Source organism: Microchirus variegatus (assembly GCF_963457635.1).
Source record: "Microchirus variegatus genome assembly, chromosome: 3".
Lineage (NCBI taxonomy): Eukaryota > Metazoa > Chordata > Actinopteri > Pleuronectiformes > Soleidae > Microchirus > Microchirus variegatus.
The window spans coordinates 20,183,898-20,328,076 of record NC_139804.1 but is presented as its reverse complement, the minus strand read 5'-3'; the positions used below and the strand labels follow the sequence as shown (position 1 = coordinate 20,328,076).

General features: G+C 39.2%; 1 protein-coding gene across 1 annotated transcript; it reads left to right on the top strand.

Annotated features, from left to right (window-relative positions):
- Window positions 1-24,078: 24,078 nt before the first annotated feature.
- On the top strand, window positions 24,079-142,709 carry sez6b (seizure related 6 homolog b; the record flags this gene model as incomplete). Its single annotated transcript, XM_083886877.1, has 19 exons — window positions 24,079-24,276; window positions 28,116-28,216; window positions 42,726-42,853; window positions 42,925-43,506; window positions 47,098-47,231; window positions 83,436-83,625; window positions 103,564-103,749; window positions 106,131-106,299; window positions 109,511-109,677; window positions 112,129-112,323; window positions 114,163-114,301; window positions 125,024-125,220; window positions 127,915-128,109; window positions 129,591-129,782; window positions 134,250-134,444; window positions 137,778-137,813; window positions 138,014-138,122; window positions 138,993-139,092; window positions 142,659-142,709. 19 exons carry the CDS (start codon window positions 24,079-24,081, stop codon window positions 142,707-142,709), a joined length of 3,264 nt encoding a protein of 1,087 aa, XP_083743003.1.
- Between the last annotated feature and the right edge of the window lie 1,470 nt (window positions 142,710-144,179).

Sequence of the window (144,179 nt, the reverse complement as noted above, 5' to 3'; positions counted from 1 at the left end):
AATGTTATACCGTTGAAAAGCCTGTTTATTTCCCTTTTAATTGGTGCCACATTTGTAATAGTGATGGGATCGGCAGTTCATTTGAGTGATTCTACTGAATCACTAGAATCCGTTCATTAAAATGATTCGTTCAAAAGATTTGTTCACCGAATCGTTCAATGCTTAGCAGGAGCCCAGTGCCCTGCTACGTGACTCACGTCCTTCCTGAGTGCAGTACACTTGCGCTGCGGGTCATTGAGTGAGTGACAGCGCGAACAAGATTCATGTTCTCAGCCACAGATCTCCAGTTCTCTGTGTGTCAGTTCATTCGCAACTCGAACAAGATTCACGTCCACAGCCACAGTTCTCCAGTTCTCTGTGTCAGTTTGTTCTTTCGAACGAATCATTCATGACCGACACAACACTAATTTGTACCGTACACAGAACCACACATGGAACCATACAGCCACAACAGCCTGGCACCTCGTCCTCATGCTGGTCACCAAGATGACAAAGCTTGGACACCACAGAGCGAGGTTTATCAGATGGCTCTTTTCCACGACACAGTTCCAGCACGACAACTCTTTTTGCTCTCTCATAAGCGAAAACACCTGGTACTGGTACCTGGTCTGGTGAGGTTCCAAGCGAGCTGAGCGGATAATAAATGTGACATCGACGAGAGTGTCGTCACTGGAAGAGTCATGAGTGCGACATCTGACAAATCAATCAAACCGAACAATGCTGAACTGTAGATCAGTTGGTGTATTTAGTGACCGCACTGCTGAAATGCCATCGCGAGCAGCAAGCTGCATCACAAGCCCTTCCATATTTCAGTTCATTGACTGTCAGATTGATGAATGATTCTGTGAACAAATCTTTTTAATTAAATGAGTCTAATAATTCAGTTCACCAAAATTCTGCTTTACAAGTCATTAGTTTGTGTGTGTCACATATAAAATAACATCACAACAGATTCATGATTCTTCCCATGTTGAGGCGGTACTATAGTGATGGAAAACGATACCTAATCGAGTAGAATCAAGCTGTTCTATGCCGTACTGAGTCGTGCTGGAACCATTTAGTGGAAAACTGCCGAGAACTACCACCAGAATTTGGGAGTGAAGAGGATGGATTGGCCTGCCTGCAGCACTGACCTCGACCCCATTGAACACTTGGATCAGCTTGGGCTTGCTGTTCGTGCCAGAGTGACCAACACAACCACTTTGGCTGACCTGTGACAAATGCTGGTTGAAGAATGGGATGCCATCCCACAGCAGTGTGTGACCAACCTGGTGACCAGCATGAGGAGAAGGTGGCAGGCTGTTGTGGCTCTGTATGGTTCTTCCACTTCCTACTGAGGCGCCTGTTTGTTAAATTAATGAATTGTTAAATTGCCAATATGCCTTGTTTCTTCAGACTTCAATTGTCCAATACAATAAATAACACCAAACAAGGGGCAATAGCAGAATAAGCTGTTTGGCATTGACAGAGAAGATTTGGCAATTTAGCTAACCTTACTTTTTTACAACTTCAGACAGTGCTTAGTATTTTGTATTTTTTTAATTTACTTCAATGTATATGTTTTTATTAGCATCATACAATTGTTCACTCGCCATAAAGTTTGAATGAGGAAACAAAGATGAAAAATGTACCAAATAATAGTGTCTGTAACATTGTGTTATTATGTTCTCTTTCCTCTGACTCATTATGTTTCTGTCTCATCAGAGCAGAGCAACCACTTGAAATGGGGTTCTTTGCAGGTTAAAAACTCCTGCTAATTTTATTGTAAAAGAGGCAGTGTTATTCCAGAATGAGAGAAAAAACAACAACACTGATTCCAGTTTAAAGCTGATAACATATGTATCTCTATTTGGCTGATGACAAATTAAAACAGATACCGGGATTAAAATGTCACATTTTGGTTTTAAAAATAACTGGACAGGATAATGTAAAGGCTGCTCTGTAATATAAATACAGACTGTTTATCATTCACCAATTATTTGCATTATGCAAATTTGACCCTGTATTATTCATTATCTGACAAAATCTCACACACTTCAGACTAGATAAATATGTGGATTTCAATCCAGAGGAGTGAAATTAAAAAAAAGACCAAAAAAAAGGCTAATAATCTAATGTGTGATCAACCTCAGTCTTTTTAATAGCTTTTCATAACACTTCTTGTTTTTAATGTATTGTTTAGGAGGAGGCAGTGTATCTCGTTTGATATGAGAGCTTCAGTATCAATCACTGATTACTGTTTGGAAGTTTGATTATCAAGATTTCACTGGATGGTGGCACCACGATAAATAACCTTCTGTAATGACAGTAACTGTGACAGCGCTGTAATGTAGAACCTCATTAGTGTAATGCATTAAGAAAAAATACACTGTGTGTTCTGCTGTTGTTTTAATTAAAATGCTGGTGGAGTGGGCGGGAGTGTTAACATGCAAATAGCTTTAAGGGCAGGCCCACAGGACTCAACTGTGGGAGTGAAAATATCTTGATTCTCACAAAATACAACCAACTATATAAATCCAACCTACAGCTGGTATACACAATGTTTTTTCTTTTTTTTTATTGATGAACAATTACCCAATAATCTTGCAGCTAAATATAAATCAAGTGATTTGAGTGTGAACTAAACTTCTGCATCTCCTCTTGGCTTTTACTCAGTGACGGTGAGCTCTATATAGGGTAGGCAGGCAGTCACAGACCAAGACATACACACACTAAATGAGTATTTCATACGTTGCAGACAGTGCACCATGCAATCTGATAATATCAAGATTGTAGTACTGTACATAAACTTAAACTGTGTGTCTGTGTGTGTGTGTGTTGCGTGTTAAAGAGAGGGAGTGCACTTGCTTATTTCGTTTGAAGATGAAGTCCATGCACAGTTCCTTCTTCACAAAGTTGTCGATGACAGAGTTATAAAAGTCTCTTGACTTGGCCTTCAGTTTACAAAGTCTACAGAGTTTACAGTTGCTCTATCCTTTTTCTTATACCACTCCTTTTCAAAAAGTACATATCATTTTTTGTCCCTTCCTTTGGAGAAGGTCTGGTAGCTCAGTCGTGGGTCTCCTTCTCATAAAAGCTGCCGTTTTTCATCAAATGCCAGCTGTAAGAAATGTTTAAGCCTCTCTTGTAGAGCCATCATTACACCTCCCGCTAAAAGGACAATGTCCCACCTCCTCTGGAAAACTTAAACGTTGCCATGATGAATCATTATTTGTGTTGTAATACATCGTAAAAAAAAAAATAGATTGAACAGAACCAACGGCCATCTGTGTTGTGTCAATGTGTCTTCATTGGTGTCGCTGTAAACAGATTCTCATCACAGTTGTGAATCCAAATAGCCAGCGAAGATTCTTTTGATACCACGGTGTGTTTAATCTGCTACTGTGTGATGCCAGCGCTGTCATCTCGGAACATGACATTTCCTGGTTTAGTTAAGATGATGGATGAATTGATTTCTCATCTATGTGCTGTGATGAATTAAAAACAATTCAGTGTTTGCTGTGTTTTGTCACCATTCCCTAGTTGTTGTAAAATGTAGGCGTTTTGCTTGCACGTGTATCAGGTCTTATAAGCCATTTTCAGACTTTTACTCTGAAAGAACTGGGTGCATGCATTCTCCAGGGTTAGTTTACATATGATGAATGCACCAGGAGATCACAGGCACATTCACAAAAGCACAAAAGCAGGTGAATGTCTTGAACATCCAGACGAGGTGGTGGAACCTGCCTTGAGCATGTAGGAGGCAGGACATTTGCAGACAAATTTGACTGAGAAGTTTGTGACAGATATTCTGGGCTGTATCTGACTTTTGCTGACTTTTATTTTTTTCTCACATACCGTTGAGACAATTTCAGGAAAACATCCACAATCCAGGGCACAAAATCACAGCCGTGTCTGTGTGTGGCTGCAGACATTTTATCACCCTGTGTGTGAGAGCAGGAGAGGAGGCTCTGCACCTCGTTCCTACAGTGTCTGGGTTTTATTAATCTAAATAGGAGGCACCTCACACCAAGCCATTTCTCAGCCGGCTCTCTGGAAGCTTTCCATTAGCAAGGTGAAATCCCCTCTCGGCCCTCGGCTGACATATTACTTCAGTCTACTCTCCCAAGGTCACAGCATTTCACCAGAGAGACCGTGTGACAGGTGCAGCCTCTCTGGAGGCCTCCCAGACTGAGTGAGTGACACTTCGGATGGGGTGAAGGAGACGATAATATCTGGTGTTTATCCATCACCTCAAGGCTAACGACTTGTATGCTTAGTAAATCTCCCATTTGGCGTTATGTCTCTCTGCAGAGCCTGCAGTTCTGTCTCTCACACTCAACATGTGGTGACAGCAGCAGTGAAGAGAACTGCTCAGATGTCTCAGACCGGGAGAATCTTAGATGGTGACTTCTTCACCTGTCTGTACAAACACGAGTACTCCTCACACTCTTCCTCTGAGACAGTATGTTAATTTCTTACTTATGTATTACTTATAGAGTCAGTGCAGTTATTCCCAAAGACTGGGTCAAGACCCACAAATGGTTTGCTTTTTTTTTCCCAGCCTCAAGATATACTAAATGCTGCATGAATAAAATTAAGTTGTGATTCATTTGTCAAACGGATACCTCCTGGAAATGGGTGGCTTATCTATTCAAACATTAGCTAATACAGAAATTACAGTAAAATAGTCATTGTTCACTCAAACATTCATAAATGTTTCCATTATTCTACTTATATTCTACTCACCACAAAGAGGTGGTCCTCTCTGCTCCACAGTCACATGATCTCAAATCACCCCTGGCTGTTGTGCCTGCAGTGCAGAATGAGTGTGAATACTGTGTGACAGAAAAGGCCCTGGTCACACAGTGGACTAGCGGATTTTGAACTTCTTAGATGTGATCTCTATGTGATTTACATAAAATATTTTAGTTTTTTATACAAATGTGCCATATTTTATTTTTTTAAAACCCTGATCGGAGCGCAAGGGCCTTTCTGCATGGAGTTTGCATGTTCTCCTCATGTGCATGGGTTTCCTCCCCAGTCCAAAAACATGCAGAGGTTACTTGGACACTTGGAATGGACCATAGCTGTGAGTGTGACAGTGAATGGTTATTTGTGTTGGCCCTGTGATGGACTGGTGAACTGTCCAGGATGTGAACCTGCCTTTCACCCTATATGTCAGCTGGGATTAGCTCCCCCCGCGATCCTCATGTGGAGGATAAAGCTCATCAACCCTAGACGCTGCCTTTTTTTTTCATTTTAACTAATTTGCTTGATCATGCTTGATGTAAATTGTGAGCTTATGTCAACGCTGACCTCTAAATTATTATTATTTCCATGCTGTTAATTTAATTCACCATTAATCTGCAAATGCCTTAACACTATATATATATATTTCACAATGATTCAATAGCATTTGCCAGTTTGCATGTTTAGTATGACATTGTTCCGAAAATATTTCTTATATATCCAAAGTAGTGTTGATATCAGCATTGACTGGGGGAAATTGCAGCTGCATCTTTATCACACTGACCTAACAGCAACACATACAGCATAGAACCTCTTGGACATACTTTCTTGCCTCTTTGAAGTAATGTTGCTGTCTGATAGTGTAACTCTGGCAAAATGTACAATATTAATATTAAATGGAAATCAGTATACATACACCATGCATCTGTAAAAGCACCTGATTTAGCAAACATCTCCTATCTTAAAAGAAGTACATTGTCCATAGACTCCTGCAGCATCTTTGTTGATCCTTCAGGTCACCAACACATAGTTTTAGTGAGACTGACTCTGTCTTTTACAGAGTGTAACCGTTTTGGCAGTGAGGTGTCAGACATGTTTTACATCAGGTCGGGTTTTTTTTGTTTGACTTGAAACAAAGCCTCTCAGATCAGACCTGCTATGATCCTTCCTGCTGCTATGACATAAAAGTAGATGAGTTAACCCCTGACCTCAGTGAAGGGGACTTGACAGCAGAACAGATAGAGCAGATAACAAAGAAGAGGCAGTAAAAATAGACATGAGACTACATATCTGTGGTGGTACCTTGATGCTTTGTTGAGTGGGAGGCATGTGTTTGCCTGTGAAAAGTACATTCGGAGAAAATCAAGCAGAACTCTGCTCTGTATGCCCACTAAAACAATTGCTCACTGTCAATACAACATCATTTGTTGTGTTGTTTTACTCCCTCACTCTGTGCACGGCTTATCTGGGGTGAAGTATGTACAAAAATAGCTAATGTTTTTTTTTTAATTTCCATTTTTAATGTCATTAGATGGAGATGTATATACTGTAAATGTAGGCAATTGAAATATGCTGTGTTTTGTGTGATATTACAAGATGTTTAATGTGCTGTGATTGGCTGATAACAGTCCAGGGTGTAACCCACTTCTTGGTCAAATAATTGGCACAATAATTACAGCTACTGATTCTCTTACAGAGCTGATTCTGAATAACTTATGTGAAAGAAATTTCATTGGAGTCATCGGTGTTGGTTAAATCGTGTCTTTACTTCATGCATGAAGGAGAGAATCTGTCACCAAAGCCGGTCTAAATGTTCTCTGAAGTTGCTTCAGAGAGCTCAAACATATATACAGTCACATCAAAGCAAGTTACAACAAGACAACCCACTTTCTTTATGACCCACACATGTCATCCTGTGCCCCTCATGCCGACCCCTGCTTTTACAATCCATCATTTGTTCACAGCTTGACTTTTGGTTAATTGTTATCTTTAACAACATGGAGAAAGCCTTACACTAAAACCATCCACGAGAACAGGAACACAATTTATTTCCCACATTCCTCTCTTTTGACACACAGTGTCAACATCATTTATTTGGGAAATCACATGGTTTTATCAACTAATTATGTACTGCAAACATATTGGTATAAGAGAATACAGAATACAAGAAAAGCAAAATAAAAAAAACAACATAAAAACAAAACATTTCTTTCAATCAGTTTGTTCAAAAAGTTGTGTCTTTTTCTGACAAATTTCTCTGTGAATTGTTTATCCACGCCTTCTGGGATCTCCTGGTCCTGCATGAGTGACACACCCATACCACTTCTGTGTCTTTGTTCTCTTTCAATGTTAACAGTCTTTCTTCATTCCTCGGTGGAGGAATAGGTGTCAAAGTATCAGTTGAGCAGTCTGAAGTGTTTGTGTTTGTTTAGAGTCCAAATCTATCTGATTTCGTTCAGCGTGCAGAACATGTGTCCAGACATTCGCTATGGTCCCAGTTTCCCATCTGACAGATGTAACCATGACACGAACGAGCAGGTCATCGTATGCCTCATTGTCTGCATCAATGTCAGAATGAGCTGCGAAAACAGAGTCCATATGTGTACAGTAGTCAGCTGCTAACTCACCCTCCTGTTGTATTGTGTTGTGGATCTCAGCCAACACACTCTTAAGGTGAAAACATCAAACACAGCTTCAGCCAGGCTGGCCATCATGTTGTTGAACCGCACTGATCCAACAGCTGGGGATGTCGACCAGTTGGCCGGTCAGATGTTGGCCCATCTGAGTTTGAAACACCTACAACACACAGCTTCTACCTCCTGTAGAGTTGGATTGGCATTTAGCTGTAGGTGTCCTGCTGTGTGTCTCTGAGGGAGGAGGGGGTGCAGACTTGGGGACAGCACATGGAGGAGGCAGATTCAAACCTAAACACACTTTGGATAACTTTCTGCACAAACACATAGTTTTCAAGACACTCTTCAAATTACTCACACAGACACTCAAAGTTATTATTGCAGAGTTTTTTCTTCCTTATTCGTCAGTCAGGTCTGTTAGTTGAGTCAGTGATTGGATCAGGGTCGTCAGTCACCCAGATTATGTGTTCAGATGTTTCTTCACACAGTTAACTTCACTTATTCTAGATTACCTTATTTTCATTTTCATTTCACCTCATTTTTATTTTTAATTAATTATTTTAACCCTATAGTGACTGGAATATATTTCAGATTTATATGTTATTTTATAACCACTTGAATCATTTTCACATCCATCAACAACATCCTTCAGCACACTTCCTTTCCTATAATGAGACAAAACCATTTGTTTTTACACAAAATCATGTCACACATTCATCTTAAAAATTAATATTATCATTTATCAACTGGGCCTCTCAAAGCACTCTTGAACAGCTTCAAGTCTCCCATTCACCCATTCACATTCATGCTCTACATATCACACACTCATCAGGAGCTGTTAATGACTCAGTGTCTTGATCAGGGACACTTCGTCATAAACAATTATCCTTTCATTAACCATCACATGCATCATTTAAAACACAGGAACAAATTAAGCTGAGCTAACTCAGCCCCAGCCACACATCATCATCTTCATGGTGACAAGAAATATATAGTTCTTATAACAAAATACAGAGTTCCTATCATTTATTTATTTAATTAATTAATTTATTGTTACTGTTGTTTTTATTGTTTATTTTTTAAATATATATATATTTCAAACATTTTAAACAAACCTCAATTTCAACACATTTCCCTTTTTACTACTTTCCTCAAACTTTCATTACCTTACTTTTCTTATTCTGAAACCCCCCTTCTTTCTGCCTCTCTTTCACTGAGTCCAGCCTGTAGACTCTCCTCACAGAAGCAGCTCTTCTTGTTCAGCACAAGAAATCAGCTCTTAGAAACAGTTCATTCACCATTTTACTCCAACACCATCAACTTCTATCATTTAATACCAGTCTTTTCAACATACAAAAAACCTTCAAAGCACTTGATTACCATCCTCAATCCAAAACAAACTAACATCTCCTTTTCTCCTGTAACTTCACACAACTTCACACTTATGCTCTCTGCCCTTTTTTTTTTTTTTTTTTTTTTTAAACACAACATAACATCTGCCTGCAGCAGATCAAACATTGAATAAACCATGCTCTTGACATGGTCTATCTTTTTGTTATAGAGGCATTTCCTCTCTCTTTTTCCCCAAACAGTTTACAGTCATTCTGGCTCCACAGCTTGCAATGACCCCATACAAAAAACACAACTTTTCCTCCTCACACAAGCTCTGCAGACTGAGCTCAGGTCAACACAAAACAACACAAGCCAGCCACAGACATGAAAACATCATAGAACAAAACAGAACAACACAAAACAACACAAAACAACACTTAGGCCAAATTTGAAATGGTTTCCAATCTCAATTAAATTTTTTTTTTTTTTTAAAGTCGACTTCCAAAAACAATATACCTGCTCGGTCTTGAAGCCAAACGAGGTGGTATTTTGCAACCCCCCAAAACTAATTCTCCGATGATTCGGCCCTCACGAGACAGTCATTGCCTTCAGTTAATTTAGGATTGATCCATTTATATACCCTTTTGTTTTCTACTAAATTTATTTATTTTTTCTTCAGAGCTTCAAAACTACAAAGCAATTATAGAATATCTTGACAGCAACCACACAGGAATTACCACTGTCTACCTAGGTTTCACTCATGTGCACTAGTCTCCAACACCACACAGGAATTACATGAGACGGTCCCGATTACCACAAAGGAATTACACCGGACCAAATATTCATACCACAAAGGAATTATAGAATATATCGACATTCAAACCACAAAGGAATTATAGAATATCGGGACAGCTACCACAAAGGAATTACAACTGTCCACCTATAGGTTTTATCCAAGATTTAAAAAACACCGTACTCACTTTTAAATAGATGGAGCGTCCACTGGTCAGTACCTGTTTCTGACGTCAGGCGGAATTCCTCCTCCTTGGTGGAGTGGAAATTTTCCTTACCGGTAATAACCTTCAGTCAGAACTCAGAACCTGAGCAGTGGAACGTCCATCCCATCCTCGTCGCCAAAATGTGAAAGAAATTTCATTGGAGTCATCGGTGTTGGTTAAATCGTGTCTTTACTTCATGCATGAAGGAGAGAATCTGTCACCAAAGCCGGTCTAAATGTTCTCTGAAGTTGCTTCAGAGAGCTCAAACATATATACAGTCACATCAAAGCAAGTTACAACAAGACAACCCACTTTCTTTATGACCCACACATGTCATCCTGTGCCCCTCATGCCGACCCCTGCTTTTACAATCCATCATTTGTTCACAGCTTGACTTTTGGTTAATTGTTATCTTTAACAACATGGAGAAAGCCTTACACTAAAACCATCCACGAGAACAGGAACACAATTTATTTCCCACACTTTTCAGGGCAAACTCACATGAATTAACGCTTTTCAGGATTAACTGTTATTTTGCAAAATATCTACAAACAATTTGCATGTGTATTCAGTTCTACCTATTAACACAAGCTGTCAAATCATTGGAAAAGCAAGCTGTTAGAAAGCAGTAAAACCCCCTTTGTCACACAAAAGAATAGAAAGCAAACAATACGTCACATTCAAAGATTTCAGCACCAAGGACAGCGCCGTGTTCCACCTCAATGGATTCTTCAGCAGCAATACTGACTGACAACTCAAGATATGTATCACTTCCATATATTTCTTTCTTGGTATATATTTTATCATTAGGACTGAGTAAGTGTGAAAGAGTTGTAGACAAGAAGCAAATGGCCTCAAGCAAGTATTCAAACTGGATCTCTTCAGAAACAGCTGTCCTAGATGATCCATCTGGTACCCAAAACATAAATATTCTAATATGAAATTGAAGTAAACATCTACCACTTTATCCTCCACCAGAGGGTCGCAGGGGGTGTTGTGCCCATCTCAGCTGACCTAGGGCGATAGGCGGGGTACACCCTGGACAGTTCTCCATCACAGGACCACACAACCATTCACTCACATTCTCATGCCTATGGTCAATTTAGAGTGGCCAATTCACCTAATCTCCAGAAATCCCCAGCATTATTATCTTTTTCACCATGTAGAAAATAAATGCAAAGAATCAGTTTTGTCTAAGTCGTTCCTCACATTGTACGTCTTCATCAATGTTACCTGAAAGGGTAAACGCAGACATTATCTTGTGATTTAATGGAGCAGAAATTGGAGAGGAGAGGGATGCTGCCTATCCCTGAAGAATTTACTGTAGGTTCAGCATTGGTAGAGGGAAAACTGGTTTGTCCAAATCCCTGCGGGTCCCTCGGGGCGCTGCTATTGAACAGGCTGGGCTGGATTAATGATCTTTAAAGCTGATCTTCGACTTCTGGCAGTGTTTGACTTTTTGAGCAGAGTGTGACCAGTGGACTTTCCTGTGAGACCCCTAGTCAGCTCAGCACACTCTTTAATTAACGGGAGTCATTGCACAGGAGAGCAATCCATGGGCTTTACTTAATACCTTAAACACAGCTCAATAATACCAGCTGGATTTCAAACAGAGCTCCTGATAGTGCTCCATGGAAAGTCTCTTGGTGAGACAAACAGTGCATCCACATAAATTTCCATATAAACAAAAAAATCCAACATCCAAGCTTGTTTCAGGAGATTTGTATCGTGAATAATTAGACTAATTTAAAGTAAATACCAATAGCAGGAGCATCTTTGGTCCATGTGACAGCTGACAACTTAACTTTAAATTATGTAGATGAAAATGTTTTTGAAGCATTCACTCATCCTTTATTATCATTTAATTGTCAATTTCTCAAATGAATAGATTGAGCTTCATGCTGCTGACAGTGTTGTGTTTCTTCTCTCCATTAAAGCAGAAATAACAACATTTTATGTCAAACCTATGGAATGAAAACTAATTGCACAGTGTAAGTGTGACAGAAAGGAGACACCATCCAATTTGATACCATGTTATGTCTCAAACACCTGGGCTTATTTTCACCACCTAAAAAAGGATGACTGAATTCATAGCAAAAAGAAAATGCATTAGGACTATTCTGAGACCAAAACAAGGAGGAGTGCTTCCTGTCCACAATGAGGGGAATAGCAGATGGTGGATGAGTTGAATTGGCAATCACAAGTCAACCTCACAAGAGAAAAACAATTCTGTCGATAGAAGAGTAGGTGAAGGAAGAGAGTGATTGGAAAAGAGAAATGTGCTATATCATTCTGAAATGACTCCCACCGTTTTACAAAGTATATTACTCAAACTGCAATTACCAGGCAGTATGTTTTACTAATCAACAACTTTTTTTACCAGTCTTTTTCTTTTTTTTACCAGACTTTTAACTTGTGTCTTTTATCAGACACAAAACAGTCTACATACTTCTTCCTTTTCCTTCATTATCTCCAAAATGGAGCTCACTGCTTTCTCACAAGTCTTTACCTTTACCAACAAATCCATCCCTGTTCTGGGAATGTGAATTTGACAATAAATGGCTACCAAAGGACCTACTGTATAATTCACAGGATATAGATGACAAAACAAGAAAGATAATTATTGCACCTGCCTTAAAACACATGGAAGAGTAAATAATACATTACAATGTGGGGAAAACCTGAGATTTAAATCTAAAACACTGTGCAAACAAATCTCATTCCTTGTTGAGTAGTGTGATGGACATTGGGTTAAATCCAAGTTTGTTGTTAATTTGCTTGCTGTATAATGTCTGCCTGAAGGACATATAATTGCAAGCCCTAAATGTGATTAATTTAATAACCTGGAATGAAATCTCCAGCAATCATCTACCTTTTTAGCAGTACTTCCTGCTGCAGCTTTAATTATTCATGTTGGATGACGATCCCACATTGGCTTTCATAAAATCCCTGGTGCGATTGTGCTGCGGTGTGTGAACCAGTTTTGGGGCCAGAATGTCCCAACCTCTGCCACATTTCACTCAAGTGACACTATGATTGCCACAGCAAAAGCTATTTTCCCCTGACATGAGCTGGAGCTCCAGCGGCTGACTTGAATCTTGGGTCAGTGACTTGTGACAGGCAGAGGGAGGAGGGTAAGTCTGTTTTAAGTAGCTGCAGCAGAGTATAGTGCCATAACTCAGCAGCCCCTCCAGACGTGGCCAGCTCTTTTAATCCCAGTACAGGAAAGAAATGCCATTATACGTACAGAGCTTTGATCTAAGCACCCTGACAGTGGAGATACTCTACTGCTCTCCAAATCCCCACAACATTGCCTTTTACCAAGTGTATTTTTGTATAAGCTCTAGTCCAATATGGCATCTACAAAGATGTCAGTCATTTATATTTTCATAACATTTGAGGTGATTTATTTATTTATTATTTTTTAAATTTGGTTGAAATTGCTAAAATATGTTTGCAGTGGAGGCCGTCTGTCTTGAGTCCTTCATACCAGATAAGTATGGACAGATGCACATGCTTCATCCTGTATGTGACGGATGACCTGAGGCAATGTCTCCCTCTCTGAAAGGATCAGTATTTTCAAATCATGATCAAAAGCTCCACCAGTTCCCTGCTCAGTGTTCACAGAGCAGCTGTGTTTGTCATAAGATATTTGGCGTCTGACCAGATCTGGAGATTGTTTTATCTGCTACCTTGCTACCTTGTTTCCATTGATATTCTCCACCTGTACACTGGGATGTGTGGAAGATTTGCTACCTAGCCTTGGAGGATAATCGTGAAATCCCATTAAGCCTCTTGTGTTTACCGAGACAAAACAGCAGCCTTATTTAATGCCTCCCCTGTTTGGTGTCCTGGGTTTTCCTGTATAACTTGTGAAAAGATGGGGAAGTGTTGATTACTTGCCGGCTACATGGCTCTGCTCTGCCATGAGAGAGAAATCAAATGGAATTCTTACAGTTCTCCTCACAACCATAGGAACATCACTATGTACATTTATGTATCCTATAGATATGTATAAGAAATGTCACATGCGTGATCAAGGTGTGCACTTGCCATGCTTTGATGTGTCAGCACATTCTTAAGCATGGCCATTAACCACTGCGAGTGCCCTTTTAATGTAAGTCCCTATGTAATGAATTGTAAATGAAGTCCTCATAAAAGCCTGTTACCAAACAGTCCCCCATACTTTATGGAGTATTTCCGATACAGGAACTGCTAATGCTGGAGAATTCTGTTCAGACGTCTTTCTTTCAACATTTGAAATGACTGAAGGAGGCTCAAATGTCTTAAAATGTTGTCCCCGGCAGGAAAACCCAAAGCAATACGGTATCATTTTTCCACCACGAAACAGAAGAGATTATTAGATTATAGACTGTGGACATTGAGGTGTTTGGAAGGGTGTATGCACTTATTTTTGGCTCTGTGAGGTTCAAGGATAGAATTTTTTAAATTTGTGAGAACAGGCTGCGTTGAGAGGAAAACTTTAACCCCTATGTTTACAAAGATACACCCAGGAATACTAAAGCACCTTTGACAGGAATACTTTGGGATTTTTAAAGAGGGGTTGTATGATGAGTTGACGGTCAATTACATGACCTTGTGATTTAACTTGATATGTATGTATGTACATATATATACGTATATATATTTAATACATATACACACATCCATCCATCCATGTGTATATACTGCTATACTGTGAGACTTGTATTAGCTGTTTGTTTATACTGTATCTACACTGTATCTGTCCACCGATGGATTACAGAAGATGGACATAGTGTTCTGGTTACAAAACCAACTCAGCTATTGCAATTTGACCTTGTCAGATATTCAAACTGGAAGTTCCCCATCAACTTCTATTAAAATACTTGCCCTGCAGTGCAGAAGGCTAAATGTCTACTTCATATAAAGTCTATCGAGGCTATCGAATAAACTATATCAAATGGCAATGGTCTAGAACCTGTTCAAAAATAATATTTTGTATGCAGTAGTGCTACAAAAGAGGCTAGGAGGACATTCTAACAATTATAGTAATCTGTAATGTCTCGGGGGGGTCACAGAAGAGCCAGCTGTGAATGTGTGTGGTGCCAAGTCAAGGTGTAGATGTCTGAACCCTGTCATTCAGGTAACTAATGAAGCTCCAAGCACAGATAGTGGCACTGAGCCCGGCTGATGAAATTGGATGATATTGGATTAGTACGACAGAGAAGTAGATGGTTTCAAGCTGCCATGGAGCAGCACCTCTCCTGGATATACAGTAGCCAACAAGTCACAATAGTTGTATAGTATTTTTCAGTTATCTCCTCCTCACTGTCCCAGTGTTGCTGAGGTGTGGTGAGCAAATAAAAATGTCGTGGAGACAGGCAAGTGATAGAGTGGGGGAGTCCGGTGTGGCCCATCACTCACAGTAATGCCTCCATTACCTCAGAGTGAGTGCTGTGTGTATGTGAACATATAGTGAGTATAAAGCTGTAAGTGTGTCCTCTCCTAAAACAGACACTCTGCACACAGCCTTTTACTCCATTTCTACTCCTAAACCGTGCATCCCTTTGCCTCGGGGGTGTCAGTTAGACTTAGCTTTAATCAGAAGTAAAGCCCTGACAGACAGGAAATACATGTATATTTGAATTTTTTTTTTTTTAATTGTGTATGTATGTGTGACATGCAGTACATTTAATGGTCAGATAGTCATGGAAATCATGACTTTTCCTTTGGCATTTTTTCTCCTGAGCATGACACATTGACCATTTTTTTTTTGACTCTCTTGGGTTCTGTAGTTTGTAGTAGCGACAGGCAGCTACTCTCTAGGTGGCAATTTTTTAGCATCCATTATGTACCTTTTTGACCTTTAACACTCGATGCCATTTGGTACACTTAGGTGGTGATCTCACATGGATATGATGCAAGTGGTGCAGCCACTTCAAAATAATAATAATAATTTTGCCATGTGCAACTGCAGGAGCTGGGCTGTGCACAGAAGTGGCTGATCAAATGTACAAAAGTAAGCAGGTAAGCAAGCAAACATAAGCAGGTGCTGAGAAAGTCCATCACTCGTGGAGGATTAGGGCTGTAAACCTCCACTAAAAACTCCAGAAGCATTGTTATCTACCACAGTTACTCAATGTGATGTTGCTTTTTGGTCTTATTCCAAGTTTTAGCTTCTCTAAAATAAACCAATCTCTTCCTTTACTTTCAGATTATTTATTTATTTTACTCTCTACCTATCGTATTTAGCAGGAGCTAAATACGATACTGTTTTCCAAAATTAGCAAGCATATGCAAATTTAAACACATGTAAACACGCTATTAAAAGGTGAATGACTCCTTTCCTATTGCCCCAAGAATAAATAGCCTTTCTGTTTTTTCTATCAAGTGAGTCATATTTAACGTCAGAAATGTGCTGTCACAGACAATTAATCAGTCCTGCAGCAGAGCAGCACACAACAAAGGAAGGTACAATGCCGAGAGGTCTGATAATGTATCCTTACACTTTAATGTCTTTCATTCCAGACCCTCTTTCAAAATGAATGGTTTGCTGTTTAAGCTGCAGAGTCCAGAGCTAGACTGCCAAAATAAGTTGGATGAGGAAATTAGTGCATTTACTTGGATGTCATGTTTCCACTAGCCTGGTGCCAATCAGAGCCAGAGTTGATAAAATCCTCTGTCTGTTGCAGAGTCATTTTGTCCTGGGAGTGAATGCCAAGTGTATCTACTCCCATTGCAAACTCGAGATGATTAGCAGATGTTAGCGGGTGTTTGTGTCTGTACTGACCAGTGGAAAATGGGCTTTAATGTTTTTGCTGCTAGAAATTTCTATCTGGCTCATTTGCCAAATGAGCAAAGCTCATTCAGTAGGTGGCAGTATCCAGTTTCCATAATACATTTAAGTCAGCATGAGCAGTTGCTTTTAGTATTAAACGTTGTTGAATTGGGTTAATGTTGCAGTCAGTTGATGCCAATGGTTGCAATGTGTCTATCAACGATGCCAGTGGGTTGTTTTTATGAATTCAAGAATGCACTAGAGCCTCAGAGTGTGCTCTGTGTCTTGCAGGACAGTGTTAAGGAGCATCGAGCAAAGCGGAGAAGCTGAGATTTTTGTGTAAGCAGGTCAACATGAAACTTAAATATAGCCGACTGTCTGAATGAGATATTTCACACTGCTAAAAGCTGCTGTTGTTCTCTGTTGATAGGTGACCTCTCAGTCAATTTCTCTTCAAATCAATCAAAAGCTGAGTGCATGTCCCCTCTCGCTCTTAAAATTGAAGGATTTCACTACAAAGTGTCATGAGAGAATATTTTTGTACAACATTCACAGTCAATTTGGTGCATCTGTGACCTAATTTTGACTTTGTGGACGATATATCTTTTCTTTCTTTAAACTCATTTTGACAGAAAAATATAAATTATTAAACATTAAAAAAAATCCCTCTATTGAAACAAACTTTTTTTTTCATTGAACAAAGGAGACTGAGCTGTTTTTCTTCACAGGTGTCACCTTGTCTTCTGAGGCTTCATAAAAATCTGCTTTGCTGATGCTGCAGTCTGAATTATTTATTCAGCCTGCAAGTAATCTATTGTTCTTCCACACTGTGATGTGCCTCTGCCCTTTTCCTGTGACTTGTCATTGAGGAAGATTGTTTTCATACCTTTCATTACACATTCAATGCTGTGGAGACACGGACGGCATGAGTTGTGAGATTTAATGCTTAAGTCAGCAATGTTTGGCTTAGATTTGTTGGTCCATATGATGGTGTAGACAGGAGCATTTGCTTCGTCGATGGCTCAGTGGATGTAGTGGATGATGTGTTGTTTGGTAGACAGTTGACTAATAGGTTCATTTAAGGTCAACTTTGGACTCAGATATAGAAGTGGGTGGAGCTTTTCTCCAATCTCAAAGCTTATGAAATAATCATAAATTGATAGGTTACACAGAGAAGAAATATTTTGGAAAAAAAGGCAGAGGTTTTTGTAGAAAAACTCAAATTTGGGCATACGTTCATCAAAAACTGCGGCTTTTGCATTATCATTTGAAAATTATATTTAGTCTTATTAACATAGAAGTAGCATAAATGAACATTGATTAGCGTTATAAACGGGTTATGTACAGTACTGTGCAATGTCTCAAAGCACCACCAGCTTTATTGTTTTTTGTGATCACTGGCCTTTGGACTGGAATGATAAAGTTGGTCTTATATATTATACAACATGTGTATGTAATGCTCAAGCATGTCTAGAATAAACCTGGTATAGTAGAACATTTTCACAGCCTGCATACATATTTCCCTTATTTAATGAATGTATTCTAATAAAATGTGTGCAAGTGCCAATTATGTTCCAGCATATCAGACATTTCTGAGATGCTGTAACACATGATTTGCATTAGGCATTAAAATGTGTTTTGGATGTTTGGATTGACCACATGAAAAGTACATGTGTAACTGCACCTCCAGCGGTGGTCAACTACGCACTTTTACCAAAGCAAAGAGAAGTCTAAAATATCAGTTCATATGAAACAACCTTCCTGGCTAAATAAAGGATGCATACAAATAAAAACTGTCAGCAGCTGGAAGCAGTTCTCTCCTCACTTTTCCCCAAACACATTTTAATGACAGCTGTAAATGAATTCACAGTGTCAGGCCCATCTTGAAACACCATTTTTTTTTAAAGTTTCCCAAGGAAAGTTCTCTTGGGAAAGAGAAACATAAAACTGTTCTCGTGCTTATACCCTGTGAGAAAGAAACCATGATGAAATCCATCAGTTTAAGGTCAACCATCTGTGATGATCCCTCAGTGTCATTTCTCACCATCTCAGGTGTTGTATTATACCCTGACTTTCTATCATGAAATCCATCTCTGTAATGTTGGCAGTTGCAATCGCTTCAGGTTCTGTCAGCTACAGCACTAGCGGTGTCAAAATTGTCATTGTATTGACACATTATCGCTTGAAATCTGCTCTTTTCCAAGGTGAGACTGAGTTCTTTGTCTAATGAGTGTACTGCAATTTTAAATATTTTTGAAATATGTACAATTTCATATTATATAATATGACTAAAATGAAGTCATGGGACATAGCATAGCCCTCATAGTTCTGACAGTGGAAGTCAATAAAAATGAATTATTCCACTACACCCAAACCCCCACCAAGATTTCTGCCCATTAATCTGGTTTTGTAGAAACTGTATAACGGATATGATGTCAGCAGTTAAATAATTGCCAACAGGGTTATATTCTCAGTTACAACAATAAAATACTCTTTGTTATATTGTTCTAATGTATGCCTCATATTATTTTTTCTGCTGACTGAAGGCCATTGTTTCTTAGGTGAACCCGTAATAATCAGCGTCATCCATCATGCCAAAATGATGGGGAAATATTGTCTCATGGCCACCAGAGGATGGTCAAATGAAAATTGGAATTTATTGTTAGGAAATTGAAGTTGAGACTTTTGCCACAGACACAGTTGCTTGTAAATCAAACAAACATAATACTAGTTAAAGCTGCTGATGGCAATATCATCTGTTGGCTAACTTTTGCTGCTGATGCTGTTGGCATTTCCTTCCTTCCTCCCCACATCACCTCATGAACATGTTTGAGGAGTGGTGGTATTTATTATTCAACAACAACAACCCTCACATTTGTACGGGCTTAATTTAGTGTCTAATTAACAATGAGCAATGGGGATTGGGTACCCCCCAATTTACTGAATTCTTAACTGTATTAAACACCTTAAATTTGGACCATAAATGTAAATAGTAAATGTTATCAAAGCCTTAATAATTTAAAACAGAATTACCCTGACCAGAGTCTTTTGGTGATCCTATGGTGATGCCTGTTGTATGCAACCTATTTAGGAAATATAGAGTTGAGGTAAAAGGTAAAAGTAGTTTGAAATTTTAAAATTCAAGGGAAACTGCTCCCCAACAATACTTAAACCACTGCTTCAGTGTCTCAGAGGCTGTCTGTAGAAGTCAGGATTATGAAGATTAGGAGGAAACCTTTCACGGATCCTAGAGGCAGTGACATCATGACATCAGACATCAGTCTCAGTTCCTCCGGTGAGCCCGCAGAGCACAACTTTGGAATTTTGCATCCGTCTCACTTTGCTTGTGCTGTGTAGCTGTTATGCCTCCACCTTCCCTTCATCACACATGATGGACAATGCAACACTCAAATGGTCTTGATGAGGAAAAAAAAAAAGTTCTGTTAAAAAATATTACAACATTATTCAATATCGTCATCATTATCAGCATATTAATATTCCATTTCACAATCCCTTTTTAAGGATAAAAACATAATAGAGGGCTGGTCTATTTATCTAGTTTTATCTTATATGTTGTATTCAGCTCACTGCTGCCTGCGGGTCACACACACATCCCGCAGAAAAACTCCTGCTCCCTCAGACCGAGTGTCCGTCCCTGTTAGTGTTTCCAACAATCCTATTTGTCAGTCAGATAGGAAACAAAGGCCAAGGACCTGCACCTGCACATCCTGCCAACTGCCAATCAGCTGCCTCAAGCCAGCGCTTTGCACAAACAAGCTTATTGAATTAATGTTAAAAAGCAAAGCAGGGCCCTGAGCTCAGTAATTATAAATCAAGAGTAATCAGCGGAACATAATTGATTTGGTAATTGTGTTTGCTTTCTTGAGCTAGGCCCAAAACTTTGTTGGCATGAATTAAGGATGCTGTGATTGCTGCTGAAGCACTGCGGCGTTATTGCATCCTGCTGTTCATTTGTTTCAGCCAACAGTTGCCCAACAAAGAGAATTCATTCATTCGTCATTCAAAGTCTAACCGAAACTTCACATGTCCAAAACATCTAATTGTGATTCAAGTACCGTAAGATCAGACTTCTTTAAAAACACAGTCACATATAATACAAATGCCATTGTACTGGTTCTAACGTGCAAGTGGCAATTCTTAAAGAATAGTCGATGTATGTACAACCATTATATCCTATTAATTTTTAAGGGAAGCGGATCTCCAGCAGGTGCCTAGCAACTCGGCGTCAGAGGCAGGAGGCCAACACCTGTCTGTCACCAATGCAAGGCTGAATGAAAAATACATGAGTACAAGTTTTTTCTTGTTTCGTTCAATATATATATATATATATATACACTACACTGGAGGTGCCTGTTCACACATGAAATCAGCTCTCTGTGTGACAGCTGTCAGTCACAGTGTTGATTAGTTAGGTTGACTAGAGTGAGTTACTGAGAGGGTTCACTAATAATGCCACCAATCCCAAATACAGATATGGAGGGATCTGATCGAACAAGAATATACAATGAAGATGGTAACAATTCAATCAGAAAAGAGCAAAAAGACACTCACCTATTTTTATTTTTTATTTTTTATCACCTAAAATGATGTCTCCTGTGCATGTACATCCTGAAATAACATGAGTTGGTTTCATGGAAAACAAAGTACACGCATGGATGAATTGACTGAGTAAATAAAATGTGTGTGATGGATGGTACACAGAGTGAATTTCTTCACTTCCGTCTGTGTAAAGGCTCGAGTTGTTTTAGTTTGGAAATGAGCTACAACTAAATATTCTTATTTTCAGTGACAGATTATCCTGAGGCTGATAACATTTGCATATAAATATCACTTGGACTGTGTTTACTTTCTTCTCTGACACACTGAGGAGAATGAGTCAGACTGAATCAGTCAAAGCCCAACTTCGGGGAGCGAAGAGAAGTGAGATGTGATGAGGAGACTGGGAGAAAATAAGAGAGAAGGTGAAAGAGGATCAGCAGCTATTCCCAAATGCCAAGTGTGTTTTTGTTAAAATATCTCTCATGTTTGAACAGTTCACTTTTAGAAAGCTCAATTTGACTTGTTTTAACATTTTTATCAAGTGGCATTTTAATGCTGGCAGAGGATTTTCCTCACATTTCTCATATTATAATTGTATTGCTTTTTTGAAAACTAGGATTTTGATTTGGATTCATATCTTGTGCTGTTTACCTCAAACACATTAAATTCTTAACTAAACTTCACGCATTACTGCTCGAAAAATCATTTATACTGATGCCACCTGACATTTAAAAAAAAAACACAACTTGGCAGGAATTTTCTTATGTGCAGAGCCTCGATACCTTACATTCATATCCCCAACTAACTTAAATTAATTTCTCAAATTTTTATACAGTCCCACAATACTTTATTATCTATTAAGAAGTTGAAGTTGGATAAGACGCACATTAGGCAGGTTCTCAATCGGCCTGTTTTTTTTGTGTATTTTTGTGTCTGACTGTAAAAGTTGGTTTATGAATAACAGGTAAATGCAAATGATTACAATGGAAATTGATTCAGTGAAAAGATTAAGATATTTCTGCATTCTGCTGCACTAGAAAAAGTGGACAAGGCAGATGAGGCATGTGTGGACTAGTACAATAATAGATGGAAAATAGCAGCCAAATGCGACCACAACAGCTCCAGATGCAATTTGCGGTCTATAGTGGATTATTCCTGTCTTATTCGCAATCTGCCAATATATGCTGTATATATTCAGCTCATCTTCAAAACAGAAACTGCAACATTAGTGGCTCTGAGACAAATTTAACACACAGAATCATTCAAAATGGCATGAAAGCAAAATAAAAGATGCTCGGAATGTGATACCAGAAATGTTTGAATTTTAAAAACCACATAGGCAGCAGCTCTGACTGTGCATGTTGTGTTTATTTTGACACTGTATTTGTACAAGTTGTCAGTGCTGGTGCAGCAGTGACACCAAGCTCTATTCTCCATCCTCCCTATCCTCTCACAGCTTTTTGTTTCATCTGTACCTCTTCAATGTCTGATTAAACTGAGAGAAACATATCCAGGAAGGCTTCAGCATGGTTTCCCCGACACTGCTTTTCCGTCTTGTTATCTCCATCCTGTGTAGCTGCCTGTTGCAGCAAGATGAGGGACTCGAGGGGGGCAAGATTGCGTGCCCATCTCCGATTGAATCAGTGGTTGTCTGTTGTCAGTTATCGCGCGTGTTGGGGAAATCATCAGGTAGTGCTGCTCAGGTTTTGTCTGACACCTCGATAAGACAGACGGAAAGCCCCGCACTTGAACCTTACAATGATGGCTTACTCTTAGACAAAAAAAAAAAGACTAACTAAGCCTCCCTACCGCAGCTTCTCTGCTCCTGATAATTCAAAAACAATGTCCACATGCTGCCCACTTTTTGTATCTACTTCATATATTTTAATTATTCTGGTAGCTGCACTGATGTGAAGGTTGCTCAGTCGGAGAGTATTTTAATCACGCCACAGTGAGATACATCTTTGCAATCTTTTGTAATTGTTTTAGGGTTTGATTTCATGGTTAAATTCACCCATAAACATACAACTGGTTTGTTTGTTTTTCTCTTAGATTTGTCCCCGCGGCTATCCTTTTCTCACGCTTCAGTAATTAAAAATTGCATTTGGGAAATCAAGGATTGCCTCCATTCTGGTGAAACAAAACTAGAACCTTGTAAAACAGCAGCGTACTTTATGGCTTATTTTCCTGTTGACTGCCCTCACTGCTGCCAGTGTCCCTTCTTGTCTCAAGTTCAAGGGTCTGCACAATGTCAGCATTTCATCTGTGCTCCCTTTGGTCTCTCACTCACTTGAATGTTGACAGTCTTCTCCTTTCCAGTCCACTGACTTCACTCAGATGTCACAGACACACGTACACACACACCAGGCCGCCTGGTTCCTCAAACAGCTACATGAACATCTCAGTGTATTCCCTGCTGGCCCACTTTGTGTTTGATCCACTGAAGTGATAGCTTGAAGTCTGAATTACTATTCTGGCATCAATAAGCGTGGTCCGGTCACAACTTTACAATGTCACACATGGTAGTATACTGAATCTCAAGTGAAGTAAGAGGATCTCACTTCCTTGCTTTGCACACAAACACAAACATCCTTTTGGCTCGCAAAGACCACATGTCCTTAAATTGTGTAAAAGCACAGTCCGCTCTGTGTCTCGTCGGACTGTTTCAACCATCCATGCGTCCATCTCTTCAAAATTAAGGTGACGCTTAATCACCAAAGGCTTTCATGTTCTGTGTGACTTTGAATCCAGCCCTCAAGGGTTTGGTTATGCTTTCCATTGATGGATGTCACATTCTTTTTTGTCAAGCAATTATACAATCTATATCAGCTGAAATATTTTGTTCGTCACATGTGATTTAGTTCCTATCGACCTCATTTCCTCATGTCTGCCAAAAGCACAAAATAAAGTGGTTAAAACACAACATACACTAATAACAATAACATAATTTTCATCTATAGAAAAGTACATTGTTAATATATGATCCTGGAGAGGTTGTTTCAAAACTATGGCAGATTATAGTTCATAGTACATGATGGATGAGGTGATGACAAGGAATGTGACCATGGTAAACAGGTTGTCTGTATCCTCCACCAACATCACTATCAAACCCCCATTCCCTCCCCCGTTCTCCACCTTCCTATCACCTCTTCCCCTCATCATCCCCTCCATCCAGTCTTCTGCCACTTTGCAATGGCTCTTCTCTCAACCTGTCGGAGTGGAGAGGCCCATCTATGGGCTTATCTTGCTCCGCCGGAGAGCAGTAAACACTCATTTTTGTGGCTGTCAGTTTGGTGAAGGATGAGCAGTCGTGTGGAACACAACGCAGCATCACCAGCATCCCCAGCAGTGGAAACAAGGGCTGTGTTGAGACTGTGAAAGCCACTCTTTTGCTATTTTCTCTTCCCTCCCAGCGTTACGTTGTTTCTAAACCTGCCCCATAATGATTCAGAGGTTTTGTTTGGTGTAATTTGCTCTTTCTCTTTTCTGTTAGAGAGCACGTATCTATAGATGTTATGTTCATGTGGCAAAATATTCTGATTTTCACATTGTTCAGACAAACCAACAATATTGAGCATAGTTCAAGGCATCGCAAAACGAATGAAAGGCAATTGCTTTGGCTTTTATTTAAAATATATTTAGATAAAATAATCAATAAAGCAAAAATCTGTTCTTTATTAGATAGAATGTGTTGCATTTGCATGACTACGTGAGTCGGAAAAGACCAGGGAACATATTTGACGTGGAAATAAAGCAATATGCAATTTTCTAACCTTTTTAAAGGAAATATTAATAAAAAAATAATTTTTTATAAAATAAAAATTTAATTCTCAGGTAATATAGAAATGAAGTGAAAGCTCCAAGTTGCCAGGTGGAATAGGGGTTATTACTTATTTGCTGCAACTTTGAAGAAAACATGTGTACTGTAATATAATATCTTACACATTTGTTTGACAGATGGACAGGAATTGAGAGGAAGCACACTTTTTGTGTTCTGTACATGTTGTTTGCATATTGTTTGACTATTTGTGTTGGTACTTCCTTTGTTATCTTATCCGTTTGTGTTTGAATGTACTTGCATATTTGAAAAAATAAAAATGAAATAATAATAATAATAATTTCATAGAAGTGGTTTGGGGTGACCGCTCATGATATGGAGTGTAAAGAACAATGTGTATGTTTTGTACAAAACGTGTTCACAACAACACATGTGAGAAGTGACATGGGGAATGATGCACGAAACCAGCCTTGATCCAGCTACATGTCTCCAGGTCAATCTCTGAGCTTAGCAGTGCTGTGCTGCGCTGCTGCGATTGAGCATCATGCAATGTGAACTAAGATTAAAGCTGAGTGTTTCATACTGCACCTTTGACCAAAGCATTTATGGGACCAAATTTAACTTTATAAATATTAATACCGCCCTGAAACTGAGCTGCTAATGCATGCTCAAACAATAAAATGAATCAGGGTCATCAAATGAAACTTTAGTTCATGCAGGAAATGGTTGCCCTGGTCCAGCTGTAACTGGCTGACATCACGCCCCAATCACACTATTGTCACACCAAGGCAGTCCATTTAAATGACATTCCCTTCTTCGCTCATCTCTTGCGACACTAATGCTGCCTAAGCTCTGTCGCCTCCACATTTCGAGCTCAGAGGCTCAGAAGTTTAAAATGCTTCAACTCCCTCTTCTATAGGGGTTTCCTGCATTGTACGCTGTCACTCCAGGGAACATCTTGGAGTGGAGTGTTCCTGACTGAACCATGTGACAAAGTGCGTTTAAAGTGCGTGAACAAGTTCTGGATTGGTTCTTCTGTTTTCTACCAACAGTTGATGGTTTCTCTGATGACGAGACAAACATGTTTACTCTCTTCATGTATTCACTTACAAAACTACAGGAGAAATCATTTTATCATCTGCTTAAGTGGGCAGTGAGAGTAGCAATCCATGTCTCTGCCGATGTGTACATCCAGTACATCCTGTTGATTAGTTTTCAACCAGATCATGAGCAGAAAACACTCATCCAGGTGAAGTAAGGCAGTAACATATAGGCTTTGATGATTCCGGGCCCACAGGTCCTCTCAAGGACCCCATTTCAGCTGCTAATGGTACAGAGAAATGGATTTCAGGCATAGCAGATAGTATCTTTGTGTTTTTGTCTGGGGGAGATGAAAGGAGGCCAGGCTCCATGTATGTGGCTGTGAATATTGGGACTCGCTGCCTTTCTCATCTTCACTCCTTTCCACAGAATTAATGACAGCAGCTCTATCATGCTATGGACTGGAGGGTGCACAGTGGGGGCTGTGAGTGAAAGAAGGGGGATTACTGTGTTCAATCCCCAAATGGAATTATTTTCTGGTTTTCTTTGAAATAACTGTGGGGTTAATCTAACTATACACAGCCATGTCCTTCTCTTTTCTCCATTTCCAAACTGTCTACCTTCAAATCATTTAATTTTTTGTTCTGTAGATTGTTTATTGTATTTGTTTTATCCATGTTTACTGCTGATGCACTGTGACCTTGAGAGCTCTGAAAGAGTGTGAGGAAATTTCCTGGCATTAACATGGGTGTTCATTCTTTAGGCCATTTTCTTGTTGGGTTGGGTGGATGTACCAAGTGAAATTGTTACCGGTACCAAATGGTACCTTTTTCTGCATTCTCTGTATTAATGAAAATGTAGATGCATTTGTGAAAAATAAGTAAAAAATTTCAATTTTAAAGGACTCCAAGATGCAATAACATGGTTTGCGTATTGCGATGACGATATAATATGTTACATATAGTCACATACAAATAAAAGCTTTTGTCTTCAATATGTATTACAGTGAACCACACAGAAATAAGTCACATTTAACACATTTAAGATAAACGACAAATATAACAAGAACAAAAAAAATTAAAATAATAACTGAATTAAATTGAAATTGAAGGGATTCAATAGTAATCTCACATTAATTCTGAGATATAACCTCTGTTCATGCATATTGGTAATTCATTTTATTTTATGGAGACATTGTGGGTTTACCTTTTTATTAACCTTTGCACCAAAAATGTAAGTGCCATACAGTCGGAATGAGGGTTTTGCTCTCTGCTGATGCTCAGCTCTGCAGCCACAAAGACATGTACAAATACAAATGCTGATATAGCTGCCTGATTTTAATTTGAGAAGCACTCAAATCACAATTTACTAGTCATATTTTACTTTACTTACTTACTGATGGAGTCAAATATAGTCCTCAACGGCTCTAAAGCATGGTATGAATGAGGCAGAATCTAAATTCTGAGGCTGAGGTTATAGACTGTATTCATGATAAGTTTAGGGTAAGGTATTTACTGTTTATGGCTTAGTTTGAGGTTAAGGTTTTAGTTAGGCTGTCCAAATGAATAGAGGTTGATGTTGTGCATGTGCAAACGTGTACATCAATTCAAACCTGCAATTAGAATGCAAGTGTCCCCGGTGATCCGTTGTGATAAGATTGCACTTTCCCGCTTTAAATACAAACAAACACATATGTCATTTTTTTTCTTGAAGACCAAATGTGTTCTTTAAGCAGTCTGACTGAGGCAGATGGCTCTGTTATCAGAGCGTGTGTTTGTGAGCTTGAAAGGAAGATTTTACCAATTAGAAATATAAATTTAAACATCAGGTGGGAGGTTTGGATAAAAGCCTAATAAGAATTCACCGCAGAATACACGGTCCAGAACTTTCCCACGCACACACAGAGCAGCCAATTATTAAAATAACAACAAAATCACCACAACATGGACTTTTTTTTTTATTTCAATTTAAAATGAAAAGGGATAACGGTTTCACTGACCACAATTACTTCCTCCAACAATTACAATCACCCAGCAGTACAACGGCTCACATTACAACAATAAATAATTGTATCTATTTTACATATGAAAATGTTTGGCTTGTTCTTCACAGTGAGTTCTTGCTGATGACTTTGTATGACAGTAAGGTAAATATAAACCAAAGTCACAAGATATTGAATTTGACATTGCTAATGGAGTCTGCTGTGTGACGTAAAATCAAATGACTTCCATGGGCTTTGGTATAAGAAGTGAGCTTTTTTTGTGAGATTTCTTGTTTCCTAGAAGAGGTGGATTATGGCTAAAATGTGTTGTCTCTTTGACGGCAGCCATGTTATGAATGAGAGCGTGAAAGTGTCCAGGTCCCTGACTGTTGCAAGACCATGGTAAGTAGAAAATGGAAATAAAATGGAATAATCAGTATGAAAAATGTGTCAAAACACCTCATACAATCACACATTGGTAACCTGAACTATATCTAAGAGTTGTGACTGTTTCAGACTGACAGTTCCTTTCAGTTCACCTTATTTCGATATACCATGTGCAGCCTGATTGTGGAGTGTTTTGGATAGATAATGGACCTGTGCTGTCCTGATACGAATTTGGAGTTGCTGGACCTTTTGCAGAATGTTGTAATTACTGCTATTTGTAGCATTAACCTTCTGCCAATGGAATGATAATCTGTTATGTCTTGGTGTTTTTGCAATTTGATTCATCCAAAAAATAAGAACATTTTAATTTAAAAATGTATGAATGTGAGGCAGAGTTTGTCTTATTTTTACTAAAGCCCCCTTGAATGTTTTTTAATGAGTATGAGAAAACAATCTAATCTCTCCAGCCTCCATTGGTACTTTTCTGGAGTGCTTCTCCTTCCCACAAGAGGAGCGGGTGAATACTTTTGCGTATTTTTTGTCATATTGTCATTTTTTGTATTTTGATCTATCAATCAATCTAGTATTTATGTTGACTGAGTCCATTAAAGGGGGAATAAGTAGTTTATAGTGCCATCTAGAGGAGAGGCTGAAATTTACAACAAAGACTTGCTGCTCTGCTCACCCCCTCCCTTCCCTGAGCGATACGGTATCCGCAGCTGGTCAAATGTCGTCCTCGTCGTCTTTCTCTGTGTCAGCAGATGAGGTTCGTGAGGCGAGGGAGAGGGCGAGCTACAAGTAAAGAGACGCTTGATTTGTTCTCTCGCGTTTGTCCTTACAGGCTCCGGTACAAACATGGCGTCTCGCTGCTAACAGTGGCTATGCAACCGTGGTCCGCGGTCATGTTATTTAACATGACTTTTTGAAACACTACGAAAATGAAACAAAAACTATTATACAGCGACTAGACAATGCAGGAGCACATAATATGTATAAAAAAGTGGATTTTGGGTTATATAAACCCATAAATACTACATATTGTACCTTTAAATGGACTCAGTCAACATAAATACTAGATTGCTTTTACAATGGCAATGCTGTGAACAATGTGCAGAAAATGTGGAGAAAATAGGTGAGATCCTGACTCTCTAGAAGGTCAGTGTGCGTGTAAGACACATGACTCCCATGGACATTGTGACAAATTTGGGTGCTGAAATGAAAAACAAGATATTCAACATCCATGGTGCACTCACACATTATGCTTCAAGCTTTACACTTGCTTGATAATGGACATGCCTGATGCTTCAGCAGTTCAGTGTCATGGCAAACTTTGTTGCAAAGAGTTACTAAAGCAGTCGTGATGTGTTGTGTGCTGGGTGCACTCTGACCCGAGAGCAGTGAGGGGGTGAGTGGCTTTGTTTGAGAGCTTTGTTTGGACATTGCACTATTGAGCTTACACTCATGAATATACTTTTAATTGGATAGTATTTGTGCCATAAATACAGTATGTGCATACAATAATAATGTGATTGGGGAAGTTGATTCTCTCCTCAGCAGTTGTTTGCCTCTCCAAGAGTATTACTAACAAGAAATAACAAATGGAGAAAAAGTCCAAACAAACATTTATTTCGTCTGACTGACAGTGAGGTCAACCTGAAATTTAAAGTATGTGTTTTAATTTTCATAGCTGATATAACGCCCACTCAGGAAGTGAATGTATGTAATCATTTCCAAAGGTCTTCATTTTTGCTTGTCTATGCTAAAATGCAGCTGCAGAGTTTTCAATGAAAATGGAGCCAGCAGAGTTTTTAAAACTCGATAAAACGCTGGGTATCCAGAGCAGAATTTATAAAGAAAACAGAGTAATGTGGATGTAGCCTAAGTCTTGTTCTCTCTGTCCTTGTCCTAAATTAATGACTTTCTATTTTTGCAATAGTATGAGTCTATATTTTCCATATAAGTGTGTCTAACCCCCACTTTTTTACCCTTTACCACCAATGTTAATATAGTCTTGCTATATTGAGTTGAAGAGTAGCCTAGCCCGCTATAAAGACATTACATATTAGTACATTAGCAAATGTTTACCCACCAACACGCAAGGAAAACATATCCTCTATGGGCTGTGATGAGTGTATACACCTGTGTGTGTGTGTCAACAGTGTGTATGTGTGAGTGTGTGTGTGTGTGTCAGATGATCCATCACATGACGGCAGAAAACAGCCAAGGTGGTGAAGTGCTTGATCTTCCCCCAAAGCTGCTCGCTGCTGATAGGTCCCACATCTCACCTCCCCTCATATTTCTTCATCTAATTGGATTGCAGCTTGTCAGCATTTCATTTATATACAACCACCTCCTCCTCCACATTTACGTCGTTCTGCTGCTGATTACTTAGCTCGGGGCTTCCCGACATTGCCTAAGTAATGACTCTGCTCCCTAATTTCCCCTATACATTCATATTTGTCTGCTCCTTGCGTTGTCCTCCATCTGACTCTCATCGTCTCTCTCTGTCTCTGTCTTTGTCTGTATTTTTCCTTTTTCGGCTACGAGTGGTTATTTTCTTTTACATCAATCATTTTTGTTTGCAAGTTTCTCATGCAGTTAAAGGGTATTTGTCTGGTTCTTGGAATTGACAGAGACAGCAAGTGAACAGATCTTATGTGACAGCTTCTGGACACTGACAACAGCTGAGGCACAGTGAGTGAGGGCAAGCAAGAGGTTTGACTGAGATTTACAAACTGCAAACCTCGTAAGTGGTGTTTTTACTTGCAATACATGCAGTACAATGGCTACCACCTCTACATTGTCAAAAAAACACACAAACTGTATATGGAAATCAGAAGTAGACTATAATGGAGAAGACACAATAACTGGAACTGGCTTCTTATTTCATTTGTCTGTTTTATTTTTTCTATCCATGCCATGCAATATATCTGTCTTTTAAATGACTACCTTTGGACAAACAGTACGCAACATATTTCTTCTGACGATATTGATTAGTATTCCATAATAACGTCAAAGCAAGTGATGTTATCCACACCTACTTTAGGATCTGTTTTCAGCCTTGGGGAAATCTGTCATGTGGCATGGACGGACAGTTAGAGCCAAATAATAAACAGAAAGTCGTAATATTATGAGAATAAGGTCATAATTATTATTCAAGCAAAATCTGAAGATGAGGAACGTGGAGCATTTAGTGAAATTCTGTTTTGGTTTGGGTTTCACAAACAAGGGAATTAATCGTAATCTTTTGACACATCAGCACCACTTTATTGTTAGCATCAGGACTTTGAAAAGAATGTGCAAGAAATTGAGTCTGTTTTTGAAGAAAGAATCACACAGACTTGAAGGAAATAATCTCTTCTCTGGACGAGGAAATGGCTGGTAGTGGTTGACCACAAAGAGAACTTGATGGGCAGATTGACGGGTGACATAGCAATGTTTCATATCAAGCATTTAATAAGGTACAACACAATGAAGTATTGGACTGTGGCATTTGATGAATGACATTCACAGCCTTGTAGCACTGAGATGATCATACATGTTGTAACCCCTAGGCCTTGTTCTACAGCACACAGTCCTCTACTCTGTTTGAAAGTCCCAGTGTTTAATTCCATTATTTACACCTGTGCTTTTCTTACTCTAACATGTCAAGTTGTCTAAATCACGTAATGTGGCCTTATGGCAGGATTTAATAAGCACTCATAAAAGGGGCACAAGCGCCTACTGGAGCAATTTAAGCTACTTTAATTAAATTGCTCCATCTCAGATAAGAAGCTGACGTCTGACACAATTGATCCCCATTCTCTACTTCAAAGGAACATGCAAGCAACAACTGGGTCCAAATGAAAGGTAATTTATAAGAACTTGCCTACTGGCCAAGTACTGCAAAGTCATTACTGTGGTTTTCCATTCATTTGTGACCGAAAAAGTACACCAAAACTGAACAAATAAATTAAAAATAACAATGGTCCACATAGGTTAAGGTGCAGGAGACAGATAGATAGATAGATAGATAGATAGATAGATAGATAGATAGATAGATAGATAGATAGATAGATAGATAGATAGATAGATAGATAGATAGATAGATAGATAGATAGATGCCAGTTGTCAGTCAAATCTGTCACTTATCTTCATGAACAGATAAAGGTTTTCTGAAGAGGGAATTATGTAATATTATCCCTCCCTGCATTTAACCAGCGCACTGGTGACAGTGTAACCACTGTGTGCTCACGACAACATCCAGTTATCAACCTGTTATTATTCAGACCCATATCTGTGGGTCTGAATGGATTTATGCTTGGTCAGACATATCCAGCATAAAGAGCATTGCATCGTGATGTTGCAGCAAGTGCTTGCCCTCTAAATCACAATTCCTGGCATTGTTAAAGTGTGAGGCTGCCAAAATATTGCCATCACCCATTGTTTGATAGGTGGATCCAGGTTCCTCTTCAGTTTTTTTATTTACCTATTTTTATTCACTAATGTGTTTGCCATCCATAGATGGGAATGTGACAGGTGCCAGAACCTGAGCTGTGCCTGAATCCTCTCTGATGCACTTAGAGGAAGAACAGGGTCCCTGTCTCTCAACATTTTTTTTTTTTTTGGCACAAGCAGCGTGCAAAATCAAATGCAATAAAAGCATGTCTGGATTAGAGGTTTTTAAGCAAGAGAAAAACCTTTAATTGCTCAGGCTTTGTGTAGCCTCACAAAGAGCTGGCATTGCTAATCTGTAGCTGCAGGGTTGTGAGGAAGTAAGCAAAGATGCAACGTGTGTTGAAGAGGGAAGAAAGGCATTTTAAGGATGTGGGAGGTGAACGGGGTGACTGACAACGATGCAGACGGTTTCATTTAGCTGCTGGCTGATTGTCTCTGTGTTTTCATCATAACATGAGCACACAAACACACTCAATATCAGAATTTGTGGCTTTAATTCAAGTGTTAACAGTGGTTCAAGTGCAGAATATAAAATCAGGTAAATAAATGTATAATACAAACAATATACTCCCTCTCTTTATTATTAATGGGTTGCTGGTGGACCAACTTACAGTTTCTCATTGTGGGAAATCAATAAATACTTAGAATAATGATGTGATTTGAAGAACTAAAATGTTTAAAGAACAATGAGAAATATTACAGGGTAATGTGAGAAATCACACTCTTTATTTATCTGATTATACATCTCAGCGTACTATGCCTTCAAGCACAGTCATATACATGCAGGGCACAGGCTTTACAGTACTGTGTTATACTGTAGGGATTTATTGAGTGGATGCTTGCTGCAGATATTCACATGTGCCACTGCTCCTCTCATCTGCTGCTAGAAAAACAGGCCAGGCCATCTCTCTCTCTCTCTCTCTCTCTCTGCACGGTGCATCTAACGTCTTCCCTCTAAGCCACAGATCAATGCATCTGCACTGATATGGGCTGGAGCTGCTTATTGATCCACTCTGCCTCGTCCTTGTCCTCGGTCATTATGGGGATGAGAGGGTGACCTTTTCCGGAGGTGTCAAAGTGGAAAGGAGAGTTTTATTTTTTTATTATTATTTTTTTTTTAAACATCTTTCAGCAAAAGCAGACCCTCAGGCAGTGATACTCTGCTTCACACTGCTGGTTCCAGAGATTTTCTATGACGCATGACTGCCATATATTCACTACTTTCTTAAACAATAAACCATCATTTCAATGTGAGGTTAATCTCTGCTTCATTATTTCTCCATAAGACCTGGCTTACAGGAATCAAAGTAGTTGAGGTGGTACAAGCTTTAGCTCTGTAATAGTAGCAGTGACGGTAATGATGTGGTAGCAGTTACTGAGATGACGGCAGAGTAATAGCTCTGTCATAAGTAGTATGTAGTATTGTAATGCTTACTAATAACTCGCAGTGAACCTTTAGTGCCAAAAAAACAATACCATATTCAATAGCCAGACAATGAATATGTATGCATTATCATTATGAATGACTGTGGAGTGCTGAAGAAACACACAGTACTGTGCAAAAATTGAAAGCTGCGACTTAAAGCTGGTCTTATTAGTGAGCTCTCAATGAGTTTAACTCATGCAACATGTGTATGTAATGCTCAAGCATGTCTTGAATAAACCTGGTGTAAGGGAAGATCACGGTAAATACTTGACACCTGTAGAGGATGTTTTTTTTCTTTCTTAAAAATGTTTTAAAAAAACAACAACAAAAAACTTCATACATATTTTCTGGATGTGTTCCTGTAAAGTGAAATAGAAATTATTATCCTCTATTGTCGTTATAGCATTGCTAAAACAACACTTTCTGCACAGTGCTATGATGACCCAAACAGGAGGATACATATGCATTACAATTTCACTATGTGCCAAAAACAGACACAGCAGCTACATGTGTGTCTTTATTTATTTAATTACAATAGGAATCCGGCATAATAGACATTGCCATGTAAATATACAAGATTATAGCCAGTGATATTTGGGTGATAAAGTGCTGAAGTACCTAGCATTAAAGTGTGGAGTGCTATTGTGGATCTCCCTTTTCCAAGATGCTTGTAATATTGTGCATTGCTCCCACTGCAAATGGTTCTAACGTGCATGGGCAGATTTCACAAAGCCCTATGGCACAATACCACTTTTGGATCTCAGTGTGAACATTGGAGAGAGCAATGGGAGTTGGGCACCTTGCTCAGGGGCACCTGTCTGGGGATTTGTCGACCCTCTGGTTACAAGCCCAATTCCCTTCACACCACCTTATGGGATTTGAGGTCCCGTAATCAAAACTAAACTTAGAAACATGACCAATCACATGCATTCCAGAATCTTCTGACTCTGGGTCTGACTCCGGGTCAAAGTCATAAAAGGGACTGCAGTCGTGACGAAGCCCTTTTTAAACATTGTTAAAACAATGTTTTGATAATGAGTAGCAGTGCATCCACTGTTCCAGAGGGGGGAGCTGCGCTTCTGAGAGCAGGTGTGCTGAATATGTCACTTCTGGGTTTTGGCCAATCACAAGACAGTTGGGAAGGCTCTACGCTGGCTGGCCAATCACAACACACTCTGTCTTCTGGGGGGGAGATTTATGTCTGAAATATCGCGGCTGAGCACAGCGTCAGAAAAGACAGATTTCTATCGGCTATAGCAACTAGGAGGTTTTTGACCATAAAAACAAGTTAATGTATGTAAGTAGACCTCCATAACTAACATATATGAGCAACAGGACCACTCCATGTGAGCTTTTTTTTTTTTTTTTAACACATGCTGTTTAATTTTTTCTTTCATTTTTGTTATGATTTGCTGCAGATTAGTATTCAGAAAAGTTTTCCCATGATCTGATGTGTCTCTGGTCTGTATATTATTTTTTTTTTTTTTTTATGGTTCACGTTTAAACTTCCCTCCTCATGTTCAAACGGGTACCAAAATGTCTTATTAAAAGTGCCAGCCCTTGCATTTAGATGAAAGTGATTCAATAATGTCTATTAAAGCATAGAGTGTGTGTTGGTTGTGACTTGTGGCTCCATTCTTACCACTTGGCTGGGGCCTATAATAACTGCTTGAATTGTATGAATGACCGTCTATTGCTGTGGGTGTTAGGAGCATGATAGATAATAAGGTAAAATTGAAAGTGGGTAACATTTTGCCACAGGCAGGATTATCAGTTGGTCTTATACGCAGAAAGAGCGAGATAGAGGTCTGTACAATCAATTCTGCCTCATAAAAGTACCCATTGTGCTCCAAATATGCTGTGTATGGATGTTCTCTGCTCAGATCTTAATTTCCAAATGTAATTTCAAACATATTTATTGATTGGATTGACAGCTTCTTAAGTGGCTGAGCAAAGATGCATGCTGCTATAAGTATTAGAGATTCCAAAGGCTTTGATGAGAAGGGTTGGTAGTCACACTGTAACTCAGGACATGTGCATGTGACCCTTGCCTTGATTATGTGATTCTGCGATAATCAGTGTATTGGAAGACTTACATAAAATGATACGTCTTGGTATTTGTCGTACTGGATAATACAAAAGTCCTCTGAAAAGGTAAAAACAAAACAAAAAACAGGATTTATTTTCTTTTTTGTTAACCACTGTCCCTCACGTTACCCTCATTCCAATAATAAGCACCACCACAGGGAGCCATGAAGGAGTGATGATTGTGGGAGAAATTAGCATGGGAAATCTGTCAAAAACTTTCTCTTTTTCGTTTTTTTTCAATCATAACTTCAATAATAGATGTCAGCATATCAATAGGTACACAGGTACAGCTAATGTGTGGTTAGATTGTATTAGAGTCGGTCATTCACATATTTTCAAACGTATTTCTCAAAAGAAATAGTCTGTGAAAAAGAAAATGAGAGTCTTTGTTTTTGATGTCAGGAAGATTTGAAGCCAAGGCAGAGGGATAAAGATTTGATCCGTTTCCAGGCTGATTTTTGGCTGTTGTAAATGAAAGTGAACACATGATTCACCCATGCCTCCTATTTTTGAAACCTGCCAGTTTATAACCCCAAACAATTCTATTTTATACAATATTCTTCAGTCTGCGTTATCTTTAGGAATACAAAGTGTTCACACACACAATTGGCCCTTTCTCCCTCCATAGTTACACTTTATCACCACATGTCCTTTCACTACATTAGCAAACACTTAGCCAGTCAGTCTAGCTGCAAATTTTGCAACCAAAGAATTCCCATTAAAAGGCACAGAGGGCCTTCCTTTCATGTCTGTTTGTACTTCTCACAGCAAGACAACTGCTTTTCTCAGCAAGACAACTGCTTGATCCAGCAGCTCTTTGCCATATAGAGACTGAAAATGTGCTCCATGTGTTTAACTCAGAAGACAGATAAAAGTGAATATTCTGAAAGAGGGAGAATCCCCCTTCCCCCGTGCATTGATGTTGGTTGCTAAAATATTGATGTGTATGCTAAGAGAACATCCAGATTCATGACTCTTCTTCGTAGGACATACACACACCTCTTGCACAATAGACGTGCAAGCTTATTAAGGGTTTTTTTATTCACTGTATTTGAATGACTGTGGATCCATGGAGAGAATTTCAAAATAATCCAGTGATCAGACATTGGACCAGGATGACAGATTTCTTTCTTTGTGGATTATTCCTCTCCTACTGCAAACTCATCTGAACTTTAATGGTTGGGATTTGTAATAGACTCACGGGAGGCTTACATTCTGTTGGCTCTTTGACAGCCCAAGAGAAAACATCAAAGTGTCCTTGAAAGTGCTTTGCCACTATTTTCACCCTCTCTTTGCTGCATCACCACCAGGAAGTTGCTGCTGAAGTGACGAATGAAGAAAATGAACAAACAGCAAACAGTCTTTTGTGGAGTTTCTTTAACATAGGCTTAAGCTTGAACACTGTCTCATTGAACCATCAAACATTTTTTTAAACCTATAAGCAGGCCTTTTGGCATCCTAGCTCAGCAGCTTACAGGATTAGTATTTTAATTATAATAATGTGAAAAATGCATGTCCCTCTTGTTTGACTCCATGTTGACTCATCGTGTAAGAGTGTGAAGATAGCATGCAAGTATTGTATGTCGTGACGACAGTGTTATCAGAGGCAATTTTGTTTGAGGATGAAATGGAGGTTGGTACAATGGTTAACACTTTACTGGGAGAAGAATTCCAGTTATAGTCCTGGTTCAACAACAACAACCCTAACCCTAACCCAGCCTCGCACGTGTGCATGTATTATTCCAGGATCCCAGTCTGTTTTTTTTTTATTAATACTGGGTACCATCTTGGAGGTTATACTGATAGAGGGGAGAGGAAACAAGGCACAAAAATAAAACCCCTTTATCATTTGTTGCAAAGTCTGCACTCATCTGCACATTTACCAGTGTGACACTCCAATGTGCATTGTTCAAATAGATCTAAATCTCACTCAGTTAAGTTCAGAATTTGAGACGGAGAGAGAGGGAGAGACTGAAGTGAAGTCTTCTCCTGTGTTGCACATTGGTTGTTTATTGTACATTGTGTAGTTGAACATGATTCAGTGGAGAAAAAAAAAAACATGGACAAAGTCCTCTACTGGCAAACGAGAAGGTGGTGAGAGGTGTAATGGGGCCACTCACATGCAGCATACAAAAAGCTTGGAGAAGAAGCCAGAGACACTGGGTTTGGGCTTCTGTTGCACCTGTCATTACCAAGCAAGAGATGTATGAATTGGCTGCAGTAAGAAAGTATGAAAAAACTAATACAATGAAACCAAAAACAATGGATCACCAGTGCCACGTTATCCTCACCCAAGCTTTGTTGTTCGATGGGTGGAGAGAAAAAAAACAATTTCTTTGTCCAGGCACATCCTTGCCTTCACCAACTGATTCAGGGACTTTGGGTGGAAGAAAAAACTTATTTCAGAGGGAACAAAGACTAGTTTGACCAACTATTCTGGCCCAAGTATTAAATGACACGTTCAAAGCGTTTCATCTTGGTGCGACACGTACGTGCCCAGAAAAACAAGAGTGTCGCAATGGATGTGCATCGCAACCACATTGCTCTTGTTTGTGTGAGCGTCTGAAGTCTGTCTCTGTTGAAAATAATGTGAACCGCTGCTCCTTAAGTCACTCTTTCCACACTGAACGGTAATTTACTGATCACGACCACACTGATTGAATGTTTTAGAAAGTTAGTTAGTTAGATAGTTTACTCTGTTTCATTTCTAAGCTGCACTTTCCTGATACTATCACCTGGGATTTTGATTGTAGCTGGTAGACGTTCCCCTATCTTGAAGGTTTAGTGATCAGGTATGTGTCTCATCCTCCATAGGCCACAATGAAAGGCTGATTGTATCACAGCATCATGACTTGACTGTCCCATTTCGAAGGCTCCTCCAAATGCAGCTGACAACATTAAAGTCCTTCCATCCCATGAAACAACGGCTCCAGAAAACAAATAAAATGCCTCCCATTTTGTTTGTTTTTTGTTTGATTATGTCCACACCTTAGTGAACTGCATAGACCACATACATGTTCATCCCCACTAAATGTTAGGACTAATGTTTACAATCCACAATGATCTATTGATAGGCTACCCTTTACAAGGAAGCAGCAAATATGATCAGAGATAATCCCACAAACTCTGAGGTAGCTCTGCTCGTGAGCAAAGGCCAGCAAATCTTCAGTGCACATTTTACAGTGTTTTTGTAACTTGGGACCTCCAGCCTGTTTAGCTTCCTCCTTCACCTACAAATCATAGGGCTAACAGCTGCATTTAGCCAGGGGCTAGCAGAATAAAATGCCTAAGGCCACTGTGGAACTTTTCTCCCCTGAGAACCGTGTTTACACGTGTTAACTAATATCATGTGTAATGAGCACGTCAGAGTAGGTGAAACTCTTGCAATGGTTGGACCTCAATAATAATAATTCATCAATTAGGACCACATAATGGTATGTATAAATATGACATAAATCCTGTAGGGATTTATTTATTATTATTTGTGTATTTATTTATTTTAAAACAGCATGTTGGTATTGTAAATTGATGACTAAGGATTCGAATAACTGTTCTGTACCTGTTTCATTATTCATGGGCACTTCATGTTAACACATGTTATTATTCTCTTTAAGAGATACTTAAAAATGAGCCAAAACGCAGCAAACACATCTGTCAAAAATTTGAAAAATGGGTGTAACAGCCCTTTAAATTGTAGTTATAAAATTTAAAATCTATGCTCATTTGGAACAGTGGCAATTGTTATTATTGTTCCAAATAATCATATGTCTATCACAGCTGATTTCTTGAAATGTGGCTTTAGCCAAGCTGCAGTTTGATGACATCAAATCATTCTAATATATTTTAAATAAGTGACATTAAAAATCCATTCAACCAAAAATATCTTTGATTTAAAATATATATTTTTTTGACAATGTAGACACTGACTATATTCAGGTTTGGTCATGTGGCCTAGGCTAACATACTTATAAATACAACACTGATGGTTAGGGTATGATATTTACATGACAACACCTGAATGCAAACTCAGCTGTTTGACAAATTGTAGTCAGTGCAAACTCACATAACATTAACAAGGCTAAAGGAATGTCTATAAATGCGCATGTCTTTTTTGTTTACCCAGTCTCCCATTCATGAGAACAATAAACTGAAAACCTTTATTTTGGATATGCAGTCTCCACCAATAGCATCTGTCATATTTCATGCACACATCAGATTTACTTTAATCCAATGGAACTGACAAACACTCTGCTGACCCTGATTGTGCACATTACCTTTCACACATTTTAGCAGCAGTGCAGAGACAGATCTCCAATCAGTCATTTTGGCATTCTGCTTCACATTTATTGTTTTCCTTTGTAACTTCACCTGTCGATATGTCTAGTTCTGTGAAAAGAGCTGTGTCTGTGTGTCTGTGTGTGTGTGTGTGTTTGAGAAAAGAGGTGCTGGGTTTAAGTGGCACAGCCACAATAAACCCTGATTGTTTGAAGCAGATAGCTATTAGCCGGCAGAGAGTGGGAGCTATTATGGTGGAAATGAAGCATTGTTAAAGAAACATAAGACTTCCCCCAGCGGATGATAGCCTCCTGAAGGAGCCTCAGATTAGATCTCACAGGTGCACTTGGGGAGGGAAGCACTGATCATTACACCAGGTGAATTATAGCGGCTCATCAAATCTCCTCAGGAATGAATATTAAGTCTTATTACGAGGTGGATAGGGAGGGAAGAAACCACTGATGTGAGCAATTTGCAAGAATTGTTTGGATTGTACCGTTTGGCTTCTTACAAGCGCTTTTCAGTGTGACAATTGTCACAGTGGTGGAACAGCACTAATACTGCTCCCCATAAAGAACTGTTGAAAGAAATACGGCTAAAATGTAGCTGTGAATGATGGAAAGACTTTGTTTCATGGAATGAATCAATGTCCTGTCACCATCCAGAAAATGAAATGACTCTCAGCTTTATGTCAGGCGGAAGCTCAGTGAAGCAGAGCAGTGCAAAGAGAGAGAGATTAAGAGTGTGAATGAATTTCAGAGTCATTCTGTGGTCATGAAGTTGTACTTACTACTGTCAAAGTCACCATGGAGTTGTAAAAATAAAAATGAAATGTCAAGGCTAAGCCATGTGAACTGTTTGCATTTCAAATTTCTGTTTTGAGAAGAGAAAGGTTATTGTAGAGCACATGAACATCATACACTGAAAATGTACGTGACTTCCATGAACAAAATACATTGGCATCGTTTAAATATACACTAAACGACTAATTATAGCAGAACATCCACATGCCGGATGTCATCAGCCAAAAAGTCAGTTTTTAATGCATCCTGGGGATGACTTTGTATTATTACATGTAAAACATTATCAAGTGATGGGATCTGGAGACATGTAGGACATATTTTGGGTTGTTCTCATTTAACTTAGAGAGGCTTACTTACTAAGGATGGATCTTAATACCAGGACTGAACAGTCAGACCCGGTGATCAGTTCCCCCTGAAGTGGTTACGATAAAGATAACACGGATGTGTCTTCATGCCATATTGTTTTTTTTTTTATTGTTAAATCTACCACCACTGTCCTGAAACATTATGTTATGGTTTGTTTTCACTGGCTCGTACCTGCTACCTGTTTCAGTATCTGGCGAGGTTCCAAGCGAGCTGAGGCGATAATATACATGACAACACCAGACTGTCGGCCACTGATTGGTTAGAGTTCCTTCAAGAGGCATGAGCAAAAATCCGCCACAAGAATCAATGCAGAAATGTAGATCAGTTAAAAATACTTAAAATCCTAAAAAAAAACATGGGTTGATCTCCAACAGTTACCAGGGAAATGTCTAAATCTCAATATTTAACAGAGGAGTCTGGTGTATTTAGCACCAGCACTGCTGATCATAATCTCCAGTCATGGAGGAAGTAGCCTACTGAAAAATATTTTTTTGTGTCGTGTGTGAAATGAAGTCACAGCATTTTCATGCAGCCGTGCGCTGATGACTATGATGAGTAGGTACTATTTTGTAGTGGAAAACAACATAAACCATGCTGTGCAGCACCAAGGCAAGTCGAGGCGAGCTGGGACCATAGGTGGGAAAGGGGCTTTAGTCTCCCTCATTACGCATACTGTGTTTATCCACTTTATACTTGCGCATTCTTCAGATCTCAATGGTGAAATTATAGGATTCATATCTGCTGCTGTTTCATCTCTTCCTCACCTCCATTAGCCAACAGTTCAATTGCTGCTTCAGCTGGGATTTAGAATAACCAGCAAAGATGCTATGTATTCGCCTTGAACATAAAACAAGCAATTATTCGTTAGGTAGCTGCACATAACGTGAAACACACAAGAAAAGTGCTTGAATTATTTTTTGAGGTCCAACCAAGTGCATGTATATGATGATTTTTAATGAGTGGAAATGGTGTAAGTATAAGTCAACAATGACTGCAGCAGGAATTTAAATTAAAATCACTGATCAAAAAAACCCAAAACAAAACATAATGCTTGTCAAAGCTGTTGAAAGTTAGGGGAATAAGATTGCATTTGGCACTTGTATTTTTGGGCTTGCCATCCTCTTGGTAGCACTGTTCTCAGTCATTATCCCATTGCAAACGGGATTGGCAGAGTGCTCAATAGCTGTGGAAAGAGGTTTGGAGCCAGAGCAGGGAACGGGAGAGTGAAGCCAGAAATCTCTGTGTTTGCTTGGCCAAGTAATTATTGAGTCTGTGTTATGAATCAATATTCTTCCAAAAATACCTATTCTTCTCTTTCATCTTTGCAGCCTCTGTCTCTAAGGATATCCAATCCATCACCCCGGGGGGCCCTCCAGAGAACAAAGCCAGCTTGTACTCTACTACCCACGATGCAGACAGGAGACTCCCTGTGGTTACCACCGCCCCGCCTCTCACTATCCTGAACCATCATCCGCTCTACAGAAATCACCCGCAGCACACGCCACCATTCGGCCCTCATGGTCAACCAAACTACTTTGAAGACAGTGGTGGATCCAGCTCCACTCGCTCGACCTCACCTGCTGTGCCATCAGAGACTCGTCTGGATAATGCCGATAGAAAGGCGTCAGATGAGAGCAACGATGACTCTAACATGCAACCAACCCATCTTACACACACAGTAGCAGCCACATCTCTCTCCATCACCCCCGTTCCAGCCACTCGAGTGGTTTTAAAGGATCCAGACGATTTTTCCACCATTTCATCTGCTACTGCTGCAAGAGAGAAAGATGTAGTAAGGTCAGATCAGTCTGAACTGAAGCAGAATGTCAGGCCAGGCAGTGATGAAGAGGAGACAACCACCACCACTATCACTACTACTACCACCATCATTACCACTATGCAGAGCCCGGGTAAGAACACATAATTATATATTGTCATATAAACATCACATGTTTATTATTATTTCCTTGGCAACAAGGATCTGGTATTGCTTGAGCCCCAATAGGTTGCATTATTGGGGGCTGGGACACTTTGACACTTGACAGCGAGGCTTGCCTGATACCTCGTAGTGAAGGCAGATTTCAGAAGTTATCGATGTGTGTAATGGCTGACTTTGTAGCAAGAGTTGCTGTTGTTGCTAAAGTTGACTTGACTTGCTCGTCTGTACTGGAATATTTGTGTATCTTGAATTTGTTGCTGCTTGAATTGAGAGGCTGGTGTTTTCATTATGGCATCGAAGAATGAGCTTTGCTTGCCTTCTACCACACATAGCACAAGCAAAGCAAGTGCAGACTATCCATCCATCTTCTTGCACTTTATCCTCGCCATGAGGGTTGCGGGTGGGGGGGTGCTGTGCCAATCTCAGCTGCAGGGCGATAGGTGGGTTACACCCTGGACAATTTGCCAGTCCATCACAGGGCCACACAGAGCCACCAACCATCCACTCTCACAACTTTGGTCAATTTCCTATTGTCTAATTTACCTAATCCCCATATTTCATGTTTTTGAACTGTGGGAAGAAACTGAGAGAAACCCACACTATCACATATCTTTCAATATCTGGCAGTTGTTTACAATTTGCTACATATTAAAATAGTGAATAGTGAACAATTTATAATGAAGAAAAGTTTTGTTTAAAAAACAAACAAACAAAAAAACACTAGGACATGAACAGATTTTGCATGTTAAATTTCAAATTTGAACAGCAGCATTTATTTGAATGTTTGTCTCAATGTCCAAAAACATTATTATGTTTTTCACATTATTATGTACAGGCGTTTTTTCAACTGTCTCCTTTCTGGTGACGAAGATGCTGATGCTGATAATTATGGTAATGCAAAGTGCAAACGTGTCATTTTGTGACGCGTTCAGTGTTAAAGGGTTAACATCAAAACAGCCAACTTGTGACAATTGTACATTTTAAATTAATTTTAAAAATGTCACATTGTTCAAAACATATTTTATAAATACCATCCAATGCATTACATCTTTGATTTTGTAACCCCGTATAATTTCATCTTCTAAATGTTTATCCTTAAGACACCATCAAAACTGAGACATATCCAAAGAGTCTCTCTGATCAACACCCACCACAGCCGTCCTCTCCTGAGCTTTCATCAAAGGATGTTTTTCTCTTTTGAGTGCACCCATGCTGTCTTCCCACAACTCAACTAATATCTTATCTATTTGCATTTCTCACCATCACACTGCTGTGGGACTAAAATAAATTACAACACTATTGCTGCATCACTAACCCTTAATCAAGAGAACCACACATGGACCTCCGCATAACACCCTGAAATGAAGAGATTGGATGAGGAAAATACACATCAGTGTGTATGATTTCTTGGTGGACTTAGCAAGAGGAGCAAGATGGCAGTAGCATAATTAATGAGCTCATCTGTGTGCAGGGTGATGATATGTCAGAATACAGTCAGAGAATGCTGTGTGCAAAATCCAAATGAAGCTATAGGCCAAAGTTCAGAAAAAACTCCTCTCATAGTTTTGCCTTTTTCCTCTACAGGTTGATGTTGGTCATTATATAATACTGCTTCCCTCTTGCACGTCCTTTTTCCCTCATGGTCAAATCCTTCCTGTCACAGACCCACTGAGTGTTTAATCCCAGGAAATGGGACTCAGGAAATCACCACTTCCACCCTATTTCCCATTTACCAGGAAATGTAAAATGAGTATGGTTTTCAAAATGAGGAGCACCCCTCCATTGCTAGACATTGACTGCATTTTTTTTTTCATTTTTATAATTTGCTTGCTTACTCCTGTACTACTATATTAGCAATGTTGTACCATTTATGTGTGTTGTTGTTGATGTAAAAAAGTCTGCAGAGTAACTAAAACATTTAAAAATATACATCCTTTATAATCTTCCATGACATAAGGAGTACAAATCCAAGAACATTCCATATTCTACTTGATTGGCTAAGCATATCTTTTGCGTAGTGTCACCTTTGATGTAGGCTTAGAAGTTATTGATAAATTTTTTCCACATCACATGTTTACCTTACCAAATGTTGGCAATGGTCACATTTCCTTTGACAATCATCAAAAACATTCAATTGCACAAACGTGTGAATCATAATTTGATGTATTTTCCATTGTGGCTATGTTTTTGTTGAGAAGGCAGTGATCACGGACAACGATCCTGCTCATTGTGTTGGACCTCGACAACCTTCATGAAAAATAAGGTGTAAATATAAATCCTGGTTCAAGGTCTTTGCATCCTCAGCTGAACCCCACCAGCACTCACCCACTCACTGACTGTTTTTGAAAGGAAAGCACTCAGCCATCATGTTTTTTCTCACCCCATTTTTTCAGGCTTCCACCAAATGTGCTCTTGTGCTTGTTTGTCCATCTCAGCGGCTGTCGGCTTCTTTTCAAGACAGAAGTTTGAAATCTTCCAAGCGAGGAGCTAACATGGACTCACCAGTAGGCCTCCTCACTGTGAGGAGGACTGAGAGGTTTCTCAGATCAAAACCAATTCACTATGTTAGGAAAAGGATCTCCATTCTCTCAGAACATGTACTTTATTTATCTCAAGCACCTGACTCTTAGCTCTTGTCTTTTCTCAATCATCTTTTTTTTCCTTTGAAACAGATCAGTTCCCCCTTTCATGGCTCTTTTCATGTTTCTATCTCCACTATTGCATTCTATTACCATAACGTCCTCTTTCTTCACCCCTTCATTCACTCTCGGAAAACAGCCTGACAGAATATTGCACATGACACACCGTGTTAATTGCAGTAGTTGTGGATTAATAACATAATGTAGGCGGTTCTAGTATTTACAGTTTACCTACTTAAGTCTTGGTTAAGTGAATGTGTGGTTGTTTGTCTCATTGTGCAAAAATGCAGCTTTTGCTTGTGCTGATTAAAATGGACATTGACTCTGCTACGATCTGGTATTAACATCTGTCCCGAATGATCTGACTGTGGGTAGATGCTGCCAAGTTCAAATTTAACAATCCATCCTGAATGTGTCCTCAGATCTCAGAGAAATCCTCATTCAGAGGTGGTTTGAGGACCCATTTGTTCACGTTCCTAAGCTGCAACATAATCCTCTCCGTAGCATGACTGACTGACTCCTTAGCTGATGTCCACCGCAGTTTCTTTTTTTTCACACGAGCCCGTGCTCATTTATTAAATTTGCAGCCACCACCACATTGTTAATATTGATCACAGTATGATTGTTTTTATACTAATGGTTAAATTAGTAGAACTTTGTTTCACTCAACTCTTTTCTCTATGTCACACACACACAAACACACACACACACAGCCAGGTTGTGATCATATGTGTCTCAGAAAACCCATCCAAGAGGTAGTTTAAAGCCACGTGTGAGCAGTTGTGCAGATGTTTATATAAAGTTTGAATGGCCCAATGTGAATATAGACAATGATCGGATAAACGGTGCATGTCTCTGTGTACACACGTGTGCTCACTTGTTTCACCACAGTCATTTATATGCTGCTGTGTTTGTCCCTGCAGTCCCCTGTCAGCTGAACCTGACCGGACCAGAAGGATACATTGAGGCTCCACCACTGTCCAGCTCTGCCTTTCATTCTACGATAGACTGCAGCTACATCATCACTGCATACATGGGCTATGGAGTGGAGGTTCAGGTAAGAACATTCATCCATCCATCCATCCATCCATGTTGTTGTCCTGACTCCCTTCAGCCAAAAATGAAAAGAGCTGAACTTCTAGTGTACCATTTTGTAATAATGTTGGACCTTCATAGTATGTATAGCTGGAATTGTAGAAAATTAACTAATAAGGAACAAATGCTTCTATATGGTAACCACATCCTCTTCTCCAGCTGCCTCTTTGTTACATGGTATCATACCAGGTAGAATATTCTTCTTTTAGCTTGTTATTTATATTATATTTTTACATTTTCTCCCTTTGGTTTGCGGTTGATTTGATGAATGTTACCTATAAAGAAAAAGAAAAGAGGAACAGAGAAAGGAAAGGGGGAACATGAGTCGGTTGCTTCCACTAAACCAAACAAAAGAACAATGGAACAACATCCAAAGGGCATTTGTTTTGGACTGAGAATAGCTTGACATGGATTAGGATATGCACTTTCAATTACTTTTATGTTTGCAATTGAAGACAATTTGTATGTGACAAAGAAAATTGTGGGGCAACATAATTTGGTCTTGTTACAAACCCCAGCTATGCACTTGTGACAGAGTGGCGACAGGATTGTTTGATACATTTCTTGCTTTGGATGGTATGAAACAGATGATTGGCCTCTGGGTAGAAGAGGAGTCGTGTGTCATATCTTGCCATTTCAGTTGTCACAGAGGTGTCTGTTCAGTGTCTCTGGTACACTGTAATGAGCCTTAGTTTAACTTTTAATACACGGTTCATTTTAATTTCATGAAACTAGAACACACACACACACACACACAGAGACAAGGACATAGCAGTGATTGCAACATGAGTCTGGCTTTTACAGGAGGACAGGGATCCATCAAAGCCGCTGCTCTTGTGAACATTCACGGCTCTGTGCTGCCACATGCTCAATGTTCATGATGGTTCAACCTGCCACTGTGGCTCGCTGTGTGACCATGGCAACCACAGAAACTGCAGACAGGAAAATGTTGCAAAAGTACGGAGTTGTTTGAATGTCACATGTCCTTACCAGCAGGAACAGTACAGCTTCAGTCTGATTAAATGAGACAGAAAACAGAAAAAAAGTTTATGATCACTTTAATAGTCTGAATTGTTGTCCATGTTTTTGCATTGTCAAAACTGAATTATTAAGGGTTAAATTAGATCAAAACACAACATCCATTTACACATGGCATTGTTGAAACACAGAGTGCTTGCAAAAAGTGCCTACATGCGGTATCATGGTTTGTATTTATTTTGCATATGTTATTTTACATTTATTTTGCATGAGTTCTTTGCAGTAAAATAAAAATGGTCTAACATCCAGCAAGCTGTTTAACGGATAAAAGTCTAATGATACACCAAATACTGCAATGTGAATCTACATTCAAAATAATCCTTAATGGTAAAGTAAAACAATTGTTTTAGAACTGTATTTTAAGATTTGTTTTAAATATTCCGAAACAAATATAATGATGTTCTGTAGTACTGTAATTAAATGCAATTATTTATTTCTGATACCATGAGTGTTCAGTGTTCACTGGGGTCTCAATAATTGCGAAATTGTGAAATGTTTGCAACCACCAATTGGCCATAACTGAATATGTTGGCAACAAAGGCTTTGGTCAGTGTCACAGATTGAAAAAGCCCCTTGCAGAGATGGTTGGACTTGTTTATCTCAGCAACACTCCACCAACCCAGTGCAAGTGAGTGATAGGGCACATAAAGGGATAGTCTGGTTAATGTTTGTCATTACAGTATTAACAAAAAGAGTGTCTGTGTTCTGATGAGACAAACATCCTAACACTATGTCTTATGACCACCAGGTACTGCAGCTGAACACAGAGGAACCTTATTTGCACATGATAGTTTCAATTCAGTCATACATTCATTCATTCTCTGCCAGCCTTTCCCATACCAGCATCTCACATGTCACTGCAATCTGTGTCACACCCTGCAGTAAGTGTAAGAAAATTAACCTACACAATTTGGTAATCGTAAAAGAGTAAAAGGCACACATTTGTCAATATGTATTGATCTGACGAAGTTATGAACCGATCGATGCTGTCTTTTAATGTTCTGAATGTTGTTTAATGAAGCTGCGGTGCTGTTACTTCCTTGTTACATCACTCAACATTCTATTTTTAATCGACAGTTGTGAGTTTTGTCTTTTCTTACTGCACCTACTTATAACGCTACTAATTATTTGAAAAAAATTCATTTTATATTGATAATGTGCGTGGGTGTGTCACATAAACCCTGATTCACAGTTTCTATTTTCTCAAAGTGTGCTGATGTAAGAGCAATAACAAGAGAGAAGAATTACTATTCTTAATTGTGAATCTGTGGTGTGTCATTTTCATCCTATAATTAAATCTATTCCCTGATCTTTAATATCCATATGAAGGTAAGCACTGATGGACTAGAATTATTCAGCCTCAACTCCTATCAAATTCTATCGTTACATAACAAAAGTATCTTCGCTGAATCATATCATATTCCTGCACACATACTCACCTCTTCCCTGATGAGCTGTTAGTATTGACCCTGGCCCTTTTCTTCTCATTCTCTGCCAGCTTGTCTAATGTACTTTCCAAGCTGGAGCCTTCCAGCCCCCTTACTGACTTTGCCTGTTCTTAGATGCCTGTGTTGAACTACCTGCTCATGTCTGTTACTGGCTGCTGCCCACATCTTGAGTTCTTTAACTCTTTGACCTTGCCTGCTTCTGCCCAGTGATCTTTAATAAAACTGCACCATTTTTAGCTTTTACTAGTTTGTTTGAGACATGCTATGGAGTCCTCAGAAACCTGAGCCATAAGGTGACCCATTTAATTTTAAGTGCATAAAGCAAGACAGTATCAATTTGTTGTTAGATGATTAACAGTCCTTCTTGTGTCCACTAGATGGATACTTGATAAACAAGTATTATTAACATGAATCTAATGTATGATGTAAAACAGCTAAACAGGACACAAGATGTGTCCAGCAACCACATAAAGACAGAGGCAGAATATTAAGTCAAGTATTTATTAACTGACCAAGTATCAAGAGCTTTCACAACCTTTACCAGATACATACAACAAACATATGACAAGATAGTGCAGTCAAATTATTCATTAAGTGTAAAGGAAAGTGCAGAATTGGATCTTTAGATGTGTTGCTAAAGGCATCTTACAATACTCTCTTACACAAAAGAGTCCGATTGTCTGATCTGCGTGAAGTTTAACCTGCAGTTAAACCCTGAGCGATACAAACATCAACAATGTTAGCAAACAAGCTAACGAACGTAGCTTGACTGCTGTCCGCTGCTACGAGCGATAAACGGCTAACACGTATGAAAGTGCGAACTCCGTGGCACTGGTAAAACTACGTGTACTTATCAGTTTGTGCTGGGACCGATTAAACGAGCACAAAACGTGACTTGAATCTGATGATTCTGATTGGACAATGACAGATAATATGTCTAGAACACTGATAATAACTACCTTTGCTGGCAGAGACGGCTGAAAGCAATATCAGTACTAAGGATCTTTGTACCTAGTTGGGAGGGCGTCGCCCAAATCGCCCCTATACACCGTCCGCCCCTGCTCAAATTCCTCTGCTGTTTTCAACTTGTCTTATACATTTATTGTGCTTTTATTTGTTGAAAACTAAATATGGTTTTGAACAGTGAATGAGTAGCAAGGAATGGTACTTACAAGCATATCGGTGCTTTGGTACGACAAAGTACGATGTAGGTGTTCACTGTCACCTCCACAAATGTTGTTTGGCCTGCAGACAATGGCAGCCGCTCCAAATGATTACAGCCACTCTATCCACTCTAGGGCATTCAGTGTCATTCTCAGAGTGTCTGACCTTTTTGGGACACTTATGTGATGATTTAAGTAGCGCCCTTGTCTGCACCTGAAAACCCCCTCATTCACATGATTAACTCCAAGAGCTTTGCTTCCTGCTGCTCATAAAATATACAATGGCCATTACACTGCTGAACCTCCAGATGCCTGGCCCAATATATTTAGGATAAAAAATGAATATGTGGTTGCAAATCATCGTCAATGATATCTCCCCAGCTGCTTCCTGTCACTGGTGGTGAGAAAGGGAAAGGAGAAGAAAGAAGGGGAAGAACTAGAGTCAGAGAAAGGAAGAAGATAATGAGCACAAGAGCGGATAGGTTCATTGAAAAGAAAGAGAAGACATTTCTGAACAATTTTGTCCAGAGGCTTAAGCACTGGTAGAATTCGGTGGTTGTGTCATGTTCAACATCCATGTATATGTATACATCACTTACATTTTTGAAGATTTTGACGAGTCTCGGGCAGTTCCCGTCAGGCTGCATATGACCCAACCAAACATTGTCACTCAATTTATTTGGAGCCTGACAGATGGAATCTGGGGAGTAAGAGTGCTGCCAAAGCCTACTACTATGCACATGGTACAAACAGAGAGTAACCATGGTGGAATTATCAGCATTTCATCTTTGATTAGTCAGTTAGAGATATTGTCAGAATATTTCAGAGCGTGAAACCAATAGATGACATTTCAAATTTATTTAGTGATTCCAATTAATCAGGTGGAGTGGACGGTGGAGAAACAATCCATTAACTCTTGTGTTATTGGTGAAATTAGGATCATGGAGCCATGATCTTTGTACAGCCACCTGCTTGTTTTTGTCTACCATGGGTCTAGATAGACTTTATATAATTGTTTGTATTCAATGTAAGATTAAATCACAATAGACACAGTTTAGTGGGTTCTGGATTTAAAAATGGCATGTTTTATTTACTTTGCAATAGGCAAATGTGTCGTATTAATTTTTTTAATTTTTTTTTACAGTACATTATTTTAGATTTCTCCAAAATGATTTAGTTACCTAACTCTAACCTTAAAATATATTTCATGATCCTTTGAATTTAATAATCCTCCAATCATCATAACAGTCATGGTCAAGGAAGTCATAGTCAAGGAAGGCAACTAATGAGAAGTGTATCATAAGTTTAACAACAGGGTCCAGCATCCTGCTGTGAAAGGACAACTCACAGCTGTTGGTTGTCCATCATTGTCAGTCATGGTCTCAACAAAATAGTTTATCACCCGTTCAGGATACCGATACCAATACCACTACATGTGCCTTCTTCTTCTTTACCACTCTCTCTTTTCCACCCTCTGGTGTCTTTGTACTCAGTGTGTCAACTCTGTAATGGTTAAAGAATTGAAGTGCAGAACAGGATGGTAGATGTGTGGAAGGTGAATTTATCAATCAAAGGACAGTCTTTAGAAGGTAGGCTGGTATAAAGTCCAAACGAACACAATCGAGGCAGGGAGTCTGTAAATGGGGATACGAACGGGCTGAACCATCAAATCAACAAAGGATACTGGGGAGCATAGAAACCATATAGATCAGACAAGGACACAGATAATGGAACACAGGTGAAGTACATCATTGTTGGGCACACAGTGGCAGAAGGCAGGGAGTAAGCAAAATGTTATACACAAAGAATTAATGTGAAACAAGCAAAGCAATGGAAATATCACTGTAAACCATCAGACATGGACAACAACCAAGTCAACAATTCATATGATCATGAACAGGCAGACATGATGGAATAAGTTATTTTTGCAGAATTGTCCATTATCATTGTTCCTGTTTGGTGACTGGTTTAAACAGTCTTCATGTCTGTTAACAGATTGTGTATGTGAATAATGCATAATCTGTAATTGAGGGACAGATTTTTAGGGCCAGATGCCCTCTGGTCTGGTATGGGCAGTCTTTGGTTTCCCACAGGTCAGCAATCTGTGTGGAGAGTAAAAGAGTTGAAATTTTGAGGAGTGGTAGGTGATATATATCTCATTAATCCAACTAAATATTTTGTAAGTTATGCTGCTAGTTAGAGTGAAACAGCGTACAGCAAACGGAAGACAACATTTTGCCTCAGATATACTGTTTATTTGTCTGTGGTACATCTACTCGAGGCTACTTTGTTTTTGAACCATGTAGCTGACAGTTTCTCAAACTGCTGCGGTCATGACTCATCACTGCTTCTGTGGAGGCAGGAAGTGAAAACTAAAGTTCCTGCTGATTGATTTGGGAAAAACAAAACAGGGAATGGTTCAATATTGGCATGGTGTCAGTCTAAATTAATAAGGTCAAACAAAATTGGATCCATTGGATATGATGACCACAAGACCCCCTCATTTCCTAGTGACAACCATGGGAAACATAATGAGTGGAAATTCAGCAGAGGAGTGTTGAAGACTGGCAGTGTGAGACAAAATGCAATGAAAAAGAACATGATCAGAGGAGGTGCAGAGAGAAAGCCTACCAAAAGAATGGGGGAACATTAGGAGACAATGGGGAGGAAAGAGAGAACAGATAGAGAACAAGAGGATGAAAGAGAAAGATACAGAATTGAGTTCTCTCTCATCCACTGTTTACTTTCATTAAGTGACTCTAGCATTTGGATGCAGTGGTGTAATTAATTGCCCATGGATTTTCTGTCGCTTTCTTTCATTTGTGTGCGGACATCTTTAAATGTGCTATGGTTAAAATGTAGATCTCTCAGCATCTATTACCTAAATTGAAAAAGCTACCTCCCTGGATATGTAGAATTTGAATAATGTTTAAAGCTTTGTTAGCTTTCTTATAAACTATGACACAGCTTCTAATTTGCCTTATCCAGAAATCACAGTCCTTAATCTACTGCCGAGGTGTTCATTAGCGCTGCTAAATCACAGGTACCTAATTTGGTTGTCTTTTCAAACAAGATAAGTCAGATTTTACTGTGATGCAGGAGGTGATAACAAGGATTACTGGGTTGAGTTAAGGCCTTTTTACAATTAAACAAAACCTGAAGCAGTACACTCCAAAGTCCAAATATCGCCATCTAAGAGGGATTGTGGAAAAATACAAATAATTGTGAAGCTTAAAGTCTAGGGAAACTATGTACAATGATGAGCTATAACACAAAAAAAAAAAACGACTGGTTTTAATGTGATAATCGATCAGTAGTTTTTGATTTAAATGATGTGAACCGTGTGAGCTCATTACTGAATGGACTGAAGATATTTGTGGATATTCAAAAGTTATGTACTACAGCTTTAAAACTGAGCATAGCCATACCCTACTCTGCCATACATTTGACTCAACGACCTGTTTTATTGTTGTGGCTCGTTGTTGAACTGTAGTTTGTGGATACTTAGTGATTTATTTCAAATATTTAAACATATCATTCTCCTAAATCATTGTTGTCTTGGCATGTAACAGCCAAACTGCTCCTCTTTCATTCCTTTCATTGACTTCACTGAACCAGTTATTGCTATAGCTGACAGTTATGAAGAGTGATATTTTGGACCAACTGGTGCAGTGCCATGTTAATGGATGCACACATGTATGCACTAATGTACATCCCATTATCAGAATGGGAGTCTATTTAAGTGCACTGTTTACATGGAAGCCATTAATTCAGCATTTCTGTTGCCTAGTAGCTTACATGGAAAAGTGTACATCTCCTGAAGTTCATGAGAACAAACTGACTAACTCATCATCGGCTAAGCCAGGGGTGTCATACTTAATGTAAGTCAGGGGCCGGATGAGTAAAATAATAGAATAATAGCCTATAAACAACATGAACTCCATTTTTTACCCTTTGTTTTACATTTAATGAATCTTTTCACAAAACATGTTATGGAAAACCTGAAAATGTTATGCTAAAGTTTACCATTTACACATGCATTGCACCTTACAGATCACAATGATTAGTGATTAATTTATTAATTGACGATGTGTGCTTATTCATCTCCAAGCAGGATCTACGTATCCAACGCAGCGTGGATAATTTCTCGACACACTCCCCACATCCAAGTAATGATGTATGTAATGTTAAAAAAAAGAAAGGAAAACATTTACACAACGAAAATTACGATGAGGAATAATAACGGTACAAAAAGAACTCAAGGGATATATTAGAATAGATAGATAAAAATGTGCAATTAATTTCGATTAAATATTTGAATCGTTTGACAGCACTACTTTAAATCTTTGATAAACACAACTGTATCAAAGATCAGTTGATCCTGAAGCTAAAAAAAAAAAAAAAAGTTTAACTAGTAGTGATGTTAAATTGTTATCAAGAATATGGCAATCAAGAATGTTGAGTCAGAGCTGCTACTGCTGTGAAGGCAAAAGCCCACGCAAGCATTATGTAAGGTCAGAAGAGGTAATAATAAAACATAAATTAGAATGCATTGATGTTGCCTGCAGCGGCAGAAGCAGTCTCCATATGTTTTCTTTTTGTGAATTAGACTGACTTTCCTCTGTTCCTTAGCACAATCACACCTCAGCAGACAAAGCTTTGTAAGAAAGAAAGAAAGGTCAATTCATCATGGGCACGGCTTTCAAAAGTTGCACTTAGTTTCCTAATTATTGATAGGTTAGGGGTTGGGAGTAACAAATTAGAATGGTATTTACCATTACCTTCAAAATACAAGGTGAGCTTGAACTTTGGTGAATTGCCCTCATAATGGAGGATTTGCCAAGTAGTAAGAAAGAAACCTTTGCAAAAGAGGCAGTTTCACCTTGTGCACATGCTGACCATCTGCATGTGTAACAGGCAGAATGCAGGGCCAATGTGCATACACGTATACAGGCAATCTTAAAATTACATTGGAATTCTGCACCACTGAATTCAGACAAGGTTTTGTTGATCAATCACTTTGCACTACCTCGAAACACTAGCGAACCTGACCACACCTCATTTAACATGTGTATGGATGTGCATTTGCCATTAAAGAACATTGCCACTGGGTGGGAAAATGACAACCATCTAAAACTGTCTCAGTTGTGTGTTGCTTTGCAGTTTATTGTTGGAGCTTTTTGTGTGACTGCACTGCAGCCACTTGCTTAACATTAGGCCCCTATGAGCCATTGGGAGGGGAAAAAATAGTCATCCCAACTTAAAAATGAGTGTACTGTCAAGGTTTTTATTAATTTAGAACAAAGTCACAGTCATTTGTTCTTTGTTCCAGACATGAGCCATTAATTGCATGGCTACTACAGCTCTAGTCAGGGACACATAGACCTTGGTTGTTAAGGTGTTTGGCCAAACAACTGACATACCATGTATCTTGCCCAGTAGAAACCATACCTTTTGTAGAAATAATGACATGCATTCAATGTTTTATACCATTTTCTGTTGTGTTTCTTTGTTATTATTGTTAATGTTTAGAAAATTGTTTTTCAAAACATAGTGTGTATTAATAGCACTGAATCAAGTGGTCTTCTTGATTGTCCAATTGAATCCAATGGTTTATGTTTGTGTGAGCTCTGCTGATCTGAATTGGCTATCTGATGAAATGCATTAGCCACTGGGCAATTCTCTATTCCATCCAATTCTATGCGTATGCAGTATCAGGAAAAACTTTTCACTGTGCAGTTCCTAAGGGCTCCTAAGTCAGCGCATGAATCTGGAACTGCACACAGAATGTGTGCAAATTGCTGTCGGCAAAGGAGAAAAGAGAGTTCATCACCCCGGCGAGGCAGCCTTGGGTTGAGCTTTGTTCAATCTCCTCTCCTTTACCTGGCTGCACCCCTTCTGCAATGTGGAGGTGCTCTGGGGTCACGGAGAATATCTAAGGACTTAATAAGACCTTTTAGCAACAAAGAGCTGGCATTAATTTGTATAGTTGCCTACGCTGGAGTTCTTACTTCTGATTGGATACACTTTTGGGGGATTCTTTACCCCATACACCATAGAGCACTAATAACTGTCAGAATATTGTAAAGAATTTCACTGACATTTTAATTCAGGATATGTTTATTTCACCCTAATTTTAGTTGAGTCAGTATTCTCTTTCACAACCTTTGTAAAATACATGTGTGGATTTTAAATGTGTGCACAGGTCAATTGGCTCAAGTATTGATGCAGCCGTGAGCTGTGTCACTGTGTTGTGATTATTCTGACAGTCCTCTTGTTTAATGAGAACCGTCCCGTTGTGCGCAGCTCGTGCCTGAATCCCAGCTGACCGCATAAAGACGAGAGCCAAGGCCAAATAGCAATCTCCCTGAAGAGAGCTCGAAACAGATACAAACAACAGTCAGCAAAGGCTTGGCCATGCAGAGTGCAGGGTATTGACTGATGGATCAATACCCTCAACTGCTTTAGCTGAGCCAGACTCCACCTCAGTTCAATAAAGCACAGTTCTATCTTCAGTTCCTGTCTGGATTGATGGCAGAGATTGATTAGAGGGCATTTATCAATGCTGAGATAGTTTCCAAGAGGAATAGGTAACATTCACATCCTGTGGAAGTAGTTGCCACATCGCTTTTAGCTCTTTTCCCTGTCCATGCAGCTTTTCTCCCAGGTTATATTTGTCTGATTAGTGTTTAATAACAAGCCTTCCTAGTGTATTAAGTATGGGTGAGCTTGTGTGCTACGAAACCATTGAGCCATGTTTGCATGCCAAGGCCTCTAGGTTCATTGTACGGTATTGTCGCCTGAACTAATCATCCTATGCATGCTAAATGACAGTGGCGCCGAGAAACAAGTCATGAAATGACATACTTGTGAAGGACACCTGAAGGAGAGGATAATTAATTCAACCTGTTCTGCACACCACTCTACACTGCACCGTGCTACATTATGCATAGACGTCATTACCATAAACATGTGTATCTTTACCCTTTGGCTTGTTCATTACTCTGTGCACCGTCACAGGAGGAGAGGTTGACTTTTCTTTCCTTTTAAGAGTTAAGGGCCATGGTTACACTTTGAAAAAATAGCAGAGCCAAAATTCACAACACTGTAGCCACAGGCTAAACTTTGCACAGCACTGTAAAGAGGCTCACTTAATTTCCTCATTTATTCTGCCGCTGTGTGTGTACAGCAGAGCATCCAGTTGTGAAAAGAAAAGCTGTTAAGTCATTGGAAGCTATTAGTGGCTTGCCAGTTTCAGGATTTTTTTTAAACTCCCACCAATACCATTAGAATCGCAACCTAATCTTTTACAAACTATTAGATATTTACAGGAAATGCCAATGCTCAGTCATAACCTCCATGCTGTACAGTGAAAAAGTAAAAGTTCTGGGCATGGCCACGAGCATTCTGCATTTGTGTCACACCTCAAAGTCAGTGTTGACATTTTCATTATTTACCCATGGCCAGTATTTTCCCACAACCTTAACCTAGGAGTTCTATTACAGCACCTCATCTGAAATAATTTCCACAGGAGGTCAAGTTTCCCTTTGAGGGCGATCACACAGCGATGTGAGAGCCAGAGAGAACAGGACGTGGGTTGTCTGTAACACTTAGCTGCACAAACACAATTGAATAACACATTTAAATATCTAAAATAATAATAATAAGATTTGAGTTTTTGGTTGATCTACAATTTGCTGAACTCATTACAAAGTTGTTCCTGTCAACTCAAGTTCAGTTAACCCTGAGAATTCTGCTTCTTTTTTTTCTTTTTTTTTATTCAACACTTACACGAAGTTTACATCATTTTCATTTAGTGCTCTGGAAAATAATCTGAAAATGAAACTAAAACAAAACAGTACATTGAATAAAAAGATTAAAAGTGAAGTTTTTGAGTGAAATGGGGTAAAAGCCAATAATAAAGCAGTGTTTTGGAAGGTAAAGCTCATCTATTTATCTATTTATGACACTGCTGCGATTCTACATCTTCAGTAAAATGCAAATTATAGTAGAGCTGTTATATGCTTATAAATCCACTGGGGAAATGTGTTTCTAGATGCAACACATTTTTTTCAGACAGGCAAGCTGCAAATTACATTTAACTTTTCATTAAGTATGACCATGAGCTTTACTGCAATATGTTACCTGTGGTTTGTTTATTTGCACAGACAACATTTTTGTTTTCCATTAAAAACACCTAGACCAATGTGTGCCCACATTTTGTTTTTTCAATTTAAAAATAAAAAACAAACAAAGATAAAATGTGCTATTTCTAATTTAATTCAATTTTGCACAATTTACAGAAAAGATAATAAATCATTTGACACAACATATCAATGAAAGATAAAGGAAATGGGTAGCTGGATGGCAGAGGGGATAAATGATTAATGATTGGCTTACATTTGGAGCTGCCACTACTATATATTAGACAGAAATAAAATATACTGTTTTCATTGGCTTTGAGAATGTTTCTTCTGCAATGTTTAGACTGTCAGACATGGGTTTTACTAATCTTGAATGAGTCCATAAAGAGCCAACAGTCAATATTAATCACAGAGGACACTCTTGTTGGAGAACATGTTACATTTTTCCGTCAGTATGAGTTAGGTGGATAGATGCAGGAGTTGTGGTTATCCATCTGCAGTGATACCATAAGAGCAAGGTCACAGCACTCCCCTCTTCTCCATTGTCCCTCCACTGCCCTTGTGCCTGTGCCATCCAGAGTGCTTCACATCATTCAAAGATGACAATCTAATGAAAGATCCTTGTACTGAGCTCATGGTGCCTTCAGACGCATTCCGCCAAAGAGCTATTTAAATGCCCTACACTGTGTGATTGCCTTTCAGAGAGGAGGAAATTGGAGAAGGAAATAGATTGGGTCGCGGGATTAAAAACAGTGGAGAAGTTGATTAGATTGCAGCAGTCTGTCAAGATCTCATTGATTAGAGGAAAGGATACAGTGTGAGGCAGCAGCCCAGTGGGCCTCACTGAGCCCACTGTATGAATATTTTAATTTCATCATTCACACATTTCCAGCCTTTCTCACTTATCAGTGAAGGTTGCCTATTCTACTTCTAATGTGCAACATTAGCATAATATGCATCAAACTCTGTCCTTCAATACATCACTAGTCTGTACATATGACAATATGGGTAAGACTTTTTTTATTTCAAGGTTCATCCAAACTCTCCATTCTAATAATTTGTATTATTCATATGTTACGGCCACGATACCAGCATTGGAAGTTAGGTTGTTATTAGTTATTTTTTCTCTCTTGGTTAGGTCATGTGCTTGAGTCGACATCTGTTTTTATATATTTTTTTAACATTAAAATGTATCTCCTACAGTAGATTGGCTCAAGAAAGATGGCGGCACAAGGCCAGAAGAGGAGGGAGGCTGTGGGTGCAGTTTGATTAACACATTTCTTGGTAACTCTTGGTGTTTAAAGAATGTTCCATCTTTTGAAACTTAGAGGTTTCCCCATTTTTCACAGCCCTTGCCAAAAAAAGCTGCCCTTGGCATGTATGCACCTGCACTGTGCACAGACATTAATTAGAGAATTTACTGCATTTTGTAGGATTTTTTTTTTGTAATAAACGCCTGGACAGCAGGTAGGTACCACGGTGCAAGTTGACTTCTTACATGAAATAAGAATGGAGTATTGTAAAACATCAGCATAATAAATTTACTCTTGATCGATTGATTTCCTACCTGGTGAAGTCACATGGTTTTGTACATGACTTCCAAGTGAGATTCCACTTGATAAAATTGCTAAAATTACAAAATTGAAACCACTCTAATCAGCACATACATAGTTATTTTACCAGCTAGAGTGTTTCCTTTCGCCAAAGTTACTACATCATCAGTTACCTGACAGTTTCCCAGCCCCTGGTTTGAGAGTCACTGCAGGAAATTACTGTTGTATCTGTTCAAACTCCCATGATGCAGAGCCCGCACTAAACCAGGCCAATCTTCCTTTCATCTGTGGAAAAGCTGCTTCTGTCTCTCCCTCGTGACTCTGGAGTTTACACTCAGATAGTGAGCAGCTCAATGAACAGCAGTCAAACTGCTTCATGGACGGCACCGTTCAATAAAACAACCCGTGCACTCCTCCACCACTGCCCTGGAACAAGTCTATTATAGTGCAAGACCCATCCTTCTCTCATTGTCCCAACCCTGTCTGTCCCTTTACTCAATTCACCTTTAAGATTTTGCTGTTTTTTCCTTTCACCACTTTTAAAATTGTTCATTTCAAAATGGACAATGTGGAAATACCTGAAACTTGCATTCTCTTGGATAGCCATCATGGGGTGACAACAGGTGTATGCAAGTCTCACTTTATTATAACATCAGTCAACCTTGTCTTGTTGAGTTAATCCTTCACTTGTTTGTTCATATATTCAATACAGCATGATATAAATGTTGGTTCTATTGGAAGTCGAATCAACGGTAAAGCACAGCATATGTTGGAGTGTAGACATTGACACCTGTAAAGATGCATGGTTGTAGGAGAAGGTTGACGTGCAGTGGATAAGCTTTTCCAAATATTTCTGGTTTCAAAATCCACAGAGGTTTAGAAAACCTTTACCAGCATTTGAATATATCTCTTATATCATGATTTTCTAATATAAATATAAAGTTCAACAAGTTATCATATGATGTTAACTTCAGCTAATCCACATCTTCTGTCGTTCTCTTCCCAATCAATGTACCTCATAAATGCAAGAGTTGTGTCTTGACTTTTGTCGGGAGAAGAGCCAGGGAGAAACTGACTGAGATTAACTATTTATTACAACCATAGCCAACTCCCAAGATATTTACAGTAAATATACAAAAGAAGCACTGAACACCTCTCCCTGGATTTGTTATTTATTAAAGCTGATAAAAAAGAGTGTTTTGAGCCACATACTCTTCATGTGGCTGTACACTAAGGAATGTGCGAGAAACAAACTTCTGCACAACAGTGACACAAAGAAAAATGAATGTGAAGAATAGAATGCTATGAAGAATGTGTTTAAATATGATTCCATAGTGAATAAAAACGATGTAATGCATGAGGTGTCAATGAACACAAGCGTATGCATAATGCTATTATGAAGAAAACACAGAATATGATGAAATTAAAAAAAGCAAACACCCTATGTTTTGCTACAGTAAGTGAAAACTCTGAATATTTATCTGGATCAACTCCAAAATTAAATGGGTTCTTTCTTGGCGCACATCCCAACGCATACACTCGGAGAATTTACATTATCCACAGTTGCTTTTTTTCTGACACACTCCATCTCTTTTTCTCTTGTAGCCACGTCTCCTATTATTTCCTCGAAATTAAATTATTGTTTGTAGTCGTGTAGTCTGTTTGCCATTATCCACTCTGTCCCTGTAATATGATGATGCTCTCTCTTTCGCATTAAGAATTAAGTACAAATTAAATCTCGACTTCTCCAGGGAGAAGAGCGATCAGTGACGAATACTCTCCTCCCTGACAATATTTCTCTCTCCTCTCTGGCTGTTATGTTGTCATCAGAAAAACCAGCAAGGACTTGAAAGAGGCTCAATTATAGGATTTTCATGTGGAGCCTCACTTAACATCACTGCAGGGGAGCAGAGAAACATGGAGTTGTACTTAATTTGGCAACGGGGGAGTTGTGACTGTATCATGTGGCTGTGATGGTTCCTAGTACCGTCATCCTGGGTGATGGTATGAAGCAAGCAGTCACACTGACTGGGATTTGTTCTCCAACCTGAATTTTGCTGATCTACAAAAACCAAGTGGAGCGAGAGGGTGGCTGTTTTTTTTATGACTTACTTTTATAATTGTTTCAAGTATCCATAAAAGAAAAAGAAGAAAAACTAATAAACAAGGCTAAAGAAAGCACATAGAGAACACAAACCTACACCAAGGCCACTCAGTGGTAAAGAAATCCTTACTCTGGATCTGTATGAAAAAAGTTCTTGGCCTCATATAACAGGAGAAAGATTGTTTTCGCAATTTTCTTCGATCGTCTCCTTAAAAATCAATGTACCTGGTCCCCTAATAACAAAGAATCGTAATAAATTGTGCTATACTTTCCTGGAAGAGGGTCACGTCTTGATCCTCCAGCATGGAGGATTCCTTCCTTACTCTGAAATTGGCAACCATGCAAGTGTAATATTTGGGAGATGGATAAAAGTCAGACATCAGGTCTATTAATTAAGTTGCATGGGGCAACAGTTTAAAGGGCTGTTCACACACTGCACAAAGACAATTTAACAAAGGCCCTTGTTGGGTTGGGCTTTTGTCACATCCTTCATTACTTAATATTATTAAGAAAAAAGACACCCCAGCTTTGCTGTTAAATACGTGTGTGCATGGAGAAACTTGTCTTGATGCATCCTCTTCATCATCAAATGATTGAGGAGCTTTGTCTGCATGATTCAAAACTTATATCAACATGGACAAAGAATGATTTGATGTGTAAAGCACACTCACTGCATTCCATTTTTAAAAAAATATTTTATAATATTTCTGCAACGTTGATGCACCCAGAGGAACAGGCACATCACATTTGTTTTGTTTTCCTCTTACATAATGATTTTTAAAAGGACATCTAATAATACACCTTAAAAAAAAACTTGACTTTTTAGTCCAAGTGTGACACTCAAGCTTGTCTTTACTTGTGATTCAAACAGACCCAGTAACTTCATGTTCATGAATATTTTGTTATGATATTTATTTTATTACCTCTACTCCTGACAGCATAGGATCCAGGTGTGTTCTTGTAGCCTGAGCATGAATGACACTGAAGGACACGGCCTATTCTACCCTTCTCTCTCTCCCATGAGGCCCTTTGCCTCCGCTTATTGTAAGTGCCCATTGTTGGCTGAAGATATAAGGCATGTTTTTTGCGGATGTCGTAGGCCTTTTAGATGTGCTCAGTGCAGCACTGCATTTTAGAAATCTTCTCCACTGGGTGTTTTTCTGATGTGGCAGGGTTTTTTTTATATATATATATTCTGCTTTAGGTGAGCCATGTTTGATGGGTCAGCTATCGGCTCTTTGCAGCCTTGCACGTAAGGCTTTTGATTCCCCACTTGAAGGCACACACACACACACTCATATGCATGTATACTATATACAGTACATGCACAGCCAACTTCCTTTTGCCCTTGACTGTTTCATATTGTGTTTTTAGGAACTTCTGTTTTGTCAGCCTTTACTTAAATTTCCCCTAATAAAAAATACAGACTATAATGATTTTTCTCCCTTGGTGACAGACTGATCATTAATGCCACGAGGGAAGGTATTACTTAATAGAACCAAAGTGAAACAGAGTTTGAGGGATGGCTACAACAATTGCGGCTGTCAGAAGTCAGGACTGAAGTGAATGCACAGTGTAAGTAAAGCTACCTGTGGGCTTCTTTCTGCTCCCAGTTGTTCAGTCGATTAGAACTCAGCTTGTGTTAACATTTTATTGACACAAGAGAAAGATATAGCAGCTTTGCTTACCTCACACTGAGGAGAATGGGAAAAAAGTGCATAATGAATTCAAGTTCCTCTGTAAAAGTTACTGCCAATGTTTGGGTTTGGGATGAATACAGAAGACCATAAAGGACATCATGATCCCATTTAGGACATGTATCCACAATAAGGCATAGAGTGACCTGCCTTTTTTGTTTTCACATTTCAACAGATGTTTGCCAGTCAAGATCATGGTGCTTTACGGGGGTTTGCTTCTTTTGAAAGCAAGAATCAAACCAAACTGTGGAGCCTCCTTTTTGGAGTCTCAAATCAAAGTATCTCCTCTTCATAGACAATTATGCAATTTAAGGGGCTTCTCACAAACTTGTTGTTGCCATGAACTAATTCAATTAGCCACTCTCAGCATCCTCTATTACATGCTACATTTTGGACTCTCTATCACTCCCTGTGGACTTCTGAGTAATTACTAAAATACTGCCAGTATCTCTGCATGACCTATCCTTTCTCTCCACCCCTCCTCACTTCTACATACTTGTGTGTTCCACTTCCAGTCTTACTAAATTACAACAATGAGGCCAAGTGTGTTTGTCTGTTGGTAGAATACAAACCTGCTTATTTTCCAAGTGACCAAAATATTGGTGCCTTTTAGGTTGATTGTTTCTACATGAAAGAGTGCTGGATCAACACACTGCTGCTTTTAGCTTTGAGTTTCACCAGCAAAAAAACATTTTTTGTTAAACCAACATAAGGGAGAGAGCTGTCTTTGAGAGAAAGGCAAGCCATTTTGAAACAGAAATAGAAAAAAATCAATCAGAGCCATTTCACAAAAACTGGCCATTGCCAAGACAACAATTTTGAATGTTCTGAAAAAGAGACATGTTACTGAGCAGACACTCAAAAGCTTCTGATGAAAAAAACACTGTGGAAGCTGTGAAGAAAATGCCAAAAGCAGCAATCATTGACGTGACTACCACCCTCCACAATAATCTGACATTCAAAAAAAACTATTCAAGAACAGATATACAAAGGCCAGAGTATAAGATATAAACTACTTAAGTGGAAAGAAGCTTAAGTTTTCTGAACTAAGGAAACCAATTTGAAACTATTTTACCAAGATGTGGCCAGAGAATAGATCATGAAAACCTGTCTATGAAGCTCAGTGGAGGTGATGTCACGACCGCCTCTGGAACAAGCTCATTATACGGGCAGTTAAACAAAACCACAACAGTAAAAAGCAAAACTATTGGCTGAGTTATTGCGGCACTCTATAGAGCTGATGGGGAGTGAATTCATTAACATATCCTAGTCCACAAAATCATGCATAACATTTACATTTTTAAATATAAAACATCTATAGAATGAGGGGGTGGTACTTTGTGTGGTAGCTGGTGAAGTCACTGATACATTTGTGGGCAACTATTCCTAAATAAAAGTCAACCTGCGTTTCATAAGTTGAATGCTTTTCATGTGAAGATGCAGACACTGAGAAGTCTCTTACCTTATGTCCATGTGTAATCAGCATGCTGCCTTTTATTGCTTTTTAGGGGTCATTTGTATTCCTTTGAGGAGTCAGGGGCCGGATAGCTGGTCTGTGGGCCAGATGTGGCCCTGGGGCCACATGTTGCCCATGACCATTCTATCTGACACAAACAATAAATAGCTAATTGGAAAGATAATAATCAGTGCTTGGTTTACTTTGAAAATTGCTTGCGCTTACTCTACCATCTTAGCATTCCCAATTTTCTTCCAAGTAACAGTCCTATGGTATTATCATACCATCACCATGTATCTTAGCTCTGCTTAATATTGATATCCTGGAGTCCAATTTCTGCATGCCACTTCCCTGGGGAAAAAGTACATATTGTATTTCTCTCTGTGTGATTTATTCTCCTCAGGGCCATTTCCAATGACAAACAGGCGTGAGAATTTGAATTCCACCCTGCTTTTGCCCATACATCCAGTAGAGTGTCTGTGCGTGTGTTTTTTATCACACCTTCATCATACTTGCTCATCATTTGCTTTCCCTGCTTGTGCATTTTCTTCCCCCTTTATACAGACATATTGGATAAAACCATTTTTTCACAGCCATGTAGTGGCTGGTTATAATGAAACAGCAATTGCCAAGGTGAATGTTAAAACAAGATAAGTGCTAAGCCAAAGTAAGTGCCTGTTCTGTTGGAAACGAGGATTTGATTCAGTGGGTGAATGGAGTATGTTGAACCAGAATGCACTTGTATAAAGGAGACATACTGTATTTAAATGTATATGAAAGTTTTTCCATCCCTGCAGTCACAACAGTCCTTTGCAGGTTTCTCAGCACATCCACAGAGCTTTTTGAGCTACTAGCAGTTGTGATTTCAGAGCCCTTTGAGCCTTTTGAGGGCACTTTAAGACACATCTTTAGGTCTGTTTCTCTTAACTTGAGCACATTTTCCAGTTATAGGACACATTGTGGCAAGACGAGGAATGAAGAGACGCAGGTGGGTTTAACCAGGTTTATTGCCAGAACTGTAACAGCACATGTGCCTGGAAAACTGGGATAACACTTCCTGACCCACAACCCACTGGGTGAGAAGACACACCCCTCAGTGCCCGCCACACAGCCCCCCCCTGAACACCCAGAGGGAAACCCCATGGCAAGAGTCAGTACCTCCTAGGAGGCTTAACCAGCCTGCCAAAACGATTACGCCACCCCACGTCTGAAACCGCAGGGGGGCGACAGGCAGGAGAGCGACAGGCAGCAGAGACACCATCCACAGCAGACTCTAAATCAGGACACACAACCGGAGAAGACACATCAGGGGCCACTAAAGGGGGACGACCCCGACGGGGAACCTGGGCCGGCAACACCTCTTCCCCGGCCATTGAATGAGCCGGCTTGAGCCTATCCACCGACACGCGCTCCCTACGCCCGCCCATATCCAGCACAAAACTTTTAGAGCCCGCCTCCAGCACCCTAAACGGGCCATCGTAAGGGGGCTGGAGGGGCGGACGGTGAGCGTCATGGCGCACAAAAACAAAACGAGCCGACGCGAGCTCCACAGGCACGAACGGCCGAGGAGAAAAGTGGTGCACGGGCACCGGAGCAAAAGCGACCTCGGACGAAAAACGTGCGACAGGAAAGGAAAGTGGGGCCGAACTCTCAGGCAAAAACTCCCCTGGAACACGGAGTGGTTGACCGAGGACCAACTCCGCAGGTGAAGCATCCAGGTCCTCTTTAGGAGCCGAGCGCAACCCGAGCATCACCCAAGGCAAACGATCCACCCAGTTAGCATCCGAGAGCGCAGCACGCAACGACGCCTTCAGCGACCGGTGAAAACGTTCACACAAGCCGTTAGCCTGAGGATGGTACGCGGTAGTACGGTGAACTTGTGTGCCCAGAGACCTTGCCAGCGCTGACCAGAGTTCTGAAACGAATTGAGAGCCTCTGTCAGAGGTGATGTCCGACGGGGAACCGAAACGCGCGACCCAAGATGAAAGAAACGCACGCGCCACATCTGCAGATGTCGTGGAGGACAGAGGAACCGCCTCTGGCCACCTGGTGGTCCGATCCACCATTGTGAGCAGGTGTGTAAAACCCTGGGAGGGAGGCAGAGGCCCCACCAGGTCCACATGCACATGGTCAAAACGCCTGGCCGGAATTGAAAAAGGCTCAAGAGGCGCCCTAGTGTGTTGGTGAACCTTAGCGCGCTGACACGCCACGCACGTGGCCGCCCACTCCCTGACCTCCTTGCGCAGGCCAGGCCAGACAAACTTAGACGACACCAGCCTCACCGACGCCCGGACTCCCGGATGAGAGAGCGAGTGAACCAAATCGAAAACCCGACGGCGCCAAGCAAACGGCACGACCGGGCGGGGGCGGCCGGTGGAGACGTCACAAAGGAGGGCAGGACCACCTTCCTGCACCACCGCCTCTTCTAACTCGAGACCGGTACCAGCAGAAAAATCGACCCCGAGATGCACAGGACACACCAGCACACGCGACAGGCAATCCGCAACCGGGTTCGCTTTACCCGCCACATGCTGAATGTCCGTCGTGAACTCGGAGATGGCTGCCAGGTGGCGCTGCTGGCGAGCAGACCACGGCTCTGTCACCTTCGCCATTGCAAACGTCAACGGTTTGTGGTCGACATAGGCTGTGAAAGAGCGGCCCTCCAACAGGAAACGGAAATGACGCAAGCAACTCCCGGTCAAAAACGCTGTACTTGCGCTCGTTGTCCCGCAAACTACGGCTAAAGAACGCGAGGGGCTGCCACGTACCCCCCACACGCTGCTCGACCACCGCCCCCACGGCCACGTCCGACGCATCGGTCGTGAGAGCAATGGACGCCCGAGACACGGGATGCGCCAGGAGCGCCGCGTTGGCTAGGGCAGACTTAGCCCCGTCAAAAGCCCGGATTCGTTCGGCGGTCCAGTCGACCTGGTCGTTGGCCTTCTTCAGTCTCAGGGCCCCGTATAGTGGCTGCAGGAGGTGGGCCGCACGAAACAGGAAACGGTTATAGAAGTTCACCATGCCCAAAAACTCCTGCAGGGACTTGACCGAGACCGGACGAGGAAAGTTCGCCACCGCCTGCACCTTAGACGGCAAAGGAACCGCGCCCTGCGACGAAATGCGATGGCCTAACCGATCACCGGCAGCCCAAACTGACACTTCGCAGTGTTGACAATCAAGCCGTGCTCACCAGCCGACGGGCTGGCCACCAAAATGCCGTCCAAATAGACAAAGACAAACGCGAGGTCACGTAGCACCGAGTCCATCAGCCGCTGAAATGTCTGTGCCGCGCCCTTCAGGCCGAACGGCATACGCAGGAACTCAAAAAGCCTGAATGGCGTGATCACCGCGGTCTTGGCCACATCGTCTGCGCGCACGGGAACCTGATGATAACCACGCACCAGATCCACCTTAGAGAAAACCGTCATACCAGCAAGGCGAACCGAAAAATCCTGAATGTGCGGAATTGGATAACGGTCATGCGTGGTAATATTATTCAGACGGCGAAAGTCACCGCACGGCCGCCAAGACCCGTCGACTTGGGCACCATATGCAGCGGCGAGGCCCACGGGCTGTTTGAACGCCTCACGATCCCCAAACGTTCCATGGTAGCGAACTCCTCCTTAGCTGTAGCTAACTTAACCATGTCGAGGCGTCCATTGAAACAAACATTCACAGACCTGGTACCAAATGTCTCGATAGAGGAGCCGTTGGCCGCACTCAACCGTGGGCCGCCGCCACGGGCCGACAGGTCCGCCTCAGCCGGAGGGAGGAGGCTCTTCTGTGAGCCGGAGTCCACCAGAAACCGTCTACCTGACAGCGAGTCCTTAACAAACAGCAGCTCCTCTCGTTCGCCAGCGCCCACAGCTGCTACTGAGTGCTGGCACCGCCGTTTCCCGGAGCCTCGAAAGCACACGGAGGGACGCAGCGCCGAGCCTTGCCCCCGAAGCGCTGGTGGAAGAAACACAGGTCCCCCCGCCGTCTTCGGGTGGAGATTCCAGCCGTCAACGCCGAAGCCGCGCACTCCGCCGTCGGCAGCAGGGAATCCGACGCCACACTCTGCACGGAGACACGTCTGGAAGTCATCAGGACGCGGTCCGCCTCCTCAGCCAAACCGCGGAAATCGCCAGCAGCCAGGCACGGAGAGTTTGCCAGGGACGTGCGCTACCAGGTTTATTGCCAGAACTGTAACAGCACATGTGCCTGGAAAACTGGGATAACACTTCCTGACCCACAACCCACTGGGTGAGAAGACACACCCCTCAGTGCCCGCCACAACATACAAAATATATTATTTGTATATTAATATATAATTTATTATATTAATATTTAATAAAATACTTTCAGAATCTGTAAATTCATGGCTGGACACAATTGGTATTTCCCTGGTCATGCAACAACAGTGTATTTGATATTGTCTGCATGCATAATCTCTTACTGTTTTTAAATATAATTACTAAGCATGTTATTAAGCACACTCATACTGAACTCGCGAAAGATGAAATACAGTGGTGTAAATAGGCCGAGCAGAGTCAGATACAGACTTTTCACAGGAGGCAGATTTATTCCCAATAGGATAATCTGCTCTCTCATCATCCTCCTCTTCCTCACAAATACTTGCAATGGTATAGAGAAATTAGATTAAGATAGAGCGAGAGATAAGGTGACTCTAATTATTATTATTTGCACACTCTGGTCAAACTTCAGCCCAATTACATACCCAGGCATATACAGAAGAACAGCTTTCAGATTTTCCTCCAAGTACCACCAGAGGAAGCTTGCATACAAATACCACAGTTTGAGAACCATGGTTCTGGGGGATTCACATCTGCTTACTACAAAAGCCACTGAAGTTCAAGGAATTCATTATTGGGGTGGCAGTAGCCATTAGAAGAGGAGATGATTCTCTGCTCACCGCAGTTGTAATCTGTTTCACTGCAGTTTATCAGCTTTAACCAGTCCATTAGATTATTCTCCTTTGACATCTGTCCTTAACACATAACTCCTACTCACTGAGTGCTTTTTGCTTTTGGAAAAACAACCATACCAACTTGGCTACAACCTTAGCTGGGTGGGCTTGGCTCTCCAAAACAGACCATGCTTTATCATCTATTTGACTCTTAATGGGACAGTAATTTATAAAGCAGACATTACACTGCACTGGAGATGAACCAGTGACTGAGACGTGGGGTAATCATTTTCATAGAGTTAGGTATAAGTTAGCCTACCTTTGAATCCCTATCTGTATGTGTGTATTGATGATCATATAGAGTATATATGTACAATAAGTATAAAATATAAATATAAATATAAGGGATATGGGTGGGGCTTTGCAAAATATGAGATATGCAAGCTGACTTAAAATGAAGGGCCACTTCTATTCCTGCTCTGTATGTGCGGGGTGTCATGCAATGCACTGCAGCAGAACAAGCAGGAGTAATCACAATTTGGCAATCACAACTTTTATTTGAACTTTATTTTACTTGAAGTTCACATCATTCACACATAGGATAAGAATATTTTGCAAGTGAGACAAAGACCTACTTCCAATGCATGTGTTTGTACAATTGTACAATAGGGTGCAGTTATTATGGCTTCACGTATACTATTGTATGAAGGACATTTGTGTACTCACAAGCTAAGTTTTTTTTTTCCTTCTTTAGCCATGCAGCAAAACAAGGTTGCTGTTGTCTTTGTGAAAGCAGACGTTACAAGCCTGACCTTCAATGGGTCTCTCATCTGTTCAGATGACCAACTTGCTCATCTGCATTCATGTCGTCCATGAAACTATGATTACCTCGCTGTCCTGGGGGTAAAGAAATAAAACTGAGAGAGAGGGAGATAGAAAAAGAGAGGACAAAACCCATCTTTTCTGGTTGCTGTGTCACAATGTTCAATTTCCTTTCAAACAGCCAGAGTAATCTCGAGCCACTCTCTTTTGTGTTTGTAGCTGGAGTTCTTGTGTGAGAGGAACTTGTGCAGCAGAGACATCAGGGCGACCCAAGGACAGGGTTAGATATGGGTTTTTATGCACAAAGAGAAACACCATGTTTCTCTAATGTTGTCTGTGTTAATACTCCATTAGCATTCATTCTGCCTGCAGAAATACTTGTTCAACAGCAAACAGCCACAACACAACACTAGTGCATAAACCAAATAATACTGTCACAATAAATAAAAATAAAATTAAACATGTTCCATCCAACCATCCATCTTCTACCGCTTATCCAATGTAGAGTCGCTGGGGCAGCAGCTTGAACAGAGAAGCCCAGACTTCCCTCTCCCTGGGTACTTCATCCAGCTCTTCTGGGGGAATCCTGAGGTGTTCCCAGGCTGAGATGAGCCATGTCTTGATTGGTTGGCCTGAGTCTCTCTATCGAATTTCGGGTCTTCCCTGGGGCCTCCTCCCAGTGGGATGTGCCCGTAACATCTCACCAATCCGGACAATCCGTTATGCGCACAGAAGTCCAACAACAAAGCACCTCTCCAGGTCTCACTGCCATTGCCCATGTGAGCATTGAATAATCGCTACCAGGAACACTTTTTTTAGCAGCCCCTCCAGTGATTTCAAAAAGGATGGGTACTCTGAACAGCTGTTCAGTGCATAGGCACAGCCAACAGTCGGTGGGGGCAATAAGTACACACCTGCCTAGCACTTCTCTCTAGGGGCAACTCCACAGTGGAAGAGAGTTCAACCCCACTCGAGGAAACTGGTTCCATACCCCAAGCTGTGTGTCGAGGCAAACCTGACAATATCTAGTCTGAACCTCTCAACCTCACCCGACTTCCTTGGCCCCTCCCACAGGTGGTGAACCAACGTTGCCTCTTTGGTCTGTGCCCGGCCACCAGTTGCTCGCCATTATGCCCCACACCCAGACCTGGCTCCAGAGGGAGGCCACAGTTACCCGCGTTCAGACAAGGGAGAGTCTGGTCAATTTCTCAAATTCTTCATTGGAGGTGTTTTGAACCGCTGTTTCTCTGGTCCCTCACCAAGGGCCTGTTTGCCTTGGGGAACCCTACCTGGGGCATAAAACCCCCACAACTGAGCTCCTGGGATCAATGGGACATTCAAAACCCTACACCATGATAAGGTGGCGGCTCCAGGAGGAGTTAAACAAGGTCAAAGTGCATAAATATACTGTCATCATGTCGTCTACAGTGGTCTGTGTGCATAAGTATTGTTAATAAATTATTGTAAATTTAAGGTCATATTTGTCTGGTCATTTCAGCTGACTGATGTCGACCCTTGTACACCAATGTGAGTGAGAAGTTGTCCATGTTTCTAAAACATGGGTGCAATCTATTGCATCAATCATTCAGAAAAATGATGAAAGAATTCCAGTGCACTTAATATGAAACTGTAGTCCAGAATAGCAGTCATTCATTATTGAGAATAGAAGTGCACCAATGCATATGCTTTTTGTTAGTTGATAAATTGGCCTGTTTCTGTCCCGAGAATGGTCCATTTGTATGTATATGTGATAAATTAAATATGTTTTGCTGGTCTCGAAGGACCAGTGGATATTTTTCTTTATAATTGCCTCATGTATCTGAATGCTGAATGTATTGTACAGGCCAAGTATTTTTATTAATTAATGTTTTTTTTATTATTATTATATCACTCCGTGTATATTTGAAGAGAGGTTGGAGAATTGGTTGGTTGGTCAAAAACCACAAAAATACAAATTTCAACAATATCAGTGGTTTCATTCATTCATTTAATTTTCACCAGTACTGTATGTCTGATGTTGAACTTGGTTTTTATACGTGTGTGGATGATGGGTGTCTTCCAAGAGCTTCAGCCATAATTGCTGCACCAATGTGAAGAACAAGAGGTTATAATGTATCCTGAGTTGTGCTTTACTCTTGTCCAGGACGACTGGATGTTACAGTGACTGGCCATTGGAAAAGTGAAAATTCATCTAAAGCTGTGTTTGGGATTAATGGGGTTAATGTTAACAATGGTTATGCATACAATCTACAACAAGCAACAATAGAGAGCAAACCTCCCCTAATGCCACTCAGTTTCAATACAGACAGTAAAACAAATAAAAACATCCTGAATCCTTATACATCTCTGGATTTCAACATGATGTAATTTGGGACATGTATGTCCCTCTTTCATTTCAAAGCTGTCCTTTTCCTTTTGAGTTATCTTTGCATAATGAGTTATGTCTACCTTTAGTAGAAGGAAATAGTGCATTTGTCATCAGCTATTTACAGCACATGTAATACTCTAATTACTCGTGACAAGCATATGGGTGTTAGATTAAGACAAAGTTGTAGAGTGTGTCTGGGATTTATTATTCACAATTACTTTATATCCATCCATCCCAGCCTCAAGATACTCATCCTTGAGTATTATGTGTAGGCTGGAGCCAAACCCAATAACTGTCTGTAGGCGAGAGGCAGGCTCCATCCTGAACAGAGCTGACCCATAGAGAGACAATCAACCAGTCACATAAGAGTTATGGTGTTGTTTTATTGCATCTATCTAAATATTAGACATGCATGACAGCTGATGGTCAGAACTGTCCTCCTTAATTTCACTGAGTAATGGAAATGTAGTCTGAAATTAGTTTTCCAACATATTTTCCAAAAAATAAATGAATAGATAAACATGTCAGCAGTGTTTCAGAGACGAGAACTCACATCATGTGACTTGTATGAAATAAATGCATCTGGTGGATGGGAGCTAGCGTAGATCCTGCGCGCTGAAGTGTTAAAGCGGACCTAGACCGGAAGTTCCAATTAACGCTGTTTTTTTAGTGTGTATCTGCGTCATTACCTTGTTTAAGAAGCACTGAAGGTTCAAAACAAACAGTTCAGCCACTGCTGAGAACGCTGTGTTTTATTGTAATCTCTGGCTCAGCGAGGTCTCTGAAAAAACTTGTTCCGGTTACATAAACAGCGGTTCTCCAGAACAGCAGATCGTCCTGCTCCGGGCACTAGTCCGGGCACATCCGGTTGCTTACATTGAACCGCAGAAGAAGAATAACGTCCGTTGTAGCGGTGTTTCACGAGCGACAGTGTCTTCTGACTCTGAGTCTGACTCCGGGTCAAAGTCATTAAAGGGACTGCGGCGGGGAGTCGTGACGAAGCTATTTTTAAACATTGTTAAATCAATGTTTTGAAAATGAGGAGCAGTGCATCCACCGTTCCAAGGGGGGGAGCTGCGCTTCTGAGAGTGGGTGTGCTGAATAGTATTGGCCAATCACAAGACTCACAAGTTGAGTCTCAAATCTCGTGGCTCAAGAACAACGTCAGAAAAGAGGATTTCTATCGGCTCGTTTACAGCAACTAGGAGGTTTTTGACCATAAAAACAAGTTACTGTATGTAAGTAGACCTCCATAACTAACATATATGTGCAACAGGAACACTCTAGGTGCGCTTTAATAGAATAGTCCGATAAAGACTTTAAACATGCGAAAAAGTTGGATGGAAACCCCGTTATTGAAAGACAGTTCAGAAAGTCAATGAGGAGAATGAGAACCTGAATTTCCATCATTAGTGGCCTTTGCTGTTTCCTCTCCACTGTGACCCACTTCTCCTGCTGGAACAGATGCTCCCTCGACAGCAACATCATTTACTCACCTCCCTCTTAATTACCGTAGTTAATTAGCACACACACATACTCCCATACCCTCGGCCCCCATTAGTGAACGCACATGAATTATGCTGTATGTTGATGTATTGACAGGGGCAGTGATATTAACTCCATGTATAAAACTCACATGGTTGCACGTATGCTTCAGTTTTAGCAGTTTCTTTCTGGATGAAGGGAGGTGTGATGCTTAGAAGGAGGTTTTTATTTTCTTTATTCTTTATTTTCTGGAGGATGTGTGTGTGTGTGTGTGTTAAATAAAAGAACAAGTTCACCAAGAGTGTGGAGAACAGGGGGACATAAATATCTACAACATTCATTATGATTTTACATTACACTGCTTCTCCTATTTCTTTATTTGTCCTGTACTGTGTTTACTCCTATATGCTTTTATCCCTTAGTCAACACCATATCCCAGGGTTCCATCTGTCCCTGTTTTGCTCTCATCCTCCATGTCGTCCCACAGTTGTCAGCTTATACTTAATAAGGGAAATGTCAGTTGAATTATTCAGCTGTCTTTTGTTGCTTTTATGAAGTAAATGTCAGAGGCTTTCCTCTTCACACAACACCACTCACTGTTTTATACACTGCATGAGACAAAAGGGGGTTTTTCATGAAGGATTTAATTTCTCAGAATGTAAATATAGATTAGTCATGTGACCGTGTCAAAAGGACTGACTCAGTATTTTGCATTCTAGAAGTGCACAACCTATAAGAAAAAAACAATTAAATTGTAGAATGGCTGTAAGTTTGTGTCTGGAATTGGTGAATTATACACTGCACAAAGGAAGTACTTCATTATGCCAAGACAGTTGGAGGCAACAGAGTAAGTAAACTGAGACAGTCACAAACAGGTCAGAGTACGACTGAAGACACAAAAAAGGGTTTCAAAAGTGAATTCTACTGCTTACTAATATCACCCCTGTTCAAAAAGAATGAACAGGCATAATAATAACATCATCAACAACAAAAATCAGTTAGGTTTTTGTGATTGATTTGGTGTGATGATGTTGGGCAGCTGTGAGTGAGGATGATGTTTATATTCAATTGTAACCTTTAACGTTTTTTTTTTTTTGTTGTTTTTTTTTATCAAATAATTCATCCATTCTTTGTTTACCACCTAATCCTCCACATGTGAGTCGCAGGGGCAGCTGTGGGAGGTTTTTGGAATTTGGGAGGCAATGCAGAAAGGCCCTCAGTCAGACCAGGTTGCGAACAAGTAGCTTCTTTCTCATATAGAATTAGACTTTCGCCAATCATAAAACAGTCCAGAGCGGGGGAATGCTCCGACTGGCTTGTCTTCTCACAAGCTGCGCATACACGTTTGAAAAACTGCTATTCTATCCTTTTATCCTTGCTATTTCTATCCAGCACCTGCAACAACTGCCTGTTTCTACAAAGCAACCAAAGCAAGAAAGAGAAAAACAGTCTTAACCCAGTAGCACAATTGGACATAATGATGTTGTGGAATTAGAATGTTATTTCCTGTGTTTTAAGATTATTATAAAATTGCTGCTGTAACAGTAAAGGTAAAGTGCAGATTATATTCTTCAGGTAGTGTACAGTACACATAAGCTAATGTGGATAAGAAGAGGTTGAATTAAATCTGTTTTCCCCATTGCTGCCATGTTTTTACTGAGCTTGCACTCACTCAACAACCCTCCTTTTAAGTACAGGGAATTTGGTCAGCTTCATGTAACGAAACACGTTATTTTTAAGCACATAATACAACCCTACCACAAACATCTGACCTGAACTAACCCTTAAACCTGTTAAATTTACACTCAAAGTTTTGGGTGAGGTTTCCCAAACCATTCAGCATTCAATTTCTCCACTTCTGAAATTAGTTTGATACAATGAAAACGTGTGTTTCTAATACACATACAATCTACGTGACCAAATTTATTTCAGAGCAGTCAGGAAGGAAATCTTCTCTTAAAAATGATCATTTGCTCAGTTTAAGATTGTTGTGGGGATGTGCATTAGCAGGTCAAGCAGAGCACACAAATCATTGTTCAAATGCATCAATCTATTTCATTTTTATGTCATGTAATACTCACTTGTGAACATTATTGCGTCTAAAATAAGTGCTTCCAGGGATTCCGTTACATAGCATGGGTTATAACTCTGTCTGCAGACAGGGTGAACAGCTCTCATGGTTGTGTTTGTGAGGTACAGTCACAAAGAAGCTGGGCTGGTGCCAGTGCAAATTGGATTATGTCTCCCAATGTTCCCTCAAGTGTTTTATTATCCCTGAGCTGAAGGCATAATGTGATTACTTGGCGATGCCCTTTGTTCAGCTATTCACTATTATCCTGATGCTGCGTCTATGAGTTCATTAACGACACATTATAACTTGTTATACACAAGCCAGTGCAGTGCAGTGTGAGTCACTGTGTTCAGGCTGGCTAGGCTCCTTTACGTGGGCTGCAAGTAAAGTTTCACTTTAAGTGCCTTGTAATTGAATAATGGGCAGTAAATACAGCATATTATGGTACCAGTATTATCCTCCCTCATTTTGCACTTGTTACACAGTCACTGACTCTCTCCCTGCCTATGGCATGACTCATGATGTTTTGAAATAAGGATGACTACATGTTAAAAAATCTGACAATGAAGTTCAGCAACACAATCTCTTAACCAATTATTTATCTTTATCAGTGGTTCAACTTGGCTCAGTTCTCACAAACATGACTCATCTATTATCGCGTGTGACATGAGCATGGAACTTGGAAATCCTTGTCTCTGTTTAAAAATGCTCCTTAACGTTGAATGTGTATGAGGATCAGTGGCCATTTTGACAAGACACAGTCCAAAAAACACAAGTGTAAAGAATCAAATAAATAATGGCTTTGTTCCCTTTAGCTTCCTCTGATTCAGGGAGCATTCTGGTTCACTGTCACCCTGTGTTGACCTACGTGAAATGAACAGTCATCAGTCACCTGTGCTTCTCCAGCTAAAATATGCCAAAACGGCTACTGCGCAAAGGGCCCATTAGTGAACATTACATTTTTCTCTTTTCTCTTGCTTTATAGGACAACATTAATATAGAACAAAACTAGAAATCAACCTGCATGGAGTTTGCATTTTCTCATACATGGCTGTTTGTCTTTATGTTGACTCTACGATATATCGTAGGATATGGGTATCCCGCTCTTCTCCCTACATCAGCTTGGATTGGCCCCAACAGCCCGGCGACCTTCATGTGGAAGAAAAGCTAGCAATGGCAGGCTCCGGCTCCTCTTTTCGGTTCACTTGTCAAAGCTCCTTTTTTGTGACCAATTTCTGCCTCGGCTTAACTGTGTATGCCTCTTCAGCTTGTTGCAAAGACACGCAGAGAGCATGCACATGGTATGTGTAGGTAGGCAGCTCGGTTTTTGACCGACATATTATTCCATGGGGTCTGAATAAAATAACTGCTATTGAAATGACCTGAGATGGATGCACTTCATTGATCACTAACTGGGAAATTGTTGGTAAACAAAAACACCGGCTCTTTTTCTCTTTTTTCAGACATCTTAAAGGGGACATATAATGTAAAATCAACATTTAAATCCTTATATTTGGGTGTGAAAGTGAGAAAAAAGATGACTCACTGATGTTTTTGTAGTCCGCCTCAGTCTAAGTACAGGAGATAAAGCATGCGATTTTGACTTCCGTGCTCATTGGGACATTACAATGCACGTGATGTCTCGTGGAGCTCCGCTTTGTCCGTAAAACACAGGAGAGTGCTGGCGAGGGCAACAGTATCCCAAAACCGGAAGTCCGCGAAAAGTTCTATTCTTGGCTCCACAGTGCATCACAGAGCCCTACACAAAGCTTTAGAGGATGTCCAGTGGATATATATATGTATATATATATATATATATAACGGCAATGTGCCTGCTAGAGCCTCCAATGATCACTTTTCCAAATGCTAACTGCTGTTAGCTCCCAGTAGCCTCTGTGGCTGGTGTAATTTCCTGTCCCTTAAGTTTCATTTTCCGTGCTTCATCTTTATGGTATTTTGGCCAAAACATGTCACAGACATGTTCATTACACCAGGGAACTAGTTTAACTTGGAGAAATAGGGTATAATACTACCCCTTTAATTTATTGATGGATATTGTGACCTTTAGAGGTTTTCAACAAACAAGATTCTAGCTTTAGAGCAACAGCTCATCCCCACAACAGAAAACGTCTGTGTTTTGCCAGTTGCAGGCACATCTTTTGCTCATGCTCATGTATAGGCACGATGGTTGCTGCAATGTAAATGTGTCAGATAGTCAGTGCACATGTCTACTGAAACATGTAATTCATTGGAATAGATAGTCCAGTGTGGAGCAATTAGTGACATCTAAGGGTGAGATGGTGTAGCAATATTGTGATGCGAAATGATGGCCTCCATAAGACCCAGACCCTTGTCTAAAATACTAGCATAATAATAGCATAAAATGCTTATTCCAAATAAAAGGTGAAGTGGAAAAAAAAAACAATCAATGTTTTAGCCAATTAGCCCTCCTAAATGTTGCACCTTTAAGCCACCAGCTCTGAACCTAACACACAGAGGTGAGCGTGGTATCTAGATTCACATCTCGCTTGGACAGAAAGCAAATAAGGTGAAGAACCATTAGGGGATGTTGAACCACCTTATCGACATGACAGTAAGTCAATTACTTTAAATGAAACAGCATAGTAGAGGTCATTCCTTACCCTGATTATGCAAGTTTGGTATTCACCTGAACTGTGAACAATGTCTGCAGTAGTTTGTTCTATGTTTAAAGACAAGAACGCTAAAGCAGTGGGTTTTTTTGTTTTGTTTTGTTTTGTTTCTTTTAATACAGAAAAATTCTCAATATTTAATTGGCTAAAGCCTAAATTAGCTAACTCACTTTTTATGAACACACTGAATTTCTCACCACATAAAAACACCACTATTTATATCAAACACATTAACATTCTGATACTTGTGTGTTACAATAGGTGTGAGAACTACAGATTATCTCTTATTTTTCAGACAACTTAATTCATTGATGCTCTCAGACATGAAAAGAATTAGGATGGGGTTTGCTTGTTTGTTTGACAAGAAAAGTCAAAGCTAAGAGGTGGGTAGAGGAAATTATTTTGTTAATTATTATTATTATAATTATTATTATTTTTTTACAAATCCAGCAATATGTGTGCTACTCTATCTAGTGACGCCAGCATTACTGCGATGGCCAGTCACAGTGATTAATTGCTTCTGCTGCCTGCTGACAGTGACATCAGCATGGAGGATAAGATTGATGATATTTATTGATGAAGAGTCCTTATGAATGGACATCATGGTGATCATAATGTTATTCAGTTAGTCAATGATTTCGGCAACAGCCAGAAAATACAGGGAAAAACTAGAATAGCACTCGGAGAGCGCAGACCTCCGCCAAGGCAGCTCAGCCCCCCACAAAATAGCAATAAAAGTAGTGATAGCGTCTACGGACCAAAATGAAATCACTTGTTCCTGGTCCCATTGCGGACATTTCCTGAAAATTTTATCCAAATCGAAACGTGACTTTCCGAATTATGTTGCTAACAGACAGACAGAGAGGCAAACAAACAAACAAACTCCGGTGAAAATATAAACCTCCTGGCGGAGGTCAGAGATGACTTGCCATATTTGGATAAATGAAGTTATGTGCAATATACTGACATGACTGTAACTTATCAGCTTTGTAACAGGCGCTAATATGACATCATATTACAATGCATTAAAAAGTTGTGAACATGCTTTGTGCATAGTACCTACAGACAAATCTACACACACATTTCTCTGTCAGTTTCTTTACAAATTTACATTTTTATTACTATAATTTGGAGCAGTTAAGAACAGCACAGGTTCTTCTTGACTTCTCCCTCCCTGACCTGCCTGAGGGAATGAGGCTGAGTCTGAATCAGTGTCTTCATTTAAGTCTCGTTTAAAAACACATTTTCATCAGGAAGCCCTTTCCAATTTTCTGTGATCTTATCTTGCAGCCTGGCCTCTTGCAAGAGTCGTATCTAATCAGTTTTAATTGCTACCAATGTTGTTCTTTTTTTTTTTTTTTAACAATTTTACTCTTTTATATTTTGTAAAGGACTTTATGATGTCGCACTGTGAAGCACTTTCTACATTGTTTTAGTGTCCTAAAAATAACGATTATTATTAGAATTGTGACTGTTATTGCGGTTGTTATCAATCAAAGACTAAACACAAAGACTGTATATTTGTAGGAAAACTTGTTCTGCATGCCATTTTTAGGAACAGAGATGGTTTTTAGCTTTTCAGTAATGCTACTAAGAATACTTTTCTACATGTAATACTTGTCACAGTGTTCTGTCCCAACAACAATCTGATGTCTAGTTTGTATGTTTGCATACTGTGAATTGTCACAACAAACACCCTGTGCAGGGAATTGTAGATTCATCACTCAGCTTGGTGAGGTAGGACACACTTGATATGATCTATGGAGAAACATGTGAAGACAAGATGCCTCGTTCCTTTTAACGCTTGAATAAAGAAGCACCTGCTGTGATAAAAGCTGATAAAGGCAACACAGACCCACTGACAAAGACAAGCTGACGCTTATCACGCCTATCACTGAGCTCCACATTGTCCTTTGGCTTTTTCCCTATTTCATATTCCTGATTTGTACAAAGACGACTTCCCATGTGGCACCGCATACCGAATTGGAACCATTGAGTTTGAGGTCACTGCCTCAATCTCTGATGTCAAGAGTCTTCACTTCATTTGAGCACCTTTCTTTTTTTCACTAAAAGTGCATACCAGCCCTTGAACTGTGCATGCAGGTTCATCACAAGCCCAAATAGCTTCAGATATGAATTTAATCCGTGAAGGTTGGCACTTACGTGCCCCACAGCTTTTTCATAAGAGAAGCATTTCATTATCTGTTGTGAAATTAGAAAAACTCTCTTTGCCGTCTGACTGGATGATGACAGTGCTCGCTGTGGCAACAATGATGGCTGCCACTCTGAGTGGAGGAACTGTGCAAAGCTTTTATTCCGCTTTTGAAATGACCCAGAATAATGTGGGAGGCTGCTATTACCGTGGGTCGGTTGGGAGCAATTTCTCCATGAATGGTTGTGACTACAAATACATATTATATAAATAAAAATATTTACATAGTGCACAATGCATGGTTGTGGCAAACATTTAAATCTTCCTGACCAGACATTATTTACATTTCATTCATTCATTTATTATCACTATTACCACTTTATCTTCCACATAGGGACACGTGGCCACTGGTGCCAATCCCAATCTCAGAGTGAACAACCATTCCCTCTCACATCCACACCTATGATCAATTTAGTATTGAGTATCCGATTAACCTCTGCATGTTATTGGACCCAGAGAAAAGTCACACACACATGGGGAGAACATGCAAACTACCACGCAAAGGTTGTCCAGTTTTGGATAATGGATATCATCAAATCTTGCAAAGGGATTGTTTAAAAGCCTTCAGTGTGCTTTGTTCTTTTTGCTGTGATTTGGAAAATTTTGAAAAAGTATTATTGTAATCACAGTTGACTGGATTTCTTTTCCACTTTGAGTGGACCCACGCGGCAGATTCTACCTGTTTGCTTGTTGGTGTTGATTCTGCCGAAGGAAAATCAGAATATTCAATGTGTTGGTGTGTTCAAGCATAAAAAGTATTAGACTGATCATTTATCCATTTTTTCTTTTCTTTAACAGTCCTCAGCTCATGCAGTTTGTTTAAACTGAATTGGTTGCAAAAAGCTATATTATCCTGCACATACTTTAAAAGAAGGTATTTGCTCTGAGGTGTTTAGCACTGAATCATCATGCTTCTGTGCAAGGCTGAAAATCGTCTGCTGAGAAAGGATGATGTTTAACTCTGCTTCTTGAATCTTGATCTGTTCTTGACGCGTGTCCGTTTCATGGATAAATGAACAAATTCCTATATTCTGTTTTCCAATAGGTGATGAATGTGAATCTATCGGAGGGAGACAAGGTGGTGTTTGAAGATGTGGGCTATGGGGAGAACACCATGCTGGCCAACGAGTCCATTCTGATGAGAGGGCTGGTGGTACGGAGCCACAGCAACCAGATCTCTATCCGTATGCACAGCCCCAAGGCCCACGGTGGAGCAGTGCTGCTCAGATACCAGTGTAAGTTTAAAATCTTAGAATAAAACCCGTCTTGCATGCATGCATACATGTTCAAAGAGACATACAGCATTTACAGTTTTGCCAAAACAGAAATTATTATTGGTGAATCCTGAGGGTATTGTCATTTTTAGAAAATGTTGATTAATTTGGAAATTCTCTGAAGCAACAAACCCAGGATATGCGATGCCATGACTATTATACAATTGCACAATAGGTTTACCTTAACCTCATCATAGCCATACAACATGTCTTTAAAATACATTTACATTATGGGGACTTGCTTTCAGACACACACCATGAGATTAATTAGATCTTTTGAATTTGAATAAGGCCATATTTAGAAAAATAGAAAAAATGGAATATGCTTTAACCCATATAAAATATGCTGCATTGTCTGACCTGAAGAAGTAGTACTTAGTTTTAGAGGGTGTATTATAACCTCCTGCCTTGCCAGCGTTGATGATAGCTCTTGGCCAGCTACCACCACCACATGCTCCTGACAAGTAAGTTCAGCCGCAGAGAAATGGCATATAGCTCCTTTAAATAATTGGTAGAGTGCTTTTTAACTCATCCCACCTCATCTCCTCTCAGCCTCCTTCACTGTGTGCATTTGCATTGGTTTGTCTGCAGGCACACATATACAAGTTAAAGTTCCTTCACCTTGAGCTAAAACTGTCCACACATACGGTGTACTCCCCAGAAAATACTCTATTCTGTGCATCATCATTCAAAAAGCCCTTGCAGGAGCTTGCTTTCCCTGCCTGGCTTTTTGTCTGGAATACAGAAACAAAGGTTACTCATCAATACACTCAGTGTTTACTGCTTTAGCAGTGAAGGAGTGCATGTGTTGGCTGAGATAGGATTCATCACATTGAGTTGCTGGTGCCACGTATTGTTCCCAGGCAGAGAAAGGAAAGTGCAGGCCAGGCAGAAAGTGGAGGAGAATGAGAGACAGGCAATGCAGACATTTGATTGTGTTCGAGGTTGAACATGCAATATACAATTTCTGACATGCATACTACAGTACCCCACCCCCACCAGAAATCCTAAACAAATCCCTATTCTTACCCCTTTAGGAAGCCACTAAACATCTTATATCAAGGCAGGCACAGCAATTGCATGGTATAGCTTAATTTGTGTGAGTGTGTGAGATGATTTTCAATACTTTTTTTTTTTTTTCCAAGGCAAAAAAACAAAAAAATAAACAAACTTTCCAGGAAGAAATTACCCCATATGTTTTATTGGTGAGTGGCCTATTGTATCCTAATTGGGGCTGTCAGTGATATTGTGTTATTCAGGATTAATTATAGGGGCCAAGCTTAACCATTCGTTTTTTTCCATTATATTATTTGGGGGTAGTGTGTGTGTGTGTGTGTGTGTTCTTGTACTTGCGCCATACTGAGGACCAGTGAGGGTTTTTAACCAACAAAGTGAGGACATTTTTACGGAGTGAGGAAATTTTGGTCGGTCCTCACTTTGTTTTCATTGAAATCACTTCCTTAGGTTGCTATAACATGTTATACTCTTTTGTCAAAAAAAAAAAAAAATCAAATTTTGGACACAGTTTATAGTATGACTTTTTTTGTCAAATTTTGGACCAAACATTTTGCGTCAATTTTTTTTTTAAATTTTGGACCAAACATTTTGGGTCCAATTTTTTTTTTCAAATTTTGGCCAAAAATTTTGCGTCAATTTTTTTTCACATTTTTGACCAAACATTTTGGGTCCATTTTTTTTTTTCAAAATTTTGCATCCATTTTTTGTCCATTTTTTTCAAATTTTGGACCAAACATTTTGTGTCAATTTCTTTTTCAAATTTTGGACCAAACATTTTGGGTCCAATTTTTTTTTCAAATTTTGGACCAAAAAATTTGCATTTCATTTTTTTTTCAAATTTTGGACCAAAAATTTTGGGTCACATTTTTTTTTTAATTTTTGATGACAGTATAGTATGACGTTTTTGTCAAATTTTTGGTACATTTTTTTTTTCAAATTATGGACCAAACATTTTTGGTCAAATTTTAGTAGATGTCATTCATGAAGTAGATATTTGTAATTGTGTTGATTTATAAAGTGGAAATGCTGGTCCTCACTTTGTCAGCTCTTTTACCCGGTCCTCAGTATGCAGCAAGTACAAGAATGTGTGTGTGTGTGTGTGTGTGTGTGTGTGTGTGTGTGTGTGTGTGTGTGTGTGTGTGTGTGTGTGTGTGTCTGTGTCTGTGTGTCTGTGTCTGTGTGTGTGCGTGGGAGGATCTCTGTCAGACTATTAAAAATAGCTGATGGTCGCCATGATGAAAAGACCGCTCAAATGATCAATCACTCAGTCAGGATGTGAAATAAATCAATAAAGGAAGCTGTAACTCTGCCGAAAAACAATGAAAAATAATTCTGCTGCATCTTTGTGTCACTCAATCACTTTGCCATATCATTTTAGAATGTTTGCATTATATTTTAACACTTTCATCCGGTTCTTTCATCGGCACCAACCCTAACAGAGAGCCAGCATGAAATGGAGAATGCAACTAAACTGCAAATTAGTAATGTTTTTGCTTTAACATTAAATGTGAAGTAGACACTGTGTAATCTCAGGCTTTTTGGACTTCTGGTTTAAAAAAAAAAGAAGAAGAAAATCAAGTAAAAAGTTTATTAGGTAATTAGGTAACTTTCTTTGCATTTGATTCCCAATCACAATACACACAAGTAAAGGTTGCAATATGAACTTTGAAACAGCTATGAATTACAATTTAATCATGCAATTAAAAATGCCATTAATCATATTTAACATTGGAACTTCTGTGATTAATCATCATTAAGACCAAAGTGTTTGACAGCCCTAGTACCAACAATATGTAATTTAGTGGTCATGGTGATAATGATTTGAGCAAGAGAACATTTGTTGCATCTTCATCAGTTCTCGTGTAATCTCTTGCGTTTTTTTTTGATTGTTACCATGGCAACAAAAGTCTGTTCAGTTTTTATTTTAACACAATTGGCAATTTCTACCTTAAGTTGTTATTATGTCTGAAGCTGATTAATTATTTACCATAGTATTGTTGTTGAAAGGATGAGCCATTGTTTTATATGTTCTAGATATTTAACAATCAACATTGTCAATATTGACATAAGGCGATAGGCTGGGACAGTTCGCCTGTTCATCGCAGAGCCACATATAGAGACAAACCATTTACTCTCACACCTACGGTCAATTTAGAGTGTTCAATTTACCTAATCTCCCCATATTGCATGTTTTTGGTCTGAGGAAGCCAGAGAACACAGAGAAAACCCACGCACACACTTGTTGCAAAGGCAACAGTGCTAACCACTAAACCAACTGTGTGGCACTTAGCCATAATATTGTTGAATATGGCTATTTTTCAAATGTTCTCATTTTAGGTGGTTCATAATATGTTTTGTAAAAAGATACCTCATTAAATGTAAGACAAAGGTAACATTTTGGAGTCCTTGTTTATTATACAATTACTTTACTGCTCCGGCCCATGAACTAAAATGAGTTTGACACCCCTGGTACCCCTATATTGTTGATATTAAAATGTATTCAAATATACTTTGAATGATTTTATGTTTTTAGTTTAGTTTCCTGTTTATCATCATTATTGGTTGAGAATGCCGAATCAGCAACTCCCAAGTACTGTGTCACTGTTTTCTTTATTCTTATTACAGTTATCTCCCATATCTTAATTGCATGTTTTATAGTTACTAACACTAACATTAATGTATTATTGTTATTATTATTATTATTATGTTTATTATTATTATTATTATAATAATAATAATAATAATATCATCACTAATGCCAGGTATATTAACCCTAACCCTAACTCAATATAATATACCTAAAACAAAAATACTTATCATAATATATTAAAGTAAAACAATACATAGCAAACTGAAGTACTCTTCTTTTATTTCCAAACATAAACTAAAATTTGTGAAAAAATACCCCTGCCAAAAAAATAATGGAGCTGGGAACTTGTTATTTGGGCTACCCATTCCTGGGACATGTGAGTCTTGTCTGGTGAAGGGACAACCTATTCAGATAAAACCCACCTGGAAAAAATGGAATTACCCTCTGTCACTAATGTCGGGTGAAAATCAACTGAATGCATGCCTGTTGAAAAAAAAAAAAAAACAGTGATGGGGTCATGGAAACACTCCTACCTTTGATAATGTCAGTAAACAGCATGAAGGTACCCAAGGATTCATGCAACTCAGTCAACAGCAACATAATAAAAATTACATATTCATAATTGTGTGGGTGAAATATCACCCGACATTAGTGATCTAGGGTTAAATATATACACAGCAGATTAATGAATTCCTTAGACTTGAGGTTTTGCAGAAACCTTTGGTTTCTATAATGAAGATACTGTTGAGGACTGCTTTAGACATCTTCTGCTTTATTCCATGTCATACAATATAATATAATCCCCCAAAAACCACAGTGTTTTGAATCAGATGTTGGCATGGAGTAGCAGTAATAGACTCTTTAAATCTAAAATGACTGGTGTCTGTGCCTCTGTTTCAAACATTGTGAGAATCCATGTTACAGTACATGTGAAGCAAATGGAAACATGAAGAACTGCATGCTTCATCTAATACCTTCATTGAAAACAATGATTGTAATCCTCCATTTGATGCTTGCATTACTGTTGTGGTGCCACAATACTGACTTACATGCTGAGCAATTGAGGGGCTCCCTTGTTCTACATTCTACATAATTATAAACCATTAACTAGCTAGCATATTAAATAAAAAAGGGCGTGCATGTAATATTCTTTAAGTCATGATGAAAATGTAATTACAATGTTAATTAATTATGGTGACATTTCAAATAGTCTCCCCCCCCCCACATTAAATTATTGCCGTATGAGCAATTAGCATGAATCACAGCACACACAAATAGGCGAGTCTGTCAAGCATGAAAAAAACACGGGGTAATCTCTTCATTGTTCAGCTGCAGAGGAAAGAAAACAAACATGTCTGTACCACGCTACAGAAGTTCTGCTCTTGTTGCAGCCTTTACATTCAGTCAGCAAATTCTTGCCCTCACAGGTGTAGCTGTGTCTGTACCTGTGGGGAAGGGGGGACTGGGGCTTACACCGCTGAAGGGTATATCTTGGCACAATGGAGGCTGTAAACTGGAACGTCCAGTCAGCCTGATAATCCAATTCACCATGGTCATTGACTAAAGATCAGGAGAAAGCCCCCAGGAACCGACAAGACATTAGGTGGAACAGCTGATTCAGGGAAAGGGGAAAAGGTGTTGTCTGGGGGTGTACATGCAGGAGGTCCCACAGATTTGTTATAACAATGAACACAGTAGAACCTCCAGTCTCAGGACTTGCAATTGGACAGATACACAGTCATTTCAATTTTTGAAACTGGAATTTCATAGATATCGCCTGCAGTCACTTATTGGACAGTACAAGCTGTCAGTCACATAATCTCCACTCATATGTGCTGTGCTTAATTGTCTGTTTCCCTCTTAAAGTCAACATTATTTAAAAATGCATCATGTTTTATTGCTGAAGAGATGAGTAATTGAAACCATTAACTTGTAAATCAAGAGAGATGGCAGCTTTTTATAGGCTTCCATTCAAATTAAGCTATGTTTGCAACCAGTGGTATGGCCCCTGGTGGCTATTAAATAAATGGATACTTCCTGGTGAGACTCGACCATAATCCATACTTTCCTTTGGGCAGTGCTTCCCAACGTGTTGGGCATGGACCACCAGTGGGCTTGGGTGTATTGCAAATGGGTCTCAGACTGAGCTATAAAAAAAACCCACCAAATTAATTCAAACGTGTAATATTTCTTCTTGTGAAGTAACTCTAGATTAAATTACATGAAAATAATAGTCTGAATAAAATATGATGTCTCACTTTGTTATTCAAATTGCATGAAATATGATTATTTATCAACACAATGGGCTTTTCCATCATGGCCAAGATAGCAATGACAATTATTTTAATTTCTATTGATTTATCATCTTGCCATAATTGGTATTTGGAATATTTTAATGTCAGTGTTATCTATTAACATGACTGAGCTACATTTTTGGTAAAGTAAAACAAATATTGGCCTTGGAAGTTTTGCTAAATTTTTAAGGACCTAAAAGTTTGCTAAATCTCTGCTAAGGTGCCAGATATTCTGAATTAGGGATGTTATAAGTCCTTCAGCCACTAAGGTGACAAACTCTTAAATCACAACTTTTTGGATACTGTGCAACCCTCATACAAGGATACAACACAAATCATAACGTCCATTCTCATTCAAAATGTCTGCCCATAACATACTGTTCCAAGTTCAAGGGAAAATATCCCTAATGTAGATGACAGTCAGTGAACCACCAAGGTTTACAAAAGTCATACTGTGCAAAACAGGACAACTAATCCAGTCAAGCCACTGTCCAAATGAAACAATCACAAGTCCAAGAAAACCAAATGAAAAGAAGGATTCAGGACAAGAAGCCCAGTGAAGGACCAGTGTGTAAGGATTTAGGGTCATCTACTGGCAGAAATTGTATGTAATAATCATAATTTTAGTTGCACGCAACGACCTCTAATGGTCCCTGGCACTGCAGCCATTTGGCATATTTTAGCAGGAGAAACACATGATGTGCTGTGTTCAGTTCATGTAAGCCAGAACAGTGTGTCAGCGAACGTGCAGGCACCATAAAACCGACTGAGCTAAATGGAACTGCTCTATTATTAATATGATTATATTCACCTGAGATTTTCCTTCTGTGACCTGTCAAAATGGCTGCTGTGCAAAAGGCCCATTGTTACATTGTGCATTCATTACACTGAGAGGTCCTTTTTTCATGAGGTCTGCCATGTTGCACTTTTGTTTCTTCAGTAACAAAATGCAACCACTACTTCTATTGTGTTTTTGTTTTTCCTGAAAACTACAGTAGAATCTCTTATACTTGTGTACAATCAAATGTGTACAAACACCTAAATGTATAAATCGTTTGTTTTCATTCCTTTATCAACAATGTGGCAACAAAAAGTCGGAACGCAATCCCACTAATTGAATAAAAGGGTTTGGTCACACAGAAAGGTGGCTTGAAAAGACAGATAGTGGAAGTGGAATCATTCCTCGAAAAATACAATGTTAAAATTTTTAGTTTGCAGGCCAGAACATCAAAGGAATTAGTTGAAAACAACAATGCCAGTAAAAAATAATCTACCAAAACAACAACCAGAACAAAAGTAGAAGTTTCACTGAGTGTCATTTTGAAGTAGAACTGTTTTTGATCTCTTATTAGTTGGTAGGAAACAATGAGAGAAGAGGTGACAGCAGTCACGGAGCTGCTGTTATTAATAGGTTCTTTGTTCCAGCAGAATAATGATGAGGTGAGTGATTTCCATAGAAACAGACTTGTTTTTAACCTGAAACGGCACAGCCACTCTGTTTGTATTATGTTGCCATTTAATGAACGAATTGTGAAGCCACTGTACATGTGAATGCAGTGGCTTCAAGTCTTGTATAAACTTTGCAACACAGAATTTGTGAAAAAAAATAAAAAATACTCACAGATCCTCTGAGGCATTTTTAGATTGAATGGTGTGACGTTTAAATGTGTTTTCGCCTGAACCACCCTGTTTCCTAAAAAAATGCATTCACACACAACCACCAGAACTGCTTTCTCAATAATGCTTTGCAAGATTATTTTCTGAACCAAAACTATAATTCTAACACATGCATATGAACTAGTGTCTAATTGGACTTTATCTTTCTAAAACAATGCAGATTTATTTATTTATTTACTTTACACTCTTAAAGTAGTCCAGTACAATTGATCCGCACAGGTTTCCTCTATTTCATCCTAATCTATTTTGACTTTTACGCCGTACTGCCCTTCTTATGGTAATACCTTTGTTTAAGGTTGAAGGTTAGACAGATGTTTTCAGTCATCTGGGTTCACCTTACATTTCTGATGTCAAGTGAGAAGCCATAAAATATAAGATGGATGTTTCTCTCCTGTCTTGGCATTCAGTATTGTGTCTGACACCAATCTCCTTCATGTCCGTATAGACTCCATTTTTTTAAAATCTAGCCCCATGTGATGCAGCCAAGGTTACAGCATTGGGTGGAATTGAGTCTCATCATTTAAGGACATTTCCCACCCACACTGTTCTGTCCTGTACAAGCCTATCACACGCTATTATTCCCAATGAGCTTCGCTGAGCGAGGCGTAAATTAATCCCCCTGTCAGTTTCTGTATTGATATTCAGACATGGAGAGAGATGTATCTATTTTCCATGAGTCAGTGTAAAATACAAGACAGCTAATAGGCCATTTGTCTCTGTTAGCAAAAGGACATTTCACAGCTTTATAAAATGGAACATGTGGAGGGCGGTTTGGACAGCAAAGACCATTGGGTTCAATAATGTGCTCCTTGTCAAGAAATGCAAAATGAAGGACTCAAATGTGGGATTGCAAAATTGAGTGTTTAAATACAACAAACCAAATGCAAAAATGCATTAGAAATACAACTACTAATAATAATTAGATACAGGAGAAGATTGTATGAAGCAAAACATGAAAACAGGAGCTGAAATTCTGGTCCACTGTCCTTTCTTAAACCGGAGACCACATTTGGATTATCTGGAGCTGGAGAATTAGTAATTTGCGGCTCTAAGAGCATTTACTGTCAATCACATCATTGCCATGTCGTTACCCAGCTTATTTATCTATATGACTCTGAAGTTTCTTTCACACTGAAAGTAATACTCAGCAGAATATAAAACCAGGTAAGCTTGCTACAAAATCTTTCAAGACTTGGAAGTGTTGTTTGAGTCCATAACCTTCTTAAAAATATTTATTGATGTCATAAATCAAGATATGGCAATGGCGATATTTGATTTTTTTTTTTTTTATTATTTAAATTGATTATAAATCATATATTTGAACAGAGATTTTATTTACTATGGAATGACTGGTATGACTGATCTGTGACTGATGCACTAAGTGGTGCAGCACTCGCAGTTTCATTTCATTTTTAAAGGCGCCATCTGTAACAATGTGGCCAAAAACGGCTACTACACTCAAAATCTAAACACTGCGGCGAGTCGTACCCGGTGGGCGGCTGCCTTTTTATGGCCAGCTTTAGATTTATTACATAATGCACCTTTAATTATTCCTGACTTCCTGACACCAAATGGCAAGAGTTTTGAAGAGTTGCCTGTTGTGTTTAGTGATCTCAAATGAATACAGAATGGGGAAAAATGTGACCTGCAGCTTCCCTTGGCTTTATTGAGTTTTACTGTGATTTCACTCTCACTGCTCTCATTTTCTACCACAGCAGGAACTTCATTTTTTCCCCGCAAAACATCTTTATCCGCTACCTGCTTAGCACCCAACAATGGACATCATAAATTTAAGCAGTAGGAAGGTCAAGAAAAAAAGATCTTTACATCTTACAAGCACTTTACATCTACTGCCTCTCGGTGGCTTTTTAGCAGCATTTACTATGCCATAGTCTTCTCTCTCCTGCTGTGCTGAAGTGGTTCTCATTGTCATATAGTTATTAATGGAATGTTGCTGATAAGAAAGACCAAACATTGAAATCTCTCCTTCTTTCTCTCTGCTGAAGTAGAGATGATAGAAGTCAATTAGTCAGAAAGAAAATGTCAAGGCCAATGCATCAAAAAATAACATTTACAAAACACAACCAGGGCTGTGCCTTGTCCCCAATCCTATCTGTGATATTCATGGACAGGATCTTGAGACGCAGCCATAGTAAGGTAGTGAGGTAGTGTGGTCATGATGGCATCATCAGTCTGTGATCTGCAGCGCTCACTGGATCCGTTCACAGCTGATCATGGTTCTCAGTAGGAAAACGATGGATTGTCTACTCCTGGTGGGGAATGAGTCTTTACCCCCAAGTGAATGAGTTTAAGTATCGCAGGCTCTTGTTCAGGAGTGAGGGAACAATGGAGCGTGAGATTGACTGAAGAATCTGAGCAGTGGGAGCGGTATTGTGTTTGCTCTATCGCACCGTTGTGCCAAAAGGGAGCTGAGCCAAAAGGCAAAGCTCTCGATCTACTGGTCGATCTTTGTTCCTACCCTCACCTGTGGTCATGACAGAAAGAAGCAGATCGAGCGTACAAGCAGCTGAAATGGGTTTTCTCAGAAGGGTGGCTGAGGTCTCCCTTACAGATAGGAAAAGTGGAAAGTCAGTTGAGGTGGTTCAGGCACCTGGTGAGGATACCACCAGTGTGCTTCACTCGGGAGGTGTTAGTGGCACGTCCAACAGGGAGGAGACCTAGGGGCAGACCATGGTCTCGGTGGAGAGATTATATCTCCTCACTGGCCCCGGAAGCACCTGGGGATCCCCCAATCAGACCTGGATGATTTGACCAGGGAAAGGGAAGTCTGGGCCCCCCTGCAAGAGCAGCTACCCCTGTGACTCAATCTCAGATAAGCAGCACGATGTATGGATTGACGGACACTACAGACAATGACTTTGGTGGAATGTATGCATGGAATTTTTCAAAGTATATTCTGCCATTGCTAACTTTGAGAGAGATTTTTCTGTCAACCAAAGTGCTACTACAACATCTAGTACTGATGTCTTCATTCCCAATGCTCGCAGGCACCAACGAGAAATAATATTCTACACTGTGCAACATTAATACAAAATATTGCCCATTAGAGGTCTGCATGGAACATAACTGTAGAATTCACAATGGTGGGCTGCATCAAAGATGTGAGCATCATCTGCCAGTGGTTCACCTCAAGAGAGTCTTCCTGTCCCTGCCATTACAAACCCCACATGGTCTACAGAGCAGCTGGTCATCAGAGGACGGGAGCAATAGCTGCTCCTGGGTGATTTAGTTCTGAGTGGGAGGCCCAGTGCTCCATACCATGATCTGCTAATTGAAAAACAAACGGCAGGGTGACTTTTGCTATAACAACATGTACATGTCCCTCAGCCACAGGCACCCGCTGAGCTGGGAGTCTGCTGCAATAAAGCATAAATAAAATGGATTGCAGGGGTGGAGGGTGGGTGTGGGGGCTGCACAGTGTGTCAGAAGTTCCCCTCCTTGGCTCATTGACTCCCAGTGAGCAGGGAGAATAAAGAGGAGAACTGCATTTTCATTGCAACACACAGCAGATTAGACCACAGTCTGCCAGCAATTTGTTTCTTCCCTCTTTCATTTTTTCTATCCAGCTCATCTGTGGTCCTCTGCTTTATGTATGATCTCCATGTGGGTGTTTGTGCGCCTTCATCCTCTTTCCTGCTGGCTATTTATCATAGTTGATGGCCTTTTGAGGGTGGAGAGAGGAGGGGTGCAGCCCCAGTGGATTCTCCTCTGGGCAGCTATTGTCGGTCTTCTCCAACTTTCTGTTTGTTTTTCTCTGCCGCCCTCTTTGTCAAAACTCTCTCCCAGTAGATCTCGGTGAAATTAGGACAAAGCTGAAAATACAGTAAAACGGCGCAACAGAATAGAAGCAGAGCATCATCTTTGTTTAAAGTCACCTCTGATATCATGTTAGCATCTCCATTAGGCAAGGCAAGACAGCTTTACTTTGTGTAGAACATTTAATACACAGGGGCAACTTAATTAATACATTATTTAGTAGATTAGTAGAGTTAGTTAGTAGATTCTATGTCATTATTCTCAGTACAGAGAAATTAAAAGAACATATTGCTGTCATTCAAGACTTTGCTTGATCACAATGTCAGTTGTTAATACATTATATTTAAAGCCATAGTTTTTCGAGGGGCCAACAATAACATACATGTTTAAGTATATGCCATATTAATTATTTAGCTTGTTGTAAGAGATATTTTTGATAGGAAACTGTTATATTTTTTCCTAAAATGTTGAGTACCTGCTTGGTCCCTCAATGCATTTACACAGTTAAGTCAACCTTGTTGTAGTTTGACTATGCTATTCAGTTGGACTACTGTCCTTGTCCCAGTACAAGGAACTGGAGCGGAATCGATTTATTGAATAAAGTCTGTCTGCCTGTGCTATGCACGGTGGTGATACTTCCAGCTTCTTAGTATTGTATGAATTCTGGTTTAGCCCGAAGTCTTTTTCACTTTTCTTTACAACTAAGTTATGAATAACATAGTTGTGCTGATGCATAACCTTCCATTTCAAGGAAGGAATTACAAGGCTCCAACTGTGTTTCAAATATGTTGCTTCCATAAAGACATGAATGAACAGTCCAATTGCTAAAAGGCTGCGTCTTTTCATTTCACAATTTTAAACAATTTTGTTTCATTTTCCTTTTCTTTTTTTCTTAACATGTGGAGCCTATGTTAACATGACAGTACACATCATGGCACATTTATATCATAATTGGGGTTAATTGATAAAAGTGGATTTGTTTTTTCTGTCTGATCAGACTAATGCCTACTGTACACACCTAGTATCAGATCTGCTGATCCTGTCTTTGATTGACTGATTGAACATGATTGACTAGAGTCATTTGTCTAATGCAGGAATGTGTGGAACAGTTATAATCTCTCCATAAAGCGATTGTGCCTCTAAGTGACCCTTTTAGACAATCATACTGTAGCTCGTGTGCAATAAATAAAGCATGACATGCTCAGTAAAAAAAAGCTTGGTGTTTTTCTTTTTTTTTTGCCATCAAACTCTGCGTCACAGCTGGTCCAGAGAGAAGTGAGGAGACAGAGCGGCGAGATGCATTAATCTCTGCAGCCTTTGTCAGCTCCACGCCATAATGCGAGGCCAATGGTCAGCAGATATAAATGCTCTGAGGGGCCAAATGAGATTAGAGACTAAGTTTGATGCTAGCGCCGCCGTTCCACATGAAAGCCCTGTCACAACGTGAGCACAAAATAAATAAATTCAATTTACATCAGCCAGCTACAGGGGAACATTAAACATCTCAAATTATTGCTCTTCCCCTGTGATCTACACTTTGGCCATGAGGCTCGATTAGATACAGTGGAGGCCAACATTTTCTCTCAGCAGCTGCGTAGAGCTGCTTATGGCCAGTCTGGGGCTTCTATTGGTTAAGCAGCTCAGCAGCAGCAGAGGACACAAAAACACATCATCGTACTCAAATATGAGTAGTGATGATAAGAGTGCATCCTTAGAGTGGCTCAGGACAGTGTCAGAAAAGAGAGATTTCTATCGGCTCGTTTACAGCAACTAGGAGGTTTTTGACCATAAAAACAAGTTAATGTATCTAAGTTGACCTCCATAACTAACATTATGTGCAACAGGACCACTCTATGTGAGCTTTAAAAAAATCAGTTTGATGTTTTTTAAAGGTTGTTCAGCTCTACATCAAACTAGACATCCCTTATTTAATTAGAGAAGTGTTGCAAATTTTATGGATAATTAGAAAACTGCACCAGGACACGTTACATGGTCAAACGCCACAGTCGAGGTAATTAATGAGAAATGCTGTTTATGAATCAAGCAAAACACAATAACAACATAATTAAGGAGATTCAGACAGTGGTGCTGACTGTGGGTCAGAAAAAAGATGAGCATTATAGTAATAAAGTGTCTTCTTAATATTATACGTTTAATGTTAAGAGATGCTAATGCTTACATTATTTTACACGGACAATGTCTTTAGACATCAGGACCAGTGTCTCTGGAGATGAGAGATCTCCACAGTCGGCTTTATCTCGGCAGTTTCCACTAGACAGTTGATGTATCTTTTACTGCACTGTCAGTCACTCTTTTTCCCAGGTTGTAAAAGTCTATTTATGGATCTGAGTGTGAGCAATGCTTGTTTTGCCATGGGAAATCACTCGAACCCAGCTGGGCTGTTGAGGCCAAACTTCCCAGGAAGGGAGGCCATTTACGTCCATGCTGACATCAGCAGCTCAGTTCTTCTGTACAGGCAAAAATAATCAATTCTACAGTCAGTGTAGCAAAAAAAAGCACTCACTTTATCTGTAATGTACAGTATTCAAAAAAATAAATAAATAAATGTATTAATTTATTAAATATAGATACAGTTTCTCTGTCAGAGATTATATGTTTTCTTATTGAAATTTGGCATTATGCATATGAAAACCCACAAGGGCAGTTATTTTGATAATCTCTCCAAGTAATCAGGTATTTATCGTAATATAGTTTCACCTCGCATCCCTTAATATTTGCCACATAGTTGAGTGGAACTCTACATTTACAGTGCACTGAAATGCTTTCAATTCTTCCTGCACTTATGCATGTGGGAATGGTTAACCTCAGGCAGGACACTTTCATTTCTTTTATTTCATAATGTCACGGGCTGAATGACGGGAAACACCCTATAAATCTTGACGTGTGTTTGGGGTATGTGTGTTTTCACCTTATGCGTGTGTTTTGGGACTTGTGTGTGTTTCCACTTCTGTGTGTGCTTTTGTTTGGTGTTTTTGAATCTGCAGCGTTTATGAATATGCAACTCGTTTCTCCTCCTGCATGTGTTTTGGATGTCGGCCACCATATGTTGCAAAACATAAATGGGATTTAATTTTTGTAACTCAACAACAACTCGCACAGTTGAAGTGTCTTCACTTGCCTGTACTCCGGCTCTTTTGATGTGCAGCACAACAGCTCGCTGACCTACGCTAGCCTCCGATGTAATGTTAATGGTGTGTGCATGAGTGAGATGAGATGACTATGACTGATATTATATTAGTAATATAATTGGCTCTTTGCTTACACTCTTTGTGGTTCAGTTACTCAAAGTAAAATGTTTCCTCTGAGTTTCTAGTGCTAACACCATGGAGTCTGATTGATATCATAATGATGGACTCCAATGCAATATTTCAAGGATGGGTCCAATGGAATTGAATAAGTATAAGTATATATTATATACTGAGCTCAGAGTTTTGGTGATTTGCCTTCATCAATACAACATATATGTCCATATAAAGTAAAAAAAATAAGGATAATGCAGTTATCGTACTCCAGCATGATGATCCTCCAACTAAAACTTATATTCCAGGAGATCCCAACATGATACATATCGTGAAAGGATGTTATTTGTTGGTAACATCAGTGTTTGTGTAAGAAGTAATGTAATTTTATTTATGAGGCAAATTTAAAACATGACCCAGAAGTGCTGTATAATAAAATATTGTAGAGACAAATAAAACACCACAACAATATACTGTAGGTACAAAAACAAGTTAGAACAGTATTGATGACTACAAACAAAAGCAAAGAACAAAACCTTTAGGACAAATGTTTACCTTCAGTTCTGCTTTGAACAGTAAGAATGCTAAATGGCAAACTCTTCAAATGCTTTCAACCAAGTACACTGAATGCACCACTGCCCTTGAACTGTCTGAGGATCCAACATGTGGAGTGGAAAGAAGGAAAAAGGACTTCACAGGTGTATGGTAAAATTATTCAGTTGTGTAATGGATTTGAACTGGGATAGAGCATTACCAGACCATGAAAATATAAACGAACATATTATAATGTAGTGAGAAAAAGCATAAGGATACAAATTGTTTTCAACATATATTACCTTATATATTGCCTTTGCCTTGTGCTGATTATTCAGTTTCAAATGTGTGATTTGAAAAATGACTTGTTCAGCCCCATGGCATTAGTCGGACATGTCACACTCGAGGTATCAGCACCAAACTCTGTGACTTGCATTATGTAGCGTTTGGTTTATAATCCATCCTCTAGGAAAATATATTTGATACAAATCCAAGATTTCTGTTTTTCGGTGCATAACCTTTGGTGATGTTTTCAGTGTTATTATTCTGCCTCTGCTTGGTCTTTGTGAACAGAAATCATGTAACAATATTTGAATGCTGCGTCCTACATCTGGAAATGGCCTATGTCAAGCAAAATTGTCAGACCTGAATGAGGAAGTGTTTGTGTGCATACAGCTGCAGCACAGGGGTGAGTAGGAGCAAGAAGTATTTGTCCAGTCATACTGCTGAAAAGGCAGGTTTTTAGAGCAGTTGAATGCACTTGGGGAAAAAAAGTGTTTTCTTTGTGTTTTCAGTCATACAATAAGCTGTTTGCTGCTGTCCTGAAAGGACTCATTTCCTATGTGCAGCATGGGAATGTGGCAAGATTGGTATAGTGAGAGACACAGAGATAGTCATGTTGAGCTGATAGGGTTCATCAGCATGTGTGAACTCATTTGATAGTGGTTTGAATGCAACATACATTTTGTTTATATTCCAAAGTTTGAATATGCTCATGATTTTAGATTCAAAGTCATGTTATTGTCACAGTAAATTGAAAAAGACAAAAGACAAAGGTGAATTAACTTTGCAATAATTCATTGAATCATTTGTCTCTCACCCATAGAAAACAACTGTGGAGAACAGCAGCAGCCAGTTTCAATAATATCCCATGTGAGGATTGTTGCAAGTGTCTGGCAGACAAACAACAACACCAATTACTTAAAATGTTATTCCAACATTTCACTTCCATTTGCAGCTTTCTGCACTTGTGTTTCTTCTTCCAGTCTGAAGGTCAGCTGCCCTCTAGTATGAAAGAAAAATAAATAAAAGCAGTGGTTATCAATAACCTTTTATTAAAACCAAAACATGATAAATGGCTATTAGGTCTAAGTAGACAAGACAAAGTGATGTAGCATATTGTAGATATATTTTTTCCCACTCCGAGACAATTTTTCTCTGTGAAAGCTCCCTGTTAGGACCAGTGTTATGATACCACAATGCTAACATGATGGCTCTTTTATCTCTTTTCTACTCTCCAGCGAGTCTTTGAGCTCCACAGATTTTTGGTTGGCCTGGATATTAATAGCTACAGCGGACCGTGGTAATGACTAGCTCAGGGAGTGATGGGACACAGCTCCAGCAGCTGCTGTTGCGATGGCAGCAACAGCCTGGGATGATGCTCCTAATGAGAAATACTATAAAGACCAACACTGCTTTTCTTATCACTGTTTCTGTGAGATGCAGCACCTCCAGCATCATCCCTCAGCACTAACAGAGTGTTAGAAGTGGAGGAGGTCATAGGTTGTCATTTATTGGCCTTTTTTAATCTCCCTACATATTTCCTATCCTGAGGCACAGCGCTGTCCCCAGCAGACAGAATCAATAGCAGCACGACTGCCAAGCAGTCTGAGGGCTAACAATAAAAGCAGGACAATTACATTGAGATGGATCAGAGACTTTAGCAGAAATATATTATGACTTTGTTTGGCTGTTCACCAGGAGGCTGGGGAAGACAGGTCTAACACAGAGCCAGTTAGTTAACTAGTTAACTGGTCGCCTGAGAGCCAGTGTGGACATGTTTCCTCACACAGTGGCAGTGATGTGTGAGGTCTCTGTGTGTGTGTGTGTGTGGTCCAGATATTACCGTACTAATGTTGTGGGGACCTATTTGTTTACACAGTCGCATTATGTCTACTTCCTTATGTGGACAAAAATCCAGTCTACAGTACTACATTTTAACACTAAACACTAAATGTGTTTTATGGTTAGGCTGAGATTAGATTAAGGTTAGGGTCAGGGTTAGGATTAGTCCAGTAGTAATTATGGTTCAGTAATTAAGGTCAAAGTAAATGTCCTGGAAATGAATGCAAGTCAATGAATACCAAAACCTGGTTTTGAATTGTGGTTAGGGTTAGGCATTAACTGGTTATGATGAAGGTTTGTTTAGGCTGTCCAAATGAATGGAAGTCAATGTGAGTCATGTCTGGCCCTCATGAGGCAGAACCTGATTTATGTGGATCTGGTTTGCACTGGGATGTGGATTGTGGGTTGGGCATTAACTGAATGTGGTAAATCAACTGCTTTTCGAAAAGAACAAAGCGATAAGATATGACTTTCTTCAACTAGTATGATCAAATGGCTCTTATCTAATAACAGGATAAATACAGTCATTAACAAAATATTTACAAAATGTGCAATAATTGGTCCATGAAACACACATTCCTGCTACTCTCTCTCATTCAAAACAATAACAAAATAACTTGTTGGATAACATCTAGAAGCAGCGTGGGATTATAGGAATTGTCGTGTTGCTGTCTCTTGCAGTTCTCCCGCGCGTTTGTGCTTTACAAGGAGCGGTTCCAAGGCAGAACACAGCAAACGGCCATGAGTAATCATGATCCATTAGTGACAAATACACACAATAAAATGAAAAGAAAGACAACACACTGGCTATCTAGTAGAAAAACATATCTCGTTACAGCACTGTAAAATAAAATGGTCTTTTACCTCTAATAGAAATACAGATTTATGTGAATTTAAATATTGTAATAGAATTACTGCCATTGTTTTACGTATTTTAATGCAGACATGCTACATATTATATCTTACATTCATATATTACATATTAAAGCATGGGGGCATTTCAAGAGACTTTCGGCAGGCCCGAGAGTGAACCAAACCAAAGAAAACAAGCAGCATGGGGCCTCATTAGCAGGTTTCTCCTGCTGTCTCCTGAACACTAAAGATCAGGGGACTTCTAACCAAATTGTCATCGCTGTGGACTAAAACAATTGGCTTTGCTGCAGGGGCCCCTGCTCAGCTCGGGGGCCTCAGGCCATTACCTACTTCCCCTAAGCTGCTATAGCACCCCTTGCAGTCTGCCTCATCAGGACATAAACCACCACGTTTGCCGCTATAAGAATCACTTTTTTTTAATCAGTGTCCTGCAATGATTCATGGGATTTTTTGAGGATATGTGCATACAGGTGTCGTATCTTCTGTACCAATTTTCTTCCTCTGTCCTCCCTTCAATGGAATATTTGAAGATAGAATGTGATTATTGCTGTTGTGTTGTCAGTCACACCACTGCACAATCACACAGTGTCAATAAAGTTTAGCACTTTATAGGTTTTAAAAAGTTATTAAACGGTATCCGAAATGTATTTTTAAACTTTTTGTGTTCATGAATTATTCACTGTTCGGCAGTTTGAGCTGAGGTTTTGGCTTACGTAATAGAATGTGACTAACATGAAGTAAAGAGCAGCCTGGACATCTAATGAAAAAGAAATGAAAAAGCAAATTAATTAGTGAATAAAACAGCCTGTGTTTAAAAAATAGAGAGAGCAGAAGCAGCAGTCGCAGAGTGGTGACTTGAGGATGTCCACTGACAAGTATTGTACTGAATTAAGCAGCACAGGTAATGTTGTTATTGATTGTTTGGTTGTTCAGTACCATTCAGTACTATTCAATTTTGGCTCCCTCCATTTTTTTGCCCCACTTCTTAGGATTTGCTTCGGTTAACATTTCTTTCCTGACCTCATGAACACTTTGGTGAAGTCATTTATTCACTGAAAAACAGTGCAGTGGAAACAAATGCCATTATTTCCTCAAAATAAGGAAGCAAGTACAACGAAAAGAGAAGAGGTCCATGAATCAGACCCTGCGGCACCCCACAGTGGAAGGGTGTTGTAGAGGACACAAAGTTGTTAAGGCTAGCACAGAAACTTGTCTTCGTCAGATAGGAACGAAACAGTTATCCTATTATGATAAAGACTCAGTAACTAATATCAAGGACAGCAGCTGTAAATGTCCAATCAAACAACATTAAGAAGCATAACAGCCTCTGAGGACAGAAGTTCTGCTTTTATTGCATCTTCACAGTTGGGTGAATGTCACCCAACTGCATGCAACCAAGCCACGGAAATCTGTATCAGCATACAAAATGTCAGTCATAATCACACATTGGCTCAAAAAAGACAAAAAGAGGAAATTGCATTAAAGTTTCAGGTGTTGTAGCCTGAACTCGAAGAACACTTTATCATTGAGCCACATTGAGCAGTACAGACTTTGGCAGGAATCTCTTTGGTTTAACGCAAGCCACCAGCTTTAACTAACTCCCAACTTTTCTTTATGCTTTAAGAATGTAAAGCCTCACCGCCTGCAGAAATTTCTCTTTCTGTATCTCTCTGTCCTTTAGCATCTTTGGGTTGTTTCACTCTTGTCCTCTTTGACTTTTTCACTTATTTTCTCCCTCTCCGTGTCTCTGCAGTCTTCGTGCTGAGCTGTGTCTTCCCCAAGCGCCCGATGTACGGTGACGTAACAGTAAGCAGTCTCCATTCTGGAGGAGAGGCTTTTTTCTCCTGCCTGACTGGCTATCAACTGCAAGGCCCCAGTGTGCTGACCTGCCGCAATGCCAGCACCCCCTACTGGAGTGGCAAGGAACCTCACTGCCTTGGTACGTTCACCACAGCCTGCGAGAAACACATCATTACTTTTTGTACATTTAATTTATAATCAATCAAACAAGTACTACTACAAAATACAGCTAAATACAACCAAACCACTATTACTTTGGTACTTCTACTCTACTATAATCGAATGCTTTAATCAATTATGTGTCTGCTTTTTAAACAGTTGTATGTTTTATCACATGCACCTAAAACATGATGGAAATTAATGACAGCAACCAAACCAATACTTTATATGAAAAATTGTCATAACAGCTAGCACAAATATTGCTCAATGCTAATTAGCATTAGCTTTAATTAGAAAATAATGTTCAGCATAACACAGTAAAAACATATTGTGTTTACTCCCCTCATAAAGCCTAACCCATTTGGTTTGTAGGAATGGTTTTATCATCAATTATTGTTATTATTATTTACATGAATTATCAAGATATTGCATAACTACCTAAATGCAGAAACAGACCTTCTTCAAAATATTGGTATGGGTATTGTTCGAAAAGGAATAGTGATTGTTATGTAGCACAGCGTATCCTGACTGGCAGTAAACCAGAGGGACCTTGAACATTTTGTGTTTGCTCTGATTTAATGGGCTTTTACTGTTACTTTCAGTATTGGTTTTCTCATTTACAGTGTTTTCTGTGATTCAGGCCTTTGTTGGCAGCTTTTTTCACCATTCCCATTAACATTTTTTTTCTTTTCTTTTTTGTAGCTAACACTTATCTATTGGACCGTCTAGTCGTTTTGTATAGAGGCCATAGAGATAGACAGATCTGGACTCCCACAGGAGAGTGTGTGGATGATGGATATTTTTTTTTTCTTTATCTGCTCGGTTGGGGCTGGCTGAGGAATAATAAGTGACAATTTTGCTCCTGACCATTCAGATCAACTCTGATACACAGCACAGGGAATAAAGCCTCTGAGAGCAATTTCTAAGAGGGAGTTTGTGTGGCTGTGCATCTGTATCTCTGCTATCTTGATTGTGTGTGTGTGTGTTGTTAATGTGTGTGCGTGCGTGCGTGTGAGTCTGTGTGTGTTAGAGCATAAAGCAGGTGTATTGCTATGTGATTACTGAAGTCTGGGCAGGATGCCACTGGGTTTACTCTTCTTGCTCTGCTTTAATTAAGCTTTGTGTGCATGAGTAACCTTGACCTGATCAGCTGGGACACACACACACACACACACACACTTCTTATAGCTGCAAATACATTTTCTGTATGCGTTAATAAACCTGATTGTATCTATTTGGTGTCATATTTTTAACCTCACTTCTCCATCCCATCCAGATATTTTTTAAATTGTGTTTGATCTTTATCTCTAAAACCCCTTTTAGGCAAATCACTTGTTTTAATAGTACATTGGAGCTGCATAATAGATTGTTTTAAAGCTCCCACAGAGTGGTCCTATCGCACATATATGTGAGTTATGGAGGTCTACTTACATACATTATCTTGTATCTTGAGTTGCTGTAAATGAGCCGATAGAAATCTCTCCTCAGTTAAACTGTTACAGACCGAAATCTCACCCCCAGAAGACAGAATTGTGTTGTGATTGGCCAGCCAACGAGAGCCTTCTCAAATGTCTTGTGATTGGCCAGGTACCTGGCAGAGGTAATTAGCACACCAGCTCTCAGAAGCGCAGCTCCACCTCTGGAACGGTGGATGCACTGCTACTCATTATCAAAAACATTATTTTAACAATGTTTAAAAATGGCTTCAGAAGACACTGTCGCAAGTGAAACACCTCCACAACGGTTTTCTTCTTCTGCGGTTCAATGTACGCAACCGGATGTGCCTGAACTGGTGCCCAGAGAAGGAGGATCTGTTGTTCAGGAGACGGGATCACGATTCCAGGATTTTTCAGACCCCTTATAGAGCCCAAGAATACAATAAAACCCAGTGTTCTCAGCAGTGGCTAAACTTTGTTTCAAAACTTTAGGGCTTCATAAACGAGGTAATGGTGCAGATACACACCAAAAAACACTGTTTATTGGAACTTCTGGTCTATGGGAGCTTTAACACATTTGGTTGCAGGAAAACAGACTTTCTGGAGAACAAAAGAGGCAGAACATTTGGACCAAAATGCATCAGTTACCGGCTTGTTGAAAATTCTACTATAGCTGAATAAATCTGCTCATACATGTAATTTCTCAGATGCAGCCCCAGTTTCGTCTTCATTGCTTGTCTCGTTTTAATCACAGTATAGTGAACGGAGCACAAAAGTCTTGGCCCAGATATCTGCTGCGTACATGAGAAGGCCCATATCAGTTGTTGTTCCTCAGCCAATGGCTAATGGCTTCAGGTGTTATGCTGGTTAATGTGTTTAATAATTGCAGTTTGAAAGTCAAGCATATCCCTTCTTTCTCTCTCAGCGTCCTGTGGAGGTTTGATCAAGAACGTTACAGTTGGTCGGATCACCTCTCCTGGTTTTCCCAGCAACTACAGCAACAACCTGACATGCCACTGGCTCCTGGAGGCTCCCGAGGGCCAAAAGCTTCACATTCACTTTGAGAAAGTGGCATTGGCCGAGGATGATGATCGGTAAGCAGCACATCCAGCTTCTGCATGAGGATGGTCAGCCAATTTGTTTACGAACGAATTAACTATCTTAGTTACAGTTTAGAAACATAAAGAGTGATGAACAAGCAGGAGAAGAATAAAAACTCTGGAAAATAATCTGCGGTGAAAGGCTTCAGTGGGGAGCTTTAATGGCAACTGGCTGTGAGCTCATAGCGATGACAGAAGTGTCATTTTAGCAGCACGGGGCTGTCATAAGAGAGAGAGGACTGAAAAGAGGTGCCACAGGGGGGAAATTAGCTGAATAATCCATTTTGCACAGCAGCCAATTGCTGCTCCTGTTACAAATATGCATAGATATAAAGAGACATCTGGACAGCTCTGAGGAAATTGAAAAGATTAGGAAGTAGAGATGATGGCTTGAAGACAGAGATTTGGCATGGGTGTGAAAGGTGGTCTTGTAATGAGCTCTGCTGGCTCCATTAAGTCTTTGGGTTTTCTATACACACTGCTTCAATGACATACTGCAAGTAATGTGAATTTTGATCAAATATAACCATAACTGGAGATTCCTAAAATGATCAGCATCTTTGATGGAATTCTAGCTCTATACCGATAAAATGTACTTATCATATGACCTGTCATCAATTATACTGTATGTATTTTTTTCCACACTGGATCAGGTTTTTCTTATTTTACTTGCCAAATGTGTTCTTCAGTCAAACCAGTGTTAGCACCGCACGGTTTTGAAGTTCATGTAGTCTGGATCAAGAGAAAATCATTTCCTTTTATTTCTGCTCCAATTTGTGTTCACTGTGGCTCAAGAGGAGTTGAATGTCCACTAATTGTTGGATAGCAGGTTCAGTACCCATGTTCTCGTAGTGCTCTATACACAAAGCAAAGCAAACCTCATTTACTGGTAGGTTTTATATATAGATCCTCCTTCATCCTCAGCAAGGATGAGTGTACCTTGACATTTTTTGTACTTAAAGGAATGTTTATTGTTGTTGTCTGCTTTGGACAGGAGCCAGGCTTCTGGCCTTTTCTACTGCTGCAAGAATACACATTTGTGTTGTACACATTGAGGTGCTTTCCATAAATTATTACACAACACTGGCAGCTACTGCTGAGTCTTTAGAATAGTAACCATACTTGGAACCAGAAGGGGCATGAAAGTTGCTGTAGAATGTTTATAATTTGTTTCCAAAACACATTTTGTTTTGTTTTGTTGAAATCTTCATCATGTCCTGATAGCGATCAATAAGTAACAACAAAAAGCCAATGTCTGTAGCTCTCAAAGTATAAAAAACAGCCAGTAATTTCATTTGGTCCAAATAATTCCCTGGTGTATCTGTCACTAACTAACCTGCCTGTGTGATTCCTAAGAATAACTAATAATAATAATAATTTTAATAAAGTATTTTCTTACAGGTGATTCAGACTCAATGTAGTTGTCCTCACAACACTCTCTCCTCCACTTTGCTTCTTGCCGTTGTCAGGCAGCATGTGTCAGGCAGTGTGATAGCTGCTTTAGTCCAGATCATATAATAACATTGCTGCGTCCTTCAGGGAAATCACAAAGAATTTAGTTTCCTCCCTGAATCAGCGAAGAAGCAAAACATTTCTCCCTTGTCGTGGAATTAGAGAAGATAATTTTACCATTCATATACCATATCATTTTATGTGAATACAGATTTTGGAGTTGACATCAAGGCTCTGTTGTATTGTTGCACAGCTATGTGAGATTGTTTTAAGAAATCAATGCTGACTATGGGTAACTTTGAAGGAACAGAGTGGTGCTGCTGGTATTGGTTGCTGTGACCTCTTCAAAAGAATCTGCCTACTGAAAATGACAATACAACTTTCAGTTGGGTCACAGTTAACTGCTGGAGTTTTATGTTTGGAGAAAACGTTATCAATGTGTATTTCTATTAAGCTTAAGTTTTTGCACAGTCACTCGTAGGGTGTCCAAATTCTAGAGGTAGAGTGTAACAGCTAACTACCCCTCCAAATGGATAATATTTTTATAGGCGCACAATTGAAACAAAGGGTTAGGATATATTTTCTTTATATCATTGAATCTGAGCCAACTAATGAAGCTAACATTGGTTAGCATTGGTACCAATGTAACATGCTAACTATTTCAAAAAAAACATGCATGGGGATTAGATAAATTGGACACTCTAAATGTGAGGGTTGATGGGGGCCGTTTGAGAAATAATTCAGTCTTGTGCTCACATACATAGTCTCTCACAAACAGTACTATAGTCCCGTACATTAACTACCATACTCTCTCACAAACATTACCAAAGTCACATACATTTACTATCATACTCTCTCACAAACAGCACTATAGTCAAGTACATTTACTATCATACTCTCTCACAAACAGTACTATAGTCACATATATTTACTATCATACTCTCTCACAAACAGTACAATAGTCACGTACATTTACTATCATACTCTCTCACAAACAGTACCAAAGTCACATACATTTACTATCATACTCTCTCACAAACAGTACTATAGTCACATATATTTACTATCATACTCTCTCACAAACAGTACAATAGTCACGTACATTTACTATCATACTCTCTCACAAACAGTACAATAGTCATGTACATTTACTATCATACTCTCTCACAAACAGTACTAAAGTCATGTACACAGTAACTGAATAAACTGTGCCTACGACCACAAGTGTTTCATGTGGCTGACGGCTGTCAGATGTTGGCTACAGCAGCCTCAGGAGACTGACTATAGATGACTATAGTACTGTTTGTGAGAGAGTATGATAGTAAATGTACGTGACTATATTACTGTTTGTCAGAGAGTATGATAGTAAATGTACATGACTACAGTACTGTTTGTGAGAGAGTATGATAGTAGAAACTGTAAATAACTCAAAGATCTCTCAGGAGACTTGTTCCTGGTTTTTCCATGGCTGGGCATTGTGTAGACAACACTTGTTTGCATTCTCCTATACATAGCATTAACTGGTCCACCAGTATTCCCAGGTGTTGAACGGGCGTCCCATTTTGTTGGGTAGATAAAATAGTTCCATTAAGTTTGATTTGGTGGATCTGGGAAGAGAGGGAAAGCCTGAGGACTTGTGATAGATGTGTGGCATGGCAGAAGACGGAGACAAAGTGTCCAACATGAACAGGGCAGAGACTGGAACCATGTCAGCAAGAATGCTGCTGATGAGTCTTTGCTCTTTTTCTTCCAGGCTGCTGATCAAGAATGGTAACAGCATAGATGCAGCAGTCCTCTACGATTCATATGCAGTGGAGTATCTGCCGAATGAAGGTTTACTCAGCTCATCCAGGCATCTCTTCATTGAGCTGACTACAGATGCTACAGGCACATCGACTGGTGTCGCCATCAGGTACCAAGGTAAGCTACAGTGTATAGACCTATTGGTGACAAATGGCCCTTGTCCACTATGGTCCCAGGTCGCCTTGCCACAGCATGGTTGAGGTTGGTTTTCCACTACAAAATATTACCTACTCCACATGGGCGGAGTCATCACTGCATGGCTGCATGATACTGCGGTGACTTCTTTTACATGCGACACACACATGACTGACTATTGACTTGTAAAGCAGTTGTTTTCAGTGCAACTGATTCATTAGAATCAGTTAATTAAAACTATTTGTTCAGTACTTCCTCCATGACTGGAGCACTCATTGGACTGAAATACAGCGACAGGGTTTGTGATGCAGCTCGCCACTCACGATCAGTGGTGCTGTCCCTAAACACACCAGACTCCTCTGTTAAATATTGAGATTTTAGACATTTCTGTGGGAATTGTTGGAGATTAACCCACATTTTTAGGATAGTTAAGTCTTTTTAACTGATCTATTGTTTGGCATGATTCTTTTGACGATTGCCTCTTCCTGTGACGGCACTGTGACCAATCAGTGGCTGGCAGTCGTCGACGACGTCACACATAGTACCTCGCCAGAGCATGTACTAAAAAAAGAGTCCAGCCGGTGGAAACACGCTAATAGTGTTTGTCAGTCCCTGCTCTATGTGCAAAATCATGAAGAGGGAACAATGTAAAACACATAAAGGGACTTCATTTTTTGGGTAATTGTGATATCTGCCTAACTTTACTTTATCAATGTGCTTGCTAAAAAAAAAATGTTTTTTCTTGTTTCTTGTATCTTGTTCTGAATGACGAGGTCAGAAGTTTCTATGATAATGAAATTTACTTAATCAAGGTCACTACAACCATCAAGTGTGATGCACTGTATTCTGAAATCATATGTGAAACATGAATGCCTGCAGAACATTTCCAATGCAATAGAATAGAATATATAGTCCATGTATTTCACTCTGCACCATAAATGCAAATCTCGTGGTAGAGCTGGAGAAAAGGTCAGTGGAACACCTAAGCCAGCAGGATTTATTATCTTGGTTGCAACAATGTTTGTACTACAAATTCATGAATAGTCAAAAGAATATATGTTGAGATATTTCATGCTGAGTCAAGTCAAGCCAACAGACAGACTCTGTCATTCCTAGCATGTTTTTATAATCCTAACTTGGTCCAGAGGAAGTAATCCAACGTGAGGCTGAGGAGGATGAAGCAACCACTGCAGCTCATTGTGATAAAAAGAGAGAAAACTGCTGCCATGAAACATAACTCTCTATAAACTTTTATATCCCAAAATGGAATTTGCTGCAGGAGAGAGAGTGGAAAACATGAAATTCTTTATAGATAATCAAAAGAAATGTTTCACTTTCATTACAGGTAATAACTTTGGCAATAAATGTTATGTTTGCATTTAAATGCTTTCTTAGCTGTTACCTCTCATTATCGCCTTTTTCTTTATTACTGTTAGTTTGGTATCAGTGCAAAGGACTTTGTGAATAAAAGAATCATGGACAACAATCATGGTCTTTCAGGAAAATCTACCAGTGCAATTTTATGCACAAGAATCCAAATGATGTACAGTAAATTACAGTGAATTTACAGCAACATTGTCAGGAGGAGAAACCACATAGCTTCGCTTGTGTTCATGCATTTGTCTCAGCACTCGCCATCAGATTAGTGACTTGTGTCTCTTGTCCGGAGGGGACCACTTGGAAATACAATCAGTGTAATCTAATTAGGCCTCCTCTTCACTGCCACAAATGGGATTATGCCCAAAGGGAGAAGCATACATATTACCAACAGACCTCATAATGGCCATTTACAGGATATAATGCTGTTTAGTTTGTCTCTAACAGATTTGATAGTTCCTATTCATTCCTTTTTTTTATCAATCATTTACACTCCAGTAAACACATAACTTCACTCATGAGCATTTAGCCACGTCTAGCTGCAGCTTGGGTTTTGGATTTATTGTTTCATCGTATTACTGCACTGCTTGGTTGAATATTTGATTCTAATTGAACAAATACAACATTATGTAGTGTGGGTTTTTTCTGTATAATAATCCACTGTAATATAGTATGTTGTGCTGTACTCATACAATGAACAAATCAATCCACCACAAAGTGTGATGACTTCAATTCACTGGTGGACACTTTTTGGAATATTTGGACATATTTTTTGCTATCATTTTTAATAGTGGGAATGAAACACTGGATTTGTGACATTACCATCATATAGCCATTAACTCTCACAAGTACATTCAAGTACAAACATTTATGGTCCATATTGACCGCACCATGATGAAACCTTTAATAAACTATCAAGAAAATGTATCAATAGCAATGTACATCCTATAGCCTGTAGATATGCTAAATCCCCCTTGCAGACACATTTTCAGACTTCGTCATTGGTATGAGTTTCATCTTCCTCCACTGAAAATGTACCACAACTTCTCTCCACAGCCTTTGCAGCAGGCCACTGCTACGAGCCCTTTGTGAAGTATGGCAACCTGACCAGCAGCGATAACACATGGGCAGTGGGAGCTGTGGTGGAGTTTGCCTGTGACCCTGGCTATACTCTGGAGCAGGGATCTGTCACCATTGAATGCATGGATCCCAACAATCCCCAGTGGAATGACACAGAACCTGCCTGCAGAGGTCTGTATGTCCATGTGACTACAAGTACATCCTGTTTTAACTGCTCATCATACACTGTAACTGTCATGTTTGTCCAACTTTGGCTTGAAAGGTCCAGGGTCTAAGAATTAGTGTCATCTAATGGTGATGCTGCAGATTGTAGCAGGATTCCTCACTGCTCACCCCGTTCCTCATGGAACTATGGTGGCCTCTGCATAACAAAAAGGATCATCCTTCTTCTTTTTTTTCTGTATTAAAGTGCACGTAAAAGGCTTATTCTAAGGCTACAAAACAGACAATTTCTGCAAATAAACCTTCTATAAAACAACCCATATACATTAAAAAAAAGTCATTTTGCATAACTTGTTCAGAACATTCTACAGTAGCACATTTTCCGGAGGAGAGCTCTCTCACTAGCAGAGTTTCAAACATAATTTCTCTCTCTCTCTCAGCTTAACAAATAATGGCCTGTCAGAGATAACTAATACCACATTCGCAGTTTTCAGTCGTCCAAGGTTTTTCAGTCCTTAAAACTGAGCAGTTTGAAAAGTTTGGCTTGCACTTAATTGTCCAGAGGGGCTGTAAGTGAGAATGCAAATGTCTGCAGAACTCACTCTTGACATTTTCTAAGATCAAGCTCTGAATAATTCACAGCGAGCTAGTGTCAGGCCCCACCCCTCACCTGGATGCTCCAGACGTTCTGCTGTTGTGAACACATCTGACCCAGAGATTCTCATGCTGCATTCATTATATTTACAAAGAATATCTGGAAACTGTCTGTCTACTTTATAGATATTTTCTTTAGCTTATTTCTAAAAAATACTTAACGGTTTGACACAGTTTGCGGCTGATATGCTTTGATCAGTTGATGACTTGAGGCTGGATCATACTGTAGGCGTTCAGTGTCTATGGAGGAGGGTCACTTCCTACATGTGTTCCCAGCTGTGGGGGTTGTTCATACTGAAATGAGAGACAGTGTCAGTCTAGAGTTTTGCACAAGCATGCTTGGTCTCAATTTAATTCCGCTATTGGTGATCTCTGATCAGGGATTCACTCTAATTTGCATGTCCTTATATTCTTATAGTTGTACATTTGGAGGTAACGGTGGACCTCCTTGCGTAACCTCGGGCTTTCATGGTTACCGTCTTCTCGTTGTCTCTTCTTTTTACCAAAATGAGAGAGGACCCCTGCAGAAATGGGTGGATGATTAAATTTAAGTCTCAACTCTGCAGACGTGGAAAGTAGGACCTGCACCTTCAATACAATGGTGCCTGTTTAGAATGTATTTGATTTAGAGAAAAATCTTGTTAAAATCTTTTGTTTAACATTTGAGGCTTTGTTATCCCTTAGACCACAGTGCATTCTGGCTGCTTTTCCATTACTATGTTTAAGCATACAGTCTATACAGAGGCTATAAGAATGTGCAATCTCGAGTTTTATATCCTTTTTTTCCAGCACAACCTAGGCAATCTGATGAAAATAATTATTCATTTTCGCCAACTATATAAACAAACCTGAGCAAAAATGTCTCAAAATGATGAAATCAGATTGAATTTGGGGAATTTGGAAATGTGTCATAGTTCAATGTTCCCCTTGTTAATTTTTATGAACAAAAAGAAAAGATAACACCCACAGGATGTCCATATAAGAGGTTGTGTATTGTTCCCATGGCAAATTACCATGGGTGCAACTGCCGCAAATTAAATTAAAAATTACATTTCTGCAGAAAAAAAAACGAAAATCAGGAGTATTGGAACCAGAAATTCAAGAATTGGACCAGTAAGCCCTGTTGCACTACATGTCCTTTAAAGTGAAGTACTCATCATCATCCATGGTTGTGCATGCGTTTGTTTGTTCCAGCTGTGTGCAGTGGTGAGATCACAGATTCAGCTGGAGTGGTACTCTCTCCCAACTGGCCTGAAGCCTACGATAAAGGGCAGGACTGCATCTGGGGAATCCATGTGGAGGAGGACAAGAGGATCATGTTGGACATTCAAGTGTAAGTGTCCACCTTCAGTGTGTGCATTTTGATCCACCTCCTTTGATATGCAGAGAGCAGCATTAGTGCAATCCTTCTTCTTGGCATCTCCTGAACCTAATCAAAACAAAACGCACTTCACCTTCCTGGGATGATGCGCACACCAGTCTTCTGCTTCAAGCAGAGCCATCGAAGCTGTTTGAAGATTACAAAGAGCTACCTCACCGTGACTGGTAAAACACATTTAATAAATAAATAAAAACTTGGTGTGCTGCTAATGAAAGAGTGCTTGTCTCGTGAATATGATGTGTAAGTGCCATGCAGACAAAGGTTAATTAGGTGCAGCAGAGAAAACTAATTATATCAGGATGGTTTCGTTTGGTAGTCCTTCCCCCGCACATGTAATGGCTGCTGTGAGTAGTCGAGAGTGTGTTTCCTGCGATCACAGTGCCAAGGTGAAGACACCGAACAACACAGCATGCCGTGTCAGAGCCTGATAAGTCAGTCAGCCATCGAAAATCATTTGCCATTTGCAAGCGAATTAAGGAGTGCTCATTTGCATGTGTTGCATCTTAAGCTCGGTTTCTCTCTGTCGCTCTCTCTCTCTGTCTAAGCACCACCTGTGCTCTTGTTGTATGTTGAGAAGCACTGATTAATGGCCTCCACTGGGTTTTGAAAGGAAGACTGTCAACATAAGTAATTGCTGCTGTTCATTTTGCAGAGCAAGTGATTGTAGGTGAAGGTAACTGAAAACATTTAGACAAAGCATCAACCACAAAATTTGGGACCACACATCCCAAAGACAAGACGTGCTGCTACGTGTCTTTTTGGAGAATATAATTTTAACAGGACGCATTATGTCCATCACATTAGCAGCCTGAAGTGTTAACAAAGCATGTCCTCTCATTTATTCAACTGACTCAAAAGCAAACTGTTTTTCAGTTAGAAAATCAATTAATAAATTCCATACTTTAGAATTTGTTTTACATTACATTTTTCCCCTTACAATTGTAGCTTGTCAAGCCTTCAGTTTCCTCCAGTAGTCCTGATAGTAGATTTCAAATATACAACTCTTGACCAGTTCAGAGCCACAGACAATGAATGAATGAATGAATGAATGAATGAATGAATGAATGAACAAACAAACACACATTCAAAACTGATTGTTTGGTTGAGTTACAGTGTGTAATAGCAGACATCAGTACAGATCTGTATCACAATACAGATTTTAATGCCTTGGCTTCAGAGGCAGACATATTACACAGCTTCATTACTTGAGTAAAAGTACAGATACACCTTGCTAAATTTTACTCAGGTACAAGTAAAAGTACTACAGTCAGATGTCTACTTAAGTAAAAATACTGACGTTTTTAAAAGTACTTGAGTATCAAGAGTACAAAAGTCCATTTTCTAAATATTGCATTACTACTGCCACAGTGCTTGTATAGAAACGTCCTACATGGAGTTATGAAAAATTTTAAAAGGAATTGAAAGTAAAAATCAAGTCATTTTCATCTTTTTACCATGTTGCTTTATTTAACATTTCTCTATTGCCCACAAGGCAATAGCACAATGGCAACGCTCTGACAAACCTCTGCTAGAGTTTTAATGGATTTTTGCATCCACATTTGAACCTGACTGTGTTAAACACACAGCATATACTCAAGAACAGAAAAACTAATGCTCAGCTTACATAAATGTGTAATATCTGAAAATGAAATTCAGCTAACTATTATGTGTGTACTGTGTGTATGTGTGACATCTTGTTTCGTCCATGGTTTTGTCTCTCAACTAAATCTGACCACGGAGTTATTTGCTTTTGTTTTGTTTTTTTAAAAAGAAGTACCGGGTACTCACGGTTATGGATAGAAATGTATTGGAGTAAAGAGTTCAATATTTGCCTCTCAAATGTACTTGAGTAAAGTCATGAGTACTCCCAAAAAATTATACTCAAGTAAAGTACAGATCCCTCAAAATAGTACTTAAGTACTGTACTCAAGTAAATGTACTCCGTTACTGTCCGGCTCTGCTTGGCTTTCAGGGGCTGCAATGTTAAATATTTATCCAAATTGCATCGACTGAAATGGGAAATAAAGCATAGGTTTTGTTGTTGATATTTATCGTTTCTGTCATTTACTTGTTTAGTTAAAATGTGTTAACCTTTTAACATCTTAGCCTTAATGTCCGTCTGGACCTTTTTGCTTATTTTAACCATAGCAGGGCCACAACTTTTGTTTTATTAAGTAAAAAACACTGCAGTGTTGAATTTGATATCAGAACATTATAAAACATATTTAAAATAATATTTGTTTGAGTCTTTATCTCAATGTCCAAATACAGGCCAAAAAATGGGAAATGGAATGTTTTGTCAACTCTCTCCTCTATGGTGGCAAGGACACTGGTTTGCAGGCTTCCTGCAACAGTGTGAAATTACCATAATAACTATTAACGTCATAACATTGGCTCTGACATGCAACTTCTCAGCTTTCTGAAAGGAGGAATTTTTCCATTAGCACAGGGTTAAAAGACACTTAATACTGATCTGGAGTGTTTGCTTAGTGACGTGTGTCGCTGTGTCCCAGACTCTGAATGTAAATCTGGGAGAAACTTTCTCAGTTGCCCACAAAGTTTGCCAAAAGCTTTAAAATGAGTCCACAACTTTTGAATCCAAAACTACATCTTATTAATGAGTAAATCCCAACCCCACTTAAGCAAACCCATTAGTCTGTTTTGTATGTCTGCTATTTAATAAACTAAATGGTCTTCAGGGGTTTGTACAACAGATATTGGCCGCGTTTCCCAGTTTCGTTAAGAAGCTTTTAACGCTAAGATCTTCTTTGGAGCGCTCTTAAGAACATGTTTCCCAGAGTCGCTCTTAGCTTAAGAAGATCTTTCACTAAGAAGGAAACGTAAGATCGAGCTGACCCACTCTTAACAGCCTTCTTAGCTATCAAATGTTCAGTGATCATAGCCTGCCGCTAGGGGCGTCTAGATTTCTAGGCTGCAGTGATCAAGCCGCATCAGGGAAATTTATATCCTCCACTTTTTGAAATAATAAAACAATGTTCAATGTTGAAATGCGCTCATAGCTGTGGACCACTGGCGCAAGAAACATAGGCTAATATTAGAGAAGAAAAAACTGTTATTGAATTACACGTTTATGAGTTTATAGTACTACACATAAAACTATTATAATAATAATAATAAAATAATATAATTCCTCACTTTCTATGAGGCCTCGTCCCCCTCAACATCAATGCCCTCTGTCTGGCTTTGGAATTCCTGCCACTTCTTTCGCACAGTACCCCAGTCACGCAGGCCACATGGGCTGGAGGGGGACATCTTCTCCGCTATAGCCTGCCTTACACGGTTCTTCACCGTGATGTTTTTCTTTCCTTTAGTTCCACCAAATAAAACTTCACGGTGCTGCCACACCTCGTCCACCAACACGCCCATCTCCTCCGCGGTAAACGACGGTGCCCGCTTGTTTTTTTTGCTGCCGATTTCTTCCATTCTCACATGTGTGTGCCAATATTCACGGGGGTATATATGCGCTAATGGGCTTGATTACTACTTGGATACACCTGATGGCACACACACACGTTATCAAAATGAACTTAATGCTATATCCACGTGCAAACACTTTGTTTGTGCGAGAGAGACGCGCGTATCTGCGCAACTAGGCTACTTGTTGTTTTCTTTTTTGTTATTTTTTCTTTTATTTTCTTTTTATTTTATAAATATATGGTTATCAGTACATAATGTGAAGCTAATCCACTATCTCAGTACTCATCATGGATATCGCAAGTTCTTATAAACAACGACAATAGAAAGGATGGAGGATGGACGCAGTAAAGCTAGAGGAGTTATTCCAGATGGGCAATAACAAGGTAGACAACTGGGTTCATGACCACTTGTGTGTACAAGGAAAAGCCTTGAAAAGTCTAAACTAAACTTGAAGTGTCAGCACACTGTGGTCCAGTTTCCCAGCGAGTGCTCATGGGAGTGAAGCAAAACAGACATTTCCATGGAGAGAAACGTCTAATCTAGAACAAGGCCTCCTCGCCGTCTGAACATATGCCTGTGTCTGAGCATTCACAGGAAGCTTATCAGACGCAGCTGTTCTCCCCGGACTCTATGTGCTAGAGAGTGTATACAGATACTATATGAGGCCTTTAACAAGATCCTTGGGAAAAGGTTTCCTCACATTCCACGTGGACACCTGTGCACAGGTGGATATATACATATCTCTTGTTCCATCTGTGTTATGGCAGGAAGAGACATTGTCACTGGGGTGTATCATAACATTTATGGATGGACTTTGAATGAAAGTAAAATTAATGAAATCTCACACATTAAAGACTTATTCCAATTAGTAATTAGTAATTCGAGAAGTGTCGGCAGCAGCCACCTTAAGGGCATTGAAGGTAAGCTGTGAGAGAATAAAAAAAAATAAACACAAATAAATGTTTGGTAGTTCTCTTTCAAATAACTTTCCTCAGCCAACTGTTACTTTTATGTGGATTAACTCTGCAAAATACTTTGTTTTGTACCACTGAAATACAAGTATATCAAACTTGCTGAATGTAAGAACTTCAATTCAAAACAAAGTGAATTTGACTAAACCTTAAGTAAATTCAACACTAATAGACACTATATTTTCTCTAATTTTTCAAGGTAATCAGTTTTTATTATTATTATTATTATTGTTATTATTATTAAGATAAGATAAGAAGTCCTTTATTCATCCCGCAGTGGGGACATTTCCAGTGTTACAGCAGCAAGACAATAAAGATAAGGATAATAAATTAATATTAATATAATTATAATTAAAATTAATATAAAATTATTATTATTCCAAGTGTTATTTTCTGCCTCGTTATAACATCGAGGTAAAAATGGGCTGTGAGATTCTGGTCAATATCAAATAGACAATACTCTAATTGCCCGATTGAATACATACACAGGTGAATTTTGTGTTTCATAGTTTATGTTGTGTTTGATATTAATCATTTGCTTGTGGTGTCCTGTACATCACAGGAGACCAATCCTTTGTTTTAGACAAGTGGAGCAACAAAGTGAATGTGAAAGCTTGTGTAAGTGGTCGGGCCGGGAGTTTTCATTCACAGAAAATCTCAATTAACTATTCTATTCAAGGTCATGTATTTCTATTTCTTTTCTTTTCCATTCTTATCCAATTAATGTGCAACAAGCTATAATGCTCTCTGCACAGGGACAGTGATAGACTGTATGTCATAAATGAATGACATATTCACTAGGTATGGGAATTAAAACCAAAGCAGAAGTGTTAGAAACCTGAATTCTCTGGAATGACTTTAATGGGGAGATTCCACTGTTTTCAAGAAGACAATAGTTTATTTTATGACTGTGACATTTAATCAACAACAGAACATCTGGTCCTTGCTTATCTCAGGAATTGACTAGGGCCATTTCTACTCTCCCCTTGATGGAATGCTAATCCACTATATATTAGCCTCTTCTAGCTCTCCATTTACGTAAAGTGGTAAGAAAAGAGGCTTTTGGAACCACTATCCAAGTCTTAGGTATGATTTTCTGGTTTGAACTGCCAACTGAATTAGTACAGTATGTCTTCCCAGGTTAGTACAGTTCTTTACAAGTACATCCCAGATGACTGGCAAATCAAAAATAAAAAGAAAATTGTAGTTATTTTACTCACTTTAAACTACTTCAAATAAGAGCAGGAGTCATAAAGCTTGAGACTGAAGAGGGTGACGTGGCATGGTTTTACCATCATGTCCAATAAAGACAGTCAAACACTCAGAGAAGTAGGTTAATAGTGCCTTAAATTTTCTTCCTATGGTTCAGACTTCTGGAGCGACGGAAATAGCAGATGATGAAGTGAATAGTTGAGGTGTAATGTGTTGGCAGCTGGTCCTGTTAGCCAGGCCAACCTCAGCCCTGTTTTTACAAATTGAACTAAATCAAATTAGCGTCACGGAATGGAGGCCGGGATTGATTTTTTTCTCAGCAGATGTGCCACAGAGCCGCATAAGGCCTTGTTTAACTTAATCACAACAAATTTGACACCAGCCAAAAATATTTATCAATCTGTCTTGTGAGCAAGTAAGAGGCCTTATCCATTAGCAATCAAATATTAAACATGGAATGCATATAAGTACAGAAAGGATTTAGGGTACACTCTGCTGTTCGGGTGCTTTATTATTAGTTTTGATTATTTTTCCAGAGACAGAAATACATTTGAGCATCAACAATGCACTCAACCATTGCTGAAAAACAGCAATTTGGAAGGAAGGCAAATCTTTTTTATTATTATTTAAAGTAAACTGAACTCTCAGCAAAGGTATTGACCACTCCAACCTAATGTATTCAAATAATGATATATTGTAGTTCTTGGCCATTCAAGTATTATATGGCGATTTAAAGAAATGTGTCATTTATCTCATAGTTTATCAGGTTTTTTCAGAGATAGTTTCACTACTTTTTAATAAGAAAGTTAAAATGTTACAGTGCCACAAACAAAGCTGCTGTCAATATAACATTTCCACTAAACCATTTTCACTTTTAACAATCCATCTTTGCAGTAGCTCATGCATGCTTTCACAAGTCCACGATAGAGATTTAAGGAATCTTGCGATCGAAAGCCAATTCACAGTTTCCATGTGTGCAGAGGTCTGCTGCAGTTTCAGTGTTCACAGTAACGGCATGGTCCCCTATGGGGAAGTCCCTGTGCAGCCTAAAATGTAATGCCCATACTGTGGAGAAGTGTAAAAAGTACAGTGGAAAGTACGGAGTGGCTAATTCACACCTGCTCGGACTTTCTTATAGTACAACGCTGTATTCCCATAGGACATGAGTGATGTCTGCTGCAGAGGAAGTTTATTAAATGCATTGACTCTTGAGGCAGGACTGGATGTGTGTCAGAATTTGGGGAAAAAAATAAAGAGAACAACTTTTCTCCCATTATGCCATACATTCTGGTCCTGGTTTACATTTGGGTCAAGTTTTATTGAGTTAATACGGTCAAACTTAGCATTTGTGGTCCTTGCAAATATAGGAATACAAGTTTGTGAGTGTGTGTGTGTGTGTGTGGCGCCCACTGCTGACAGAAGACAAATGGCTCTGCTTGGGGAAAGACAAACACTCGAGCTCTCATCTGTTCCCAGCTCCACACACATTAGTGTAATTTATTCCACTTTTTGTTAAAATAAATCAATAAATAGGAAAAAAAACACACACCAAGACTTACCATTCCATCTCATCAGGCTTTGCCATGTGTCAATTTCCTCCATGCCTCTTGAATCTTTGATTTTCCAGCATCCTAGTTGATTAATAGCTCAATCTCAGACTGGCTAATGAGTTTTATCAGGAGCTGCTGGTGATTAATTAGCAACAGCAAAAAGCATGTCAGTGTTTTATACTGGCTTAGCCATTTCTTCCTGGCTATAAATCTGGTCTGTATGAAGAGATAGCTCAGCCCCAGGTGACATATTAAACAGAGTTACAGCTCTCCAGGCTGTGGTCAAGGCAGCGCTAATGCATGGCACTTTGACAATTAAACTGTAACAGTGGGTGTGGTTACTCAGCCTTACATCACTTATGGAGGGAAATGTTGGTGCTAATCACACTTAGCATCATGACTTGTGCCCCCTGTCAATCTAAATCAGCTTCAAAATGTTAGTGTTCTTGTATAAATTATCTCATCAGCTTTTTGTGACACACTTTGTTACTTTTTATCGTCCTCCAATGACTTCAGTAAATATAACAGGAGAAGAAGAAGTCAAGAGATATGTTATTTAGAGTTGGCATTATTAGGATTATTATGATTATTATTACAATAGTAATAATGAAGCTATGATTGTACATTATAATTATATTTACCCAATAAAATCTGTGTAAGCTTAAGTGCATGCTATTTCCCCAAAAAAATGTATTATAGCGTGCCAACATCAAAGTAAAAGCAACAAATGGCTGGAAAATGATTTCTAGTTTATAAGAAAAAAAAATATGATCAAGGGACTGCCACTATCAATCAGTCAAACCTTTTCAAATAATTTAAATGCTAAAAGAGCTGAACGGGTGTTTGACTGTGTAAAATTAAAATTACAATCAATCACTTCCAGATTTTTATTTAAGCCATAAGAATCTTTGACAAAAAAATCGTTTAGTTTCCACCATTTCATTATTTTACATAAATATAAATTCCTTAATTTTAATAACTTGTGCAAATGCTTGCTTAATGTTCAGGGTTTTACATGGATTGGCCCCTCCTCCCCTGACCAATTTTATTACAGTAAATCCCGGTTTGTCAATGGAATGGCCACCAGGGCCGTAGCTCGCGGCGAATGTGAGGTGCCACACAGGTGCACTACTTTTGGATGGTCCACATTTTCAGTCATTGGATCCACATATTGGAATGCTTTACCGCTCGACATAAGACATTCACAATCATGTCTCCTTCAAATTCCATCTGAAAAACTGGATGAAGTAAAACCAGAGCTGTCTTCATCAGTAGATTGTCCACATAGTGTTGTTTCTATCTTTTGTTTTTGTTTTATCTTCTGTTAAATTTGTCGTCTGCCTAGGGGACTACAGACGTAAATTAGCAGTGTTGCTATAATCTGGCATATTTACATCCTCAATTGTTGAAGATGTTCATTAATATGCATTGTCCCTATCAAATAAAAATGAAATAAATAAATAAAATAAGTTACACTCACTACAGAGAACTGCACTGAAATAATAAGAAATGAAAAGCTATAAAGAGGTAAACTAGTAATAATATTAAGATAGAGATAGAATAAAATGACACCAATGTAATAAATAAAAATAGCAACACTAAAATTAAAAAATTCTAGTAAATAGAGTTTGAAATAAATAGTGACTGAAAAATGCACTATATTACATTCGGCAGAAAGCAGAAAAATGTTAATTTGCATATTGAAATTGGTTTGCAGAATTTAGCTGAATGCAGTTCCAACAGTTTTCAGTCCATTTTAAGGTTCTGGCTAAATATGCTATTATATAAAAGAATAAACACCAGATTTGCAGTTTTACAAAATCTGTAAGATGATGTTGCACCTTGTCAATTGTCACATGAATATCCTTAGCCTTTATTAATAATATCATAGTCTCCCTCTAATGTTATGCGTAACCTTCGTTTGACCTCATTGTGCAATTACTGTTAAAAATGCAACACCTCATAATGACGTATACACCATTAACATCGTGTTAATGATGTTAAGACCTGCAGTGTCCTATGGCTGAGACAGTTATGTTTGCATGTGCAGGATGTATGCCTAGATAGTTTTTGAATGTGCAGGGTTTGACCAGTTCACCCACAGCAAGAGAGAGTTCAAAAGCATGAGAAATCCAGTTGGCAGAATGTTGCAATAGTTTCTGCAAACCACAGCTACTGTATGTATGAGCTGACATTTCTGAAACGAAATTACTTATCTGTACTTGTGGAGCTTTTGGCCGAAATGGTGGTGATAAATGTGGATAGGCATAGAGCTATAGGAGAAAAAAAACAACGCATCACAGAGTACAAGCTAAAAAGATGCCCCCAAATGGCGATCTAATCTAAGCCTTTACTTTGGGCTCCTAATAATCTGCTGTCATGTCTGTATGGATATGTGAATGCATTTGTAGTAGGTATTAAGCTATTATTTAAATTTACCTCATTACTTTTTATTTTCTGAGCATAATGTTGTTACTGCATGCAGCAGAACTATTACACAGTATTATTAGGGTCATCATTAAACCCAGTCACAAATTTGTAGGCAATGGTCAGCTTAGACGAGGCTCTGACCCTAGTGTTTGTTAAAACCTGCATTTAACAGGATGGAAAAATATTCCTCTTTTTCAACCTTTTTAACCAAGACACGGTCAGTTATTGATGGATTGATTGGTTGGTTGGTTGATTGATTGATTGGTCTGATGGTTTTTGGTTGATTTTGGTTGGTTGTTGGTTTTTGTTGGTTGGTTTTGGTTCATGTTGATTGATTGATTGATTGATTGATTGATTGATTGATTGATTGATTGATTGGCTGACTGACTGAATTTATTTATTTAAAAGGGACGGTTTTAAGTTTTAACAAAATGTTACCAATTAATAAACTGTAACATATTAGAATTAATTCCCATCTGCACATTTGAATGAACACAGACAGCACATACAAGGTCGACAAACAGAATATACATTATAGTACACAGCAAATAAAATAAAAAAATAAATAAAGGACCACCAATTGGCAAAATCAATAAGTGCACAGCTTACATTTCTGAACCGATATTACTTATTTAAATGTTTACAGACAATGCATATTAAGGTTATAGTGTTTAAATGCATCATAGAAAAAGAAAAGTCCCTTTTAATTGGAACATTTTAAAAATTACTGGTCTAAACTGGTATGCTTCTGCAAGCACTGCAAGCCCCTCCATCTATGGGAGACAATTTTTGCTCAAAAACATAATAACATCAATTTATAAATATTGATATGGCACATTTTGGAATAATACAATGTTCTTTCTTTCTGTACAGAATGTGCAGAAGCTTTGAGTTTTGATTTCTCCGCAGTTTACAGAAAAGTCACATTTTTGAGTGAGTGCAGACAGGGTAGAAAATGTTTATCACCTAAATAGAATGAATAGCAAAATAAAAATCACTACTTCTAAAGCTGGTTGAGGGAGAATATTGTGAATACAAACACTGATCTGTGTGCTGTTCTTGTCGTGTTTCAGGTTGAACATTGGGAAAAATGACCTGCTGACGTTTTATGATGGAGATGACCTCACTGCCAAAGTTTTGGGTCAGTATGGAGGCTCGAAGACTCACTTTAAGCTCTACACCTCCACTGCGGACGTAACCATCCAGTTCCAGTCTGATCCTGCCACAAATGTCTACGGCTATGGCAATGGCTTCGTAGTGCACTTCTTTGGTAAGTGATGGTGCTCAGTGATAAATCAAGCACACAGAGATGAACTCTTCATCAGGGAGCTGTTCTCCTCTTTAGATGTTTGGATGGATAAATTGCTATCGAGGATGAAAACCAGTAGATTTTGCATTGAAGATTTGATACAAAGTGGATATTCAGTTGCATTAATACTTAACATCTTTATCAGCCACTATTACAACTGGAATATTGTTGTTGCTCATCAGTGTATGGGTGAATAGCTACCACGGGGGAATGCAGCTGGTTGCCAAAAGAACTATCGTGAATTGAAATATTTAAGAAAACAAGTCACTCGCTTTATTATTTATTTGCAATGTCATTTAACCTTTTCTGGGGAGTTAATGTCTCAATCACAAGTTTCAGGTTTTGCAAATGCTGTTTCCATTCAGAGGAACATACTCTAGACAATAGGCATTAGCATAAATGTACACATACTCATATACTGCACGACTGGAAACCAGTGTCATTGACAGCTGTATCAATCAATAGGAGCCTGTGTGCTGGTGACGCCTGTGAATTTCTGGTTGCAAAACCATAACATGGTGCCAGTCAAATGTCCAATCGCAAGGCTTCATGACAGGAGTTCAGATAACAAACAACATCAACAAAGTACAAAAATGAAACAAAAACTATTATACAGCGACTAGACAATGCAGGAGCACATAATATGTATAAAAAAGTGGATTTTGGGTCATATAAACCCATAAGTACTACACAGTGTCCCTTTAAACCACAACATACAGTAATTCAGCCTCTTCTTATTTTCTGCCTTTCTCATGGTTTTCTTACTGTATGTATCTTTTTAGAAATATTACACAGTATTATAATGTGCCAGGCGTTATCATTAACGCCTGGCACAAATGATCTAAGGCCAAGTTACCCCAGCATCTACATTAAAGCATAACTCAACCTCAACCTCTGATTATGTAAAATGTCAACGAGCGGGCAGGGAGATGTGGAGTGAGAGGGGTGGAGAAGTAGAGAAGTAGCGATGTGGAAGCACAGCAGGGGCTGTGGTCATCGGTACAAAGAGGCGACACACAGCATGTGTGCCTTTAGCTCTCATTTGAGCGTGATAGCAGTGAACTGTTAATGACGACTCCAGTCGCAGCAGCACGGATACTTTCACAGCTGAGAGGTCGTTCACTGTCGAGGACTTTTCTACCCCCGCTATTCCACCCAACCTATGCTCGTTCACTCACTGTATTCTCCTCGACTTTGAATGAGCAAGAGCCAGTTTAACATTACGTATTGTTGGGGGGGTGGGCCAGAAGAAGACGGTTAGTGATGAAAGAACAGCATACGCTGGCCAATGGCAAAATTCAAATGCAATGGCCAGTGTTTGGTCCCAGAGGTACGCATAATTCAAATACTTTAACTACCCATATACATGAGTATATATTTTGTAAAGGAGGACATGAGGACAGTTGGGGTAAGGACATGATCCACTGTGATGTCCCCTAAAAGGAGAAGCTGACAGAAGAAGAAGATGCATTGGTTTTTGGTTTTAGTTATACTTTAAGAAAGTATTATTTTAACTAAAACTGAAACTAATTAAGTAATGTGTCACTGGGATAATGTCTTATTTGCAGAATTCAGGCAAATTAGTTTCCAACCAGTGGTAGTCCAAGAGGTAGCTTGGAGAGTCATCAAGGAAAAAACGGAAAAGTCAAGCAAAATAATAATGAGTATTTTTTTGGAATAGTGGAAACAATACAAGTCTGTCTCTTGTGATGGCAGGCTGTTGTCCTCAGTGCAGCAGAGTGCCATTGGCAGCTCACTGTATCTGATTAGACCTAATGAATTCTGGAGCAAAGAAAAGCTACAGAATACTGATCAACAAAGAGTGATGAAGGGGAAGAAAAGTAAATACAAGATAGAAGTGTGGTGCTGGTGTTGGATCATTTTTGCTTGTTTAGTGCTCCGGTGCAATTACTTTGGTGTTTGTCCAAATTAGACTTGTAAACACACAGTACAAACCTACAGCTGTGTGAGCGGGTATGAGCAGAGCACAACCGGCAATCCTGGCTCGGTGACTACTTGGCCGAAATTTAACTTTGGGTCAAGTGTGCAAAGGTTTGGATCCACAGTCAAACTGTGTGTCTACATGCTTTTAATGTAAACATATCAAGAGTGGTCTTTGTTTAGAGATACAAAATGCCGAATGGCTGTTTCATCTGTCTGTCCCCAAGAGCTGATAAGGTAAGATGAGTAAGGTGGTGCAGTTAGCTCCTCCTGCCAGATGAGCACAGACAGATGCAGGAGCCTTATTCATGACTGACAGATGATCTGATGCATTCTCACCATCTCTGCTGATATTGCCATGTTTTATGTTTATTGTCCCACAAAAAGACACAAACACACAGCTGCTTAGTCGAACAACTGGTGGGTTGGTTGTTGTGGGTAGTCCCTCATCACATGCCAGATATCTCCAAGCTTGGAAACAAAGCCTATAGAGGAGGTGTAAACGGTTCAGATCTCTTGACTTCTGATTGATGATTATGGAATCACCAAAAATATTTGAGCTTTAGGTGGCAGTAGGAGAGGTTCCACTGATCATCAGAACTTTGAAGAATTTATCAGTTTTTTCTCTGCCCTTAGTTTGTGAGACAAGAAGGAAAACACACATTAATGTCCTAATCATTTCCCTTGTTCACCCCTCTGGACTGACCTCTGCAGAGGTGGCCCGCAATGACACCTGTCCTGAGCTTCCAGAGATCACCAATGGATGGAAGAGTACATCCCACCCTGAGCTAGTTCAGGGCACCGTGGTGACCTACCAGTGTTACCCCGGCTTTCAGGTGGTGGGTGCTGAACTGCTCATGTGCCAGTGGGACCTCACCTGGAGTGGTGACCTACCAAGCTGTGAAAGAGGTGAGTGAACAAACAGTAGTACTCCTACTGCTTGATCCACCTGAGAAATTGCATTGTCATTTAATTTTGTCTTTTTACAGGGCCAGTGAACAATAAAGCATTAACCTTGTATAAAACAATGACAGATACATTGTACAATGGTTTAGCAAAGCTGCTTTTTTTTATACACGTAGTCCGTGGGCAGGTAGGAGGGACATTAAATTAAACAGAGTAGGACTAGTATGGAATACAAAACACAAGGTCTAAAGTAATTCACAAATTTGAGCAAAGTCAATAAATAAAATAAAAAGATCAGGTATAGTTATTTCCACATCCTAAAACCAGTTTGCCCTCACTGAGACGTAAGTCTAGTGCTAGACTTGCTTGTATTATGTTGCCAAAAGCAAGAAGGGATAGCAAAGGAGTTCACTCCTGTGTGACCAAATACACACGCACGTCATGGCGGTTTGCAATTCTGTTTTTAACAAGTGTGACTGCACAGATGTTGGTGTGTTTGTACTTGTGTGTCTATGTGTCTGAACAAGTGACAACAAGAGAAAGATAAATAAGAGACAACAAGAGCTCGAGTGATCCAAAGCTCAAACTCGGTTATCAGTGTTAACATTGTGGCAGTGGCTACAAATTAATGGATATGTGAAGCAATGATTAGTATAACAAACGCTGATTAGATGATGGCAGCTCGGGAGGCGGCCTCTAATCCATCCTGAGGAAGGACTGTGTTCTGACGTCACAGGTTTCTGTGATTGGATCTGAGGACACTTTGGGATAGATTGGGAATGTTCAGACCTGTACTTAGCGCAATCTGGTTGTGATCAAATCACTGAGGACAGATGTTAATACCAGGTTTGGGTCATTAGTGTCTTGTCCCTCATCCTTTACCTCTGTCTATAGAGTCCAATCTGTTTTAACTTTGACCCTTAATATCATGATTCTCTCAAATATCCACCTTGTGTGAGAGAAGGTGGGACTGACCAGGAAATGTGGTCACAGAGAAAGGTTAATAACAGAACAATTATTTGAAGTGCATGCAAATCCAATGCAGATGTTCTTCTGTCCTACCTCTCCTTGGAAATTAAGTATGTTAGGCAAGGTTGATATGATTTGGTCATGTGCAGAGGAGGGATAGTGATTATACCCCATACACTTTTTTTTCCATTTACTCAAGAATTATTCAATAATGTGCATACAATTAAGTTGTGATTTGTTTATCAAACAGCTATCTCTTGGTAATGATTGTTCTACTTATTCAAAATAATGTAAGGTGTAAAAATTGCAGTAAAACTTATAATAATTTATTTTTCACACATTTTCTCAGAATTAACATTGTGAATTTGGGTCACAGTAGTTTGTCACCTTTAAAAAGTGTGTTGCTATATGTAAAGCTTGGGAAACGACAGGTTTAGTAAACATAAGCATGAAATGAACAGAAAAGTTACCATGAATAACAACCAAACCTTTTTCTTCGTTTGGTCTCAATCCAGTGGTGTCTTGTGCAGACCCTGGGCAGGTGGATCATAGCAGGCGAGTGCTATCAGGTCCTCATTTCACTGTGGGTTCTACTATCCAGTACATCTGCAACAAAGGCTTCACTCTGTCTGGAAACAGCCTGCTCACCTGCTTCAACCGAGGATCCTCGGGCCCCAAGTGGAACCAGAAGCTGCCGAGATGTCTACGTATGTACCAGTTTTTGTTTTTTGAACCCATTTTTCAGTAGAGTAGTAGCAGTTGTAGCAGTAAAGTATGATTACAAACACTGAGAAGGGTATTAAAATAACCATCCCAGCTTTTGGCACCCTTCTGTTTTGGTTCCAAGCCATGCAAGCCTTCAGCCTTATCGCAAACAAAGTTTATTTTCCTCTTACCGTTTGCTTACTATGTCACATTCTTCTTCGTGGAATATATTGGCGGGCTACAATGTGTTGCGCTGGTATAATGTCTCACTATTTATATGACGTAGCTATCACTGTCTGGACCACACACTTTACAATGGTAGTGTTGTGGTCCAATTGGCAGGTGGTGAGCTGAACTGCACTGCACCACTTTTAGCTTTTGTTTTGCTTTTGTGATCGCTACCTTCTAACACCCAAACTGTATTTAGATCATGAGTGCCTCAATGTGTGCTATATAATTCACACCCTCACTTACTTGGGTGATCTGATTACAAGTGGACTGCTTGATGCACAAGTGTTACTGCAGTGACAATGCTTTGAGTAAACACTGAGATCTGATCACTCAGAACACGGAGAAGGTAGCGTGAGCTCCATCCAAGCGCATTCTTCATGCACTGAAGGATCTCTCTACTCTACCGATGTCCTCTGCCGAAGTGGAAGTATCTGCTAACAAAAGACACGGGCACAGATGGAAACTGTCCCACAAACTCATCCAACTACATCCCAAAAATGTATTTCATTTAAACATTTTCAGACCGCAGACAAAATGGACTGTACCCATGTTTTTGAGACAGGTATTCATGAAAAAATTAAGGTGCATCATCTCCAAACAACCACCCTGTTAAGACTCTGTGTGGAAACCCTCAGTCCCACTAGAAAAACTCACCGTCAGGAGACTGTAGATGTATCACAATGTTCCAACTTTATGTGCAGTGAGGGGTGCGGCACGTCCATCACAGACTTTGACCCCACGTTTTGCATTAAGAGTGAGGCAAAAGACAATTTGAAATCCACTTTGACAACCAGAGCATTCAGCCCGAGACACAAGTGTAGACAACTTTTTTGAATCACATTTTTTTTTCTGTCTAGATTTTCAAAACCGATTTGGATCGGTCTGATATTTACTGTTAGTATGAACGAGGCTATAGCATTTTTGTGTGATAATTGATTCTCTGGCTGTAGCTTTTGGTCCACATTTTAGACCCATCACTGTTTATAGAATCTTGCCACTGGCAATCAGTTATTATTTCCTCCCCAACAACTGGACATTGTCAAATACATACATTATGTGAGCTGACTATGTCCATAATGTCTGAAGATTTTGAGGAACCACAATATATACAATATACAATATATTGTTCTTACTGTAATTTGCAGCAGATAAAGCACAGGAGGTGTTTTTGACCCCTGCTGGTAAGAGACAGCCAAGCATTTGATTGTTTGTGCTGATTGAGGGGATTGAGTTTGCGAACATGTTACATTTTTTTGAAATTCTCTTTTCCTGCTTCATACAGTTATTTTGGCTTACTTTATTTATAAAACTAAGAACACCATGATCACAGAATCATGTATTACTTAGTCAGCACTGACATGTTCAGAGAAGCAGTTAGCACTTAGTGTCTTTGTGTAACCTCTGAGGTAATGTTTTTTTTTTTACCCACCAGCAGACTTTGAAATGTTTCTTGAACAAAATTTACTGCATCAGCTCTAAATCTTGACCCTTAGCCGAACCCATAAATGAAACCTTAACCTTTTTGGATGCTTCATGGCTTTTTCCTCAAATAAATCGCCTTCATAAAAGCTTATAAAAAGTATATTAGCTTTTGCTTCAGTTCTTCCGTTCAGTCCTTTTCAACTAGGGTTCTCCTCAACACTGTGTCCTCTGGAGATTTAGACTTAATTCTGGTTCAAGCACAAGATTGCACAGTTTTTGTAACATTAACATTAAAAGACATTAATTAGCCTGGTTTTGATTTGACTGTTAGTGTTCCAATATGACCTAAATTGTTGTTAAACGAAAGAACGAACTGTTTTATACAGAGGGTGAAGCAGATAGGTACAGAGATCTTACTGTATGTTGTCCACAACTTCATGCATCTGTAAAAGGATTATTAAAAAATAAAATACTAATACGTATTTTATAAGTTATACTTTACAGTGACTTGTTCCCAACTTATGATGCACAACTTTTAGAAGTTTTATGTTTTATTTAATTAATGAATAATTAAATAAATTATTCAGTCCTTCCCTGATGAATGGAATCATGAACATAAGCACCATCTGCCTTGACCTCCTGCCATTCCATTGTTTCCTCTCTGACAGAGCTGGCAAGCTAGAAGTGAGTCAGTCCGATTAAAATATAATTAATATAATTCCCCTTGGCCTTGAAGCCATTAATCTCATTTGCATGAACATCTCATTCTCTGCTTTACCTACTTCCTAGGTGGAGACATAATGTATGATGGTAGTGACTTGTAATTAATTTCACCGGACAACCAGAGACAAGCCAGGTCATTGTTATGTATGAGATCTGGAGATGTGTCCAAAAAAAAAAGAATACTGCTCTTTTGGGAATTCTTTTCAGCTTCAGTAGGGATGGACTGCAGAGAAACATGCATCAGGATATGAATGTGGAATCATCTTTTAGACAAAAGAGGCATATTTTCAGACCTAATGCAGTTTTATTTTTGCTTTGGCTTTTTGAAAGACTCAACCATGTGACATCTGGCCGAATTGGTGTCAAGTGATCTGAGTAGGGCTGGGCGATAAGGCCAAAAAATAAATAAATAAATACATTTTATATCAGAAACTATATAAAATTTATTTATATCGTTTGTCACAAACATCTGGCCTATTTGTGTTATAATGAGATAGCTGACATGTCAATGGTTTCCATAATAACCTCTTAACGTAATGTAAATCAAGTGATCTAAGTAGGGCTGGGTGATAAGGCCAATAAATAAATAAATAAATACATTTTATATCAGATACGATTTTCATTCATTAAAAAAAAAAAAATTATTGTGTCGCACGTCTCTTCCTGTGACGGCACTCTCACTGTTTTCCACGCATGCTGCCATGTTGTACCATTGTCAGAGAACTAGTGGAGGGAACGGGAGCTGAGTGAGCGCCGTAAAAAGGAAAAAAACGATTTTCATTTTTATTAACATCGTCCAAACAAATAAATCTGAATTCGATTTAAAATCGATTAATCGCCCAGCCCTAGATCTAAGAGATAACATCTTCATCACCACCTTTAGTCTCTGTTTAAAGTCTTTGGCAAACGGTGGAGAGGAGGAATACACCAATCACTGGGCAGTTTGGAGAGAGAAAGAGAGAGGGAGAGGGTGCTTCTACTAAGCAGCTACACACACACACACACATATGCCATAAGAGAAAAATCCCTTAATGGCAACAACTGCCTAAGCAACCTAAAACAGGTAAACAGTCTATGGGTGGTTCATTTCAGAGATGAAGAGATTGTCTCAGATGACTTGTCACAAAATGTACAATTTGGTCAGTGCTCATCTCAATAAATATCCAAATAAAGGCTGATATGGAACCATAGCCTGATATTACAACTTAAAGCAACCCTATTTTAACATTTAAACCTAAGAGAACCACTTAAAATCATGTTGATGGCTCACTAACTCGTAAAAGTGGAGCCTTGTTCAATCCCACTCAGCACCGGAATCTCTGGCCCTGCACTGTGTGAGCTTGGTGGGTACAAAGGAACACTCAGTACATTTCCATGCACAGTTGAGCTAAGGTTCTAGCTTGATTACACTGTTTGATTGGACCACTGTCCTTATACAAGCACTCGCGGTGAGTTGATTTATTGAAGAAATTTGACTTATTTTTAGGTGCCGATACACACGTGTTTTAGCTTGTTGTGGATGACCTATTACATCACAAACCAAAATAATGTTAGCTGCGCTGTAGTTGGTACAAAATGAAGTGTCATTTTGTGTCTTCCTACAATCCATTAACTTAAAATGTATTTGAGCTGACAGCATTAAATCGGGATCCTCATCCATACAAAAATACACCAGTAAGAATGTTCATGTTTCTTGTTTTTTGTTTTTTTTTATGTAATGTAACCCCTAACACTAGCCCTAAACTATACTATATACTGATAGTTGGAGACTAAAATTGCAAGAATCAGGCCAAGCAAGAGTCATGGAAAACTGAGGTTTAATTTTAAAATGATTATTAATCATTAACACCTGAAAACACCTGTTTTCATTGTGACGTGTTTGCTACGTTGTCCTGTGAAAGTTACTTAGCGTTGCAACATTTACAGATGCTTATTTTATCCCAGACTCCTCAGAGAAGTGTGTTCAGCACATTTTATCGCTGTTGCTGATATAAAAAGCAATAATATTAAAAAAAAAGAAAAGAGGATGGAGACATTCTTGGCAGTTTAAGATAATCCAAGATACATTGTTTTGTCTTGACATTTTCCCACAGCTGAGACGTTTGAGCCATGCACTCACCCAGGAACCCCCACTTATGGGATCCCCAACTCCAACAAGGTCCACTTTCAGGCTGGAGACACTTTACACTACTCCTGCCTGACTGGCCACCAGCTCCTTGGTGAGCCTGTTCTCCACTGCATCCCTGGGCACCCTTCCCAGTGGAGTGGGCTGCCACCTGTCTGCAAAGGTAAGTAACTACATTTATTTTCCACATTATCAGGTCAACATCAGTTCTACGGTGCCTGGGGGGGTTTTAAAACACAAAGCCTAATTTAAAATAGAGAAAATAAAAAAAGATATAAAGTGAATGTTCCATGATTCAGTATTTGTTATTGCTAAACTTAGCTGATTTAATCTTATGGTACTGGCAGAAGTTAATTGGTTCAAGACAGTTTCATAAAAGCCTTGTCAAATCATGTGATAAAATGAAAGGAAAACTGCAAAATGTTGTATTTTGGAGTGCTAAAAATGTCTCTGTCTGGGTCTTATCATGTTGTTGACTGAGCAAAATCAGAATAGAAATACAACGACCTCACCACCAACTGAGTATTACCACGGTAAAATCAAAGTAAGGTAAAGTCAAATACTTTTACTAGACTAAGATGTCATGAACAAGTTCATGTCTTTATTCTCCATTTTATAATGCTCCTTTCCCCCCCACATTTAATGGGAATTGATCATCTTCTCATTTAATATATTTATACTATCCTCATATCGATATGCATTGAGATCAGCTGAGAGTTATATAATGTTTGGTGTTTACATAATAAAGGCAAGATAATGATATTACATTTTAACATGGAGTTGTCACATTTCTATCAATAATAATTTGTCTATAATAATTGTCTGAAAAAAAATAAAAACAGAACTGAGTCACAAATAACTCTATCTGAATCTCAAATAAATAAATCTGAATTTGGGCCTTCAGCTTGTAGTCTGAATGCAATAATGTCTTTGAATATTTTACCTACGATGTGTGAAGTGTCCTTTTTTTTGTCCATAAATAATCCATGAAGCGGTTTCTTTATCTTTCACTCAGGATCCTTTTTTTCTTCTTTTTTTTTTAATTATGTGACTTTTATATTCAATATTTACTGATTGGAATTGTGTGTGAATGTGCATAATAATCTTTTTTTGCCTTATCACTGAGTGCTTAAAATTACATTTCATAATACTGGTTTGAGTTCCATGATTAATTTTCATATTTGATATTCATTTTCATTCATTTAAATTCCTCTGTTTTAATTGTGTGACACTTAAACCTTAAGACACTTTTGAATGAAAATGGTTAAGTGTTGAAGGTCTGTCAGAATTAACCTGCTCCACAGCTCTGGGCCACTTTGTCTGCTTTGTCCTTGGCTGAATGAATTCAGATTGAACATTTCATCATAGTCAGCATGGCCAGTGTCTTTATCCCACTCTGTCCCCTTCTACCCTGCATGTTGCACTCAGACTGTTGATGCACAGCAGTGCACTTCTCCATGTCAGCGTTTTGTGAAAGACTATTTATTTTATTTTACTGTTTATCTTTCATGAAGGGTGCTGCTCTCAGGATTGCCGGTACTAAGTCTTCGTTTCGACTGATTTTTAAGTATTTCCAGATTGCTTCTCGCTTGATTTGTTTGACAGCTCAAGAATACACAAGATCAGATGATCTTGTGCTGATTCAAAACACATAATGGAGGTGGTTTTGGATGTGATTCTAATTGGATGACAAAAACAACAATGACGTAGATCCGGACAGGCAAAATCAGAAAAAAGTGGCTCGACATAAGCATTTGGGACAGAAACAGTTTTCGGATTTTTTTTTGTCATCCATTTTGTTTAGACTTTGTTTTTCCTGGGTGTGGCCTCCAACTATAGAAATCCATGTGGAAGACTAGAATAGACTAGACCAGACCAGACGATGTAATATATTCTTTTTTTTTTTTTTTAGCTAAATGTATATTTCATAGATCTTTTGTTCTCTTTAATACCAGATTTGAAAAATGATATCTTTCAGGTAGGAAATTGATGGTTTGATGTCATCGCATAGGCGCTGTACACGCGTTTTTAGTATAGTGTGCTGGCATAAAATGCCCCTGATATGCGTGCATGCGTGTGTGTGTGTGGATTCGATTTATGATTAAAAAGTAAAGAGGCGTGCTTTGGACTGGTCACAGAAAAAGGCAGAAATACGCTCACGTATTGATGTGCTTAGATTCATTTATATTTAAAGCAATGCAGGTTCCTATGTATGTTAACTCTCATGAGGCTTGTGTAGAGTTTGTTGTCATTAGTTTTTGAAATCAGTATCATTTCCCTTGCATATCTTATACTGTAAACATGTCCAACGCATTTATATGTAAAATCTTAAACCGTGGCATTCGTGACACATCATCCCTGAAATCTCCAAAGATTCTGACACACTGAAAGACAAGTGAACAAAACAAGAAACGAGTTTAACACAGAAGATCGAGCACATTTCAAAAAAGCAGGAAAAACACATCTATCACAGCGAAAGGCCAGACAAGAAAAGTGTTTGTGGGTTTATTCTGCTTTTTTTCAGTGGTTGTGGGTTTTGTTGTCCTGACACTTATGAGATGGTTGTTCCACACTAGAGGCTGGCACAACAAAAGAGTGGCCTTTAGTTTGGAGTGCACCTTGTCCTGAGCCCCTAAAGGAGACACAGCAGACAAACACATTTCTCTGATTTCTTTCACTGCCCTCAAGCCTTGAACTGGCTTTAACTGATGATTTATTTTAGAGACGATGGTTTTGAGCGTAGAAAATATAGAACATGTTTTGAACGAATAATCATAATCTTTATTCATTAGAAAGTGGTATTTTCTTAACTATACAGGCAGAGTCTTGCACTGGTATTACTTCATTTTCACAGCTATCCTTGGTTTCCTGCCCTCGATGTCATCGAGACAGTACAGTCTTAACCCTCCCTAACAAAACATCTCCGTTCTTTCCATTCCTCCAGTCTACAGTGAAGAAGCAAAAAAATTCCTTTTACTACATTAACCAAAGCAAAAAACATAATATAAAGAATGGTTAGGGTTAGATCATTCCACAATTCTTTTCTGCTCTTTTCTGACACAGAATAACCAAACTGTTTTTTCTGATCTGTTTATTTTTTGTGATTTTACGCTTTAAAAAAGTCCAGAGGGAATACGTTTAAATCAACTCTGTAGACTTGTAGAGGGTGCAGTGCATCATGATGAAGTGGTTAATTGACATTCGAGCCAAAGCTTCATTCGTAACTTCATTATGTAACTGAAACTTTTTATTAGTGTTCACTTGTGTGAATAGTGGAAAATGCATGAATGATTCCCTTGATAATACTTTTTCTGAAAAATATATTTCTTTTTTTATTATTATTTATCTTGAGAATTTTATTTTCTTGTGCTGAAAACATCCAAACTCCCACTCAAAAACAAAAAAACCTCCATATAAAGTTTCTGAAGTTAAAAAACTTTTTCTGCTTTTTAATTAAACCCTTGTTTAACTCTCCTCTCCAATGTATTCTCCTCAGCTCACCCTGAAGGTTATCATGAACGCAGATTAGATGGTAAGTTTTGCTGAAATAATTTACTTGCACAACTTGTTTCTTTAAAAAGTTCCTGAAGGAATTTGCTGGGTTGATAATATTTCATTTGTGGCTTCACATTGGATTGCGAGCTATAACAAAGCCTTACTTTAGTCTGCTGAGAGATATGTAACAACATAAGCACGGTTTGCTCTGAAAATAAGACGTTCTTTCTTTCACAGTGTCTACTGCTGATGTCAGACTGGAGGGAGCCCAGGTGGCATTTGCCGTCTTCATCCCCGTCATCCTCCTCCTCATCCTCATCATTGGGATGTACCTCTACTTCTCAAAGTGCGTTTAAATGACCGCTGAAGGCGGGACATGGGAAATATCTCACATGAATAAATGTCAACTCAGCTACTTTTTATTTCCAGTGCACGGCATATCACAATTCACGACTTTATTTGTTTCCGCCTCAAAGTTTACATTTCAGTTCAAGTGAGGGATTATTCAATATTTCTCAGATGGAATCCAATTCTTTTTTATCTTGTTGATACACTACAAGGTTAGCAGCACTGTTTTTCAGAGTCAAAAAACTTAATTATACTTTATAAGAAATAATAAAATACATTTGAAAGAAACAAAAAGTATTAAAAGCTTGTTGAAAAAGTCAACAGAAAATAGTTGAAAAACACAAATTGAATCAATCCACACTCAGTAACATACAAACAGGGTGAAAAGGTTGTTGTGAATATTGTACATTTATTGATAATTGAGTACCATTCTGGCAGCAATTACAGCTTTGAGTCCTTCTGTAGAAGATGGTCAACTCAACTGGAATCTAAATAATTTTAATAATCTTAATGGCAATTACACTGAAAATTTAAGAACATGCACTGATAAAACAGATGTGACAAGTATAAGAGAAAAAGAAGAACACTACAGTCCCTTCAGAGAAATAGGAATGAATGAATAAGAAATCATATTGTCTCCTGAGATGCATGTGTGTGAACTAGTTTTCATCTTGACATCTGGAAGTCAATCTGAATGGCATCAGTTCAAACCAAGGCAATTAAACCTATTTTTTTTTAGCCAAGACCCTTTTCAAAATTACTGTCACAGGATTAGGATCAAGGGCTTCAGCACACAACAATGAAAAGTAGATTCAAAATCTATCACCTTATATTATGTTTTATTCTGTCTCTCTGTGTTGGTGCTCAGGGTTCAGCAGAAGTCACTACATGTGTCACTGTCCTCCAACCTACCATACAAAAACATCTCCGGAGAATCTGCGACTGACAGCTCTGTGTATGAAACAACGGTGAGACCACACCTTTGCCAAACTCTGCACTATGATAAATACTCTATTTGACTTCTGCACTTTGCTTTTGATCATTATGAATTTGTCATATATTTTATGAATTACCGCTTTACAGTTTGTTGTGACATTCAGCTGGTTTCACTCAGATTTTTAGCGTTTACTTTCATCATCATTTCAGGTGATCTTGCGTTTGCACTCATTGTTTTGTCTGTCTTATCATTTCTCTTGCGTTGTAGTGTACTTGTTTTGTTTTGGGTTTTTTTTCATGTTGTGTCCATTTGCCTACCAGCAATCAAATTTCTTCCAAATGAGTTTATGTTCTGATAATGGTGACATGGTAGACAGAGCAGCAGGTTCTTTCTTACATGTAAAAGTCAAAGAAGAACACCAAGGCACTCTCTTTTCAACTGATAAAATACCTTAAATGCAGAGGCATGGTCATGTTCAACCATGTACTGATGCAATAAAATGATTAATTGTGAATTCTTTCTGAGATTTAAAATCCTTGACCGTCTCTGCATTACATTTGTACACTTGTTGCAATGATTGCATTTCTAACCTTTTTTTTGGGGGGGTTGCTGGAATTTCATATGCTTATACTCTGATTGATAACCTGATGAATGCTCAAGGCTGAAACACATCGGCTTTAAGTGTTTTGAGCCACTGAACATGACCAAGCCACTACATTAAACATATTTTAATAGTTTGAAAGAGAATGCCTTGCTTTCAATATGTTTATGATCCCAAGAACTGCTCATGATTTCTCTTTGTCGATGTGTTGGTACATAATGTAAGTTGTGACATGACAGAGGCTGATGCAAGATGTTGTGTCTGCATTAATAAGGAGCAACAGAGTAGTACTATGCAACATGGCAGCACAAAAGTGAAATACCATAGGTACAATAGATTACCATACAATACCATAGATTTTTGACAGAATGACTTTCCTCAGGGTCTCAAAGACCCAACTATTAAGGTTGGAAATGGCCATCTAAAGGAAAGATAAAGCAGTCAATATAATCCTAGAATAGCATCCACTGAACCTGACAGGTTTTATTAGGTGAGCTGTTTGTTAATGACTAAAATCTGTTTGGTTGTTCATTTTTCATGCTGCGCCCAGCGACAACTGGGCTGGGTTATCATTTTCAAATCAAAATCTCAGTTTGAAACAGCGCAATCAACGACTCACAACAGCCACAATTTTTTTCTTCTTAGTTGTTGATTGTTCTTTCGTCTATGCAAATGTAAAGTGTGAGACACGTGTTGGAAAAACAATCCATGTATTTAGATGATCATCTTTACAAAGATGTGTAAATATTTGTCAAATATTTTTGATAAGTGTTGTAGTAAAAGTAGTAGCAGTAGTTTATTCAGTCACACAAACACAAACAGCATCAAGAGAAATTATTCCACACATCAGTGACTGAAAAGGCACAAACAAAGGCTGAGCTCTTATTTATATCTTATATATACAGTATATATATGGATATATATATATATGATACACATTTATTTTGCTCTGGCAGGATATATATGTATCATCTGCAAAAATAACAACATGTAATGACAGATATCATTAATATGGAGCGGAAAACATTATTACCACTTTTGAACTGATGCTTGACTGGAAAACAGTTAGATATGTTCTCAAATCATTCAGTTTCATATGAGTTTATCCAGACAGTTTGTGGCACCAGTTGGTCACATATTAACAGTTTCACCCTCTTTCGGTGGATCGATACTGTACATGGTTCAACATATGACCAAGTCAAGTTACTATAGTAGCGGTCTCTTATACTCAGCAGTCAGTTATACATGACAAACAGAAGAATGCCGTGATTGACCAATCAGACAAGTATTCAATCAAGACTTGTAACAAGTGAGGGATGATGTGCAGTGAGCTGGTCATTATTGTGAAAATAACTCTGGCTCGAAGTGGACCTGCCTGTGCTGTCTTCTTTTCCTCTTTTTCTTTACTTAACAGAGGAAATGTTGACCATTAACCACAAATTCAAGGTTTAATTATTTATATATATTGAAAGAAACATGACTAAATATATTCCATGCTGATATATGTCTCTGATACATGCAGAAACTTGTTTTGATTTTTCAGGTGAGGATCAGAAAACATGACATGCTGTATGACTGCACATGTTCCTCTATCCAACTATTTACATAATAGCAACAGTTGTATCGATAATTTATGACTAGATATTTTTTTTCTTTAATGTATGACGATAGGTTGTACAAGTATATATTGAAAAAAAGTCCCTTTCTATTTATTGTGTATTATCACTGATAAGGTACAGCAGTATCTGATCATCTCACATCCTTTTATTATTTGTGATGAGTTACCCTTTTTGTCTCTTCTTCTTACTCCTTCTCCATGCTTGCAATTGTGAAGAACAATGAGGTAAGTTCATGATGCCCAGTACACATTAAACTGCACACATGGACTTACATAAGTTTTCATTCATTTATTATTACCTGAAAACTGTTGTGTTTCATAACTTTAAAAGGAGCCATTTACTAAAGCAGAGCCTCTTTGCATCATGTTGTTTTGCTTTTACGTGCAGATTTGATCACAATTATACTATTTAACTATATTTTATGACCACATTGTCATCAAATAAGTTGCACCTACACTCACAACAATTTAATAGCAGACATTTGGAAACATCTTATATACATTAACACAGTGTTCTTCAATATGTGCTGAAATAATAGGGAACCATTGGCACTTTGTGGGAAAACTGGGAATACTTAAACTTCAGGTACCTCTTTCAGATTAGATAAGATATTCGATTAGATATTGATTTGCTTAGGGGAGGTAAAACTACTTGTATTATTATTTCTGATGACAAACATTACATCCTGGTCATCAGTATGGTCCACCACAACTGTGCAGTGGGTGGACTTGGTGCAATATTGGTTCAAATATGCGTTTCATCAACTATCAAGAAGTGACTTTCAAATCAAAGAAGGCATTCACATTGAACTGTAGATACAAAATAAAGAATAAATGCTTTAAAAAAAAAAAAAAACAATACTGGCATACATAATAAAGATTTAAAAATGAAGCACTTAGATACACATTTAAAATGGGCATCTTGAACTAAAGTGATTCTGACTCACTTAGTAGAAATGCTTATCGTAATTCACTGCTGTGATTGATTGAGTGGTGTCACGATGTCATGATGATTTACAATGCATGCAACTGCTTTGCATTTTACCAGACCTCTAACCAGTTATAATAAAATAATTTTGTTGAAAATCAATGTGCGCCTCGTGCAGCCTTTAGTGATTTCATTTGGGTTTAGTTGTAATGGTAAATGTCTGACATCCCTGCGGCTCAGTCTGTGATATAACGTGCTGATTCTTGTTTGCAGGAAACAAGAGAGTATGAGGTTTCGATCTGAAGATACCAGTGTGTGTCTCAGTATGGACAGATAAGGAGTCCACTGGCCTTTTCAACGTCCATCAGACTTGCACCTTTGGTGAATCATTTGATGCCTCCACTGTCCTCTGTACAATGAAATATGAGCCTCCCTTTATTTACCCAACAGAGGACACCTCACCACCCCTGGAAAGGCTGGGCCACTGGATTATTTTTCTAGCTCTTCAACAGTAAGAGTCCAGCAGCGGCAGTTTGTACAGTTTTTAATCCCATGCTTGCATCCTGAGGACTTTCAGTGCAAGTGCAGAAGGGATCAATGTGACGCTATAGCGCCACCAAGTGCATATACAGTATAACCACATATGTTGGGTTGTGATATGTCTTCTGTCATCAATAAAAGAACAATGTTTATGTGTTTAAGGGTTGTCTATTAATAGTAGGCTCTGTCACTAAAACAAATGCATTTGCTTTTTATCATACGTTTTGCCAAAATAATTGTTCTTTACGTTTATGTTAGACACAGGGATATGAAATGACAATATCCTCAAATAAAAGGCCCTTAAAGGAACAGCTTTGTTGAACAGAAGAGAATATTGAGTTTATTTATTTATTTAAAGGTACAGAGCTTGAGATAGGACATGGTAAAATTAGCCTCAAACTTCGAGTAGAATAGTTATCCTCTGGAAAATAATTAGTCTCGAGAAAAGGGCATCATTCCCCCATGTGTAGTTGATATCCAAGCTTAGGTTTCAGTTTTCCATTTGCTGCAAACTTTGTAAGGTCTGATAAGTAAAGGACAACATACATGACCAGAATTGTTTTAATGAAAAACATTTGGGCTAATCTCTATTGACAGCTCTCCATGTATTGAATGTGGAAAATTTAAACTCTGTTCTCTAATATATTTCAGCCAAAGTTTCATCCCTGACTGGTGAGACTGGACCACACCAAATGGCTTAGGGCCCAAAACTCCTGTCCTTGTTGTCCTCCTGCATATATACATGTAGAATATGCTTATAGAGATTAACTTAACCTAGCATAAAGTTGGGATGCAAAAAGAAACAAGTTGCCTGTTCAAAGCTCAACGACATTAGACACTTCTTCTGTGTTGCAAAATACATACACAAGCTAAAACTAATAAAACATAAGATCAATAATTGTGCTTGCTTACTTTGTTTCTTGTATAGCACAAAATGAGGTAAAGCGTGCACATTTAATTATGCCACAAAAATGTTATTGACGACTCAACATTTCAATCCAGTATGGATTTGGATAGAAACGTTGTGTCAATTTGCCCCTGTAAAATAGGCTGCGCCTAAAGGCCCAGACGCATCAAGTGAACTTTATAGAATCAACAGCAACAACTATTGTATCAGATCACATCACCTCTGTGTCGGTGGATTTTAAGCTGAATTCAGACTTTCTGCAAGCATAAGATGCAGAAATTATTCTGTTCGGCAGGAGGCAGCAGTTCATATTTGTCACAGGAAACTAGAAACCCCACAGTGAAACGTTGCTTAACAGTGTTTGTCCAGCTTTTGTTTGGTCCATCACTTATCATTCTGCTTCTTGTGTGTTAATGTGCTCAGCTGACAGCCAATCACAGTGATTTCCATTTCACTGGCCTCTGCCACTGATTCTGAACATGTTGCTTTGAATAAAAGTCACTGATGTGCAGAAAACACCTCAG